Genomic DNA, 144,179 nt, shown 5'->3' on the forward strand with positions numbered 1-144,179 from the left:
ACTCGAAATGTGTGTTACTCGAAATGGTTAAAAGTTAAATCAATTTGGTGGCGTTTTACTGTCATGTAACATAGCTAGCTAGGCGCTAACATTAGCCACAGTAGTAGCCGACTACCCACAATGCATTACGTTATCCCAGCACCCGAACGACACGGCTGTAGAGCAGAATGGCTCTGCTGTAAAAGGGTAAAATCCTCATAGACGCTTTTTTTGTCGGGGCTGGGGGGTTATCTAAATTGGTTACACCGGAAATAGAACCCATACTTAATGTAAGGCAAAATGGCTGCCAAAAATAAGGTGGATAGTGCATTTGCAAGGCGGTGAAACCATTTTATTTGTTTATTAACCAGTTTCTTTATATCATGCATTAAGCATTATGTTTCAGCTCTAGGGTTGCCACCAGAATGAACCGTTTGCCCCATGGATCTTTTGGTCTGCGTGTCCGAGATGCTATGGCACTTCAGCATCAGTGCTTCTCCAGGCCGGGTCCGTCAATCACCGTGAATCTGCCCAGACTTCCACATGGTCTGGCCTCAGCTGCGCCAGCAGGGCTATGAGCAGAGCAGTCCGTAGCAAACAGGCGTTTGTTGGGGGAAAAAGATGGTCGCTATCTGAGGACATCATCACCGGCCGTCACCGTATCTTTTCATGCAAATGGCTATAATGCTTGCATTCCCATGAATTATTGGCATGTAATCTTGAAATAATTTGTCCTTGAAAGGGCTGAAAAGTGTTGAAGCTATTATTATAAGAATTTCGCAACGGGTGAATTCTGTCTGCCTCTCCACCTAGCGATCCTGTCCATGTGTCATATTGTTTATTTTCAGCTCATCAATCATCATGTGATGACTGCTAACCCATACAGCTGGCTAAGCCCAATACAGCTGGCTAAGCCCAAAATCATCATCTCATCACCAGTCATGGTTTGGCTAAGCTGGAAATCTTAAAAAGCTTCTGCTTAAGCTGTATTCAGTCAGTGTGTTGATGTCGACTATGCAAAAATCAAGTCATTGTGTTGTCTAAACTGAAAATCAAATTCATCGTGACCAATCAGCTGAATTCAAAGGCGTTGTTGATTATCCACTGCCATTCCTTTAAGCCATTGCTGGCTATGCTCATGCAGGTCATTGTGACCTTTTATCCACTGCCGTCCAAAGCCCCGATTATGCAGGTCGTTGCTGATCTGGGTCAACTCAGTACTGACCTTAAATACAGGTCTCTGCTGACCTTCTATCCATTGCTGTCCAAAGCCCCAACAGCTGTCTAAAAGATGGACCGGGGGTAGTACCCGGGACCTTCTGTCGTGAGGCGGCACGGCTCACCACTTATCCACTGTGCTGTCCGTGTTGTGCATTTTATTTCTGCCTATTTGTTCAGGTATAGTTTTCCTTGCTTTTATGAAAGTTCATTGCATTGGGTAATCTTGGCTGTCTCTCTTGCTAGTGATCCAGTCCAGGCATCATAACATTGTTGTTTCAGCTCATCAACTCATCTGATCAATGCGGTCACTCCGGGCCCATACAGCATTGCTGGCTAAGCTCAATATCATTGCCATAGTCATGGTTCGGCTAAATCCGACAGTCATAGTTGGTGGGCTAAGCTGGAAATCATCATATAGCCATTGTTGGTGGCTAAAGTGGGTATCAATTTATTTGTCACTGTTTAAGCTGAAATAAGTCATTGTTGTTGACTAATCCGATGTCAAGTATCCTCGTTCTAAGCTAAAAATCATCAAACATTGCAATCAAGATGAATTCAAAAACCACTGCTGGAATCATTGTTGGCTAAGCTGGATATCAATCTCAGTCATTGTCTGAGTTGGGGGAAGAAAAGCGCAGCTGTTTGGCGAGGTAAAGTCCGGTGAGTTAGTAAGTCGCTGATAAAAAGAAAAGAGGATCTATGTTCAATAGATCATCACCAATAATCATGAGGAATCTTCAATGGACATGCTTATTCTCAGCTATCGTCATTATGGACATTGTCAGTGATCTGCCTCTTGAGAGGTGGTATCTGGGACAGAATCCTTCAGAAGCGTTGGATACAGTCCCTGGGACCCTCATTCCTATGGGCTATGTCTTTGTTTATTTTTGGTCTTTTTTTTTTGTTTGGTTTGTTTTTTGTTTTGTGTGTGTGATCATCTATTATAATTGCTCCATGTCTTAGATCTTATAGTAGGTGGCTTTACATTATGGCTCCCCTACCCAGGTTAGACCCGTGTGCCAGGTGCATTCATCTATACTATAATTATCATGGTCATTGCTTGAGGAATTGCCAACCCCGATGAAGAGGGTGTTTGGTGCAAATCGCACACCATGTGTCAATTTTAAAGTAATTGAGAGCACTGATCTTTTTGTCTTAAGATCTTTTATATGTCCTTTTATTATTTACACATTTAAATACATGTGTCATCAAAATGCACTCTGGCAGTTTAAAATGAGCAAACTGAATTGCAGTGCACAATACATATTAAATATTAAAATTCGTTCAATATCTAAAAATCACAGTAAAGCCAGAAACACAGTAACACAGGATTGCTCTTATTTGTGTCCATTCAGCAATCTGACCATGGAGGGTATAGGACTCTTTTTGTAGCGCTCTGTTTTACACTTGATGTCTCTCAGCCGTGCTCCTTGTCTTCTGGATTACTCTGCTATGTCGCCAGAATGTAGAGATATCGCTATTATGGCTGTGTATCACGCTTTGACGAATGATTCTGACATGACTCAAGCCACAAAGCAAGTGAATAAAAAGCGACAAAAGAACCGAACGCAATACATGGTTAAGGCGACTGTTGTTTGCCGTGAGACCTTCTGTTTTGTGTTTGGGTGAGTTTCATATCTATCTTAACTCGTGTGTGTGTGTCTGTCTGTGTGTGTGAGATAGTGTGAGAGCGTGCCCATGTTTACAGTACAAAGATAGTATGTTGCAAGAGAAGCGTGTAGAACTGCCATCTTCGTGGCATTGTTGGTCATTGTCAAAATGGCGGCAACCTATGTGTGCAAACGTGCAGACCCGCCATGTTGGGTCGTCTTTGTTTGTTGCGCGCCAAAATGGCGTTTGCGCTATTGTTTTTCAGGACTGAAATTTCGACTCTTGCATTAAATACTCTTTGTAAGCTGATAGTCGCTAGTGTTATTCTAACCTTGCAAGCAAACAAGATTTAGTTTATTGAAAGAGTTTATTGAAACAGATTGAAAGTTTTGAAACAGTCTTTGTTATATATCCTAACATTTATAGCCTAAGCAAGGGACAAACATTGCAAACTAGCTTAGGCTATAGATGTCAGGATAATAAAGACTGTTTCAAAAAATATAAATCTGATTGATTATTAATGTTTTATTTTGTTTATTCCAGCATCAGCACAAAGCTTCTGAAAGCCCTTATCAAATCCTACAAAGAGAATGGATTGGTCCCACGGCAGAGGAAGACACAACCACGCACAAACAAGAATTTCCTCGGCTATGATGACATCAAAAGAGTCGTTACATTCATAGCAAACTATGCAGAGGACCACGCTATTCCTTTGCCTGGTCGTCATGCCGCGCATAGAGACTTTAGTGCTAAGCTTCTGCCAACTTCTGCTTCTAAAGCTTCAGTCTGGCGCCTGTACAAATATGCTATGGAACAGCTTGGTAAGTTTGTATTAGTCTCTCACACACACACACACACACTTCTATTCTCATAGTTATGCAAACATTCCGCAGCCTTCTCCATTCCAAACCTCTGACCCAATAAATAAAACATGCGACATGAAGTGTGTGTGTGTGTGTGTCTTTAACCATTAGGCTATTCTATGTGATCTATTTTTGATAAGTAAAGTACAGTGATGCTCATAAAAACATTGTCTTTGCAGGGCAGCGTGCGGTTGGCGAGTGCAGCTTCACAAGGCTGTGGAAGTCACTGGTCCCTCACATTGCAAGCACCAAGCCTAAAACGGATCTGTGCTGGCAGTGCCAACAAAACAACGACCGAATCATCCAGAGCATCAACAAACCAGATGAGTTGAAATCTGACAGTGTCAAGAAGCAGCAAGTGCATCTCGACTCTGTTGCAAGGGAGCGAAAACTTTATCAAGAGATGACTGCCGCCTGTAGAGAGACCTGTGACGAGTTGCAGTTGTCATTTGGGGTGAACACACCTGCAACCAGGCCGATCACCATGCACTACAGTTTTGATTTTGCACAACAGGTGAGAATACATTTTTATCTTATCACACCTCTCTCACACACACACACACACACACACACAGATTACAGTTTGTATTTCATCTTTTTCCTATCTCTCCGTCTCTCAGGTGCACTATCCGTCTGACCCGCAACAGCCTGGGCCTGTCTATTTTTTGACTCCACGCAAGTGTGGCCTTTTTGGTGTCCACTGTGAAGGCATGCCTAAGCAAGTGAATTACCTGATTGATGAGGGCATGGCATCAGGCAAGGGAAGCAATGCAGTCATCAATTACCTGCATCATTTTTTCGAGAACTATGGAGTTGGAGAAGAAGACGTGGACCTTCACTGTGACAACTGCAGCGGGCAGAACAAAAATAACTTTGTTCTTTGGTACGCCGCATGGAGAACGATGCACAAACTCCACTTCAAGCTGAGCATTCACTTCCTGATTGTAGGTCACACCAAGTTTGGCCCGACTGGTGTTTTGGACTGGTCAAGCAGTGTTTCAGGAAGTGCAAAGTCTGCACTTTGGCCGACATCAAAAAGGTTGTGGATGACAGCTCTCCTGTGGCACATGTAAACATCCCCCAGCTTGTCGGACACGAGAACGGCACTGTGTGTTTTAAAACCTACGACTGGCAAGAACACCTGACACAATACTTCAGAAAACTGCCACAGATAAAGAGTTACCAGCACTTCAGGTAATTATCATTCCCATTCCCATTTTATTTTATTTTATTTTATTTTATTAAGGTTTTAAATGTGCCATTTCTTTCTTTTACAGCTTTGATGCGCAGAGACCTGGTGTGGTTGTCGCCAGAAAACACTGTGAAGCAGAACCAGTGGAGTTTCAGCTGCTACGCGACGTAGATGACCGTCCGCCATTAAAGCCTCTTTCTGTACAGACTCCGCCTGGACTGGACATGGCCAGGCAGAAGTATCTTTTTGAGAAGATCAGAGAATTCTGTTCTGATGAAGCACAAGACATCACATGCCCTCCACCTGCATGTCTACAGGCTGGGAGGCCTCGCTAGCCAGCCTGAAAAAACCAGCATTCAAGACCCCGCCCTGCTCCGGGGGGGTTTGGCAATGCCGCAAACGTTTTTGAGCTTTTGAAGTCAAAGTTCTTTTGATATTTTTTTACTTAACTTTTAGTTAAGTAGGACTGGTGGTTTAGTTAAGAATGTCATACGAAACCGACCTGGATAGCAAGGCACTTCCTGTCGTGTCCTGTCGTTTGTTGAACAATCTTAATTTTTTTGATTATTTTTTTGGTGCATTAACATTAAGGAAATCTATACTGATGTCATCCAATCAATGCTGATAATGTATGCTAATAGATAGAGTGAGGATAATACAGTACATGCTTTGAATTCCTTAGTTTTAGCTATGCAGTGTTCTAAGCAGACCAGATGGCATGCAGCAGATGATAGAACGCTCATCCATAAGATACTTGAGACTTGACTTGGACTTGTGACCAAAGACCTGAGACTTGACTTGGACTTGTGACCAAAGACTTGAAACTTGACTTTGACTTGCAAAAAATGACTTGTGAGCATCTCTGGTATTACTGAATATTGGTTTTATATTAAATGCCTTTTGTTATAATAAATGCCTTTTTAGGATAATATTTTTGTAGTTTATTTAACAAATTTAACACGAGAGGGAGGGGGTTGTGGGCACATTTACCACTGGTACAGGGTTGTGGCACGAGGCGAAGCCGAGTGCTATAAACCCTGTACCAGTGGTAAATGTGCCCACAACCCCCGACCTCGAGTGTTAAATTTGTTTTCTACAACGGCTACCAAATAATATAAAAAATACACAATTGTAACATCCAATTCATTTATTTATAATCATTACTGGTTTCAGAATACATTTATCCTTCCACCACAGAATATAGTTCCATACACAAGATCAATGATTGCACTAAACATTTAGTTGCCTTTGAGCCAAAAAACAACTAACCTATTCCTTAACGGGATTCACAGTTATTGATACATTGCCTGTAAAAGTACAGTTATTTAAACAGTTATCTAAAGCAGCCCGTTTTGGTGGTGGTGTGTTGATATCTGGTGACGGCAGAGGGCGTTTGTTTGTTTGACAGTCCCAGGTTCGGGGTCCGGGCGCTAGTCCGACCTCCCGCTAGTCCGAACTCGTGACAACTCAAGCTCAGCCAGTTCTCTCTCCCCAATTTCACCATGTCGTTCTTTGTTCACTTCACCTTCATCTTCATCTAACCACTGCTCAAAACTCAATCCACCCAGTAAATCAAACGTTACTACGAAATCGGACATTTCCTTGTGTTAGAGATCGGCCATTTCCTTGTTGAAGATTCGCAGACTGACAGGCTAACAGTGGGCGGAGTCAGCACAGGGAACGGAGTCAGCATCAGGGAGCGGAGTGATACTGCGGTTGGAGCCGAACTGTAGATTGTTGGCGTATTTACCACTGTTGCTAGCCAATCAGAATCCAGTATTCACTCATGCCGTTGTAGAATTTCACATTTTCACTGACTGAATGGTATATGTTTTCTGCTTACAACTTTAAGGAAAAGGTCATGGTCATTTAAGACAATAGTTCTCAAACTTTCACATCAAAACTTCACCTAAAAATAGACCGCAGACCCCCATTTTTGCTTTTAGATATTTTAATACAGAAATGTATGACACCCATGACCATCTATTATTCTGTTACTTATGGATGGAATAATAGTGAAAATAAATTACCCACAGTTGTGTGCACTCTCTCTCTCATCTGTCATTCTCAGTGACAGAGACTGACTGCTTAATGGTTTGGGAGTGGTCAATGTAAATGAGGAGCCATTGTTAACTCCCCCCTGCCTGGCTCATCCAGGTGTGAAAAGTTCACAATCTTTGAGAGGGGTTTTCTCAGGTTTCTTCTCCCCAGACATTCCCAGATTGTGAACAATCAAATAAGCATAGCTCCCTCAATTTTTTTCAGATTACAATGTGTGACACATCATTTGAAAGCTTACAGTCTGCCATTTCAGAATCTGTAAAAATCAGAAAAATGCCCTCGGCCTAATTGAGGATCAAAACACCAGCTGGTGTCATGTTGTTTACCCCTTGACCGTGAATCGTTAAGTCAATGCATATACGATGGTGGTGGTTCTTTATCTCGATCCCGCATTACAAATTCATGTCCCACATTTAAGCGTATACCTGGTTTCACCTGTTCATGTCTGTTGCTGGCTCGCTCTATGCCTTATCAATAGCCTGTCCATTCCTTCACCCGCATAGTTGGCCTACATCTCCCAGCATGCATAGCTGGCCTACATCTTCCAGCATGCATTTCGCCCCTCATGGTAAATAACCCGCATAACCGGCCTACATCTCCCGGCATTTGTAAATAAACCCGCATAGCTGGCCTACATCTTCCAGCACGCATAGCCGGCCTACATCTCCCGGCATTAGTAAATAAATCCACATAGCTGGCCTACATCTTCCAGCATGCATAGCTGGCCTACATCTTCCAGCATGCATAGCTGGCCTACATCTTCCAGCATGCATTTTGCCCCTCATAGTAAATAACCCGCATAGCTGGCCTACATCTTCCAGCATGCATAGCTGGCCTACATCTTCCAGCATGCATTTTGCCCCTCATAGTAAATCACCTGCATAACCGGCCTATAGGTAAATGTAAAGTCCCACTGATTGTCACACACCTGAGTGTGCGAAATTTGTTCTCCGCATTTGACCCATCCCCTGGGGGAGCGGTGAGCGGCAGCAGTGCCGCGCTCGGGACTGGTGATCTGGCCCCCTATTCCAACTCTTTGATGCTGAGTGCCAAGCAGGGAGGCAAATGGGTCCCATTTTTATAGTTTTGGTATGACTCGGCCGGGGATCAAACTCGCAGCCTCCCAGTCTCAGGGCGGACGCTCAAACCACAAGGCCACTGAGCTGGTAATATATCTGCCAGCCTTTGTAAATATTCTGCATAGCTGGCCTACATCTTCCAGCATGCATTTTGCCCCTCATAGTAAATTACCCGCATAGCTGCTCTACATCTCCCAGCATGCATTTTGTCCCTCATAGTAAATTTCCCCTCATAGTAAATAACCCCGCATAGCTGGCCCATGTCCCAGCATGCATTTTGCCCCTCATAGTGAATAACCCGCATAGCTGGCCTTAATCTACCAGCATGCATTTTGCCCTCATAGACTACATTTATTTATATGTTTGGTGAGCTCCATGATCCCCTTTATGCATTCCATTTATTCCAATTTAACTTTATTTTCTTTTGGGGGATTTCCTATCCTATTCTTCACTGACGACGCCCTCTCATCATCTCAGGAGAGCGTCATCATATCATGGAGTCATACGCCAAAATTAATTTGTTGTATCATTAAAGCTTGTTATACTTTCTATTAGTCTCTCATTGTTGAAATGATGTCTTGGACTATTTTCAATAATGAAGACTACTTAACAGCCAATGCCCAGTTCGTCATATCACAGTGCACGCCCCCTTTCTTTGAGGATGTATAACCCATTCATTGTTAGGCTCGCCCCCTTTCTCTGATGCTGTCTCCTCACCCATTCACAGTTTACCACACATGTGGCAATAACCAATCAGCCCAAGGTATTCCTCTCCAGCTGATCCCAATCAGCGTAGTATATCAGGGTCCATGTTTTACTCTGTTTGCTATGTGCTGTGTATGTGCCATGTCATTCTCAGTTGCTGATCATCATCGCTGAAGCAGTTGTTTTCGCCCCACCTCCTCCCCTGACCACCACCATCGTCATGACTCCTGATTGAAGAATTCCTTATGGGGGATTTCCTATCCTATTCTTCACTGACGACGCCCTCTCATCTCAGGAGAGCGTCATCATATCATGGAGTCATACGCCAAAATTAATTTGTTGTATCATTAAAGCTTGTTATACTTTCTATTAGTCTCTCATTATTGAATTGGTATTCTAGGCAAAACCCGCCACTTGATCAGCACTGAGGTAGCCACTATTATACTGTATTATTCTATGGTTTACCCGTGTATTAATTACTGTAATTTAGCCTGGGCTAGTACTCATCAGACCAAACTTGAGCACATATCTGCAGAAACGAGCTCTAAGAATAATAAGCTCTGTACATCGAAGACATAACTCCCAGCCTCTATTTCTTCATTTAGGTATCCTCAGTGTTTATCAAGTAAACCATCTCCAGATTGGATTATTTGTTCATAGTTCCTTAAAAAGAGACCTTCCCCCACAGCTCTAGTCTCGTCAGACCACCCCATTCCCGTACTTCCCAATCCCAGTTTAGTACACTCTACAGAGGGTCCAAGATATGGAATTCTTTGCCTTCACATCTTTTGGATTTCTCTTCACAGAAGTTCAAAAGAGCGTTGAAATCATTTCTCCTAGCTAATAAATATTTTCCATATGGGCTGGCTATACAAACTGTGGTCTAATGGCTGTCTCTAAACATAGCTTGTTTCTATTTTTGTTGTCTTTTGTTCATTTTCTTGTCATTTGTGAGTAGTTTCTTAACTTTTCTTACGAATACTTTAAGTCATATACAGCATAAGTGCCCACTTTAGTGTTCAGCGTTTATTCTACTTGTATGCATTATGTGTGTGTGTGTGTGTGTGTGTGTGTGTGTGTGTGTGTGGGGGGGGGTATTTTATACTGATGATAATACGCTACCTGGAGAATGCCACACTTAAGCCCCTGGAGGGTTTTTAGGCAATTCTCCTGCACATTCAATGCTGATTATATATTGTATTTTTTTGTAATTGTTTTTACATGGGTGTTACGGCCTTCAAAGTATGTCAATAAATGGCTCAACAGAAGACCAAAACATATTAAGGACGCCAGACAAGGTTGCAAATTTGTAAAGAATATTTATTTAAATAAACCCAATAAACTTAAATTCAAAGTCACAAATAATACAAACCAAACAGACTGGAGATGTTAGGATGATGTCATCATTCCTACTATGATGTCATAGATCTCTGATGTCGCAGACGGTGATGATGTCATGATTCATAAGTGTCTTAAATCATGTCTCGGATGGTCTCACTGATGATGTCATAACACAAGGTGATGTCATATTCGGGACCTATAAAGGTTTGCTCTGCAAGTCCTCTGCAGTTGTTCATAGACTAACCTCACGTCACGACAACCTTCTGCAACAGTTCCCATCTTTCGAACCTTGCAGACTCAGCTATCAAGTGCTTCAGCGTTCCTAGTTATCGAGACTTCAGTTACCAAGTGTGTCTTGGGCATTTAGTATCCGCACGTAAATCCACCAGTCTCACAGCGACCCTAACAGGAGATCCGGCCAAACTCAGCAAAAAGGGCCTGGGCCAACCCCTTTGGGCCGTTGGAGCCAGTATAAACCTATAAACAAGAAGAGTTCAACTATAACTAAACCGAAAACAGGACTACCGGGGACTCCAGCCTAAACTAAAATAACAAAGAAAGTAACAAAGGAAAGTTACCACTGGAGAGGAGAGATTCCTCTCCAGGAGCTGCTGTGGGCTGTGTGGGTCAGAGAGAGATCTGCCTGCTCTCTACTCCAGCCTCCATTTAACCCTAACCAGGGCTGATCAACTCCAGGTGTTCCTGCTCAGGTGATTAGAGCAGAAACCCCAGAGGGAGGGGGAGAGAGAGAGAAGAAGAGGAGGAGGAGGGTGGCTGGTCACATAACAATGTGTAAAAATAATAATAATATATATATATATATATATATTAGGGGTGTCAAAAATAATCGATTATAAGATGCATCGCGATGCGGACATGCACGATTCTGCATCGATTCACAAATGTCAAAAATCGATTATTATTATTATTATTATTATTTTATTTTTTTAAATAATCAAATAAAATATAATGGAAGTACATGCAGTTGTTTATTTTAATTATGGATCATAATACAATGCAATTCCAAATGCACTTTTATTTTAAAAGTAGCCACACAGTGAGAAAAAATAAATCATGTATTGCGGAAAAAAGTGATGCATCGATAATCGTAATCGAATCGTAGCCCTCTGAAGAATCGTAATCGAATCGAATCGTGAGGCCAGTGAAGATTCACAGCCCTAATATATATATATATATATATATATATATATAATACTGTATATATTCGAGCCCCCCCCCTCCCCGCTTTTTTTTTTGTTGCTGTAACTGAAATGTTTTATGGTCACTCACAATTCAGTATGTCATGGGTTGGCTTGGATCCAGCCATAAAACTCGTTATATAAGGATTTTTCAAAATATCTATGGAGAAAATGAATGGGAAACTCACTTCTGGGGCAAGAGACGAACTGTTCAGCTCCCAGACACATTTAACACACAGATGCGGTGGCCATGCTCACATCCATAGAGAATGAACTGAAAAAGGATTTGTAAGTTGACAATGGCAGTACTTGGTATGATCACTATGATTTTCCAGGGATAAAGAGCCTACATCTTCTGGATTGGAAATGACTACTCTATTCTAATTAAATCGAGAAAGTCAGACAAACCTAGTGGGAGTGCAAGTCACTCTGATTCACTGTTAATGGAACAGCTCAATGCTACTGATTAGACTCATGCCCAAGACCAGGAGAATAGACAAGGTGAATTGTATGAAACACCATGATGTCACTTATAGGAAATTAACTTTGCTTTAAACTATGTCTTTCATGACAAGAGTCCATTTCAGTCTGCACACTCCCCCTGCTAGCCAATAACAGGAGGGCTCTGTGACTGATGCCAAGGAAAAGCAGTCAGTGGTGACATTATCATCTCATTCCATGTTCTCAGAACAATGGTGTGAAGGACAACCAGTTCAGGTCGACCAAAACCAAATGTGCTTGAAAATGATAAAGAAACTCTTGGCCCCAGTCTGTGGGCAGCAAGGCAGATCAAACGCAAGGTGTCAAAGTGTCTGTAAATCAATGTTGTTCTCAGTGCCAGCTGTCAAATTACTGCATGCTGCTCAGCCCTTTTCTAATGTGATTCATTGATGTCAGGTGAAGCATGTGTTTTTCTTTGGGACTCAGATATGAACGTATTTTGCTGGGGAAACAAGCAGGTGATGATATCCTGCAGTTATAGCCTGTGTTCGTCAGCAACCGGGCATAGAGGTGTTTGCTCCAACAGGTTCACCTCAGGGCAAAGAGCCAGACAGTCCACTGAGCAAGTGGATCATATTTTTTCTAATAATATTCCAAGCACTCAAGCGCCCAGACAGCATAATGAGGAATCAATAGCAGTGGCTTGTTATCCATTCAGGTCACCAATGATCTCTTGATACTTAACAGCAGTGTCGAAGACTTGAGTAGCTTTGAGTTTGACAAAGACAAGTAATTCTCCCAAGTCTTTAAGACAAGGTATGATGGTTTAACAAGAAGGTACTTTCATATGGAGGCGAGGACTCAACTACCGGTATATATGAAATGGTTTACTTGAGACAGAATCAGATGATACAAAAAACACCCTTTTTTATAATGTTTTTTATTTCCGTTTTTACAGACGTTTTGTCACAACAAAGTCAAGAGCATCTTTTTTCCATTGCATTGTAGTAATTGTTTTGAAAGCAACCAAGAGAGGACAGCGACCATTTCAGAGCATAAAAGCAGAGGCGGTTTTGACATGCAGCGAAACAGGCAGGGCTGCTAACCTAATCCAAGGCGAGGGGGGCACTAATGGCCCCCCACCATCCAGTCTCAACTGTAACCGCCATCATTCAGAGCCCACCCAATTCACCTAATACAAAATACACAAACAGGGTGCAACAAAAAGGGCTTTTAGGTCTCAAACCTCTTCAATCCAATGCTGACAAAATTAACACTAATATTCCTCATCCTATGATGCGCTGTTACACACTTTGCTTCAAAAATGGTTTGAGTAACAGATTGTTAAAACATTCAACTCTTTTAGATAGCCAGCATGGTAATTGGCAAAAAAAAAAAAAAAAAAAAATATTCATTGCCAAAGTAACATTGGTCATAAATGCCATAGAGAGCCAAAGTGAACGTCACTTCCTGCTTCAGCACTGTACCAGAGATTTTCATCCGCCATTTATTCTCCCATAGACATTTTGTAAAATGCTTATAAAAATAGTTTTACTTGGTCAAACCAAACGGTTCAGCTATATTTAGAATCAGGAGAGACCAAAGAACAGGCGGGCAACTGGCGGGTTAGAATTGGCAGGGGGGGGGCGGGAGTTGGGGACGACATATATATATATATATATATATATATATATATATTTTTTTTTTTACAGTGCACCTGAACGCAACATGCAAGATACCCGCTGAATAAGTGTCCAAATATTCATGTCATTCTGGCCAATACTCGACTTCTGTTATAACATTTCAGTCTTTCAATAATCTGACTAATCTGATATATGACTAAAAGGTTAAAAATAATCTCATGTGTAAGAAATGACTGTTCTACATTGAAGTAAAAAATTGAAATAATTAACTCATTGGTTTTGGACTTATTTAGCTTCAAGAGTGCATTTTTGTTCTTGTGTGACCCTCAACACAGTCTTTGAGAATCCCGGGCCACTCACTGATACTTATGCTTAAATCAACCCACTCATATTCTGGTTTATTTCAAGAAAAACATTTTGGCTAGTGGAAATTCTAATTGGCTGGTAACTTGAAAATCTAGCAGCCATATTAGCAGGTGATCAAAAAAGTTAATTTCAAGCCCTACAGGGAGAGCAGGTGGTGACATAGGAGTGAGTGAGAAAATGATCAGATATTGGTGGTTACGACTGAATAATGATATCACAACTGTTCATTTAAAATGAGTTATTCCTCTAAACCTGGCTTCAAATGCCCCAAATTTTTCGCACCGGCGCTGTTCGGCCCCCAGCCCTCAGCCAAATCTGACCCTCTAGTAGTGAGGGCAATTTTTTGTGGCCCTCTCTATTATCAAAGTTGCCCATCCCTGCCATAGAACATTTCACTCGGATCAAAACAAAATAAAAAATAAAATAAAAATCTTTAAATCCGCATTTTTTTTTAACGTTTTGTCTGAGTGAAATGTCATGTGGTCTCTCCTGTTTCTAAATATATCTGAACCATTTGGTTTGAGCAAGTAAAACTATTTTTATAAGCATTTTATGAAATGTCTATGGGAAAATAAATGGCGGATGAAAATCTCTGGTACAGTGCTGAAGCAGGAAGTGACGTTCACTTTGGCTCTCTATTTGATATGTAATTGATAAAGGGCCAAGTAGAAAAGGAAAATCAGTGACCAGCGGGCCTATCTGTTCCAACATTTCCCAAATTGTTAAGGATGGGATGGACAGTTGGGTCTCCAAGAAAACACACAGCAAGGTAGAGGAGAGCCCACATTTAATCAAAGGTTTCATAGAAGGAAACTTTACAACCGCTCTCTCCAATCTATCTAATACAGTACAGTGCAATTGCTGTTCATGAGATTAAGAAGTGGCCATACAATACTTTCAATAGTGAAGTTGTAAAAAATATTAACACACTATATAACTATTACCGTTTGATTACTTTACTCTTTTCTTAAGAGTGGACTGCAATGAGAGTGCTAAGCTTTGCTTTTGTATTTCCGTATGGGATCTTGTTTATAATCTGCAGCGAGTTTCAAGGTCCGGGTGTGTGTGAGCGCGTTCCCTCAGTGTTTGGTCCCTAAGGGAGATATGATTGACAAGTCCATTGTTTAAATGGCTACTGATAGAGGCAAAAAGGAAGATCCCCCCACCCCCCCCAAAAAAGGTAAAGGAAAATCGAAAACCAGACAGAATGACCCTCACCATCCAACAGACAGACAAAAGCAGTGCTAAGACAGAGGTTGATCAGGGTAAAGGGGCGTGTCTGTCTTCTGTCCGGGGACCACCGCGTCCATCTGTCTGTCCGTTCGTTCGTCCGCCTGTCCAGCCACCCCCTCCGCTGCGCTGCGGCGTCTCACTTCAGGAGAGCCTTTATGGCGTCGCTCTCGGCAGCTTCAAAGGCACTGAGGCCGTCCGGTCCTTTTCGCTCTTTGTCAGCTCCCTGTGGAGGAGAGGGAACATGGCCATTAAATATGCTGAAGACTGAAGAGGGCCCCGATGTCTTGATACCACCTCCGCAGAGGTCAGGGGTCAGGGTAAGGCACAGAGCCCTGAAACGATAACGGTGTCATTTCTCTCTTATCACTTGGGTTTCCTTCTTGAACGCTCCATCACAAAGCAGCCTGTCAGATTGCCTGCAGTCAGACAGTATTGGCAAATCACAGCCACAGCCGGCGAGAGCAGAAGAGTTAAAGGCAGCTCCACTCGAGCTCTGAAGGATAACCGGGAGTGAAGTGAATGAGAATGAGAATGAAGGGAATCTTTCAGATTGCTAATGAGTAAACAGATTAAAAAGGCAGGGAATGAGACAGGCAACATGTTGCATACTAGGGATGCACAAGAGTCCTTGAGTTCTCTTTCATAATGTTACTATTGGAGTATCGTTTCTACTGTTCGGGTACTCGCACTTTAACAACGCAGGGGGAAAATGCCCGGTGCAAACGCTCCTCCGCTTCTCCAAAACTTTGCACAAGTTTACTACCTGGCTCCACTGGGAGCTTAAAAGAACTTGAAGGAGCTTAAAAGAGGACACCGTACCCAGACCTGAGTTTTATGTGTGTGTAGTAGGGCATTCACAGACTAGTCGACTAGTAAAACCACTAGTCGACACTGTGCTTAGTAGTCGACTAGTCGTTTTAGCAAAAAAAATTTTTTTTTTTTTTTTTTTTTTTTTTATCTTTAAGAAAGAACATGAGGTATTTACACGACATACATGGACTATCATATCCCATATCCCATATCCGCGACAAAGAACATCAAAACACAACAAAACAAAACAAGAAAACTGCATAAAATACACAATAATCCAAGAACAAACAAGACTATTGGACAAACAACCAAACAAAAACAATGCATTCAAAGTAAATACATAGATCTTGCCCTGTTGGCAGCTAGGAAATGCATAGCTTTAAATTGGAAAGCATCCAATCCCCCAGCTGTAGTTCACTGGTGGAATGAACTCTCAAGCTACCATACGTTGGATAACATTTACTACAAGAGCAAAGGCAGATTCTTAGACATCCCCAAAATATGGCAACCACATACAGAGTTTGACTTTAAGAACTTTTTACCCCAGTGTCATTAGGCTTATCAGGATAGGAGCTGAATGCATTGTTTTTGTTTGGTCCAATAGTCTTGTTTGTTCTTGGATTATTGTGTATCTTATGCAGTTTTCTTGTTTTGTTTTGTTGTGTTTTGATGTTCTTTGTCGGGGATATGGGATATGATAGTCCATGTATGTCGTATAAATACCTCATGTTCTTTTTTAAAGATAAAAAAAAAAAAAAAAAAAACGGTTAGTCGACTAGTCGACTACCTTTAGGGACGACTAGTCGACTAGTAAAATTCACTAGTCGTGAATGCCCTAGTGTGTAGTCATGTTTCTTATATAGTATGTCGGGGGACTAAATATAGATAAATTGATTTATTCTATTATGCAAACCCAATGAGTCCTCTATACGTTTTTAGCTCTTTTTGCAACTGCTGCGCCCAAGGGCGTCGTTTTGGTCTCAAAGTTGGTAGGGTCAAGGATGGCATGAGGGGAGGCAGTTTCGGTGGCGCCCGCAAGGGCGCCGCCGAAAGAAATTTTAGGTTTTTGTTTGACCTTTTTTAGCCATATTTAGACGAATATCTAATTTTAAATCAACATTAGGATTATACTGTTGTGATGTCATTATTCAGTATCTTCTCCTTTTCTCAATAACTTTCATGTCACCACCTGCTCAGTTCTCCTGTCAGCATAATTGTAACTAACAAACACAAACTGTAGGTTTAGCCATCTAATCATGTTCTTTCATAAACAGCCGGTTTGGAAAGAAAAAATTGCCACTGAATCCCACACATCATACATCCTACATTTCTTCCTCCTAAGAGTTGCACGGTCTTCAGTCAGATGTCAATTGCCACCATTTGACATGCCAATACACTGTTGTCATCGCGCAAGCACATGGCTACTTAATATGGACGTTAACATCCATATTATAGCCATGTGCTTCAGCTGCGCGCTGTACTTTGCTAAATTAGCATCGATGCTAGTGGGACTTGCCTGCTTGCTGCTGCTTGCACTACTGCGTCACTGCTGCTTGCTGGTATGTTAATCCCATGTCAGAAAAAGTCTCCAGATTTGTCGCTAGTTAGTCTCTTCTGAGAAAGATTGTCTCCAGAGAAAACTGTGTGTGTGTGGGTGGGCGTTTGTTTGGTCATCAGCCAAATGAGCCAATCAAACGTGAGTTTGGGGGGGAAAAATTGGACTGGCCCATTCAGTTGTGAAAAACAGGGGTAAATGTAACTTTGAACATATTGCAAACTAATTTCACTCAATAATGGTCGGGTCAATTCTATCCTTGCAAAATATGGGAAGACAATCTAAATGACCTATATAACTGCACTCCAAAGATAATGCAAATAAGGTTGCTTAAAAGTTGGTAGGGACAATTGGACAGCCTGAAATGTTGGTTGTGACTTGTCCCAACCAACCCTACCCAAATCGACGCGCTTGGCTGCGCCTGTTGCTTAATGCACTTTTTATACTTTTTTTTAAGTTTTGTTGTGATGCTTTTAACACATTCACTGCCAGACGTTTTTTTTTTTACTGTAGTTAGCTTCTGCCAGAGGGGTTTTTTGAGGATTCTGGCTCATCTTTCAAGACCCGAGGATTCTTTTCTGCTAAGATTTTGTGAACACACAATATCTCAAAAGAACTAATAGAATGTGTGCTTTCTCTGTCTAAAAGAGTTAGTTTGTAGAGTTAGTAGTTATGTAAGCATTAGCAGTTGAATACAGCATGGTTTCAGCGTCAGAAAAATTATTCAGAGATAAACAGCTTTTTGTGAAATTCGATAGAACAGTCACTTTAACCATTCATTTTTGGCATCAGTAAGACGTCAGACATCTAAACAATAGTTTTGAACAGTAATTTCCTCCATAACAGCAGGAAACCCCCCTCTGCTTCCAACTCCTCCCTCCGTGGGCGTTCTTCTTGGCTGCAGCGGCCGTCACAAGCTTGTCACCAGTCTCACTGCTTTGCTGCTGCTGCTGCCTGTCTGCGCGGCCGCTGTTTGAGGAAGTCTGGATGGACTCGCTCGCTTCTTGGAGTTTTGGTTGAGAGCTTTGATGAAGCTTTTGCGATTCTGGTCATATTTATGCTGCATGTTTCAAAGTGTGTTCCACCTGTAATCTATTATGCAAATTTGCAATCCCGCATCGCCAGCAATCAGCGCGAAAACGAAAGCGTTTTCCCCCATCCATTTTCATGAGAATGGCTGCTTTTTGCTTGCCTTCCTCTAGTCAGGAGAGCACTGTCGCCACTTAGTGGGTCGGTGGAATGGGTTGTAAACGTTCGGTGGCTCCAATAATTATATAAGAGATGTAAAAGGGTTAGATGCACATCCCACGGTCAAAAAAAAAAAATCATTTTTTTGACGTATTAATACGTCATTGGCAGTCAACCGTTGGATTATTTTTGACGGATTAATACGTCATTGGCAGTGAACGTGTTAAATGTCAATTTTATTCTCTTTTATTTTCCTGTCAACCATTGTATGTGAAGCACTTTGAATTGCCTCTGTGTATGAAATGTGCTATACAAATAAACTTGACTTGACTTGACTGTCGTTTCCCATAACGTGAGCAACAACAAATATGCAGAAATAATCACTTTTTGGCAGACAATCACTTTGGTGATCACTTTTTAGCAGCTAATCACTTTTTGGCAGGACACCAGACGTAATCAGTGGATTTACGTTACTGTAACTGTGATTATAAAGCAGTTAACTGTTGTGGATTATACCGACCTGTACTGGAAATATCTGGTAAGCCTCCGCTTGTTCCACGACACCATTGTCTGCTCGAATGAAGTGCAAAGTGCAAACCAGTTGATTAGCAGAGTTACTGAGCCAGGCTAACCAGGCTAAGCTAAGCTAACGTCGGATTACCTTATCACGCTCCGTCCGCTTATTTCTCCTCACAAAAAGCACCCCAGGCAGTGCTTTTTCCATGCAAAAAAACACGTGAACAGCCCCTACACAGCAGATTACCCCTGCTCTATCATTACCATAGTAATACATAATTTTTTACAGGCATATAGCCTATGAAATTAACTGTTTTACCATAGCCAAATGTTGGTTCTGCGTTTAGGGTTGTTGTTCATGTTGTTTTTTTTGCGAGTACCCGGGTATTTGTTCATAATAGGAGAGTACTTGAATATTGAAATGACTTAAAATGCCCATCCCCACTGCATACATGGGCAGTGATGGGCAGCAGAGGATAGAGGGGCATGCGGTGGAGAGACGTCTGTTTGTTAGGCCTGCCAACGTTAGCCTCTTAGCAAAGGGCTTACAGAGCCACGGCAGAGACACTCCATTGTTGCGTGGAGAAGCAGGCCATCAGAGGAGCACTGTGACCCAGTTGGAGTGAGAGGATGGCTGTTTGTGTGCAAATAGCATGCCACAGGAGCAGCAGAGCGCAGCCCGAGCCCCGGAGATTTAACAGGGCTGAGTGGCTAACCTGTCAGATCTACATCTCTAATTGGTAGGGGGAAGAAAGGGGAAGTGGGAGAGGGTTTTTGTCTATTCATACCATGCTTCACTTTTCTAGGGAGTCCGCATCTGGCAACACTCAGCAGTTATCTCTTCACACTGTTAGTTAAAAAACTTCCTCTCTGCTGCAATGTGCTGCAGTTGTGAGAGTTGGGTCACACAATTTCAACATGGTGTGAATGAAAGTCCATTAAAGTGGTTTTAGTTCAATCTGTAAAGTAAAAAGTGTAAAAACTAAAACTAAACTAAACACAGCTAGTGATTCATTCAGGTATCTGGCAACCAATCTTTGTGCTCTTCGCTCTAGTGCAGTGGTTCTCAAAGTGGGTCCCAGGGGGTCCCCAGCAAAAAGGGGAATCATTTATTTTCACTATAATTCCATCCATAAGTAACACAATGACAGACTGTATGACTATTTTGGTCATGGGTGTAATATTCTTTTTGGAATAAAATGTAAAAATCTTATCAGATGGAGGACCCTGGGACAAAATCTTACAAATGGGGGTCCAGGGATGCACGATATGGATTTTTAGAGCCGATACGATAACCGATAAATATATTCGTCTTGGCCGATAACCGATACGATATAACCGATAATTATTATAATAAAAATAGATATAATTTTTTTTGTTTGTTTTTAACCTGTATTTTATGCACACCTGGGGTTAAAAAAGGGTTAGGGTAGATGTATGGATGTAGTGAGCATAGCTCTGACCTAACCAAATCTAACTAACATCACTGTGAACGCAAAACAAAGAAAACTTCTGATATAATATGATTGTTTAACACGTTCACTGCCATTGACGAGTTGACTCGTCAAGCAGTTTTTTGGAGTTAAATACACAATCCCTGGATGTTTCATTTCGGGTAAAGGGGTTTCCATTAGTTTCTATAAGTTTACGCAAGCTCTGTGTATTAATTGCTTTTGTGGGGCTGTTTGATCACAAGTCACAGACTGTAAATGTCACAGTTTGCCAAGCGGACGAGCCTGCAGGGTAGGCCCGCTACGACTGAGCTAATGCTAACAAAACTTGCTAACAAAAACAACAAACATATCCGCTGCATTATCGCCAGCTTTGGTTTAACGTAATGCCAGCTTAGAGGTTTCCCCCCCTCTGGGAACCTGTGTGGGACATGGATTGCAAATTACAGTAGCTTTCTGATCATTGTGAAACTGAAAAACAGCAACACACTACACACTGGCAGCAGCCATGTTTGCGTCGCAGCTGTGATGTCACGAATGTGCGACAACAAAAAGCTCCGCTTCCGAGGCAAAAAATAAACAGGATTATTATCGGATAATTTATCGGAAAAAGGCCATTACCCAGCAAACATTTTCACGTATAACGACCGTCTGCTGCACGTCAAACCACTACATCTAGTCAGCGTCTAATTATATATTCTGAATGGAAATCTTAGCGACGTAATTCCTCTACTTCCCCACAACGTGTCCAGATTCAACGATTTTTGAAAGACAAAAGATCGCACCTCATGCGGGATTCGATCCTGCAGCGCCCGCTTCGCAGTCATGTGTCTTATCCATTAGGCCACCGAATTAGTTACAAATGCTACGGATTTTGTCATATATAGAGATAGTTAACATTGAGCACTTAGCATTTTGATGGTCCCGACTGGAAGTTGCGTTGATAGGCTAGCTGCCTCGCTAATTCTGTTTCATGATTTCAACCAGCGATGAGACAGGTATATTTATATCATTTACGATAATGTAACCAACGCGACTTTAGCAGACAGCATCCAAAACCCACAACACTGCGTTTAGTTACGGCAAGAGAAATGGGACAAACCACAGGATTCAGGAAGTTTGTGATAAATACAAGCCCATAGCAAGAGACACTTGCACTTATATGACATAAACGTGTTTTCATATTAAAAAAGAAAAGGGCGTTCAATAAAAGTGGTCATTGCACATGCAGTGCATGTCTATCTGATCACACAACAGGTAAATTGTCAATCCAATGTCATTTTATTCAACAAAAACACAAAAGACACCTACATGTGGTGTTTTCAAAGCAATATGAGATCAATATTTTTTGTTTTGAAGTGACAGTCTAAACGTTACATTGGAGGAACGTGGAGAGAACGTCAGACTTAGATGGTAGATGCCAAACCACAATTCTATCGTCTGGTGACGTCGCGGTCAAGACGATGTTTGCTGGGTATCGGAATAATAAATAATAACGCACAATGGCCATATCGGCCGATAATTTATCGGTCCGATAATTATCGTGCATCCCTAGGTCCATGGGATAATTTGTGTCAGTTTAGGGGCCCTTGTCGTGAAAAAGTTTGAGAACTACCACTGCTCTATTGAGTTGAGCAGGTGAAGATGAGAAGCTGGCAGGCGGCTCTTTCTCCAGCTCTGGGGAAGTCATTAGTAGCTTGTTCCAGACCAGACCTGGTAACTGACGCTACAGGCCTCATTTAGACTGGAGGAAACTGCATCACACCTTGACCCTAACCCTTGCGCCATCAGCACTACCTTCGCCTGGAAACAAACGAGGCATCTACCTGACAAACACAATTACATGGCCAGAGTAGTATATTTGAGGTAAAATAATCTCATAATGAGCCTTCTCTACCTCTCGCCACACACACAGCACTACAGAAGGCTTGGCTTCACACTCCCTATGGGAGTTTACTGTAGGGGTTACCATAATAGATGTGACCCGCGCCTCTCCCTCTTCCTGCCTCTCAGGAAATGCCACACTATCTCCAATGGCCATCCAGCAGCACTGTGGCAGACTCCTGACACCACTTACAGTAATGAGCTCGCCCGCGTTCAATAATGATCCCTCATGAACATCTCACTGTCCAAACATGATCCAGTCAGAGAGAAGCTAGTGGCCAAGTGAGAGCAAGCCTAATGAATAGGAATGGACTCCCAGGGAGACCCCAGTCAAATGGAGATGCATCATCATCCAGGATTATGAAAGAGTTGCATAATGCCACTGGCATATGCCACTATTGAGTGCAATGGAAAGGTCCTAATATATTGGGCCATGATGACACCGCTCAGGACATTATAAACGTGATGCTTAGGAGTCTATTGACCTGCCGGGACCAGTACAACACCGTAAGAGGGCATCGTTTATATCACAGCCAATGAGGGAGCAATCGATATCTGCATGGAAGCAGCTTGTGTGAGCTACGCTTGACAAATTAAATCAGACAGGGGTTAGGAGGCTGGGCTGGACCTCGGCCAAGATAGAAAGAATCAAAACAAACAAGGTGCTGAGACAGTGAGAGGAGGAGTCATTTTAGGCTGGGTGGATTTATGGGATGGTGCAAATGAGTGGACTTGAAGCCATAGGGATAAGCAGGGCTTCTGCACAGAGGGAAGCACGGCTCAGTTGTACTCCAAAGTAACACATCTTTCAGTTATGAAGAGCTCATACACCATAATGTGTGGTGGCCTGCAGAAACCCTCCACATGTCGCTACTGCACATTGTTGGCAATATGAGCAAAATAAGGTTGAAAATGAGTTTTGCAGGTATTTTGAGATTTTGAGTGATTTGGTTACTTTAATCTCCGTAGTACATCATGGTGAATAATTATTTTCATAAAACAAAGGGGAAAGTATTTATTTTTTATGGGTTTTTATGGGAATGCCACTGTAGAAAATACGATGTGTTTTACTTTTAGACAAATAACATTAAGATACTCAACTTTTGATCTGAGAGAGCTATCGCAGTTATTCAAAAAAATTATATATAGGGGAGTTTCTAATTTATGGAAATGTCAAAAAATGAAAATGTCAAATTCCCACCATGTGAAGGGTTTTTGCAGACCACCACACATAGCGACAGCAGAACTCATTCTAGGCTACATTTCAAGGGCAGGAAATGGTAATCTGTGCAATTGTACAACTCATTTCCTGTAGCCTTGCCCACCCTTTATCATGATAAATCATTGCCTGCCATTCTTCATAACAAAAACACAAACACACAAGTGGGCAAACGCTAAAAAGTTTACAAGAAGACAAGTTTAGCAATAACCTTGACGAAATTATACCGGCGTTCTTATTCTTGCCATGTCCACACTCACAGTTAGTCAAAGTGTGTATTTATGTGTGTGTGTGCCCACTGCACACACTCTGAGGCTAGGGATGGCCCTTTCATTGTTGATTCATAATTAACTGGCCTTCATCTCTGGGCTGAGTCAGCACTTTGAGCCCAGACAAGGCGGATCGCTCGCCTCACCCACAGGGTTAAAACAGATCTTTCATATTTCAGAGCCGACAACAGCGCAGGTCCCGGCCAGGGGGCGACTCTCATGATTCTCCAGGGAGCCGAGCCATTTTCTCTGCCAACACAAAGATGAGATAAATCTGCGATGAAAGAAAATTAATTTATCTTTATCACAATAGCGCAGTATATAATAGTTGCAATTCAGTATTCTCAGCGGGCTCCCTTTTTCCATCCACAACATGGTGGCCAGGCTGAGTCAGCAATCGATGGTGTGGCTCGGGGACAACCTATTTATCTCATGTTAAGACACACGGCGACTGCTCAGATCTTCCACAGGGGAGAGGTACTGAGAATTTGAGATTGGGTCCCAGTGGTGACTGGTGACCTTTTGGATGCGTTGGGGTGTTAATACTCGCCAGCGCTCAGTGTAGTTGCGCTCTTATCTCTGCCCTACACTATAATAGAGAACCAAAGTGAACGTCACTTCCTGCTTTTCTCCCTGTACCAGTGTGTGAAAAATATGAATGGTTGTGAACGGAGAGATACAGTAGGTTACTTTTCTGATCCAGTTTGAATTGTGCTACGGGGTACACGTTACATTTTGTCAATTTAAAAGATAACATGTCACGTGTCACATGTCATGTCACGGTGCATGTCAAGAAAGTCGCAGTTTGTCCTGAAACTGAAACGTGAGGTTTAGTTTTGTGAATCAACTACATCTCATGTCGCACATTATACATCACACCATCAACAACAATGGACTGGCGGGAGAGACGTCACTTACGTGACTGGTTGTGCATTTCTGTTTTGATTTATAACTTATAGTGCCACAGTTTTACCACAAACTGTGACTTTCTCGACTTGGAGAGTTATCATTTACATTGACAAACTTGACATGTGTACTCCCGTGGCACAATTCAAACGGGATCAAAAAGGTACCATATCGCTCCGTTCACCACCATTCTATTTTTTTCGATGCTGGTACTGGGACAAAAGCAGGAAGTGACGTTCACTTTGGCTCTCTATCCCTGTTCAGATGAGCCACGCGGGCCTTCGCTGATATGATACCACGGACAAAGGCTTTTAAATGTCCACCCAAAGGGGGCTTTCCATTTCTGAGGCAGGGGTGTAGTCTGCATGGCAGCCTATTTCAGCTGATGTAGATTAGAGGAAGGAGGTAGTGCGGCTGGTGGATGTGTGTGACTGGTTAGCAGGTGGATAAAGAAGGGAAATAGCACTCACGACAGAGTGAAGTACTTTATATTTATTATTAATTAAAACTTATTTGATTATTTTCGTTGAGCCAAGATGATGCCTCCATGAAACAACTGTATGGAGGAGCTTTCATTTACCCTGCCTCATTTAGCCGGGCTGGGAAGAGACAGCTGCTCACTCACTGGTAACATCAGCACCCTCAGTCCCTGAACCTCATATCTCTCTCTCACTCACACACACACACACACACACACACACACACACACACACACACACACACACACACACACACACACACACACACACACGTCTGCAAAATACTTTACTCATAAAGCATGCAAGGCATGTGAATGACATACAGTCCTCTCCATTCTAGGCCTCTCCCACAAAGCAACACTGACTATGTCCAGTTAGGTTGTGTTGTTTAAAGTCATGTTAAAGGAGGACTTACCCCCTAGATATTAGGGCTGTGGCGATTCACTTATCTCCCGATTCGATACTATCACGATTCTTGGGTGCCGATTCGATTTATATTGCGATTCTTAAGTATTGCGATTCTACGATTATTGCGATTCGATATTACGATTTATTGCGATTTTTGTTTCTTTTTTTCTTTTCTTTTTTCAGTTTGTTTGCTTTTTTACACTAGATTAGAACATGGGAAAACTTGAATCATACACTAGAGACTGTATATTATATCATGAGTAGGGCTGGGCGATATAGTTAAAAACAGGGGCGGACTGGGATCATAATTCAGGCCGGGCATTAGATACCAAGCAGGCCAGGCCGATATGGGCCGACGCGCGTGAAATTTGGGCCGTTTGAAGCCCAATTTGGGCCGTTTGAAGCCAGATTTGGGCCGTTTGAAGTCCAATTTTACAATGAGATGCACCCACTTTAACCCTAAAGTGTAATTATTACTTCAGACTAACTAATAAAGTAATAAAACCACTAGTAAACCAGTAGGCGGTGTCTGGCCTGCTGTTCAGTGAGTGGCCTGACTGCAAGCACCCAAAAAAAAAAAATTTTTTTTTGGCGATTATCGATTCTGGAATAAAAGATTGATTCAAAAAATCGTGACATTAAAAATCGCGATACTTAGGTGAATCGATTTTTTCCCCCACCCCTACTAGATATGTATCAGAACAGTGATTTGAAAATACCTATGGAAAAAACCAAGAAATGACATTATGCTCTTGTCTATACTAAACTCTTTGGCTGTGTTCAAGTCAAGATTTTTTTTCGGAAATTGACGCCATTACAGTTTGCCTACCGCCTCAAAAATAATTTATTTGAGAGGGGCAATATCTTTTATAAATATCAACAACTAGCCAACGCTGGTGGTCTGTATGGAAAGAGTGTTGCTCAAAAAGGTTGAAAGTGATATCAATTTGGCCATTCAGTGGCGAACTAGAAATTTAATTATTTTTGTCCCATTTTGTCCCATGTGTGTGTGCGTGGCTTGTCTAAACTTACGTTAAAAGAGCCTCGCTGCTCGCAGCACACATGGGGCTTGCATGGGGCGGATGCATGGGGCGCTCTGTAACCTCACGGAGCAACAAACAAACACAGAGAAATAGCTGGTGTGCGATTTTTCTGCTCAATACAGTCTGAGATTGGGTACAGGATTGAGGGAATCCCGCATCTGTTTGCGAATGTGCGACTGGACAGGACACTTTTCACAGTAGCTGAGTAGCCTGCTATAGTTGGAGCGAGGTGAGTGTCTCTCAGGCACAGCTGCAGATCTCTCCTCCTCCTCCCCCGCCCCATTCAGTCTACTGCTGCGCGCGCCCCCGCGGGTGCATGAGAGCAGACTCTCCCGTTTGACTGGCCGGCAGAAAGTGCTTCCAAGTCGGACTGATAATATAAACAACATAATTAGAGCTTATCCAGGTAAGATATTAATAAAGTAGTGACACATTCAGCGGGAAACTAACTATAACTAGAATGTCTACATTTCCTACCGAAAATGTAATTGTGCTTGCCGTCCTCGCCATGCACCGCCTGCCTTGCAAGGTCCCTGCCCATGCAGCTCGGGGGACTAAGTAGTTATGGGTGTGTTAATTTCAAAGGACTCTTACACCCAAATACTACAGTACTTACAGTTTTAAAGGTGTATTACACCCAAATACTATATAATGTGGAAATTGTCAACGACGCTATTAGCAAAAATGTGCCTGAATTCTTTGGGAAGTATTTTGGCCATATCTCGGGAACGGAAGCAGCTACAGACACGGGACTGGCGGCATTGGAAAGCTCGTCAAATTTTACATCTAGTAGAAGGTGCGTTGAAGTTACGAAATCAACGATGGGGGCGCTGAGCAATGTACCCTTTTTTACATGAAATAGTTACAACATCAGATGCTCATAACTCCTAGGAAAATGCCTTAAATTGCATGAAACTTTGTGCGTGAAGACATCTCCCGACCTATATTCTTCGGTTTAAAATTGGTGAAATTTGGAGAAAAGAATTTTTTTTTTTTTTTTGGACGTTGTTTTTTGGCCATATCTCGGGAACGGAAGCAGCTACAGACACGGGACTGACGCCGTTGGAAAGCTCGTCAAATTTTACATCTAGTAGAAGGTGCCTTGAAGTTACGAAATCAACGATTGGGGCGCTGAGCAATGTACCCTTTTTTACATGAAATAGTTACAACATCAGATGCTCATAACTCCTAGGAAAATGGCTTAAACTGCATGAAACTTTGTGCGTGAAGACATCTCCCGACATATATACTTCGGTTTGAAATTGGTGCAATTTGGAGCAAAAAAAAAAAAAAAAAAATGTGGACGTTGTTTTTTGGCCATATCTCGGGGACGGAAGCAGCTACAGACACGGGACTGACGCCGTTGGAAAGCTCGTCGAATTTTACATCTAGTAGAAGGTGCCTTGAAGTTACGAAATCAACGATTGGGGCGCTGAGCAATGTACCCTTTTTTACATGAAATAGTTACAACATCAGATGCTCATAACTCCTAGGAAAATGGCTTAAACTGCATGAAACTTTGTGCGTGAAGACATCTCCCGACATATATACCGTAAATTCCGGACTATAAGACGCACCGGTCTATAAGCCGCACCTTCAAAGGTGACTATTTTTTTCTTCTATAAGCCGCACCGGACTATAAGCCGCGGGTGTTTTAATGGTATTTTTTGTTTTTTTTTACAGTGCACACAGTGTCCGCGGTGTGGTGAAAAGAGGGCAAGAGAGGAAATTAAAACAGAAGTGGATTTATAGTTAGAAAGAGTGCTAAAGAAGAGAGAATTCCGTTTTTTATTTTTTTATTTTAGTTACTCACAGTACTATTGACCAGTCCAACTCAAAAGATATTCGGCAGTTTCACTTTGAGCTCTTGTTCCGCCGCTGTCCATCAATGGTTATGACGAGTCTCGCTGGGTACAGTACGCCAAAGCGATATCCATTGACTCGATGATGCTGTTGTATGTTGCGCGTTTCTGTTGCACCAACGCGGACGGTGAGGGGCTTCTTCCCCGCAGCCTGGAGGATGAGTTGACGGTCGGGCCAGCGGAGTAGGCAGATGAAGATGGCCCTCGGTGGCAGGCCGGGGTCTGGACGTGGCCGAGGCGCCCGGTGTGCGGGAGAAAGGAGGAGGAGGAGAAACCGCCACCTCCACAGCCAGCCACCTCACACACCCCAACTGTTTAATAGTGCCCGGCTCGCATGCCTCTCGGTCGGCTGGCCGGACAATATGCACCCCGCTGCAGCAGGCAGCAGCAGCTTCGGGAGGTTTTCTCACTGTGTTCGGGACTTCGGCTCTAACTCGGCCAGATGGCTGGACACGAGTGAAACTCTTCACGGTTGCATTATTTTCTTTAGTGAGTGAGTGGATGGACTTCTGCACGTTTTCAAACTTGTTTTCAAGCTGCTCAAAACCTCTGAGCGATGTCGGACTTAATCGATAGTGTTTCACGGAGTAAAAGTTTAGCCCAAGCGGTGTATCTCCAGCCTCCAGCAGGTGAGTCATTTCCTCATTCATGGCGTGATTGCTTCGTCTTTTTCTTTCTGCTTACCTGTGTTGTGTTATGTTATGTTATGTTATGTTGTTAAAAGAGGGCAAGAGAGGAAATTAAAACAGAAGTGGATTTATAGTTAGAAAGAGTGCTAAAAAAGAGAGATTTTTTTTTTTGGGGGGAAAAAATCCATAGATAAGACGCACCGTTATATAAGCCGCAGGGGGCAAAAAAGGCCAAAAAACGGGAAAAAAGCCGCGGCTTATAGTCCGGAATTTACGGTACTTCGGTTTGAAATTGGTGCAATTTGGAGCAAAAAAAAAAAAAAAAAAAAAAAAAATTGACGTTGTTTTTTGGCCATATCTCGGGGACGGAAGCAGCTACAGACACGGGACTGACGCCGTTGGAAAGCTCGTCGAATTTTACATCTAGTAGAAGGTGCCTTGAAGTTACGAAATCAACGATGGGGGCGCTGAGCAATGTACCCATTTTTTACACAAAGCACCCCTACAGGTCAGTGGCAGCAACTGACCTGTGGGGAAAATGGACTGATAATAGTCCCTGGTCACCAAAGTAATGTTACCCTTTTAGTTTTGTTACAGAGTTGCTGATCGGTTGTCATGTATCCAGTCAGCCAGAGAAGCTGCTTGGGTAGCATGCTAACTAACGCCTAATGCTACCATTAGCTCAATTAGCTTGTTGCAACTAGTCCCAAACATTGATGAACAGTGTGTCCTAACACCAGGGGGACAAGGTGTTTGTTTTGGCTGGCTGAGGTTAGCCTATAAGGCACAGTTGTTGTGGCTAACAGCCTCCATTCACACTAGGCTATTCACACTAGGCTATCTCTTCCATTATGTTTTAAAACCCAGCTGGCTCTATATAATGAACAACCACAAAGTGGTGACACTTACCCATGGGTTCCGTTCATTGTTTTCTGGACATGTTTCCATGCTATAGTAACACAGCAGCTAACAGAACAGACAGGCCTCCCATGCCATACATGAACACAACAGGTTTCCTGCAGGCAGCTGTCAGGGCTGTGGTCGGCCCTGTGAATTTTTTTATTGGTTGGCGACAAGTGACCTAGAAAATCCAAGGAACTCTGATTCACTCTGATTTGCCCTCTCCTGGGGCTCCCACTTGCACCAGGGAGGGAGAGGAATGACTGTAGTAAGTGATGTCATACTTTTACAGATGGAGGAATGACTGTAGTAAGTTATTTCATACTTTTTTTGTCTACATCATTCTCTCTACCCATCATGCAACACTGCTGCTCAGAGTTGCTCTTAAGCTCTATTTATCTGGTCAAATCTCACCGGATTCCTGTTTCCAGTACACTTTTAGCATTTGGTTTTTAACAGAGAAGAGTTGGAGCTGCTGAAAACATACAGTATGCAAATGAGAGGGAGACCATGAGTGATATACCCACTGTGATACAAGTATAGGTGTGTCTGATATCTACATAATAGCGTGCGTGCGTCAAGTCAAGTGTCAAGTGTCATACAAGAAGGAAGGCTGGCCATAATGAGAATGAATCCGCACTTCCTGCCGCCCTTCAAAATAAAACCATTTAGAAGGGACAGGCACTGAATGCTGCTATAGCGCCCCCTAAAGGCTAAATGACAAAATACTTATCCTATAGGCTCAGAGTACATCCCTCCACACCTGTACCAAGTTTGGTTAGCATCGGACGATCTTTGTGAAATAGGCCCCACCCACAGAAAGTTGGAAGTGGATTATATCGCAACGGTGCGTTTTTTTCAAAAACTTCCAAATCAGTGTTGTGCAGGACAGTCCCCACATGATCTGTGCGTTGGTTTGGTGAAGATTGGACAAAGTTTCAAGGAGAAATGGCAAAAAAAACTGTTTTGGACAAAATGCAAAATGGCCGAAAATCTAGTCAGACGGAAATGGGCGTGGCCTAATTGAGTAGATGCGGGAGGACCCAAGGAATCCAGGGAAAAAAGAATTTTGATGATAGACCCTACGGTTCAAAAGTTATGGACCAAAAGGTAAGGAGGGCTGTTATAGCGCCACCATCTGGTCAATTGGTGCAATTCTTTCGGGGATAGTAAAAGACCCCTCAGTGCACCTCCCTACCAAGTGTCGTAGCTCTAGCTGTTATGGTTTCTGAATTACACCTAATTTACTGCAAGATTTTGCAAGATTTTTCCAAACCCCATGCAAGTCAATGGGGAAAAAAATGGCGCTTAATGGCGAATTGCGGCCAAACCGCTTTCACAAACCCTTAGCAAAGTCATAGCATACATGTCCTCAATGAGCCGGTCATTTTGAGGTCTGGCATGTCTATGTGGCGCAAAAATTGAGGGAGTTATTACGCGACAAACTTTTTGGTGGATGGAATAAGAATAATAAGTATGTGGGATTTCAAGATTGTGCCTTGCTTGTCAGCAAGCACAATAATTAAGACATGTGCCAACTTTGACGACGTTTGGTTCAGTATTTTAAGAGCAAACTTCAATAGGAATAGGCTTGGAGTTCTGAGGAGCCGAAAGGGTACAGGGGGAGTAGTGGAGTAACTATCTTGAAATCCCATAGTCTTTGGGGACAACCTGACGTCAGGTTGTACCAAATCTCCCATTCATTTGAGAAAAAAAAAGCAGTGTTCCACCCTTAGAGGGCGCTTATGCCAGATATGCTGCTGAAAAATGATACAAATGGTCAAATGGCAACAGTTTGGTGTCAAATGTGGAAATTTTGACCAGAATTCTTCACACATCACCCCCAAAGTCATATATATTGGTTAAAAGCTGAAAAAAAGTGTTTTGGAGGTAAGTTCTCCTTTAAGCATTTAGAAAGCTATGCAGTGCCTGGTGCCCATTGCTTAAATTAAGCTCATGTTGTTGGCAACTATGTGTTGTTGTTGGCATCTATGTATTGTTGCACTGGAAGGGCTCCCAGCTAGCAGATGTGACTGAAAGGCTAGCCTTCCACTAAGGATGTTATGGGACAATTTCAGCCAAGCTACAGGTATGAAAAGTGGATAATATCCAATCAGGAATGTGTCAAAGACACATGCCTGGTTTATTCCAATGGCACGCCTGGGACTTGACTGACACATGAGCACCAGACCAAAGGACACAATTGGAGGAGGGATTGAAAGACAAGTTCCTGTATTGGCCGGGCTTGGTTTAGTTTGACAGTCTGTATTGGCTTGAATTTGAAATTTACTTAAGACTTTTCTGAAAAAAGTATTGAAATTCAATACTTTTCAAGGGTCTTGATTTTCCCTAAATTGAATTCCCAACTTTCAAGACTTTTCAAGACCCCGCGGATACCCTGTAAAGAGTACATCCCTCGCATCATCATACACCGTGCAGTAAAACAAGAAATGAACCTCATTTTCAATTTTGTGTAGCTCACAAAGTAAGCTACAGTCTTTCTTCTTCAGGGGTAGCCTTAAATCTACCGGCTTCTAGTGCTAAGGGAAGGGTTCCCGATCGTAGCTGAGCACACAGATCTTTTTCGTCTGTTCAAATCAAATTTCATATAGGGTTCAACACAGTATCTGTCCTTTATGAGCTGATTGGTTCTTAGTTTTGGTTTATGCCACAGGTCCACGGACCATTTATCTTTATACAAAATAAACATGTTACTCATAGATTCTCGGATGTCACAAAGTAACCGGTTATGAAAGATAAATGATAAATAATTTGATTCAAGAAGGGATTTCACTTCATTAGCCCAGGGGTGATCATGGGAAGAGACTGGGGAGAGCCGTAGACACACACATGCTTCCTCCAATACATGCGCAGTTTCCAGCCGCTTCTTTTCACCTGACAGTGGGGAGCTTCACCGGCAGGACGTAGCACGTGGGAGGATCACTCTATTCCCACCAGTTCCCTTCTGCACCGAACAGGCGCCCCGACCGACCAGAGGAGGCGCTAGTGCAGCAACCAGGACACATACCCTCAATCCGGCTTCCCATCCGCAGACACAGCCAATCGTGCCTGTATGGGATGATTGGCTCAGGAATGATGGCACCACCATCATCCAGTGATGGTTCAGGAAGTCAGGAATGGTCAAATGTCGCAGGCTCGCGGCTAAAATGGTGGATAAATATTGCACTTCCTATAAGTTCTTCACAATAAAAAGCCTTCTGCTAGTTTGTCAGTGGAAAGCTTTAATGGAAATGGAAATGTTTTCATCAACAGTAACATATCACGGCTCCGATACGGCAGAAAGCGATCAGGAAACTGTCAAATACAGCAGATATCTGCAAGTACAACCTGAATCACAGGAGAGAAACTAAACTTCAAACCACAGACATTCAGTTAGAAGCTACCACAGTACTGAGAGCTGGCTGGACACACAGAGGCTTTTAAAAACATATTTCTCTCTGCTCTCTCCACTCAGCACAGAGACCTAAGAGTTTCGCATCGCAAACTATGATCATCCCACGGTTGTGGAGAGATCACCGCTGCCCACTGGGAGGACAGACCCAGCTCACTGTGGCCCCCACACCGGAGTCGGTCCATCTCGTGCACGGACCAGCACGATCAAATTGACAATGGCGAAAGGAAATGAGCGTGCCGTGGCAAAAGTGCCAGCGGACAAGAGCCATTAGAGGCTTCCAGAGCTCAAGCAATGAGGGGTGAGGGAGCATGGGGGTGGAAAGAAGAGACAGAGGTATACATACAGTAGATGGATGTAGTGGTTGTAAACACATGAATGAAACAGCTTAGAAAACACACACACACAAAACAAGTGAACAGCTGCAGTAGTGTGTGATGCTCTAGGAACATTCCAGTGAGGACTCTGGTAAAGGGCCTTTTGTCAGATGAGTTACCTCATCAGCAGTCATGGCTCACATGCAGCCTCTGACACCTCAATAGGCACTGGTGTGTGAAGGACGCCAGGACACTTCTGTCTGTGTGTGTGTGTGTGTGTGTGTGTGTACGCATGCATGTGCATGCACGGCTGCACGCTCAAGAGAAGACCAACCTTTTCTAGCAGGATCTTGACACAGGGCAGGTGACCCTCGTAAATGGCAGAGAGTAGCGGAGTGATCCCGTGTTTGTCTGGGGCCTGGGAGGGGGAGGAGGGTGGTGATGGTGAGAGGGGGGAGGAGGGTGGTGATGGTGAGAGGGGGAGGAGGGTAGTGATGGTGGGAGGGGGGAGATGGTGGGAGGGGGGAGCAGGGTGGTGATGGTGAGAGGGGGAGGAGGATGGTGATGGTGGGAGGGGGGAGGAGGGGGGTGATGGTGGGAGGGGGGAGGAGGGGGGTGATGGTGAGAGGGGGGAGCAGGGTGGTGATGGTGAGAGGGGGAGGAGGGTGGTGATGGTGGGAGGGGGGAGGAGGGGAGTGATGGTGGGAGGGGGAGGAGGGTGGTGATGGTGAGACGAGGGTGGTGATGGTGACAGGGGGGAGGAGGGTGGTGATGGCGAGAGGGGGAGGAGGGTGGTGGTGGTGAGAGGGGGAGGAGGGTAGTGATGGTGGGAGGGGGGTGATGGCGGGAGGTGATGGTGAGAGGGGGGAGGAGGGTAGTGATGGTGGGAGGGGGGAGGAGGGGGGTGATGGCGAGAGGGGGAGGAGGGTGGTGATGGCGAGAGGGGGAGGAGGGTGGTGGTGGTGAGGGGGGGGGGAGGGTGGTGTTGGTGGGAGGGGGGAGGAGGGTAGTGATGGTGGGAGGGGGGAGGAGGGGGGTGATGGCGAGAGGGGGAGGAGGGTGGTGATGGTGAGAGGGGGGACGAGGGTGGTGATAGCGAGAGGGGTAGGAGGGTGGTGGTGGTGAGGGGGGAGGAGGGTGGTGGTGGTGAGAGGGGGGAGGAGGGTGGTGGTGGTGAGAGGGGGGAGGAGGGTGGTGATGGCGAGGAGGGTGGTGATGGCGAGAGGGGGAGGAGGATGGTGATGGTGAGAAGGGGAGAAGGGTAGTGATGGTGAGAGGGGGAGAAGGATGGTGATGGTGAGAGGGGGAGGAGGATGGTGAGGGGGAGGAGGGTAGTGATGGCGAGGAGGGTGGTGATGGCGAGAGGGGGAGGAGGGTGGTGGTGGTGAGATGGGGAGGAGGGTGGTGATGGTGAGAGGGGGAGGAGGGTAGTGATGGTGAGAAGGGGAGAAGGGTAGTGATGGTGAGAGGGGAGGAGGGTGGTGATGGTGAGGGGGGAGGAGGGTGGTGATGGCGAGAGGGGGAGGAGGGTGGTGATGGTGAGAGGGGGGAGGAGGGTGGTGATGGTGAGGGGGGGAGGAGGGTGGTGATGGTGAAAGGGGGGAGGAGGGTGGTGATGGTGAGGGGGGGAGGGTGGTGATGGTGAGAGGGGGAGGAGGGTGGTGGTGGCGAGAGGGGGAGGAGGGTGGTGGTGGTGAGAGGGGGAGGAGGGTGGTGGTGGTGAGAGGGAGAGGAGGGTGGTGGTGGTGAGAGGGGGAGGAGGGTGGTGGTGGTGAGAGGGGGAGGAGGGTGGTGGTGGTGAGAGGGAGAGGAGGGTGGTGGTGGTGAGAGGGGGAGGAGGGTGGTGGTGGTGAGAGGGGGAGGAGGGTGGTGGTGGTGAGAGGGGGAGGAGGGTGGTGGTGGTGAGAGGGAGAGGAGGGTGGTGGTGGCGAGAGGGGGAGGAGGGTGGTGGTGGTGAGAGGGGGAGGAGGGTGGTGGTGGTGAGAGGGAGAGGAGGGTGGTGGTGGTGAGAGGGGGAGGAGGGTGGTGGTGGTGAGAGGGGGAGGAGGGTGGTGGTGGTGAGAGGGGGAGGAGGGTGGTGATGGTGAGAGGGGGAGGAGGGTGGTGATGGTGAGAGGGGGAGGAGGGTGGTGATGGTGAGGGGGGGGGGTGATGGTGAGAGGGGGGAGGAGGGTGGTAATGGTGAGAGGGGGGAGGAGGGTGGTGATGGTGAGGGGGGGAGGTTGGTGGTGGTGAGAAGAGAAAAGGAGGAGAAAGAGAACAGGTTTACACAGACAGGCTTGATATCAGCAGATCCCCGGCACAGCCTGCATGGTAGGCAAAGGGAACATCACTCTCATTCTCAAAAGAAAAATAACTGGTGGGAGAGAAGGGTTTTTACTTCTCCCTCTCCCTTATCATGCCAATGAATTATCACACTCTACGTTGATGCTGTATTTATCTTACACGTTTCGCACGTCAGGGACTCTTATCAACAGCAGTTCTGCATTCTCTACGACAACATTTTAGGGCTCCGAGAGGAAGGGCGAGACTTTCGATTCGCTCCTTTTGTCTGTTAACTCATTGAGTGCCAATGACGACTAAAGTCGTCAATTCAAATAGTAACGTAGAGTGCCAATGACGACTAAAGGCGTCAATTGCGTTTTTTGGCGGTGGGACGTGGATCAAAGCCTGATGCATCTCCTGTAAAAATATGGGGGATGTTGAAGGTGTATAAGCTATTTTACGGACCCATTAGGTGGCGACAGTGCTCTCCAGATTAGAGAAAGGTGAGGAAAAAAGAGTAGAAGAAGCGTGGGGAAACGGAAACCAATGCATGCTGTAACGTTAGCTGTGAACAGCAGCCAATCTGCTCCCACAACTGAGCCCCCCCGTCTCCGCTGCGACAGTTCCTCCACACGATTAGTTGCCAGAAAATGAGCAACCGACAACAGCGTCCCTCCGAAAAGTCAAATTATTCTCAGCTGGAAGCGCTGGGAGCGGCGGAACGGCGGAGCGCTGTGAAAAAGCTGGGTGCAGCGCACTTTGAAACGTGCAGAGCAAACGTGCAGCAGAGAGCCACCAGAGACACTCCCACGGAGGAGTTTGCAGTTGAAGGGGGTGAGGTACGCAGGGCACCATACAACACTGACCCAGACAGCAGGCTCGATGGACAGATTGGCAAACACAAGCTAGAATACCTGATGCCCACCAGCAGTAAATCAAGACCAGCAAGAAGGTGTAGGGTCTGCGCACGCAGGGGCCAGCGCTGCTGGTTGCAGCTAAAAAATATTATTTTGCCATCAAAATTCCTTTGTTTTCGCTGTTTTATTGAAGGAAATTATTTTTGAGGTGTCACTAAACACATCAGAAAATATTAGCTTCAGAGTCAGTGATGTGCTTGAAATGCTTCATTTCACAAAAGGCTCATTATCTCAGCTTCTAGTTTGAAACGTCTGTTTTTGGTGAAACCAACCTATCTAATACTGCTGATAACTAAAGAACGGAAAATGATATCAATAAACTTTTTTTTGCTGATGATACAAGACAGTCTCATCGTTCTTTGGGTGTGTTCGGTGTTTACATAGTAATATCACACAATATTCTGTGGGCCTCGAGAAATCACTGAAAACGCTCTGAAAGGGCTGGCACTGGGAGCATCCGTTTTCCAGAAGTGGCTGGCACTCAATGAGTTAAAGGGATAGGTCACTTTTCCCCCCAAAGTCTAGCCCTATTTACTTGCTTACCAATGATGATGTTGATTGGTAGAGTTCTTTCTCAGCACACTCCATGCTGTGCCTCATAGTAACTCTGGAAAGTTGGGCAAAATACGAATGCAAGGTCAATGGGGTCACGCTCCTGTCTGTACAAGCTGACAGAAGCTCACTAAAATGTCATCCACAGAGCACACACACACACACACACACACACACACAGTGCACACAAAGTACATTTTAGTGAGCATCAGTCAGCTTGTACATACAGGAGCATGACCCCATTGACCTTGCATTCGTATTTTGCCCAACTTTCCAGAGCTGCTATGAGGAACAGCATGGAGTGTGCTGAGAAAGGACTCTACTAATCAACATCATCATTGGTAAAGCTGCGTTCACACCGACCTATTAAAGTTTTTCGCTGGCATCGAGTTTACATACAAAGTCAATGCAAACGAGCGATTGAGCGTATATTCGCTCGGGAGAAAAATCGCTGGGCGTCCGAGCGACAGCGATAGGGAGAAAATACGCTCGTCGCCCCAGATGAAATATCCCAACTCAAGCAAAACTACGCTGGCATCAGTCGCTCGCTGTTCAACGCTGATTGGCTGCCGTGTGAGAGCGAGTCAAAGATCACACTGGCTTGGAACAAACCGCTGGTTTATTGTGTGGCAACAAACCGCATTGACAGGCTGACAGCTGACATGAAGTGAAGTCTGTACTACCGGTATGGAACTCGCGTTAGGAGCACGCTGATAGGCTTAGCTTGTAAACATCTACGGTGGCTCGTAGTGGACAAACATCATGACATTGCGTAACGTTATAGCCCCCACATGTCCGTCAATTCGTGTGCCTGTTGATGAGCGATTTAAACAGAGTGACAGAGCGATTCCAAAGGGTTGAATCAAGCGACAGAGTGGAAAATAAATATCTCGGTGTGAACACAGCTTTAGTAGCAAATAGGGCTAGACTTTAAAAAACTATCCCTTTAAGGCAAGACTGGTGGATGCTTGGGCAGAGATTAAGAGGCGCTGTGATCAGTCAGATGATGGGAGCGGTGTACAATGGTGAAGTAGGTGCCTTGAGAAATAACTTGTTAAGTCCCCTTTGGCCTAGGGCTGCACGATATTGGAAAAAACTGACATTGCGATATTCCCCACCCCTGCGATATATATTGCGATATGAAAAAATACAGATTTTCACCAGATTACCAGAATAGCTCTATTTTAAAGAAAATAATACTTCTAGAATGATTGCGGTGATTTTGTAGAGTAGTCCATCTGATTTTGGAGGTAAAATTAGGTATTTTAATGTTTCTCAACCACTGGGCTGTGGCCTACTGGTAGGCCTCAGAGCGTCATCTATCAGGGTGCATACACATTTTGACCAATGGATTTCCATGACTTACATACTGTACATGAAAAAGTGAGTGAGTTATGACATTCTACTTTAAAATGTCACTAGCCTACACTTCACTTAGTGTAATGCAGCCTTTAAAACCAGGGAAAGACAACATGTATGCTGTATCACCATATTACCATATCCAACATCTAAGACCATATAGTCTCATATCACAATATTGATATACAATTGATATATTGCCCACCCCTAATATTGAGTGCCAGAATCTACCTCCCAATGATGCTATTTGCAGAAAAACATTAGATTTAATTGATTATAATCACTGCTTTCAACTTCTTTCGTTCTTCTAACGTTTCAATAAATCAACAATGAAACACCCCTGCCACTTTACACACTTGGTCTGACCCCCCGGAAACCCCCTCCAGAAACTACCAAGGGGTACACTCCGCATTTGGGGAGTTCCGGTTTTTGAGCGAACGCAGGGCAGTACAGAGAGACGAGGATTCACATGCAGCCGACCGGTGACAAACAATTCATTCGTGAAAAGTAATAAATATACATTTAATTGCCCAGATATGTCTCTTGTCTTTTTATTTTCACTGACATGTTTTGTGTAAATGAGTCGCTAATATGATTAACTCTACCGTAACGTTACTGCTATCATGTGATGCAACATCAGAGCTGAGGGGGAGAGACAGCCGCAGTGATACACGGACAACTTCTCAGTAATCACTTTAGCCTTCGTGTCATTATAAGTTGCGGTCTTGCTTTTTGGTGTTTCAAGAGTAAATATCTCCACTCCATGGACATGAGTTACAGCAGCCAGCCTGCTGTATGCTAGTGCGCTGCAAGCTGTGGACAAGTCCGCCTCCGCAATCACATCGTAGACGGGCTACTGTCAGCAACGCAACATAAGCATAAATAATTCATTTGAGCTCTGTGCATGTTTGTTGTGTTGAAGCTAAGCACTAAATGAGTGAGTACAGTAGTGGGGCGTCTCTCTCCTTTGAGAGAACCTCATTTCACTCAGTAGGCTACCCCTAAAGTGAGAGTTTATCAAGCAACATGACGAGTTAATTTGCTTTTGACATCGCACGTCCTGCGATGTGACTATCGCGCATGCGCACATTGCGATGACGATGTGTAAACGATATATCGTGCAGCCCTACTTTGGCCTATGAATAACAACCAATATCCAAGTCTGAAAATGGCTCTGTTCTTTGGCTGTCAATAGCTGGTGTCCCACTCATCAACTGACTGGCCACAGTCAGTAGTGTGAGGAAGTTTTAGTGTCAGGATTTGAAAAAGCAATTCCAGGCGTTACTGCAGAGGTCTAGGAGACCATTTGGATGGCAATACTGTTGATGAGGTAAGTGCCCTTTAGTGGATGCAGATCAATCGCCCATAGCAGCAGGAGAGACTATTGAGACTCAGGGGGGCAATCAGGCTGAATGTGAGACCTGGCCAGTTGAGACAAACAGTGTGTGAGGAGCGACTACAGCGGTGACGAGGGATGTACTCGTGTACTCGTTCATAACGTTAGTATTTGAGTAACGTTTCAGCCATTCAGGTACTCGCGTTTTTTTATTTATAGGAATACCACAACGCTTGGGGAAATCCCCAGTGAAAACGTGACAGACGCACACTTCTGCATAAAGTAGGCCCAATAAAACTCATTCGAAATGTTGCACTAGTTTACTAACGTTCCGACTTGACTCCACTGTCTTTTCCCATAACGTTTGCAAGCAATAACAAATATGGAGAAAGTGCCGGCGGCGGCAGGTGAACAAATAGTAATCAGAGGATGTGCATCACTATGTTACTATAACAACAACAACAATCATAAAGCAGCATGGTAAGCCTTTGCTTGTTGCACAACTCTCTGTATTGCCTGCTAGAAGTGCTAACTGATTACTCGTTAATAGGAGGAGAGGACTTGAATATTGAAATGACTAAAATGCCCATTCCTAGCTGTGATAGAATGTTATAAACTGGGCATAACAGGAATCTGTGTCCCAGTGTTTCCATTATCCGGTAATAGCCAGGAGCCATATGGTTAAAAATAATCAGTCTGACAAATTAAAATCTCCCGGTCACCAAGTTCGGTCTCCCTCTAAACACAAGATTAATAAAGTTAATCTAATCTGAATTGTAATAGGCTCAACTTGCACCATGGATAACATCTGTGCAACAAACACTACATGATTGCGGTCTCTCCTACATCTGGCTGGAACAGAAGTGTGATAATATCAAATGGCTTAAGACGCTTGTCGAGCAGAGGCTAAAAGACCAGTTTCTTCAGACCTGGCACTGGGAGCTTCAGAGTATGTCTTCATGTGACTTTTATTGTGAAATTAAGGAGGTTTTCAAGTTCGAAAAGTACTTATTTTGTGAAAATGTGAAATCTCGTCAAGCGTTATGTAACCTTAGACTCTCCAACAACAGAATACCAAAGATAATAGGTAGATACAAAGGTCTAGAGAGGAGCAAACGGTTTTGTAATGTGTGTACTGGAGACTTCCTAGGAGACGAATTCCATGTAATTTTTGAATGTAAAAACCAAACTATTGATGAAGCTAGAAAAAAGCTATTGCCTAAATTCTATGTTAACCACCCATCCATGGCCAAATGTATACTTTTATTCCAAACATGCAAGCAAAAGTTACTATATAAACTTGGTGCCTTTTTGATTTCTGCATTACCTCTTTTCAAATAATTTTCCTTTTTGTTTTGTTTTGTTTCCTCTTAAGTTATAAGCTATATGTATATGTATACATTTGTGTTTACACATTATGTTTTGTATCCCTGCTGTGAACTGTTTACCATGCACAACAATATTGTTTATGTTTCATGTAATGTACTCCACACCACAATTGTGGTCTAGAGTGAAATAAATGATTGATTGATTGATTGATTGATTGATTGATTGATTGATAAATTTCCAGACATCTTCTTTTAAATAGCCAGCATAAGTGATTTTTTTTAAATAATGTGTACGTTATATAGCCTGCCTCATGTGATGAACGAAACAAATGTTACATTTACGATTAGGATGCATGCGCTCTGATTGAATGTGCCCCTTGGTCAGCGCTCTCAGCCTCAACAGGTGGACAGGCGACCGCGCCTGCATACCGACATGCAGAGACGAGAGAGAGAGATGAGACATGAATCAAACCTTAAAAAGTAATTTCTGAAACATAGCTCTTTGGTGCGATGATAGGTATGTGGCAAGATGGAAAGAGATTGAGACTGAATGCAGGGGGATTCCAATACAAGCAATGATTGGAGATCATAAGCTCACATTATCTCATCAGAATTATCTGAGTCCCTTTACATTTTTTACTTTGTGTACTTGGTTTGATGTCATAAAACAACTGAAATTGAGATCGCAGGTGAAACAACTCAGATGGATTGCATATGACACAGATTTTAAGCCAAACTGCATGAGCTCCAGATTCAAATCCTGGGCTGATAGAGGTATTACTGCCTATTGTAATATAATGGATGGGGATACATTAGAGAGCTTTCAAACACTAAGTAAAAAATATGACTTGGAGAAGGGCGATTTTTTTGGATACTTGCAGGCACGACACTATTTATTGAAAGAAATTAAGATTGGGGAAATAACTCGGGAACCTAGTGGTCTAATACAATTAATGGTTATGGCATACAAAAGTAATTCTAAATCAATAGTCTCAAAGTTGTACCAGGGAATTCTAATGGGGAGGGGAAATACTACAAATTATATAAAAAAAAGATGGGAAAAAGAACTAAATGATACAATAACAGAACGTGAATGGGAGAATATGTGTGAAACAGTCTTTTCTACTTCCTGCTCCTTGCAGTGGCGTGAATTTAGTTGGAAGAACCTTGTAAGGTTTTTTATTACACCTAAAATGAAACCATATATGTCACCAGTAAGCCAGACATGCTGGAGAAACTGTGGGTCTGATGAGGCAAACCATTACCACATCTTCTGGGGTTGCCCAAAGTTAAAGCCGTTCTGGGAGAGTGTCTGGGAAGCCATTAACCAAATTCTTGGCTGGCAAGTCACACTAACATGTAAATCACTGTATATGGGTGATATACCAGAAGATATATCAGGAAATGATAAATACCTTCTTAAAATTGTAACTGTGGCTGCAAAGAAAGCGATTACTCGTAGATGGTTGCAGACCGACTCTCCCACAGCAGACAACTGGCTTGAAATCATTAAAGAAATTCATGAAATGGAGAGACTGACCTTTCTATTGAGATTGAAATATGACCTGTACATCGTAAGATGGACAAAGTGGTTAGTATATACATCGGAATGAGAATGTGGATGGTTTATCTCCCCCCTGAAGTATAACAAAATATGCCCACTGACCCTCTCTAGTTACATGGCTAAGCCATTAGTGCTTTTTGTTTTTTGTTCTGTCTTTTATTTCAAGAATAACTCACATGAACCCAGAGATGTACTAAGACACCTGTTTTTTTCCGCTTGATCTGATTTTTGTTTAAGATTATTCCTTAGTTTGGCAATGTAATATGTTTTATGTACTGTGACGCCCATTTTGTTTTGTTTATGTTTGTATGTTTATGTGAAAGGAAAAATAAATAAACTTTGAGTAAAAAAAAAAAAAAAAAGTAATTTCTGAAACCAAGCTGGTCTAACGCTATTGTCAATGACGACAATCAATGTTATTAAAAGGAGACTGACTGACAATAGGCTAATTAAACTTCACAAGCTAAGCTGGGAATATTTGCTTAACTTTAAAACTCCATGGCCAAGCCCCCGCCTATATCTCTGACCTCATCCACCCCTATGCAGCCAGCCGGTCTCTGAGGTCATCCGACCAAGAGCTCCTGGCCGTGCCCAGGACCAGGCTCAAAACAAAAGGCGACAGAGCCTTGGAAGTGACAGCACCGAAGCTCTGGAATGCCCTCCCCCCCGATCTGAGAGCCGCTCGCTCTGAGCTCTCGTTTAAAAAACTATTAAAGACTCACCTGTTTAGACAGGCTTTTTAGTCATTCTTAGCCATTGTTTTTACCTGTTCATGCTCTGTGTATGCTTTTATGTTTTTGCCTTTTTCTGTATTATTCCTGCACTTATATTTCTGTGTTGCTGCTTTAATGTGTAAAGCACTCTGTGCATTCGTGCTGGGAAGGGTGCTATATAAATAAAGTTTTACTTACTTACTTAAAATGATGGAAGAAAAGGTAAGAATAGGCTATTATTGTTAGTTACCTGTAGCCTTCATCTGAGAACTGAAACCACTTGCCAGTCATGTGAGAATTATATCCACTATTATATCGTTATTCTCAGTCGTCATCTCAGACAACCCCCTGCGAATTCCACTCCATTTAACAAGCCCCTCTGTGGAATTTGCGGCCTCTTGCCTGAGACCGGGCGTGAAAGGCAGCGTGTGTCAGCGTTGACGCTGCGTGGCGTGGAGACATGAAAGGCAGCGTGTGTCAGCGTTGATGCTGCATGGCGTGGAGACATGAAAGGCAGCGTGTGTCAGCGTTGACGCTGCGTGGCGTGGAGACATGAAAGACAGCGTGTGTCAGCGTTGATGCTGCATGGCGTGGAGACATGAAAGGCAGCGTGTGTCAGCGTTGGCGCTGCGTGGCGTGGAGACATGAAAGGCAGCGTGTGTCAGCATTGATGCTGCATGGCGTGGAGACATGAAAGGCAGCGTGTGTCAGCGTTGACGCTGCGTGGAGACATGAAAGGCAGCGTGTGTCAGCGTTGATGCTGCGCGGCGTGGAGACATAAAAGGCAGCGTGTGTCAGTGTTGACGCTGCGCGGCGTGGAGACATGAAAGGCAGCATGTGTCTGCGTTGATGCTGCGCGGCGTGGAGACATGAAAGGCAGCGTGTGTCAGCGTTGATGCTGCGCGGCGTGGAGACATGAAAGGCAGCGTGTGTCAGCGTTGATGCTGCATGGCGTGGAGACATGAAAGGCAGCGTGTGTCAGCGGTGACGCTGCGTGGCGTGGAGACATGAAAGGCAGCGTGTGTCAGCGTTGATGCTGCGCGGCGTGGAGACATAAAAGGCAGCGTGTGTCAGTGTTGACGCTGCGCGGCGTGGAGACATGAAAGGCAGCATGTGTCTGCGTTGATGCTGCGCGGCGTGGAGACATGAAAGGCAGCGTGTGTCAGCGTTGATGCTGCGCGGCGTGGAGACATGAAAGGCAGCGTGTGTCAGCGTTGATGCTGCGCGGCGTGGAGACATGAAAGGCAGCGTGTGTCAGCGTTGATGCTGCGCGGCGTGGAGACATGAAAGGCAGCGTGTGTCAGTGTTGATGCTGCGCGGCGTGGAGACATGAAAGGCAGCGTGTGTCAGCGTTGATGCTGCGTGGCGTGGAGACATGAAAGGCAGCGTGTGTCAGCGTTGATGCTGCGCGGCGTGGAGACATGAAAGGCAGCGTGTGTCAGCGTTGGCGCTGCACGGCGTGGAGACATGAAAGGCAGCGTGTGTCAGCGTTGGTGCTGCACGGCGTGGAGACATGAAAGGCAGCGTGTGTCAGTGTTGACGCTGCGCGGCGTGGAGACATGAAAGGCAGCGTGTGTCAGCGTTGGCGCTGCACGGCGTGGAGACATGAAAGGCAGCGTGTGTCAACGTTGACGCTGCGCGGCGTGGAGACATGCATTTCTCAATGTGAAGCATTTTGGCTGACTGGTCATAGAAGCATGGGTGGCACAGGGAATTTACAGTAATCTCCAGATTATAGGCTATAGCCTGCCATCAATTGTTTTTAACTTCAATAAACACAGATGTAACATTGTCCGGGAGACTATAATCTGGTGGACATGTTGACCGGAATGGATTTTTTCCCTGGAAACCCTGGTGTCCAACTGATTTTATTCAAACAAGCCTATAACGCCCCGGTAAAATCAATCTGTTTTGCCATAGGCTTTGACTACGAGGGGAGGCAGACATAGGCACTGCAGCCCTGCTGGCCAGTAGGCAAATGAATGCAAAACACAGTGTGCGAGGGTGAGCGGGCAAATCCCGCACTCCACGAGCAAACCGCTTGCTGTGGCTCTTACATTGACATCTGCTCCCTTAGCAAGGAGGAACTCCAACATCTCTGCCTGGCCACAGTCTGCAGCATAGTGTAGGGGCGTCCTCCCGCCCTCCAGGGTCCTGTTCACATCCTCTGTCTGGAAAAGGACACACACACACACACACACACACACAAAAAAGGGTTGAAATAATTAAAAATATGCCACCACAAGGCAAGATAGCAACAGTCGCTGTTGATACAAGCTCTCAGTGAAATTGTGTGACAGCAACAACAAACACAATTATGCACACACAACCCTGTCCCCTTCACTTCCCTGCTGGTGTTTAGACCTCAAACTGTCAGACCTGCAGCTATGAGGAAAGACAGATACACTCACCACCCCCACCTAAGTCCCTTTCCACACTACCCACACACACACTGCCTATTGTGTGGACCAGCCAGCTAGCCCTCTAGTGACAATACCTTATAGAACGATGATGTCAATCACAGCCACGGCAGTCAGTGTCCACTCCTCTCAGAACTGTACAGGCTACTATTTACTAACTGGGAGTGCAAGCCAGGATGGTTGTAAAATAGAGTCATACTCTATGGTGACCTTTCACCTAATTCCATGTTTCTGCCACCTTCACCTGAGCTCACTCCCACCATCACTTGTCTCCTCTCACCTGATTTAATTTCACTGTAATTAGTTCACTCCTCTTCACCATATATTCCTTCCTCACACCCTGGCCGTTTCTCAATACCAAGAATGCATTCTTGTTCTTGTGTTCTTGGGGAGAACGTTCTTGCTAGTCGTTCTTGGAGGAATGAACTTGCTAGGTCACAAGCACACATGACGCTGTTGGCAGTTTGAGACGATGCGTTCTTGAGGGTATTGCGCAATACCAGCGCAGAGGCCGCCTGCAGTACTACACAAATAAAAAGCTCAGCTGATGTAGATGCAGCCGATAGACCCTTCTCACGGGGCCATTTTGTGTCGAGAAGCCAGGGTAAACACAGGTGCAAGCAAAACACTAATGAGGGTTTCCAACTTCCATGATTGGGATTTGGAAACCCTCATTAGTGTTTTGCTTGCACCTGTGTTTACCCTGGCTTCTCGACACAAAATGGCCCCCGTGAGAAGGGTCTATTGTGCTCTGGAACTTTTTGCCATTTTTCACCATAAATGTTCGTAAAGTGGCACTTATTGAAACCTACTACCCTGCTTGTAGGCATCAAAAGTCATCAGAAATTAATTTAGTGATGAAACAAAACTTTAAATTGTAAAAAACTTTCCGGAGCTTATGGCGTCTTCTCTGCTGCGTTCTGCCTCTGCTTATGCCGAAATGCATGCTGGGATATCTGCCTTGCCAAGTTGACACAAGTCACCAACCAGAGCATCCTCGGTAAAGTGGGCGTGTCGAGAACATCCGGGAATTTTAAGCGTTGTGGGCGAAATGTGAACTTTGTATTGGAACAGTACTTGGGCTGCGACTGATGACGTTTCACAAGGACACAAGAACGCAAGAACACACAAGAACGCTTATTGAGAAACGGCGCCTGTTCTGGCTGGCAACACTACAGCAGCACAGCCCATGAGGGCCCTCACATTGAGATCCGGTTGTGCGTAATAAGTAAGTTTCTTTCTTTCTGTTGTTATTTTATGGTCATTTGGTAGGATATTATGTTGGCTTGCCTGTAATCTATGGAGGCATATGATGTGTAATCCGGAATGCACATGCTTATGTTTTGTAGTTTTATATGGAAATGCTGACCAATTCTATCAGACCAATGAACTCTAAATGTTCCATGTTAAATGTTTCACCTTTGTTAGAACACCAATTTCCATTAGTGGTAGGCCTACCTCCTCACTCCCCCTTTTCTGTTAGAGCACTTATGGTAAATGTTTGTTTGGTGTCTAATAGGGATGGGCATCGAATTTCGAATTTTCGAATAATCGTTGTTATTATCAAGGTCGACTTTTATTATTGAAATTCGAAATTCGAAATTCGAAAAAAAAAAAAAAAAAAAAAAAAAAAAAAAAAATTTTTGAGTGAAATGTTGCATTGTCTCCCCTGATTCTAAGTATAGTCAAATCGCTTGGTTTGAGCAAGTAAAACAATTTTTATAAGCATTTTAAGCAAGGTTTATGGAAAAATTAATGGCAGATGAAATCCCATGAAGAGGGAGAGGGGGTGACTTTGGCACCCCTTTGGCACTCAGACCTGAGCCTACTAAATATTTAATGAACCACTCATGATTGTCAAAACTGTTTTTTATTTTCGAAAATGTCAATGTCATGTAACATGTTCTTTACTTCAGTGGTGCAATGCTTGTTTGAGCTAAAAATCCACAGCAGAAGCTTTTTATATTAATTAATAAAGCCGTAGACTTAGAATCAGGGGAGACAATGCAACATTTCACTCACAAAAAAAAAAAAAAAAAAAAAATTTACATTTTTTTATTTATTTTCGAAATTCGAATTAAATTCGAATTTGGCCAGCGAATTTCGAATAGTGTTTTTGCTAGAAATGCCCATCCCTAGTGTCTAATTGATTATTGTCTAATTGAAGAATTAGAGACTTCCGGTTGAGCATGCAGCGGTAGGAGACGCGAGCAAGGTGGCTCTGCAAACAATTGCTATTTTTGACATTCTTTCTTGTTCTGGTGAACAACACTCACGCTCAACCTGAGTATTAAAACGTTGGTTAACACAACGCATCGTTTGTGTCCGACTATGGGTCCTAAAAAACCACCGAAAGTCAAGCCGACTGACGGTCCCCACCAGGCTGGCGCGGAGGAAGCTAGTAGTGGCCTGCTAACTGAGCGTTCAACCGAGACCACGCTCAACCAAACCAGCACTGATGAAGCCGTACATTCACCACTTCCCACTGACCTAGAGAATCTGCGTGCGGCGATCCACAAAGACACCGTCTCTACAGTTTCTACTCTGCTGGACACCGCCATAACCCCGATTAACAACACCCTGGAATCCATCAAGGCAACCATCCATGATCAAAACCAGCGTATTACCGAAATGGAAGCCTCACTCTCCGGCCACAGTGACCAGCTCGTTCATCTCGAGTCCTGTTACAAAGCATTGCAATTGCAAAATGATAAACTCGTAGACAAAGTGGATGAACTGGAAAACAGTGCTCGCCGCTCTAACGTGAGGGTTGTGGGAATCCCGGAAAAGTTGGAAGGACCAGACCCTGTGAAATTTATGGTCACTCTGTTTACCGAGGTGTTTGGTGCTGAATCCTTCACCCCCCCACTCTCACTGGACAGGGCGCACAGGCTGGGCAGAGCGACCGAGGACGGAGGGAGTAACAGAGGACCAAGAGCCTTTATCGTTCGATTCCATCATTACCAGCACAAAGAGTGGGTCATGACAAAAAGACGCCAAGGCATGGCTTTCCGAGGCCATACGTTTCTGCTCTTCCCCGACCTCAGCGCAAGCCTTGCAAAAAGACGCGCAGCCTTCAACGATGTTAAAGCCAGCCTCTATAAGAAGAATATTCGTTTCAGCCTGCTACATCCCGCTCGACTCCGAGTATTCTTGGATAACAAGGTTTATCTCTTTGATACCCCTGTTGAGGCCCAGGCTTTTTACACTGGCCACTGGAGTGAGTGATCTATAAATAGCCTACATACTAACATCATACACCAGAAGCGGAGGAGACGATGTACCTGTATGACTGATAGCCTACATCTCTAATGTGAGATTTGAAGTGAACTGAGCTAGGTATCGAACAAGCACTAAGACCCCCCCCCCCCGTTTTGAGAATGAGGATATACAACATCTAGTGCTACTTAAAAAAAAAACGTGTAAACTATTATTTTGACTTTTCATTAATGCAGAATTGCAATTGTATTTTTCTCCCTTTTTTTACACCACGCATGCAGCCAATGGGCACAACAAACCAGCTATATCTTCATATAGATATATATATTAAAAGAAAAAAAAAAGACTACAAGGAATTTTATTTTATTTTTTATAGAGCTGATGTTCCGACCTATCACTGATTTTTCTTTCTCTAGGTGGATTAATTGCTGATCGATGTGTCACCTGTGTTATGCTACTGCTTATTGCCATGTGTGGTATTCTTCTTTTCTTTTTTCTTTTTTTACACTACAGGCTGTCAACTGACTTTGTGGTTTTGAGGGAAGAAAAACGAAAAGATGATAAACCTTCTAATGCAATTATACTTTGGTCAGTGTACAATTTTGTTATATAATAGCTCACCAACTAGCTCACAAAGGTATATCAATGGGTATTTGACTTTATGAAAGAATTGCCATATTTTTACTTTTATTGAGCCACCTTCCCTGTCGAAGAAAGGAGATGCACCGGTGGTTTAGGCCTATTGCCTATTACCCGCAGTTCCCCATTTTTTTCTGGGTGAACATAGGACCCCCCCCCCCTTTTTTTTTTTTTGTTGTTGTTGTTTTGTTTTGTTTTGTTTGTTTTTGGAGTCGCTGTGTGTTTTATGTCCTCTTATGTTTTGTGTTTTTTTTTTGTTTTTTTTTTCCTGTTTTATCTGGGAAAGGTCAATGTTTCTTTTTCTATATTATTGGGTTCTGCCCTTGGTACTTTTTTTTCTGCAACACTTCACGTATGCTGTCAGCCCCTGTAATGATAGCTTAAATTATGACATCTACATTTAATTATTCTAGCAGTGGGAGGGACAATTCAGTCAGATTGATTTCATGGAATGTCAAGTCAATGAACGGCCCAATCAAACGTTCTAGGATCTTTGCCCATTTAAAAAACCTAAAAGCAGACCTCATGTTCCTTCAAGAGACTCATTTAAAGAAAGCTGATCAGATTAGACTACACAAACCTTGGGTAAACCAGGTATTTCATTCCAACTTTAATGTAAGAGCACGAGGTGTTGCAATACTGGTGAACAAAAAAACTCAGTTTACATCATCTAATATTATTGCTGATCCAAATGGAAGATACTTAATCGTGACAGGCACCTTATTCCAAACCCCAGTGCTTTTGGTCAATGTATACGCTCCCAACTGGGATGATGTTGAATTTATGAACAAGACTCTTGCATCTCTCCCAAACCTGGACACACATCAGCTTATCTTTGGTGGTGATATGAATTGTGTTGTGAATCCATGTTTAGACCGTTCTGCCTCAGGATCCTCAACACTTTCTAAAATGTCCAGGTCTTTAACATCTTTTATGAGTGAGAATGGGTGTGTGGACCCGTGGAGACTAAGGAACCCCTTATCAAAAGCATTTTCTTTCTTTTCACATGTGCATCATTCCTTTTCTCGAATAGACTATTTCTTTATTGACAGAGCTCTTTTTGAGTCTGTTCATTCAGTTGAGTATCTGTCTATTGTAATTTCAGACCATGCACCCTTACAGATGGATATTTATTTTACTTTAAATAGAAAAGATCGCCCTCTCTGGAAATTTGACGCCTTACTACTTTCTGACAAGGATTTCTGTGAAAAAATCTCTAATTCTATTGATTCCTTCATACTTACCAATAGAGCTGAATCAGTGTCTCACTCACTGCTATGGGAGACCTTGAAAGTTGTTCTGCGTGGTGAAATTATTTCCCATGTATCCCATCTGAATAGAACGCAGAAAAAACGACTACAAGATCTTACTAACAATATTCTTCAGCTTGATTCTGAATATGCCATAAATCCTTCTCCCGGACTATATAAAAAGAGACTAGATTTACAAGCTGAATTCAACTTTTTATCCACAAAGAAAGCAGAACATCTGTTGCAACATTCCCAGGCTCAATCATATGAATATGGAGACAAGAACAGTCGGCTATTGGCACACCAGCTCAAACGCCAAGCAGCCTCTCGACTGATACCTCAGATAAGGGACAGTTCTAACAATCTGGTCTCCAAACCTCAAGACGTTAATAAAGTCTTCGAGTCTTTTTATTCTTCCCTCTACAAATCTGAGCCTCCTGCCAATAGAAGGTGTATGGACAATTTCTTAAATGGCTTGGAATTCCCATCTATTGAACTCGAGCTGGCTAACGAGCTGGATAAGCCATTAGATATTGATGAGATCATGGAGGCTATCAAAGCTATGCAAAGTAGTAAGGCGCCAGGCCCAGATGGGTATGGAACAGGGTTTTATAAGAAGTTCTGTGGTAAGCTTGCTCCACTTATCAAGGAAATGTTTAATGAGTCCTTGCGAAATGGGTTGCTGCCACTTACACTCACCCAAGCATCAATCTCCCTCTTACTTAAAAAAGATAAAGATCCTACAGAATGTGGGTCATTTCGCCCAATCTCATTAATTAATACTGAGGCCAAAATCCTTGCTAAGGTGATGGCCAGACGTCTTGAAAATACTCTTCCTCAGATTATTTCTGAGGACCAAACTGGCTTCATTAAAGGTCGCCATTCATTTTCTAATATTAGAAGACTATTAAACATTATCCATACTTCAGACCCTTCTCTGCCTCCAGAGGTTGTTATATCACTGGATGCAGAGAAGGCGTTTGACCGCATAGAATGGGAATACTTGTTCACTGTCTTGCGGAAATTCGGGATCGGTGACACATTTATTTCATGGGTCAGGCTGCTCTATTCTGCCCCCTTAGCTAGTGTTACCACTAACTCGATGCATTCTCCCTATTTTCCACTCTCCAGAGGGACACGCCAGGGTTGTCCCCTGTCCGCATTATTGTTCGCCGTTGCGGCCGAACCCCTTTCGATAGCGCTCAAGTCCTCCCACCGTTTTCATGGTATCACCCGCTATGGAGTCGAACACAGGGTTGCTCTTTACGCTGATGACCTTCTGCTTTTTTTGACGGACCCTGTTGCCTCCATCCCTCACGTTGAGTGTATTCTGAGAGAGTTTGGCTCTTTTTCAGGCTATAAGCTGAACTTTCATAAGAGCGAATGTTTTCCAATAAACAACTCGGCCTTACAAATCAAACAAGCCTCAATCCCCTTTCGTTTGTCACCATCTGGTTTCAAGTATTTAGGCATAAAGATTACCCGCACTCTAACTTCTCTTGTCAAAGCTAACTTTTCCCCTTTGATCGCTAACATGAAAGCAGACTTTCAGCGTTGGAGCAGCTTGCCCCTCTCGCTCGCAGGAAAAGTACAATGTGTCAAGATGAACATTCTGCCCAAATTTCTGTATGTTTTTCAATGTCTCCCTCTTTTTTTACCTAAGTCATTTTTTCGCACAGTCGACCAGGCAATTTCCACTTTCATATGGGGAGGAAAAATCCCCAGAATTAGCAAAACCATTTTACAAAGACCTAGGACGACTGGTGGTGTTGCACTCCCGAACTTCATGCATTATTATTGGTCTGCAAATATCCAAAAACTTATTTTTTGGCTCAAATCCCCTGAAACTAACTGGTGTGATTTAGAAGCACAATCATGTCGCTCTTCTTGTTTGGCAGCTTTGGTATACTCTTCTCTCCCCCTCTCTCCCTCTCGGTACTCTTCAAATCCTGTTGTTCTGTCTACTTTAAAGATCTGGATACAATTTCGCCAGCACTTCAAACTCTGCTCAGCATCTGTCTTAGGGCCTATTAATAACAACCATTTATTTATTCCTTCTACTTTGGACTCAACTTTTAGACGCTGGGACAGACTGGGCGTAAATTGTTTCAAAGATCTATATGATGACACTTTTTCCAGTTTTAACTCTTTATGCCTTAAATTTGATCTACCACGCTCAAATCAGTTTCATTACTATCAGATCCACCATTTTGTACGTTCTCAGTTTGACTCATTTCCTCGACCCCCCAAAGAATTATCGTGGGAGAAGCTCTTTGATCTGTCCCCAAACCAAAAGGGGTCGATCTCTGATATCTATCAAATTACAATGGGCCTGACTAAAGACAATGTTGCTAAGACAAGATCCAAATGGGAGAGAGAATTGGGGCTGGAGCTGTCAGAGGTTTGGTGGGATAGAGCACTAAGCAGAGTCAATTCCTCTTCCTCCTGCGCTCGACTTAGTCTAATACAACTAAAGGTGGTTCATAGAGTGCATTTCAGCAAAGCAAGACTTGCTGAGATTTACCCTGACTCTGACTCTAGTTGTGACCGCTGTGGTAATCCACAAGCCGACCTTTCTCATATGTTTTGGTCCTGCCCAAGGCTCGAACCCTTTTGGTCTTTAATATTTGACACATTGTCAACAGTCCTGAATACTACTGTGCGGCCCTGCCCTTTGTTGGCTATTTTTGGAGTGTCAGCTGAGCTCCTCCCTCTTAATTCGAATGAGACTGACATGGTTGCTTTCGCCACACTTTTAGCCAGACGGAGAATACTATTAGCTTGGAAACTACCTAGAGCACCCCCTTTCTCCACCTGGCTAAAAGACATGATCTCCTTTCTCAGATTAGAAAAGATGAAGTTTGCACTCAGAGGGGTCAATGAGACATTCAAAAAAAAGTGGCAGCCCTTCATTTCTTTCTTTAACAGTCTCTCTGTTCTTCCTGCTGACTAACTATTTATATTGTTGTTGTTGCTGAACCCGAACCAGAATATTGTTTTTGAGTGTGTGTGACTGTGTGTGTGTTTTCTGTTTTGTATTATTAGTTATGTATCTAATAGATGTATTTCTTTCTTTTTACTTTTTCATTTGTCAGTTTATGTTATGCTTATTCTGCTTGTTGTTAAAAAATGTTTAAAAGAAAAAAAATAACAAAAAAGGTGACCTGTACAGATTTCGAACCTCTGTGCATATGCATGTACCTCACCAATAAAAATTGTTTAAAAAAAATAATAATTGTGTTGTCATTAATTGAATTGTAACTTCGTCTGTTTCTCTGTTTTATCATTTAGAAAAATCACACGAAAACCGTGACGCCTCATAAAAGGATTGCTTGACTGTGTGCAGCAACAAAATAAATGGCTTACACGGAACACTCTCTGCATCTTTAATGCATGTACCATGGCGATGTTCATCCCCCCTATGAACTAACAAACAACTAATCTACAATGGTGGTGAGGTAGGTGAGGCAAAACGCCTTCACTAGCTCGGACATAGGCCTCCACACACAGCAGTACAATTTGCTCCAGGGTCCTAAAAGACTGAGGTGTGTATCTTGTTACACAAGAGCCTTCTATGAAACACCTGATCTGGGGTTGACAGGTGTTGTTAGACCTCAAACCGTCAACGCTGCAGCTACTTGGCTATCCAGTTCCTCTGTGGCCATTAGGGGTAGGAATCACCAGATGCCCCAAGATACGATATTATCACGATACTTAAGTCACGATAAGATAGTATTGCGATATGCATATCAAAGATATCTCTTTTCACTTGTATGACGACGATACACAAATCTACCTCCCCCTAGACCCTAATAACTACAGCAAATTAACCAACCTCAAGAACTGTCTTCAAGACATTAAATCATGGATGGCTACAAACTTTCTTCAACTCAACGAAAATAAAAGTGAGGTCTTGCTATTTGGATCCCACCATTTGACCAACACCATCTCCTAGGGGTGGGGGAAAAAATCGATTCACCTAAGTATCGCGATTTTTAATGTCACGATTTTTTGGATCGATCTTTTATTCCAGAATCGATAATCGCAAATTAAAAAAAAAAAAAAAAATTTTTTTTTTTTTTTTTTTTTTTTTTTTGGTGCTTGCAGTCAGGCCACTCACTGAACAGCAGGCCAGGCGCCGCCTACTGGTTTACTAGTGGTTTTATTACTTTATTAGTTAGTCTGAAGTAATAATTACACTTCAGGGTTAAAGTGGGTGCATCTCATTGTAAAATTGGACTTCAAACGGCCCAAATCTGGCTTCAAACGGCCCAAATTTCACGCGCGTTGGCCCATATCGGCCTGGCCTGCTTGGTATCTAATGCCCGGCCTGAATTATGATCCCAGTCCGCCCCTGTTTTTAACTATATCGCCCAGCCCTACTCATGATATATAATATACAGTCTCTAGTGTATGATTCAACTTTTCCCATGTTCTAATCTAGTGTAAAAAAGCAAACAAACTGAAAAAATAAAAGAAAAAAATAAACAAAAATCGCAATAAATCGTAATATCGAATCGCAATAATCGTAGAATCGCAATACTTAAGAATCGCAATATAAATCGAATCGGCACCCAAGAATCGTGATAGTATCGAATCGGGAGATAAGTGAATCGCCACAGCCCTACCATCTCCCCTCACCTTGCTCCTTCAACACTATCTCCCCTCACCTTGCTCCTTCAACACCATCTCCCCTCACCTTGCTCCTTCAACACCATCTCCCCTCACCTTGCTCCTTCAACACTATCTCCCCTCACCTTGCTCCTTCAACACTATCTCCCCTCACCTTGCTCCTTCAACACTATCTCCCCTCACCTTGCTCCTTCAACACCATCTCCCCTCACCTTGCTCCTTCAACACTATCTCCCCTCACCTTGCTCCTGTGGCCTCCTCTGTTAAACCTCTTGCTAAAAATCTTGGTGTCTTTTTTTATTCAGGTCTAAACTTTGATAAACAACTCAATCAGGTAGTTAAATTAAGTTTTCTACAGCTCTGTAGCATAGCATGGGAAAAGTTTAATCATACACTAGAGACTGTATATTATATATCATGAGTAGGGCTGGGCGATATAGTTAAAAACAGGGGCGGACTGGGGTCATAATTCAGACCGGGCATTAGATACCAAGCAGGCCAGGCCGATATGGGCCGATGCGCGTGAAATTTGGGCCGTTTGAAGCCAGATTTGGGCCGTTTGAAGTCCAATTTTACAATGAGATGCACCCACTTTAACCCTGAAGTGTAATTATTACTTCAGACTAACTAATAAAGTAATAAAACCACTAGTAAACCAGTAGGCGGCGCCTGGCCTGCTGTTCAGTGAGTGGCCTGACTGCAAGCACCAACAAAAAAAAAAAAAAAAAAAAAAAAATGTTTTTTTTTTTTTGTGTGGCGATTATCGATTCTGGAATAAAAGATCGATTCAAAAAATCGTGACATTAAAAATCGCGATACTTAGGTGAATCGATTTTTTCCCCCACCCCTATAGATTACTGTAACTCACTTTACTTTGGTATAGATTACTGTAACTCACTTAATTGGTATAGATTACTGTAACTCACTTTACTTTGGTATAGATGACTGTAACTCACTTTACTTTGGTATAGATTACCGTAACTCACTTTACTTTGGTATTTCTCAGTCTTCACTATCCCGCCTCCAACTTGTTCAAAATGCTGCAGCAAGAGTTCTGACAAAAACAAAAAAGAGGGAACATATTACTCCCATCCTTGCCTCTCTACACTGGCTGCCTGTTCGTTTCAGAATACAATTTAAATGTCTATTATTTGTGTATAAAGCGCTAAATGGATCCGCTCCCTCCTATATCTCAGAAGTCCTGTTCCCATAGCGCACTCTTAGACAACTTAGAACAAAATCTTCTGACTGTACCAAGATCAACGACCAAACGTTATGGAGATAGGGCCTTCACCATCGCTGCCCCAACACTTTGGAACTCTCTGCCTCCCACTATCCATTTCTCCACCACTGTTGAGATTTTCAAGACTCATCTTAAAACTCACTTCTTTTCTATAGCCTTTAACTGTCCCTAACCTGTTTTCTTTTGACCTGGTTAGTTTATATGAGACTCTGTAACCTGCTCAGGTTCTGATTTCCCCTGAAGCCGCTGTAGGCGTATGCTGTTATGTTGGAATATGTGAGTCTACCTCCACTGTCTATTATCTTACTATAATTATAACTATTCTCTTAATATTGTTCTTCTTCATTTCATTGTCTTTTGCTTGTTTTTTATGTGCTGTAAATCACTTTGGATCAACTGTGTTGTGTTTAAAGTGCTATATAAATCAAGTTGATTGATTGATTGATTGCTAGCATTGCGATATATTGTGATTTATTACGCTTTTTTCAAATGCAAATTATGTCCCCAAAGGAAAACACTTTGTCAACATCTGTTTTATCTAATGAGATACATTTTCCAGTCTGTTCATCTCACTTCAATCATTTTTATTGCAGCAAAATGGGATTGTCAAGCAGACAGACTGACGATATGATATATTGCCACACAAAATATCGTGATACTATGCTGTATCGATCCCCCCCCCCCCCCCGCACCCCTAGTGGCCATTGGCCAGAGAATCTAATAAAGCCAACAAGCCAGTGCGGTGAGGGAATGAGCACAAACCTTGGTTCAGAACTAATCAACTTCTCTCTCCACCCCTCTGCCGTATAGTAGGGCCATAGGATTTCCCCAAAACAGACGGAATCATGGAATTTGGTAATAAAAATGGAATAAACTGTAAAACATGTAATATTGTAGAATTTTCCATAATTTGGCTTAAATTAATTAAAAGGCCTAATTATCAAAATCAAAAGTAATCATAATTATTGTAGTAAGCTAAATGATTTCATAATTGTAAAATAGGCCTTGAGAAATAATTGTTTTTTTTTTAGGGGGGGGGGTGTTTGTGTGGGACCCTTACGTCACCTCACAACTTGGTTTTCACTTTGAAAAACACGTGGAAGAGGCTGTCAGAGAGAAGTAATAAAAAAAGATATATATATTGAGGGGGGGGGGGAATAATGGGGGGGGGGGGGGTTTGAAAACAAAATAAAATGGATTGCATAACGGCTCTACTTTATAGTGGCCATAAGAAATTGAGATGACCAGCTGCACACACTGAGCATGAGCTGAAAACTTGCCCGGCTATGAATTGTGGCCACTGAATTCACCATCATCCTAATCCACATTGCACCACTGACTGCCACTCACTCACCTCACTTTTATCACTAAAGCACTCAAGGTCAAGTGCAACAACACAGTGAAAATGTGATTCCATGTCTTCATTTTACACCCAATCTTCCCACTGAATCCATTAGCATTAGCAATGATGGATATCGTGCCTCAGTCTCTTTTAATAGTTTTTAAATGTTACCTTCAATGGAAATAGTCTCATTTCAGCTGAGGAAAAGGGGCAAAGCACTGCAGTTGTTTATATCCAGACTTATGTAGAAAATAAAATGCCTACAAGTTGCAATAGGGCCGTCAGAAATGAGAAAACACTTTTTTTGGGGGTGATGGAACAAGAGATGCTGCGATCGAGATTTTTCAATTCCGATCCGATTCTGATATTTTAGCCTCAAAACCGATCCGATTCCGATCAAATTTCGATACCCGATTCGATACCGATTTCGATCCGATACCGATACAGCACATATTTAAGCCTCTCTATGCTGTCTGATAGCTAGCAGGCAACAAACATTTTTAGGGTTAGGTATGTATGTGTGTGCTTTGGTAATATAGTATGTAAACAATTTAGTTCATCTAATTAATTTGATGTAAAACTAAAACATAACCATCAAATACACACTTATTTTGTAATGGGTGAACACTGGACACAAATAATTATTGTTTCCTCACACATACACCCCCACTCTGTCTCACACAGGACACATACACAGCCCTGTCCCTGTCTCTCTCTCACACACACACACAGCCCTGTCCCTGTTTCTGTCTCTCACACACACACACAAAGTTTGTGCATACATTTCCACTGCCAGATTGGAGGAGTCTTTTGTCATTTTCTAATGTTACTTTTCTTCAGTGCAATACGTTTTGATAACGACCTGCTGTACAGCGCCGTTCACTCAGTCAACTAACGTGAAAGATAGCTGGGGTTAGCTAGCTAATTAGCCATGTTAGCTGCCTCAGTGGGTAACGTTAGCCTATAGAGAGTATTTATCTGACGTTTATGTTAGCTACTCCTCAAACCTGCGGGTGGAAATGGTTATTTATGCGATGCGATGTATGTTGAAGCAAGACAATGTTTTAATGTACCTTGAATTGGACAAATTACGATGGGTCGTGCTCACGCAGATCTAAGCCCTGGCCATCCTAGGCTCAACGCGAGACTCATCAGTCATTCGGTTGAGTCTCGCAAAGTTACACACAAAGTTTGTGCATACATTTCCACTGCCAGATTGGAGGAGTCTTTCGTCATTATCTAATGTTACTTCTCTTCAGTTCAATACGTTTTGATAACGACCTGCTGTACAGCGCCGTTCGCTCAGTCAACTAACGTGTCATTAACGTTAGAGGAGAAAGATAGCTGCTGTTAGCTAGCTAATTAGCCATGTTAGCTGCCTCAGTGGGTAACGTTAGCTTATAGAGAGTATTTATCTGCAGCACCAGCTGAACGTAAGTTCTGTCTTAAGTTAGGGTGTAAAGTCCACACTAACTGCTACGTTCAAACTAGTTAGTTTGACACTAAAGTTGTGTCTTTGTTTGGTTGCACCACGGAGACGTAAGGTACATCTTAACTAGTAGACCCTAAAGTCCATACTAACCAAAATAGTGTCGCAGACAATGACGTGTACAGTATCTGTGACCAATCAGTGAAAAGCACGGTGGAAACGGTGTTTATTTACGGTTGTTTAAGTAAGTGGAGTGAAAACAGGACATGTTGCCCACCGCAAGTTAGTGCTTTCATATTTCATCAACACTAATCAAATGAGAACGTTATTGAGTAACGTTCGTTTAGGTTCATATTACTGTTAACGTTTATCTGTGAGCTCTTCATCAGTATTGTAGGCTAATTTACCACCATCCTGCCTCGCTAAATTGTTGCTGTTATTTTAATTTGTATGCAGTGCTGCAGCTTGTGGGAAACAAAAGTGTGAGTCATAAATATCAACGGGTGTAATAATTGATCACGGCGCCACGGCGCCAAGTTGCAATCCGTGCCAACTGCTATTTTACGGAGGACTTTACACCTAGTAAGACGTAGGTGTAAATTTTAAGTTCTAACTTATGCCTACGTTGTAACTATTTCACTTGGTGCAACTCAAATATTTTTAGTAGTGCGTAAACTCGGACTTAGTGAGACTTTACGTTCAAACTAGCTTACGTTTCAACTTACGCACAGCTGGTGCAACCCACTGCTGACGTTTATGTTAGCTACTCCTCAAACCTGCGGGTGGAAATGGTTTATGCGATGCGATGTATGTTGAAGCAAGACGTTTTGGCCCTGGCCATCCTAGGCTCAACGCGGCCTCAGTGTGCTGCATGCTGGATAGAAATCCTGGAGCGGAGTCGTGGAATGGAGTGCTTATATCGGAGCCTTGGATCGGTCATTTTCGCTGGAATCCGATCCGATCCGATCCATGTTTTTTGGCTGATATCGCGCCGATATCCGATCACATGATCGGATCGCAGCATCTCTAGATGGAACATCCATCTCTGCTAATGGAAAGGCCTCAACTGAAATAGCCTATTTCTCATCTAAATTCTGCAATTGTAATCATGACCTTAGAGGCTTAACACACTGGTTGACACTTCATGCGCACACGCACACACACACACACAGGGCCCGAAATTAACTTTTTGACTCACCGGCCAGGTGGCGGGTAGATGGAAAAAATCCACCCACCAGGCATATTTTTTACTGGCCAAAATAATATATTGCATTTTTGTCACATATACATATATCTAGGGCTGTCCCGAATACCATATTTAGAGCGTCACAGCTTCTGGGACATAAAATCAATCATAATCAAAGCTTCTACATCCGGGGAAGGTGTTACAGACAGAGGAACAAACAAACATCAACTTCGTAGTTGTAGGCTACTCACTTTGAGCTGTAAGGACTCTCAGCTCAGCATCGTCCACTCCCCGCGAGTCGTGGTAAACTTTCTTGCAGGCTTATAAACTCGTGACAAAAAGCTCCTCATCTGTCAACCTGATGGGTCGATTTTCATTCAACTTTTCTCAGTCCGACATGCGAATATTATTTGCCACGAAATGTGAATTATAGGTGGGCTCTCCATAACGTTAGTGGACTTGCCTGCATGCTCATTGTGCTTGTCAAGAGAGCTGTGTGACAGCTGCTACTTCATAACGTTATAAACAAAGTAAACGTCTTGAATTCACTTGAACACTTGTAAAGTTACTCACACTGGGTTGAAAATTAGGAAAGAAGTGTACGAAGTTTCATGTCTATTCACCTTATTCACCACGCCCACTTTTTCTCTCTTCCGCGTTCGACGCAAACTTATTTGTTCTTCCGGTTCAGCGCTTTAAGACCAGTGCATCTATGGGTAATGCCTACCGTGGCTAATATTAGCCGCTAGTTAGTTATGTTATATGGCAGTTATATGGCAGTAATTTGAATGACCAAATTGATATAACGTTTAACCATTTCGAGTAACACTGTTACTCGGCTGCCCGGTTGCCCCGGGCAACCAAAAAATATATAGGGCATCCATTTCTTGGCCTTTGGTTGCCCCAGGGGCAACCCCGTTTTAACATGCAAAAAAATATGTACAGCAGCAAACAGCAAAATATACACCAAGTAAATATGTTTTAATACTTGTTGTGAGTGACATATAGGCTATGTGACATTTTATTGCTGTTACAATCGGAACGATGTTACTAATTACCAGTCGGAACCTACGTGATGCATGCTGCACATGCGGTGTGTTTAACGAGTACTGACTCGGACGGGTGGCTGCTCCGCCTGCTCGCACACAATCACAGCGGCTGCAAGACGCACCGTGAAGATATCAAAAGCAGATGAAGTCTGGCTGCATGGGTCCAAGGCAAGCCCCGACTAATAACGCTGTCGCTAACCTTGCTTCAGCATCGACATCACAAATCGAGCTGCAAGATGATAATTCAAAGAACAAGAACGAAGAACCGTGTCCGCCCGCAGCCCCGGGCACAGAAACAAAGGACGAGGAAATTGTCATCGAGGTGAAATACCCCTGCGTCTTTGAACAGGATGGAAAACTAACGTTATACTGCAAAGCATGTAGCCTACAACAAGCCTACAACATACTAGGGATGGGCATCGAATTTCGAATTTTCGAATAATCGTTGTTATTATCAAGGTCGACTTTTATTATTGAAATTCGAAATTCGTTTTTTGAAAAAAATAAATTTGTGAAATGTTGCATTGTCTCCCCTGATTCTAAGAATAGTCGAATCGCTTGGTTTGAGCAAGTAAAACAATTTTTATAAGCAACCTCTCCCTCTTCATGGGATTTCATCAGCCATTCATTTTTCCATAAACCTTGCTTAAAATGCTTATAAAAATTGTTGTACTTGCTCAAACCAAGCGATTCGACTATACTTAGAATCAGGGGAGACAATGCAACATTTCACTCACATAAAAAATAAAAAAAAAATAAAAAACATTTTATTTTTATTTTCGAATTTCGATTAAAAGTCGACTTTGGCCAGCAAATTTCGAATAGTGTTTTTGCTAGAAATGCCCATCCCTACAACATACACCTCGACCAGGACACCCTTCAAAAACGTTTTACCACCGCGTATATGTGCTGAGGAATGGTTTGCATCCCTGCCTCGTCTGCCTGTCTGCCTGTCGCATACGGGGTGAGAGAGTGGAGTGCAGCGGGGACAGGGCCGCTTCTGGGTCTTTTGGGGCCCTATGCAACATGTTAGAGTGGGGGCCCCAAACCACTGTCATCATAGTATCCTTAGTATTTCGTTATCATAACACTTTTAACTCATTGAGTGCCAAGGACGTCGATCGACGTCAAAGTAAATAGTGACGTAGAGTGCCAAGGACGTCGATCGACGTCAAATGCGTTTTTTGACGGTGGGACGTGGATCAAAGCCTCAGGCATCTCCTGTACCAATATGGGAGCTATTGAAGGTGTATAACCTATTTTACGGACTCATTAGGTGGCGACAGTGCTCTCCAGATTAGAGAAAGGTCCGGAAAACAGCAGGAAAAAGCCGTAATCAAAGAGAAACCGATGCATGCTGCAGCCAGAGCCATATAGATTGCTCTGTCTGGAGCTGACGTTGGCTGCGAACAGCAGTCAATCCGCGCCCACAACTGAGCCCCTCTGTCTCTGTCTGTCTGTCTGTCTGTATAGTTTCTCCACACGATTAGCCGCCAGAAAAGCAGCACCCGACGCCAAACCTTTCCCTGCAGTCCGGTTTGGCATTTCCGTGTTGCGCTGGGAGCCGCCGCACAAAAACGGAGCGCTCCGAAAATAGACTGGGTGCGTGTTAGGCTGTGTGTTAGTGTGGGGAGGAGTTTGCAGCTGAGGGGGGGAGAGGGGGGTGGGGCACGCAGGGCATCACCCAACTACACCACGTCACTACATCAGAAAATATTATCTTCAGAGAAAAAAAAAAAAAAAAAAAAAAAAACATTTTATTTTTATTTTCGAATTTCGATTAAAAGTCGACTTTGGCCAGCAAATTTCGAATAGTGTTTTTGCTAGAAATGCCCATCCCTACAACATACACCTAGACCAGGACACCCTTCAAAAACGTTTTACCACCGCGTATATGTGCTGAGGAATGGTTTGCATCCCTGCCTCGTCTGCCTGTCTGCCTGTCGCATACGGGGTGAGAGAGTGGAGTGCAGCGGGGACAGGGCCGCTTCTGGGTCTTTTGGGGCCCTATGCAACATGTTAGAGTGGGGGCCCCAAACCACTGTCATCATAGTATCCTTAGTATTTCGTTATCATACCACTTTTAACTCATTGAGTGCCAAGGACGTCGATCGACGTCAAAGTAAATAGTGACGTAGAGTGCCAAGGACGTCGATCGACGTCAAATGCGTTTTTTGACGGTGGGACGTGGATCAAAGCCTCAGGCATCTCCTGTACCAATATGGGAGCTATTGAAGGTGTATAACCTATTTTACGGACTCATTAGGTGGCGACAGTGCTCTCCAGATTAGAGAAAGGTCCGGAAAACAGCAGGAAAAAGCCGTGATCAAAGAGAAACCGATGCATGCTGCAGCCAGAGCCATATAGATTGCTCTGTCTGGAGCTGACGTTGGCTGCGAACAGCAGTCAATCCGCGCCCACAACTGAGCCCCTCTGTCTCTGTCTGTCTGTCTGTATAGTTTCTCCACACGATTAGCCGCCAGAAAAGCAGCACCCGACGCCAAACCTTTCCCTGCAGTCTGGTTTGGCATTTCCGTGTTGCACTGGGAGCCGCCGCACAAAAACGGAGCGCTCCGAAAATAGACTGGGTGCGTGTTAGGCTGTGTGTTAGTGTGGGGAGGAGTTTGCAGCTGAGGGGGGGAGAGGCGGGTGGGGCACGCAGGGCATCACCCAACTACACCACGTCACTACATCAGAAAATATTATCTTCAGAGTCAGTGAATGTGCTTGAAATGCTTCATTTCACAAAAGGCGGAATATCTCAGCTAATAATTTGAAACGCCTGTATTTGCTCAAAACGACCTATCTTCTCCGGCTCATAACTAAAGAACGGAAAATGGTATCAATAAACTTTTTTTTGCTGATGATACAATAGAGCCAGCTCGTTCTTTGTGCGTGTTCAGTGTTTACATATTAATATCACACAATATTCTGTGGGCCTCGAGAAATCACTGAAAACGCTCTGAAAACTCTGGCACTGGGAGCGTCCGTTCTCCAAAAGTGGCTGGCACTCAATGAGTTAATAAATTAAGCACAATATGAACAATAACTGTTAAAAAGAGATATGAAAATGAAAGTTCACAAATATTAGTTAAACAAATCCTTTCAGTGTAAATGCATTATAAAAACAAAAAATATTTGTTTAGAAAACGAAATTACACAAATGTATTATTATTATTATCATTATTACTACTACTACACCCGGTGCGCACACTGAATAGGCCTATTATACTATATACCGTAAATTCCGGACTATAAGCCGCGGCTTTTTTCCCGTTTTTTGGCCCTGCGGCTTATATAACGGTGCGGCTTATCTATGGATTTTTTCAGAAAAAGAAAAAAAAATACAAATAAAATCTCTCTTTTTTAGCACTCTTTCTAACTATAAATCCACTTCTGTTTTAATTTCCTCTCTTGCCCTCTTTTCACCACACCGCGGACACTGTGTGCACTGTAAAAATAAACAAAGGTGGTGTTGTGTTATGTTGTTTTGTTGAAATGTTACGGTAATACGGTAAATGGGAGCTTCCTCAAACAGCCATCTCTTTCCCGACAATCCCCTCTGTGCGTGACCCCTTACATATGGTAATTACGGTAAGCAAACGGCCACTCGGCCAACAACTCCCTCCCCCGACTACCAGGAGAAAATCACAAACTTCGGCGAATTCACACAAAGGAAGATCAAGGAATATTCCATCGAACCGGAGCAGATCATAAATATGGATGAAGTGCCTTTGACGTTCGACCTGCCACTCACTCGGACTGTTAACAAGAAAGGTGAATCGTCGATCACATTGAGAACCACTGGGCACGAGAGAACGAATTTCACTTGTGTTCTGGCCTGCTCTGCATCTGGAGTAGCCTAAAGCTGCCGCCAATGGTGATTTTTAAGCGGATTACGATGCCGAAAGAGAAAATTCCCAGTGGGATATGCCTCAGAGTCAACAAGAAAGGGTGGATGATGGAAAGTGTCATGAAGGAGTGGCTGGCTGAGTGCTACGTCAAGCGCCCTGGAGGATTCTTTCACCAAAAAAAAGCTTTGCTCGTTCTCGACAGCATGAGGGCTCATATAACAGATTCCGTGAAAGCAGCCATCAAGACCACAAACTCCATTCGGGTTCCGAAAGGCTGGACTGCTGCGTGATGATGACGCCGGCACAGCTGGGCGCCTTCAGAGGCTGTTCGATTCCGACACCGACAGTGACGAAGAGGAGTTCCTTGGTTTTGAGAGTGACAACGAAGGAGAGAGGAGAGTGGTTGACGAAGCCACCCTGAACCTGTTCGTTTCCGACACTGAAGTTGAGGACTTTGCTGGTTTCAGTACGGAGGAAGAAGAGGAAGACGAGGATTAGTGACTTGACTTTGACTCTGACTCTGTTTTTGACGCTGCACCTTCACCTAAAAGATGAAGACAAGGATTACGGTACCTGGTTTGATTGTTGACAGCACCTTTTGTTGAAATGTTAATAAATGGGAGCTTCCCCAAACAGCCATCTCTTTCCCGACATTCCTCTCTGTGCACGAACCCTTACATATGGTAATTAAACATCAAAACACCCGCGGCTTATAGTCCGGTGCGGCTTATATATGTAAAAAACAGTCAATTTTGGTGCTGCGGCTTATATACCGGTGCGCCTTATAGTCCGGAATTTACGGTACTATAGACCAGGGATGTCAGAGATACGGCCTGCGGGCCGGATCCGGCCCGCGGGCAGGTTTCATCCGGCCCGCGAGATGTTGTGGAATATAAAAAAAATATATATATATATATATTATTATTATTACATTCGCACCCCATTATCATAAACTACGTGTGGCTAATAAGCAAGCTAAGAGTCCATTCATAAGTTAATTAACCTGCACTACAAGGAAGTATGTCAGTAGGTCATCAGGTGTAAACAAAGGGGCCATGATGCCACGCTGGAATTGAATCGCGCATTCGGCTACCTACCAAAAAACAAAGGAATCAACAAGATGCTGTCGAAAAAGAGAAAGGTTGACATGGAATGCAGGCAGTTTCAAGAGAAATGGAAAGAGCAGTATTTCTTTTGTGAAGTAAATGGGTAAATGAGTCGAATTGATTTTAGTAAAAAAAAAAATCCGGCCCCCATGAGGTCTCAGTTGAACAAATCCGGCCCTCTACCTAATATGAGTCTGACACCCCTGCAGACTATTATACTTACTTTTCTGTCACATCGTCATTATTAAGCCGGCTTATGACTGCATAGTATCTTAATTACTCAAAATATGAGGCGATTATTCGGGCAACCAAAAGCTCTTGCCAGGTTGCCCCTCCGGCAACCACTTTTAAAAGGTAACGTCGAGCCCTGCCAGCGTTAAGTTTGTTGTTTATAACGTGGCTATATTCATAACCTTTTCTTTCTCGGATGCGTTATTTCGAATCCCACATAGGTTACGCTGGCGCAAAACGTGTGGGTTTCAGGACAAAACAGTCTCGAGCCACTAACGTCATCTGCCACTACTACTTCTACTTGTTTTATTTTGTATGTTACATACTTATTGGCCAAGATATGTTAGTTTATGGGGGAGTAATTCTGCCAGCTTAGGAGGGGAGTGTGGGCGGCCATCTTGCCTGCGGGGTTTTTGGCAAGTCTAAAAAATAAAGGTCGAAGAAATAATCTACATCCGGTTCTAAAACGGAAATACTATTAGGAAATGACGTAATGCGGAAGCGTCCATGTGTGGGCAAAGAATAAGGTGAATAAGACGGCCTCTTTCACGTCCGGAACTCACGTCTGTCACTGTGTGCTGCCTGGCTGCTGGGTGCGTTTGTTTGTTCTCACGGCGCGTGCCGGTGTGAGTTGATCCCCGTGCGTTAGCCCGAAGGACCCCCCGCCCAGCCAGAAAACTAGAGACAGTCTCACGAAGCACTCATGTTAGCCGGTTGCACACCAAAACATAGTTTTAATTTTACATTATGACTATTTTGGGACCGGCCACGTGGCGGGCAGACTCCAGAGCGTCACACGCCGAACGGAAAATGTAGTCGCCATTGGTGCTTGGCGGGTGTTAATTTTCGGGCCCTGCACACACACACACACACACACACACACACACACACTACAGCTAAAGGGTAAAGTGCTAGACCACATAATTTCACTCTGGCAAATTGCAAAAATCATAAAATAGTCATGGATGTTGGTATAAATAAATAGATAGTCATGGCTCTTGGTAGATAAGACACATAATGGCTCTGACTTCCCATTAATGTGTGCAGTGCAGTGCATCAGTCTCTCCCTCAAACGTGAGTCTAATGTATATATACTGGAAACTAGACTTTGTTAAAGGCAACTTCCTCTCTCACCAATATGTAGCTTCCATGTTGCTTTGAAACATTCTGTCACTAAGATTTTGAAACCACATGGCTATTTTAAGATGAACAACTTGGCCGGGCTGGTGCAGGTTCAAAACAACAAGCTGGGTTTTCAGTATCAGTGCAATGTGATGTGGTGTAAAAAAAAAACACAGCAAATGTGCTAGTTTTATTCCCAACCAAGATATTAATCATTTGGAAATTAAACTCTTAAAGGAGAATTTCGGTAGTTTACAACCTGGACCTTATTTTTTATGTTAAACTACTCACCCAGAACAGGCATTTTTGAAAATTATGCAGTTTGAGCGAGAACGCGCCGCACAACGGCTTGGAACCGAGGCCTGTGGGAACCGTGCATGTAAAGAGCTTATTTTCTGCCACGCACTGGCTCATATCCTTATTACAGTATATGATAGAGAGAGAATTAGGGATGGATATCGTTAGGATTTTATCGATATCGGTACCAATACCGCTTATCGATAGCGATACATTACTTATCGATACTCTCTTATCGATACTACTCTCCATAATTTTATGCAAAAAATAAAGACATGAAATGAAAAGATGTGAAAAGTTATTTTATTAACTTGTTTGTAGAAATAATATATTCAGTTCCCCATTGTGGTTATTTATTACATCTAGACCAGTGGTTCTCAACTGGTGTAGCCTCAGGACCCACTATTTTCCTTGTCATGACGTCGCGACCCAAATTTCAGATTTTTTTTTTAAACCACTCAAATTTATTGCACAAAAAATAGCGCATTAATTTAATACACAATGCCTTCATGCACTGTTATAAACCTCAAATGAACAAAAAAGTGCAACAGAAGTGCAACTAGGGCTAAAAACCAATTGAAATAAGGCAGACTTGAATTACAGGCCTATATGTTTTTAAATTTAAACAAGTCAAACTGGTCATGCTCAGAAAGTCTTATTTGAACTGTATGAAATATGAAATAAAAGGCAGACTTATCTTGAATTACATGCCTATATGTTTTTAAACAAGTTAATAATAATAATAATAATAATAATAATAATAATAATAATAAAACAAGTTAACCTGGTCATGCTAATCCAGTTTCAATAGTCTGAATTTAACTAATATGAAATAAAAAGGAATCACAGGCAGGCTATATGCTTTTTAGTTAAACTGGTCATAACTTTTAATTAAACAGTTTCAATCATCTGAATTGAACTAAAATTAAATATGAAATGAAAAGGCAGACTTCTCTTGAATTACAGGCAGAGCATATGCTTCAGCTTGTTAAACAAGTAAAACTGGTCAGGCTAATCCAGTTTCAATAATCTGAATTTAACTCAAATGAAATATATATATTTTTTTTTTTTGGCCAATGTCCGCGACCCAATCAAAACGGCCCCGCGACCCACCTTTGGGTCGCGACCCACCAGTTGAGAAACGCTGATCTAGACCACCTATCTATAAAATTGAGTATGTGGGCGATATTTATTTGTTTGTATGTTTCAAGTGTGATGGGGCTGAAACTTTCAGGGGGTGTAAAGTGCGGGTGACCTGACAGAGCCGGATTTTTTAATTAGGCTAATTAGCTAATGACGTGATGTCATCAGTGATGATGTCAAAAGTGATGTCACAAGGGTGCACATACACACACACACGCGCACACACACACACACACACAGACACAACGACACAAGACTGGTCAGTGATGTCACACACACACACACAAGGAGGCATTGTGACAAGACTGATCAGTGATGTCATGTCATCGTGACCTATTTATAGAAGAATCATCAACTGAACTCCTGAGAAAAGGACTATGACTCCTGCTGAGAAAAAGCTAACTTCATGGGCCAGGGGAGCTACTGACCCCAAGGGCATAACAGCCGCTGGAACAGGTGAGGACGAGCTACGGGTGACGGTTCCTACACACCGCCGACGAGTCTAAGCGATAAACTCGCATGTACTCGCACTCGCCCTGCAGCGTGGTTGGCTGCCTTGCTGTATTTCCGTCTTCAATTGGTCGATTTCGAAATGCCCCTCCTTCCCTCGTTGCCATCTTGTCGCTCACCATCTTGCAAAGCATGCTGGGATACCTGGCGTCAAGACATCGCAGGCGACAAGACGAGAGGAGGGGCCAAAACCGAAATAGACCAATTGAAGACGGGAATACAGCAAGGCAGCCAACCAAGCTGCAGGGCGAGTTGCGAGTACATGAGAGTGCCTGTGAGTTTATCGCTTAGACTCGTCGGCGTTGTGTAGGAACCTTGAGGCCGCACAGCGGCCGAGCCTAGGCATCGAGCGCGCAAGATGCCTACTCAAATTTCAAAAATAATTGCACGTTTCTATTACACTAGTAGTGCAATAGAAATGTGCAATAGATTAGAAATGTGCAATTATTTTTTAAATTTGAGTCCTATTACAAGAGAAAACTGAGAAAACGGCTGTAGTTCACTTTAAGGAGGAATCCTACTACAACAACCAGAATGCATTGCGCTGGCACGACTTTCACTTCAGGCACAGAGCAAACCAGCATTATCTAGTGAGGGTTATTTTCATTTATACCATGGTCTGACTGAGCTGTTTAATCAAACAAACAGCACAACTAAACTAACATTCAACTCGCCACCTCTGCTTCACCGGCTCATATCCAAGGTTCGTCCTATTTACTGGAACAGCAAACGTTTCCATTGCATGAGAAGCTGCGGGATGGTAACACTTGTTCCAGGTATTAGTCGGTTCCCCAAGTGTTGCTAGGTAAACCTAAACAGTTATCCCAGACGCCTGTGGCATGCATTAAAATCGTATAACGCACACTTAATCGTTGATTATCCCTTACTTAAAAAAAATACAATTTCATCATCGAGTGTGGATAAGCACAGCAGTTTTCAAAGGATTATAAAAAAAAAGGACAACTGTGCTGAATGGCTGGATATCTTTTGGTGCAAGCTATCACCAACATTACAGGTTAAAGTTACCAACACTGTTGCCGTTTGTTGTTGTGTATTCAGAGTTTGCAAAGTCGACATAATATTCTTTCAGAAAACAAGTCAGGTTCACCAAAGCACAGCGACGTTTGTTGCATCGGGACACATAGTTTTCTGTCTGTCCCCAGACTCCCAGCCGGCTGCAGGCATCTCTCTCCGGTAAAACATTTTGCTGCTGGTTTTCTTACAAATATACTACTGACATTTTAAAGTATTTAGTAGTATTATATTTTCGGGTCTGCTTTTTCCTGCCGCAAGCGTACTGTAGCATGGGACAGGAGTGTAAACATGCAGTTAAGCAACATCAAAAGTAATTGCTTCCTGATGCTGGCAGCTTCGTCATCATTAGGGGATGGTAAAAAATAAAAAATACCGATAGCAATACCATTTGTCGAGACGCTTCTTGATACTCCGGTACTGACCAATCAGGAACCGGTACCAATTCAGAACCGGTCTATGGCACCCATCCCTAGAGAGAATTGGGAGGGCCTCTGACCTGCTGATCCCATATGCTGGGACTGAGTGGGACCTGAGGGTGCTTTCTCACTGGGAATGATTGCTTATAGCCGAGTATGATTGCCTGCATGCATGACTTTAAGGGGTCTGTTTGTTTGAGGAGAGACAGACAAACGTTAGCTATTCTGAGATATTGATATGTTTTGTTTTGTTTTAAAGGGATGTATTGGAATATAAATTAAACTGAATGCCATCAAGCTAAATTAGCTGCTGTGTATAAAAACAACCGAGAATACCGTTTCAGCAATTGTTACCTTTCTTACTGGCATTTTTGTAACAGCAAATGGCCTCTTGCAGCAGAGGCACCACTTGTTTTTCAAGCGACACAGGACAAAATCAAGCTTTTATAGCTTTCTAGTCTGGTGAAATCTTCCGACAATGTATTTTCCATCAACGTCTTCCAAACATTGGTTGTTCAGGCTTTCATTTGCTCGGCTACAGCTGAGATCCCCGCCCACTAACATTAACTTTGTGTGGGAGCCCGAGCCCGGGCCTGTGCGGTCCATTGGCTAGCTAGCAGATACATGGATTTTATCAGAAAGGACATCACAACCCTTCCTAACGTTACAAACAACAATCATTTCTAGGCAACGATTGCCATTTAACGTTATATTACAGTGGATGTAACGTCAGACAGCTAACGTTACATCAACATTTATTGACATGAACTAGCTGGTGCTTTCGCTGGTTCGCTTACCAACAGGTTGCTTTCTGCGTAAAGTGGTATCGTTAGCTAGCTAACTAAACGAAACATGATGTGCACATAACGTTAGTTGTGCGTGTGAACGCTATGGTTGGAGCTAACGTTACGTTATTACTTAACGTTAGCTAAGCACTGCCCAAGTGCCAGCCTGTCACCGGTATTAGCGTAACGTTAGCAATAGCTAACTATGTGTCGCTAAATAACGTATGCTAACGCTAAGCACTCCGACACCATATCTAGAAGGTGTCATACCAGACACATGTTTTGTTTATATCTAACTCATTTCAAGCTCTCTTAAGATGTTTTAATCAGCCGCGATAACCTATGTTAGATGAACGATCAAACATTACACTAGATAGCTAACGCTAAGTTAGCTAACGTTAGCTCAGCAGCCACTTGTGTTCTTCAATTGTAGCACATTAACTTAGCTTACTTGAGAAACAGAAGGGTCTTACCTTTACCAGTAGAGCTTTAACCTCGTCCAGGTCCCCAATTTTCAATGCCCACATCAATTCCTTATCTCCCATTTCCTTTATTAAAAAGCTGCGATGTGGCTTCTCTCCTGTTTCAGGTAGCGTAAGCTAGCTGTCAACTTAATGCTACTGCGATGCTAACGCTAACTGGATGGTTTTGACAAACTTCCTGTCGTCGCGGCGGGGACGATCGTTGGGATGACTGAATAAATATGTTTTACTAATTCCAAGATTGGTTTTAGTAGGGTTTATTGAGACTAGCAGGAGAGGACGGTAAAAAAAAAGGTTCAAAAGAAGTTCCCACAGGCAAATAGTGGAGAGGGATCCGCCTTTACCTTTCTGCAAGCGACAAGTGTTTCCGATGAGTTTACCCGGAAGTTAACAGGGGAAAGAGCTTCGTGCTGCGTTCAAGGCCTCTGGTAACGTTATTTTCCCACTGTGTTGTGTCCAACTCAGACTGTTTTGCAATGTTTGTTAATCATCTGTTGGCTGGTTGGTACTTAGATTTTATTTTTTATGTAAAAAAAAAAAAAAAAAAGCATAGACAGTAAAAGCGAGGTTTTATGTGATGAATGAATGTGTTAATTTATTTGTCATGGAATTTAAATAACAATACAAGAGTGACCCCCCGTCCCTTCTTCCCTGACAAACATAAAATAAATATTATTATACATAAATGCCTGGGCTACAAAGCTAATACAAAAACCTCAAAATAAATAGGCCTATACTCCATAGCTCTCACAGCTTTTATGCTACTGTGCTGCACAAAATATTAACCTAGCGCTGCCAGGTGGTTTGTTTTCACGGAACCATTTGGGAACTCGCGCTGGAAACATTTTAAAATAGGCAGGCACTTAAAAAAATACCTGGCAGGTGATTAATAATTTATGATTACTAATGTCAAACGCTGCTGAAAAATCTAACAGAACAGCACCAACTATTTTCTTTTCTTCAATTTCCCTTTAGCCATGACTGGTGACGAACCATCTCTCTATCAAGTCTATCAAATCACGGGCTCGCTTTTTGCTGTGGTCAAATCCCACTCAGCTGCCTCTGGATGCTGTTTGGTGCGAACCACTGGTGGTTCCGATTCAAACCAATGGATTGGAGCTTGGCAAGATCGACTTGTCGTCTGATCGTGATCTTGTGATATTGCGCAAATCCAGCTGCCTCGCAAGGTTACAAAAATATAGCTTGAGGTCTTAAATAAAAACATATTTTTTATTAGAAATCATCGACTCATTCCTATGGAGTTTTGTTTAAAATAGGAGAAATTAGTGTGCGCTTCACTCGCTCATGTCTATGGTGGAGACTCTGGAGAGGATGCGCCATGGGCGTGTTTTTTTCTTGGGTGTGACCAGAGATGGGCGAAAATACATCATAAAGTATTTTGATACAAATTACAAATACTTGCTCAAAAAATGTATCACAATACAAATACAAAATACTGGTCTGAAAAATTTATTTGAGATACAAATACGTATTTTGTATTTTGAAAATACATAAAAATACATTTTATAAAAACTGATAAAGAGCTGCAACAATCCATCAATTCATTGCCAAATATTACATTAATTGCCTATTTTGATAATCTATTCATCATTTTGAGCCATTTCTGTAAGGAAAATGTCCTAATTCTCTGATTCCAGCTTCTCAAATGTGAAATTTTCTGGTTTCCTTAGATGATAAATCATCTCGTAGTCCTCTGTGACAGTATTCTCCTTTGTATACCCTCTAACACATTACAGTTCGTTAATTTCAGCTTTAGCTGTTTTTCAGCACAGCTAATTTCTCCCTCACTTCAGCTGTTAATCACCTTCTGTGAAGGTGTTTGACTATAGGCAGCATTTCTACATGTTAACCTCAAGTTTTGGAACTTTGACCATGTTAGCCCTAGATATCTGACATCATAACAGTATCCCTGGAGATGATGTGCCATGGCTGCAGTTATGGAAATCACAGGCTCCACAGGCTCCCAAAATCATGACTGACAGACAGACAGACAGACACCACCCACCCACCTTGGTGCCATCGTGCAAATGTGCGCCATCGGCTCATACTACATCAGAGTTGCTCGAGTGACATCACTGATGACATCACAACTGCCTGAGTGACATCACAGTTGGGCAATCAGTGGCTCGAGTGACATCACTGATGACATCACAATTGATCGAGTGACATCACTGATGACATCACAATCATGACCCACTGCCGCCACACACACTGCCACCCACTTTGCCAATTTTAATTAAGAAGATAATTAGTTGTGTCTTCCTAATATATACACTGGTTTGAATATGCAGTAAACCATTTCATTTGCAAATAGGCCAGTGCATGCAATATCTAATCATCAATTTATATTAGCAATTTATCTCTGGGGGAATTTCCACCAATACAAGGCTTCATACTAGACGAAGAAGTGATGTGAAGTCTGACTCAAGACCCACCCTACTCTGCCTCTGATTTGTGGTTGAGTTTGTTCTGAGGCTAAGCCAATCAGTAGAAGTGACATGTCAATTCTTAAGCATTGAATTCATTCTTAAGCTGGACATTCAGAAAATAGAATTGTACTTTTTTTTATATCCTCTAATACAGTAGCTACATGTAACAAACAGAACAAGACAGTGCAGCAAGAAAAAAATTGACACGAAGGCAGATGCCACAGATACCATGGGTGATTCTCCAAAACCACGACCTGACCCGACCCCACGGTAATATCGACTCGACCTTCAATTCAAACGTAGGCTATTGTTGTTGTTAGACTATCAAGTCTTGATTTGCAAAGATCAAAATCAGGTTTCCAGTCTTGTCTCCGCAGGCCACTGGAAAGTAGTCTATAGGCAGGGGCGGAGAGAAAAAAGAGAAACACTGAGAATTGTGATTCTGCCTGTTGATCTCGACGATCGAAATCAGGGACTATAACCAAACCCCTGCTCCCAATAATGTATTTAGCACTGGAAAGCTGGCTCGAGTGGTCTTTCTTTTTTAAATGTTTTTAAAGCATTTGTTTATTGAGATTTTGCATATAAATCAAGGATAAAATAGTACAAACTATCAGCAATATAAACAATATAAACATTTACCACCACCCACCCTCCCAGACCATCTCATCCGTCCAAAAAACAAAAACAAAAGAAAAACAGTGCATTCCCTTTTAAGCAGAGTGTTTGAGCAGTATAGCAGTACAGCTTGAGGATTGACATACAAATGTACAGCATAGCATAAGAGTAATAAATACTTGAAATGCAATTGTACTGTGGTATCACACACCTATAGGACAAGGCGCAATGAGGGTTCATGAATCCAGAATGTGTTGCAAATCTTCGCTTTCAAGAAGATGTAGAAAGAGGCTCCAAATGTTGTAAAATTTATCAAGCTTACGTTTGAGACCATGGGCCCAATTCTCCCACAGGCCTTCGGCGCTAAAACGGGCCTTAAACGCAAAAAAACGTGCTTTGCGCCTGCCTCGGGAAGATATCAATATGGCTTTACACTGCCAAATGCGCTTTAGGCCGAATGGGCGTGGCGCAGTCCCAGAATGGGCCAGAATGGGCGTGTCGGCCTTAAATCTCGGCGTAATGATATCTTCCCACCTGGCGTAAAATTTAGCGCTTTGCGCTTTTGAAAACCAGGCCTATTCAGTGCGCCAGTTGCAAGGAGCGCTCTTCTGCCTCTCCCCTGTCACCCTTCTCTGTCTCTCTCTGAAACCAGGCCTATTCAGTGCGCCAGTGCTCTTCTGCCTCTTCTCTGTCACCCTTCTCTCTCTCTCTCTCTCTGACTCCCTCGCTTAGACAGGCACAACACACTTCCCATATAGGAAAAATAAGTTGTAAGTTGCCTGGCATGTCCCAGCATGCATTGTGCTTCTCCATTTCGCTACTAAATAGCAACCAAATGAGGCGAAATAGATATAAAAGGTCGATCTAAATTAATGTGTAATGGTAACACAACCTGCAATTGTACACATTTCAATATTGGACCAAATGAAACATCGAAATGAATACACCACCCTATGTGAAACATATATGTCCTCCTGGGCCTATATATATCTCTTGTGGATTTAACGTGATTTAGATAAGTGACAGCGGAACGCGTTTCTACTGTCATGTGCTATACTGTGATGTCCGCTCCAATAACTTGGCCCTACTTCACATTTAGTTTTACAATAAAAACACATTTATGCAATGACTTTACATAATGTAGGGTATATTTATGTGCATCATTCTACCTGCAGCAGGGGAGAGAAAACGATATCTTTCTGGACAAACTTTCACCAATATAAAATTAATCTCATCATATAGGGATAGGCTATATTTTTCTAGCTGATGCCTTTAGAACATTCTTTTCACTTTGATCTTGCTATAGTGTAGCGTATTTACATGCTTGCAGTATTTAAACTGCAGTTAGATTGGTTTGAGAAGCATAATAATATGGAACAATAGCCTATATATTGTAGCGATGTGGGTTTGTCAGTAAACATGGGTTTGTCTAGTTGTCACGTTAGTTTGGGGTTGACATGTCTGTGGGGATTTACGGGGGTACGTAAAGACAGCAGACCAGCCAGTGGGTGTGGTGGAGAGAGGGGTTCACCTGTGATTGGCTGGGGGAAGGGGGGATCTGAACGAGAGAGTGTCAGCTCGGGGTTGTTGATGTGGGAAGCCTGAGGGAGAGGGCTGTGTGTGTTGGGAGCTGCGGAGCTAGGAGAAGCTAGCTGGGTTTGGGTGTGTGTTGTGGGGTGTTGGTTTTGGCGTGGACCACGGCTGACAGTGGTCCCCGGGTATAGCGATCCACAATAAAGTGCGGTGACAAGAACCTGACTCTTCGGCGGCTTTGTGGGATCATTACAATATGGAGACAGACAGACTGGATGAAGGGAAGGGGGGGGGGGGGGGGCAGAGCGCTTGGCTTTTGTCTGGTTTTGCTGGATCACTGGAATTGGAGCTTAAAAGGCAAGCGTGCGATTTGTTTATTGCACTTATCCAATGAGCATGACGGTGCATAATTTTACGCTTAAAAGGCGTGGTTGTAATGCTTTAGGCTGCGTGTAGCGCCAAGACCAAGATATCAAGTGCGCTGGTCCACGCCCACTGCGCCAGGCGCTCGGCGTAGAAACTAGGCCGATGCAACGATAGGGGCCTATATGTTAGTTTTTCCAGAGCAAGACAGGATGATAGTTCTTTAAGCCAATGACTGATGTGAGGACATGATACATTCTTCCAGTACATAGCTATGAGACGTTTCGTGTGTATTAAGCAGAGATCAACCATTCTGATTTCATGCTCCCTCAAAGATAGATTTGCAGGGTATAGGCCCAAGATGCAGAGTTTTGGGCTAAGAGGAATGGGTTTAGAGCTTATTCTGGAAATTAAATTAATAACTTATCTCCAAAACATCTGCATCTTTTCACATTCCCAAATGCAATGGAAAAGGGTTCCTTTATGAGTTTGGCATTTGACACAAGTCTCAGGGGTGTCTGGATTAAATTTGGTGTTGGGTCATGATCTGTTCTAGTACTGTTAAAGGGGGGGGGGGTGAATTAATGAGCGGTTTTGTTTGGAGCTAATAAAATTGCGCAACTGTAAATATTTAAAGAAGTGGGACTTTGGAATATCGAATTTGGCTTTGAGCTCATCAAAAGACATAACAATATCATCATTATAAAGGTCCATAATTTGACTGATGCCTTTTAATGACCACTGTTTGAATCCTAAATCATTTTTCCCATGTTTAAAGCCTGCATTACCCCAGATGGGAGAGAAGCGTGATAGAGGTGGGCTTTCGCCTAGAGCATTCTGCGCCTCATGCCATATCAACAGAGTATTTCTAACAAATGGATTGAGCGTGGCCGCCTTCAAGTTCTTACAAGAGTCAGAATATAAGTATGCATCTAAGCCCAGCCCCTTTGTGGCTAACATCTAAATTTTTACCCAGGGTAACTTTGTTTGCTGAGAGAACCACAAAGGGACAGCTGTTATTGGGCAGACCAGTAGTTGAGTGGTCTTTCTAAGCAGGAAGATTGCACCTGCCTTTTCCCATGCGACTTAGTTTAGTTTACTTTATTAAGTTTATTTGTCAGGGACCATGTGCAAAAGATAACATTGATCTCAAAGAGAAAAGATGCTTTACACCAGATTATAGCAAATTGCTATTTTCCATTTGCAGTCCCAGGGCAGGGTTGCCAGCACAAACAACAATACAATATATTATATTACAAGGTACATAACAGATATCAACACATCTTCGTTATACAGATTATACATTACAAATCATACACACATAATCACAATTTATGTACACTACACAAGGTATAAATATCACATTATGCAGTTCTGAAAAGACGAATTAGTAATAAAGCAGACTAATGTGGGCATTGTTGGTTATTTATAATCCATTTCTTAACTTCACGTGAAAAAGTATTAAAATCTGTACAGACTTTCAGGTCAGTGGGGAGTTTGTTCCAGTCCTGTATAGCTTTAAATGAGAAGCAGGATTGAGCAAAGCAGGGGCGGTTCTAGGCCTTTTTTGGGTGGGCTTTAGCCCACCCAAAAATAGTCTCAGCCCACCCAAATTCTTAATTTTCTCTCCAAATCCATGGTGGTCATTAGTAGCAGTTTCTGTTAAAATTATCTTTATTTATTATTTATTTTTGCTTTAAAACTATTTTTTAATTTTCTGCTTAAAGTTCATGAAAAAAAGCGGCATTCTTGTGTTTTCCCACAATAATTTCATAATACCATTTGTAATGCCACCGTTGTAGTGCTGTTGTTCAAAATTAAAGTACATTTTCTCAGATTTATTGGTGTCTTTCTAGTCACACAATTTAATAGTCAGTGTTTCCCATACACTGATCTATTTGTGGTGATACACCCTACATAGATTTTGACGCCCACAAATACTGCCACATAATTTCATCTAGTTGACTGCAAACTCCTGCTTTAGTGCTTACAGTATATTATTATCTTGTCAGAATATTATTCCAGCCAATAAGTTAGGAAGCTCCCTTTTGATTTAATTTTACTTTTGTTTTGCCTATAAGCAAAATGTTACTTTACTTGAAACTCCCCTGAAGTGATTTTGGTATTATTTATGCAAACATAATTCTACCATATAGTAACCTGTATGCAGAATATATATAGTATATATAGGGAAACAATTATTTTTTCATCGCTGTAAAACCACAGAACGGTAAAGAAGATATTGATGTGTGTATTTCTTCATAGATCTAGGCCCCTATCGTTGCATCGGCCTAGTTTCTACGCCGAGCGCCTGGCGCAGTGGGCGTGGACCAGCGCACTTGATATCTTGGTCTTGGCGCTAGACGCAGCCTAAAGCATTACAACCACGCCTTTTAAGCGTAAAATTATGCACCGTCATGCTCATTGGATAAGTGCAATAAACAAATCGCACGCTTGCCTTTTAAGCTCCAATTCCACTGTTCCAGCAAAACCAGACAGAAGCCAAGCGCTCTGCCCCCCCCCTCCCTTCATCCAGTCTGTCTGTCTCCATATAGGCTATTATTCCATATTATTATGCTTCTCAAACCAATCTAACTGCAGTTTAAATACTGCAAGCATGTAAATACGCTACACTATAGCAAGATCAAAGTGAAAAGAATGTTCTAAAGGCATCAGCTAGAAAAATATAGCCTATCCCTATATGATGAGATTAATTTTATATTGGTGAAAGTTTGTCCAGAACGATATCGTTTTCTCTCCCCTGCTGCAGGTAGAATGATGCACATAAATATACCCTACATTATGTAAAGTCATTGCATAAATGTGTTTTTATTGTAAAACTAAATGTGAAGTAGGGCCAAGTTATTGGAGCGGACATCACAGTATAGCACATGACAGTAGAAGCGCGTTCCGAAGCGCGTTCCGCTAACACTTATCTAAATCACGTTAAATCGACAAGGGATATATATAGGCCCAGGAGGACATATATGTTTCACTTAGGGTGGTGTTTTAATTTCGATGTTTTATTTGGTCCAATATTGAAATGTTCTACAATTGCAGGCTGTGTTACCATTACACATTATTTTAGATCGACCTTTTATATCTATTTCGCCTCATTTGGTTGCTATTTAGTAGCGAAATGGAGTACCCAATTGCATGCTGGGACATTCACAGGCAGTGAACTATTACAACTGCTATTTCCTATAGGACGTGTGTTGTGTCTGTCTGAGCGAGGGAGTCAGAGAGAGACAGTCATATTGTGCCTGTCAGACTGAGGAGAGAGGGAGAGAGTAACACAGAGAAGGGTGACAGAGGAGAGAGCCAGAGGGGAGGGAGAGAGCCAGAGGGGAGCGCTCCGCGCAGCTGGCGCACTGAATAGGCCTGCTTTTCAAAAGCGCAAGGCGCTAAATTTACGCCAGTTCGGAAGATATCAGTAGGCCGGTATTTAGCGCCGACACGCCCACTTTGGCCCATTCTGGGACTGCGCCACGCCCATTCGGCCTAAAGCGCATTTGGCAGCGTAAAGCCATATTGATATCGTCCCAAAACAGGCGCAAGGCACGTTTTTTTGCGTTTAAGGCCCGTTTTAGCGCCGAAGGCCTGTGGGAGAATAGGGGCCATTGTCTCTTCATTTTGATCTCAAAGTGCGCCAGTTTGATCCATTTTTACTTGAAACTGTACAAAATTTTCTTCCGGGGGGGGCATGCCCCCGGACCCACCTAGGGGTTCAGTGGTCCATGACCTTTGGGTGGGCTGAGCCACCCAAAGGCCACTTACACTCGTAGCCTGGTAAACCAGCCGATCACGTGAACTCACATTTAATTTGGTTCTGCGTGACGGTCTGGCCCCAAAGCCAGTGGGGGGGGGGGGGTTTAGCAGAAGCTGCAGAACGGAAGAGCCAATCAGCGACTGCGCTGTGATTGACAGCGCAAGTTGGCCAATCAGGAATGCCACTAGCACTGCACTAACAAAACAATAATGGCCGCCTCCTTGCCTGATGCCTGATGCCTATTTCTTATTGCCTATTGCTCATTGCTTGTTGCCTATTTGTACTATGTCGTAAACGGAGTCCACAGCACAAGAATTTCACACGTGATACTTGTACCATGGAGTGACAATAAAAATCTTGAATCTTGAATCTTGAATCTTGATCGTCTCGAGGAGTAATGTCAGCGTTTGTCTAGTTTAAACAGCCATAAAGTGCAGTAACAACAGTTAAACAAGTACAGGAGTATCGCCGCAACTGCAGAGTTTCTCGACGGAAAATATGTTTTTGCCATTCTCCCCAGTGGATTTGGGTTTGACTGGATCCGCGCTGATTGGCTGAAGGAGTTGTCTGTCAAGGCAACTACGCCCGCAAATGCTCCTGCCCCTGCTAAGGACTGGGTGAAGAGTTTGGGCCAAATGTGAGTTCAGATCTGGTAGCCAGAACACGGGTCACATTACGGCCCATGACATAGCCATATCTCAGCCAGCTGTATGAGCACAACTGGCCCTGGCCCTATTCTGGTCCAATGTATCTGAATGACACATCTCTTAAAAGAGTTAACAAATAAATAAATAAATAAATAAATAAATAAATAAATAAATAAATAGAATTATCAAACTTTTATTGTTATTGTTATTTAGACATTACATCCTTTATTCAACAGAGAAACTAGAAGACCTAAGGCATCCATTGCTACCAACCATGCCATCCTAGCTGGTTGGAAAGGCGGCCAAATAATGGTCTACATCCCTTCTAAATGCCGTACTGTTGTACTCAGTGCCACTGCCACCCTTGCTTGAGTCTGTGCCCCACCACTCCAATCAAAATGGTCTGGACACACCACTGACGCTCAACAACTGGGCAATATCTTGTTTACTGCATCTGGGCCAAATACTACACTCAGCAACTGGCCCATATCTTGTTTGCCACTTTAAAGCCGGTGCCCCTCTGCGACACCTGGGCCATGTTCACATGATGCCGTAATATGTCAGTGGTGACTGGATGCCAGCTGTGCCAGCTGCTTCATGCCAAATCTGGGCCAAATTTCTGTGTGGGAAAGATCTATACATTCAGATAAAGAAAGGCAGAGGTGTAAAGGGCAAGAGCTCCAAGGCTAACTTAGAATAGCAAGAATGCCCTTTAACTACATCCAACACTAATACTGGCTATTCCTGCAATTAACTGAGAAATGTTTATCACATCGCAAGGAGGGGTTATTGTAAATTAATTGAGAAAGCTTGTACATTGTAGCCTACTTGCAATAGGCTATTCCCGGAGGGTCATTGGCACCACAGCCGATCTGTCACAAGTTCTCTCCATCTCTCTCTGTCCTCGGCACGAGTCGGCAGCTCAATGTTTCGCCGAGTTTTAATTGAGTCCACTGTAAATCCTCCAATCTTTTCTTTTGCCTCCGCCGTTTACCCGCTGCAAACACGTTTCTATTGTCCCACCCCAGTCAACAAAATAACCCGAATTGCATCAAAACACTGATGTTAGGTAGGTTATATGATGTGATGGTGTCGTTATGAGATAGGGATAATATATACAGTTAATAGGCCTACACTTATCCAAATTACGCAGGGGGAGAATTACACCATGCCTCACACAAACTGTATTACACGGACTGCAAGACGGGAATCTGGTTTGATTGATGTAATGCCCAGGCATTGCCAGGCCACACCTGTGAATAATTCTGGTGGTTAACACCGCCCAAATCCCGTTTGCGCCGTGCATAAATGATTTGGCACGCCTCTAATCTGCGCTTGCGCCCGTTGTTGTGATGAGTTATGCTCCCCCGTGAGTAATTGCATCCCCACCATATTTTGGGGCTGTTTTAACTTAAAAACAGGGAGGTCACATCTACCCAGACAATTATATAATTTTTAAACAGTTATGTTTCTGTATAAATCATTACAATATGCTCCCGTGAGGTGGGGATGCATTTAGCTGCTGCCGGTGTAAAACTCGGCATAACACCTGGACAATAGCGCAAGGCGGACTGCAATCTTCCCTGCCTTAAGGCACGCGCAAACAGGTGCGCAAGCGCAAATAGGGGATATCACCTGTACCAAGATAGGGCCCTATGTTTGCATCATAATATCTGACTGCCTTTTGTTAGCCAGTTAAATTCACTTCTGTTGGTGAATACCAACAGAACAATTTTGCAGGGGATTTTGGCACATTTTGTGGGGGCGCTACCCATACGGTTAGCTGTGTTGCTCATTCCACAAATGCATGAACCTACAAGTTGTACTTCATTGTAAAGGTGACTAATCAGGCTTTCCAACAATATAAAATACAATACCAATTGGTATTATTAAAGTGGAGAAATAATTGACCGAAATAACGTTTCTGATTTCTTTTTATGAGTTTATTTGAGTGATATTGGCCTATAGTGAGATTTAAATCAATAAACACCTTGTTATCCTCCCATGCAGCGTCCTGCCGGTGAAGCTCCACACTGTCACGTGAAAAGAAGCGGCTGGCAACTGTGCATGTGTCGGAGGAAGCATGGTGCTAGTCTACGGCTCTCATCAGATCGGCAGAGGGTGGAGCAGCAGGGAGGAAATTGGCCAAGTACAATTGGGGAGAAAATGGGGGGGAAATCAGGGAGAGAATGTTGCATTTAAAGTCTCTCAGTTGGAGATTTTGTGGCTGCCATGTTAGATCACAGAAATAGTTAATAGTTGCAGGGCAGCAAGGTAGAAATTAGAATTGTTTGACAGTCACGTTGATGAGTTTTACATTTGGGGCGTGGCAGGTTGGCCAGAGCCCTGTACTACGAAGCTAGTTTAACAGATCCGCGATAAGTCCCTTTGATCTGGTTTGACTGAACAGGATCAAAGCTATCTAGTTTAAGGATACTACGACGCTGGTTTGCTAGTCGATAACTGAAGCTGGGATCTGCCTGTGCACGCGCACGTTTTTCGCTCGTGCACAGGCGCGCGTCCACGCGACAGAGGTGCGCTAGCCAATCACATTATGAACAGCTGAGTTGATCCACGCCCACACCCATTTCCACACCCATTTCCTCGTTCCATGAAAGCGCAGTGCATGATCAGAGTTTTAGCGGATATTTAATGTATCCGCGATTTAATGTCAGAATGAAAATCCGCGTTGGATAGTCTGCTGAAGGGCTGTCTAAAGCAGCAGCTTGTATTCACATCAGTCATTTGATTTACTTTGATCAGCGATTTCTGTCTGATACAGCTGCATACAGCAGCAACAAATGTAAATGTGTAATCTCAGTCTATACATTTCCACAATCTGTAAGCCTATTTAGACCATAGATTTAGAAACGCATGCTCAATGAATAATGATCTCTATCACTCATGTGTGTGGTTGCACTGATCGAATAATTCATATATAAAATAGCCTAGTATAAAGCCTAATAGCCTACTATAAAAGAGAAAACTGCTGAACTGAATTGAGACGATGCGGGCATAGTTATCATTGATAAAAACTAGCCTATTTTTGCTCATATATTGGCATACAGCCTACAGGACACAGTTCCAGCTGAAAGATGCAAGAATAGCCTGCATATTTAGTATTGGGGCTATCCCATATTTATATTATATGTATAGGCTTTTCTGGCATGTAGGAGAATATCACCCTCACTCCATTTGAGGGTCCGTTCATGATATGCGCCGCGGTGATTAATAGTGATCATATTTCTCCACGCATCGTTGAGCTGTTAAGACATAAAGTGGTAAGTAGGCTTAATTTAATTATGTAGCCTACAGAGCCACGAATGTTTTGCTTGTTCTATTCTCAGTTGACTGCAATCTATTTTTCATATGGCGATCTTATGAATGGTGAGTGACTCCAGAGAGCCGATATTATATGGGTCTCTCATGGATTTTGATCTTATCCTCTGAAGCTAACCTGGTCGCGACCAGGTTAGCTTTGCAGCGTCAGTTGCCATGGTGATTGAAAGTTAACTTGCTTTGTAGTACGGCTAAACCAGGTTTAAACTCAAACTTACTCGGATAAGGCATTAAACTAGCTTCGTAGTACAGGCTACTGGTGAGACCATGATCCTCCAGGTTTAAACCCTGTGTCATCTAAAGTGTTCTTGAGCAAGTCATTGAATCCCTACAGCGCCTCCCTGCAGAGATCAATGAAGTGCCTGTATGCACATTGTTATTATGTCTGAGAGAGAAAGGGGACTCCAACACAGCCAGTGGTTATTGTCACTGGTAGCATTTTGTTGTTGTACTTTGTTATTGTCATCCTGTTATTTGACCCTGTTATTTTTGTTATTATCAACCCAGTCAGTGGGGGAATAGAAGCATCCGGTGCCACACCTGTTTGGGAGGCAATCTGCACTTTCAGGGCCATCGCCATTGTCATCTGCCATTTCAAGAACTACTCAATCAGTCAGTGACGAATAGGGGCTCAGCTGCAGAAACACAAAAAAGCAAGAGGGGGAGGAAGAAACAATCATTACTCTTACACTGATCTGTGAAGGATCAAGGGCAGGGCAACACATTCAAAGCCGTGCCAACTGCCAACACCGCCCCAGGCCCCTCACACCTCATTCTGCCACCCCACTCAACTATACATCCTCTCTCCAGAGGCTCATGGTGAGATATGGGTGGTGACAAAAGTGGGTGTAGCACTATCATTACATGAAATAAGCAGCTCGTAGCAGGAAAAACCAATCTGGCCGGAGGATGAAGGGGACTATAAAGGAGGAAATTCAATATGATGAGAATAAAAATGCCTGTTAATGAGATTCTACTGCTCTCCCATCCTCCTCCCTCCCACACTGTAGCTCCCCTCTAAAACACCCTCCCCCTGGCACCTCCCATTCACACACACACACACGCACGCACGCACGCGCGCACGCACGCACACACACACACACACACACACACACACACACACACTGCAGGCTGGGAGGCTGATATTAAAACTGTTTTATGTGATTGTAATAAACTGTCTCACGAGTGCAGGTTGGAGTGTCACCCCCCCACACGGGGATAAGGACACGGCTGATTACTGCCCATGTTTCTCCTGCTTGTGATGCTAATGTGACATACATGACTGAAATGAGTCCCTACTCCCTGGCTGGGTAATCACAAGTTCATATGTGTCTAGCAGTCTAGTGCTGTTAGGATGCCTGTATCTGGTATTCTATGGCTATCTTATACCTCTTTCACACCAAAGGGCTATTCCCAGGTTGATTCCCAGGTAAGAAAGGGTTAACCACCTCGAGTGCTGGGTTGGACCAGGTTCGGACCACGGACCAGGGTTAATTTCAATGTGAAGGACACCACCCGGGTTGCTATTTGTTTTGCTAATATACCCAATCATAATGTTTGTTTACAATAATGTCTGAGTAGAAAACTCTTACATGCAATGGTGTGGAGCAAACGGGGGCGATGGACAACTGAGATAAAGAGAAAATGGTTACGTCTAAAACGCATGTTTGATGCTTCCATGTCTGATTAATAACAACACTTTCACTAACGTTGGTTTGGAGACCTAATTTACCTGTTGGGCCACAGACTAAAGACAATTACAGCTTGAGTTGACGCAAAACTAGCAGTCCGACTGGTGGTGAGATGTCACTGTTGGGTTAGTCTCGCTGGCCAGCCTCCTCTCCCTTCCGTCCGAGGAGTCTGGCGCCGCAGGGCTCCATAACTGGGATAAACCCTCCCCTGCTCTACTCTGCTCTCCCATTGGAGCGACTGTTTCAGTGGCAGCCGGATGTCCGCTCCCGGCTTATTACAAACTATGTCCTTAGCTCTGACCATGTCAATCAGAGCGGCTTCCACTCCCTCCTCCCTGTGTGTCGCTGTAAATAGTGCCCGGCACCTCGGGAGGTGGTTTGGCCGATCAGATCGCAATCCATCCTCAATGTGTCTTGGGGGCGTATACACCTGTACTTTCAAGTGGTCAAGCACTATCTGATTGCAATCTGATCACAGAAAATGCATGTTAGTGCCAGGTATAAATGGCCTCTTAATCCTCCAACGTACACAGCCTTCAAGTGTTCAGAAAATGCATGATTATTTTGAAATGGATCTACTGTACATAAAGGGGTCAGCTCGCCATTCCGAAGTGTCGGCATTCCGATCATTGACTTCTATGCTTTCGGAGAGGCGGCCCTTTTTATCTCCAAAAAATGTTTCGCCGAGAGGTTAGGTTCTGGGGGAGGTTAGGCTTAGGCGTGGGGGGTGGGAGAGGTTAGGGTTAGGGTCTGGGGGAGGGTTCTTTCGCAATGGCGAGACAGATCTCAATTTTGTCGGAATGCCGGTATTTCGGAGTGCCGACATTTCGGAATGCCGAGGTGTCCCCGTACATAAATGCAGCTAAAAGGAGGACGCACTATACAGTATTGTATGGATGCCAGAGAAAAGTTTCCCAGACACAAAATGTAAAAGTACTTCTACCCACAGGCCTGACAGCATGGCACCTCCATTTTTCACTCTATTAGAACAGTGCCCAGGCAGCAGAACTGCTATGCAACTGTTTCTATTAAAAAGTCCAGAAGGGTATATGACTATCCCAAATATCGCACAGACTCATGCTCACATTACAGCGCGGATTCCCTGACTCTTAATTGCTCGATCATGCAGCCCTTAGGTGATTTATTATGAAGAGAGAGAACCAATATAGATAATTAATAGACTTAGCCTCTGCAGTGAGTCAGTTCCACATTTTTTGCATACCGGTAGATCAAATTAAAGCACTATTTTTACGAGGACTGAGGCTATCTATTCTCCTTACACAGAGATCATCATTAAGGCTTTAGAGCTGAAACAGTATAGACTGTGCCATATGGCTTGTTGAAATGTGTGTGTGTGTGTGTGTGTGTGTGTGTGTGTGTGTGTGTGTGTGTGTGTGTGTGTGTGTGTGTGCGCGCGCGTGTGCGTGTGTGTGTGCGTGTGTGTGTGCGTGCATGCCTGTGTGTGGATGAAGAGGATACTTAGGGGTATCCAAGATGGAATGCTAATAGGGTCAGTTTCTCTTTATCAGTGAGCTGTTAGTGCTTACCTTGGGATATTAAACTCTTCTTCACCTTTTGACGCCATTGGCACTAATATCCACAGTACGCTATGTGAAATGAAAGCAGTCGTCGATCTAAAGCTTTCTAATGATATCAAATGTCAAATATACTGTAAACTAACAGGGGAATGTAAAGGATAAAGGCTCAAATTTGTAAGTGCAATGGCCCTCATGACCTGGGAACACATGGATAACAAACAAATCACACTCATATTTTGGAACTACCAAAACCTCTCCAACATTTGTTTATTTTTGGAGTGTGAGAAAACTCATGAATGTTTTTTTCTTTTTTCTTCTCAAGTTTCAAGCTTATTTCACCATTTACATAAAAATGTACAATGCATTGAAATTTCACAAGCCACGCCTCCACATGGTATAAAAAAACACACACACACACACACACACACACACACACACACACACACACACACACACACACACACACACACACACACGAAACACATACGAAAACAATATAAAAACATGATAAGACTTGGATACAAAGGTTGTAAGAGGTATAAAAGGTAAATAAAATGCAAATCAATAGCAATACGGTGCAAATCAACAGCAATAAGGTGCAGTTGTGCTATGCATTTAAGAACCCTACCACCTCTGGGTAGAAACTGTCTACAAGTCTACTTGTACATTGCCCTTCTGTCTGGGCAGCGCTCCCAGCAGTAGCTTCTACCTGATGGTAGCTGGATGATAAGACCATTGCCTGGGTGGCTGCCTGGGATCCTGATTATTTTCAGGGCCCTGTCACGGCACCTTTTAGCATAGATGTCTCTCACAGAAGGCAAATCTGCTCTAATAATGTTCTGTGCTGTTCTTACAACCCTGTCAATTAATGTACGGTCCTCCGCAGAGCAGCTTCCATAACAGACAGTTATACATCCTGTATAACTACAGATGTATCCAACTCCAGATGTATATGTGTATACATCTGTGGCTTGGTGGATACACCAGCCTTCTTTAAGCATCTTAGGAAATAAAGACACCGTTGTGCCTTTTTGACAACAAAAGAACAATGTAATGGCTATGATATGATATTAGATGTAAAAAGACATGCAAGATTTAAACTATGTGAACTGGGATATCCTCAGTAAGCGCTGCGTTGTTATCTATATTTTCTATGGATAAAAACAAAAACAAAAGACACGTTTATTTTGATGGCCATTTTACTCTTTATATGTGATAGATTGATTTTATTGGGAAGCTCATCCTTCATAATCAATAGTCAATAATAGACAGTCATAGATGTTAAAAAAAGGAATTAATTCATAAATAGGTCATGCCTGTCGATGTGAAAAGTCCTATATAAAGGTTCAAGTCCTGAAATAGGTTCAAATGGGTTAAATGTTTCATTCCTGAAAAATAAGTTAAGACAGTTAACATGTAATTCATGTGAGATCAATTGCAAACACAAGGTAAAACAACTTTGGAAAAGTATAGTAATTACCTGCAGAGTCCGCAAGAGGGAGTTGTAGCCATTACCCACCTGTCAACGTTAATCTGTGATCTACTGTACCTCTCGATGCCTGCGATCGATTAATCATGTCTGCAAAAGTCCACGAGGGGGAGCTTCAGCCATCTTGCTCATTCTCAATGAAGCTACCATCAAAGAAACAGCTCTGCATTGAGTTTCCCCCTTTTCAGGTAAATTAGAGTATTTACACTCTGAAACTTTGGAATATCCACCTTATTTTTGGCGGCCATTTTTGCCTGATCTGCCTGATGGGTGCTTCTTCCGGTGTGATCCTCCCAGCCTTGTTGCTGACAGCTTGACACCCGTCTGGGCGAACGGAGCAAATCACTAATCAGGTCCAGCTTGGCAAAAATCTCGTCGATAAATATCCCTTTAAGAGCACAGTGCATTCATGGCCATGGGTAATCGCCTGCTGTTGCTAATATTAGCCGCTAGTTAGTTATGTTAGCGTTAGTTTGTTGTTTATAACGTGGCTATATTCATAACGTTTTATATCGCGGATGCGTTATTTCGAATCCCATATAGGTTACGCCAAACCCCACATAGGTTACGCTAAAACACACATAGGTTACGCCTCGAATCCCACATAGGTTACGCTAAAACCACCACCGCAAAGCGTGTGGGTTTCAGGACGAAACAGTCTCGAGCCACTATCGTCATCTTTAGAGCACAATATTCCTGGAATGCAAGTTTAACTAAACAGTTACATGTCCTCTGCATTCTACATAAAATTAAGATATTACGGGTTGTTTTATTTGGTATGTTACATACTTATTGGCCAAGTTATGTTCAATTCAGCCAGGGTACAAGGGACTGAGTGTAGGTGGCCATCTTTTCAAATCAAGTAGAATACCATTTAGGAAATGGCAAGCTGCAACAATAATTCACCTTAAACCGGACCTTGTACGCACAATTATTTTTTACAGTGGGGCATTCAAAAATAAGGTGGATAGACCAGACTGCGCCGTGTCTTCAAGCGTCCAGCGCCAAGGCCACGCCCCTTTTTAGGGGAAACCCACCATAGTAAAAGACGGTACAAGAAGCCGAAACCATTTCAAACAAACTATTTAAAACGGTTTAATTTTATACAGATATGCCAAAGAGTTGCTGTGTTGTTATAGTTTCACTAACAATAAAAAAACAAAAAACTGGTCTGCGATAGAGTAGGGGTGACACCGTCAATGTGGACGATGCATGTAGGCCTACCCTGGTGGAAACTGGATACAGCGTTCATATAAGGCAAGTACCCCGTGTCGATGTATCTTGCGCATTCTATGGCCAGCCGAGTTGAAATATATTGTCATGTCATGGTGTCTTTGGGTCATTTATAAACAAAATTAATTCTGTTATTTTTCTATAGATTTTTGGGGTACTGCTATTTTACATTGAAGTCAACGCGAGTGGCTTGTGTTATCCCCTAAAAAGGGGCGCAGCCTTCATGTTTTGCAAATTACCCGGATGTGCTGGTCTGGTCTATGTCTGCTAAATTGTTAATTTGTAGTTTGTTAATGTCCGGACTGAATGTTGATTGTTTTGGTAGCAGTATTTCGTTTCTATTTGTTGTTTGGTTTTCTGTGTAGCAGCTAGCTAAACTGCATTCTTCCAGTGCCAGCACGGAGCGTCACGTGACCATTATTGGTGCAATCTGCATTGCGTGTGTTCGCTTTTGATTAGGGTTAGTTTAGTGAAACACACGATACAGAGTGTCAAGTTGCTAATTTTAGCATAGCTGGATTATATCTGGCAAGACTACATAATGTTTATGTGTGTGATTAATCAGTATTGCTAAAGCGTTTGTATTCATTTCTGGAGTAACAGTCTGTAAAAAGGAACAAGTTTAGACAAGACACATGGTAATGTTATATTGTTTATTTTTCAGTACATACAAGTTAGTTTGGTCATTGGTTTGTTTATTGATTATCCTGAATACTTACCTGGGACATTTGATTTGACCTGTTAAAGAAAAAGAGTTAAATATTTGTACTTACCTGGTTATTAAGAATGCACTTACCTGATTACCTGTGAAAGAAAGAAGAAATTAGATTATTAGATTAAAGTTGACCTTGCAATCGGAGAAAATGCTGGATTATATCACGTTGAAAATAATAATTGTACCTGTGTAAATTCTTACTGGGGGTACGGTGGCGCAGTCGGTAGCGCTGTCGCCTCACAGCTAGAAGGTCCTGAGTTCGATTCTCGCCTGGGACGCTGTGGGAGCTGGAGTTGTGACCCCCCCATATCTTCAGTGCCTACTGCCCAGGTGGGCTATCTCGTCGAAAGATCTGTGTGGAGTTTGCATGTTCTCCCCGTGCCCCCCAGGGGGTTCCTCTGTACATAACCCCCCACTAAAAACATGCAGAAGATCATCATCCGACCAGTGACGACAACATCTGAAGTTGGTCCCCGGGCGCTGGAAAGAAAAAGCGACCACTGCTCCTGGCCTGCCCCCTGGAGGAAAGGACAAGCCTGGATGGGTCAAATGCAGAGGACATATTTCACCGGCCACCGTCAGCATGAGTGTGTGTTGTGGCCGCATGCATGTGTTGAAGTGTTCGTGTGATAATAAAGACGGGCTTGTCCGTCTGAAATCGTGTTTTTTTTAAACTTACATTCTCAATGAAGCTGCCATCAAAGAAACAGCTCTGTCTCCGTGTATCTCATTGAGTTTCCCCCTTTTCAGGGTGTAACATATACAGTATAGATGGTTTTACTTCAGTTTTGGCTAGTCATAGCTGTCTAAATACAGTGCATTATGAATCCCACTTTAGGACTGCTTAGTTGAGTTTGTAAACTCTAAACTACGATCTAAATTCAGACCCATGTTTAATACAATCCTCACCAAGTTTCAGATTAATGCAATTCCATGAGTCTGAGTAATATGCCAAGTGTGATTGATTTACACTTCCAACCCCTCAATCACAGCTTGGGCCGCCATACTCTCATATTACACACGCAGCAAATTTGCTTTCCAAACTTGAGTGGGAAATGTATTATGATGGAGTAGAGAGGGCAGGCATCATCTGGTTTTTCAACTTCACAATTTGAAAAGTTTGGCTAAGAGCACACAACCGCATCATTTCCATGTGATGAATTTAGAGAGTAGGAATAAAACATGCAGATTGGAAAAGTAATAAAAACGGGTAACAGCAGGAGAGTGTGTTTTCAGGGTAGAGGAAGCACATGGTGCTATATAGTTTTCCATTCAATAGACCCATAAGCTATCAAGTGTATTCTCCAGAGAAATTAGATCTCTGTTGATGCCTACAGTGCAGTGATGAAGGAACATTACTTTATGAGGCGATGATAGTCATGTAACATGGGATATTATAATGATTCGAGGTCTAGATTTAAAGTCCAGAACACTTGCAACAGATGCAATTTCCTTTTTCGCTGGAGCACCTGTGGAATCAGCACCTGCATGTTAAAATCAATCTCACATAGTGCTGTTATTGATTTTAGGATATAAATAAAGGGGTAAAAAGGCTACACTTTAAAAATAAACACAGTTGGGAGTGCATTATCTTCCTCTACAGGCATGGCAAATATCCCGTGTGCGAGGCGTGCAGTGCGATGGAGCCGTGGCAGTATGTGGCTCTTGTGGGCGGACGTGCGGCTTCCTGCGACTCCATGCGCACTGCCTCCCTCTAGAGGTCAGGTCACGGCTGCTGCCTCCCATAATGGGAGCATTGGCAAGGGGAAATAAGCTGCGGTGCTGGACAGGGCCTGTCTCCGAGCAGAGTGGCGCACAGCGAGGTGAACCGCATTCATGCCTCCCCGTAGCAGTCATTAGAAGTGTTGGGTTTGGAGGCATCGAGGTGTGAGGGCTCCGGGGCAGCGGACTCACTGCATCTCTTTAAACTCACTTGTGTTCTCATGAGGTGTGAGGTTACTGGACCGCATCAGAAGACAATCGACCGCCATCCTCGCATGCTTACTACCCCCTAATAAATCGAGGTGAAACGCCCCGCGGTCACCCGTCGTTCACCTGTATCACCTTCCATCATTCTCGTCACGCGGCGCTGCCGTCCCGTCATCCATCAACCAGTGGTGCTGTCCACTACCAACTGCCCCCGATCGCCCCTGACTGGCCCTGACTGGGGGCCCGTGCCGCCCGTTGTAGATGTGAGGCCTGATGGGATGTGACAACTTTATTAGGCACAAATCAGGCAGAGCCCCCCGCTTCCCCTTCTCTGCTGGACGTGTGAGCGATGCCTGCCGCGAGCTGTGGGTTTCTTTGCAGGTGGGACTCTTTATCTATCTCTTTTCATTCAAAGCCTCCAGCCTATCTCAGCCATTATCAGCCCCCCCCCCCCTCCATCTTCCCTCCCTCCTCTACCATCTACTACGGGATCCCTCAGGGGACACGTCTTGGTTTGTGGCTCCTGACATCGGTGAGTAAAGTCGAGCCCCATCGCAAAAGCAGCCAATCAGCCACACATCTCACCTCTCACTGCCATTAGCTCTTTTATCTCCTCGCAGTCACTATCACATTACAGCGATGCCACGCGTCATCGCTAATCCACCCTACCACATCATACATTACGCCAGTTCATCATAATTCTTTTTTTTTTTTTTACACCTAGTAAATATATTTGCCTGTCATGGATGGGGTTGAATAAATTTGACGGCTGAACGGCAGCACCACAGCGGCCGTACTGAAGGAACGTGATTGGCTGTAATGGTAATAAATGAGTACAAGGATAAATAATGATCTTCTGTAGCTTGAACGGATTGCGTTCATGTCAGGTGAGATGATTTATTCCAAGAGAAGGGAGAAATCCTTCTATATCGTCAACATGTCACAGCGCTCAGTTAAACAGAGGGACCCCTGGGCAGATTAGCACACGGCCGCTAAAAAGCGCCTCAGTCGAGTGCAAATGGAAATCATCCAATTTCTCCGAGAAAGTTTAAGCAAATCGAGTGGAGACAGAGAGGGAGGATGGACGGATGGACGAGATTTGAGGCATAAACATTTTCTGCGCACTTCAGCAACATTCTCTTAGCCTCTGCCTCTCTGTTAACCAGTTCATCTCCCAAGGGTAGATCATGGGAAGAAGAACTTGCAGGACAGAAAGCATGGACAATCCCTTTTTTTTAGCATATTATTCAAATAAAAGTGGGTTGTCTGAAAAGGGTCAAATTCATGAATCCTTTTAGAGTTACAATACTAGAATATCATATTTTTTACAGTATATCTTCGATTCATGAGGTTTCTAGCAATCTGGCGAACAAAAAACAAAAAAACAATAACGCTTTCATGGGGGTAAATTCATTGCAAAAGGATATCAATAAATTCCCAGGCCTCCACTGAGTCTTGTAAGAGAGAATTACCACATACCTGTTGGGCTTGTGTTGCATTGCAGAGGACAAAGCACATTTCCTCCCTCCTGCTCAGCTAAATCGATGAATCTTGCCTCTGTTGTGGCAGATGATCTTTGTTATTCAGGGAGTTGCAAACCCATAGTAAGGCATGTAGCTTGACTTAAAGCTCCCAATTTGTGTAAAACAGGATTTCCCTTGCCTTTTTCATTATAAAGGAGTTGGAAGTCTCAAAATACATGGTCCCCATATTCACAGCAGCAATGTAAGGAAGAAATGCCTCCAAATGAGCCATTTTGAGTTCTGTGAGATCACAAAGTACACTAACACTCATTACATTTGCCCGCTTACAGTGACACCCCCGTCACTGAATGCGGAAGACCAAACCTTGGTGTCTGTAGCATATAGCGTAGTTTGGAAAAAATTCCAGAAAACAATCAACTGCACCAAAGATCTTATCAGAGGTCCCACCCCCACATAGTTCATGAGGGGCGATAAAGAAGTCGTTTTTAATTTGCAACTAGATTAATGATGAATGATGCAGCACGACACGTTCTGCTACCTCAGGAAGAATATCACATTGGTTTTTCAGTAGTGACAGTGACACATTGCACTTCCTTCCACAGGTGGAGCCCTTTTCCATCATTCAATTGTTAATTGTGATGGGAGATACTGACACATTTACGCTTTCCTTTTCCAATTCCCTAAAACGGTTCCATTTGTACGAGTTAATGCTCTCTACTGTCTCCCGCAGCCCAAAATCAGAGCGAACAGCTTGTCCGATGGCCAAATCTCTGATCTGTGCTACTGTTCTCCACTAAGGAATATGTAAACGCTGAATATGGGGTTTTAGAGGGTTTATTGTGGTTCATTCTCCTGTTTGTTGTCGAGGAGGCAATGTCATCTCATTGATATATCACAGATTACAATCTTGGTGGTGTGGTTTCTAGTCGAAAATATGAATTGAACCTCACAAGTTTGTCCTTTACTAAATTGCTTTAAGTCATGCTGACGATATGGATATTGCACATTTTCACAGTTGACCTTTGCTTTGTCATGCATCTCAATTGTCATTTCTCAAGGTGACCCATAATGAATTCTCCTCTGCTGATTCGACAGTGATTCATCAACCCACAGACAGACACTTTGCCAGCTGAAGGCGCAGTGGAAGCGATAAGGGAAAATTATCAGCAGATAAGGAAGGACCATTACTTTTGAAGACCCTGAATACGAAAGGCAGTCCTAACTAAAGTAAAACACCTTTCTCAACACCTTTCCCTCACTGCATCTCTGCAGAGATAACCAAACATTTCCAGATTATACAAATACTTCATTAATGAATTGCAAGTGTGAGATCCATTGATGATTAGAGCTACAACGATTAATCAATTAGTTGTCAATGTATTAAATTAATCACAACTATTTGGATAATCAATTAATCGGTTTGAGTCTTTTTTCTTGTAAATGGCAGAACACTTCGACATGCAGACTGAAGGAGGCGGGAATCGAACCATCAACCTCTTTAATCCAAAGCGATTAGTGGACGACCCGCTCTACCTCCTGAGCTACAACCGCCCCAATTTTCTTCTTCTGATTTCCCCCCCAATTGTGCTTGGCCAATTTCCCCTGCTGCCCCACCCTCTGCCGATCTGGGGAGAGCCGTAGACACACACATGTACATGTACATACATGTGCATTTGCCAGCCGCTTCTTTTTTCACCCGACAGCGGGGAACTTCACCCGCAGGACATAACACGTGGGAGGATCATGCTATTCCCACTAGTTCCCTTCCGCCCCAAACAGGCACCTCGACCGACCAGAGGGGGCGGTAGCGCAGTGACCAGGACACATACCCTCATTCTGGCTTACCGCCCGCAGACACAGCCAATCGTGCCTGTATGGACGTCCCTGGTAGGCAAGGAATTGGTTTGAGTCATTTTTATAAGGGAAAAAGTGGTTTCCCTACCAAATTTCAAGCTGAGAGAGAGGCCGTCATATCTGTATTACCTGATCAGCCCGTGACATCAGTCAAGCCCAAGCGTGACGTCAGTCATGACGTCAGTCATCGTCAGTCCTCCCTAGTATATATAGCGAGGGTTCTACGTCACCCCCCACTCTGGCGGATCATAGCAGCAGCTGGCATCGCGGCTGTTCATTTCCCCTGAAACCATCCTCTGAAGCCGTCATTTCACCCCACCTACCTCCCAGTCCACCACCAACGAGTCTTGACTATATATATATTTATTTATATATAAATATTTTCTGCTTTCTTTACTCCTCTCTGACAGTAAACGGAAGACAGAGCTTTGCCTGGTGGACAAAACAAGACATTGAGGATGTCATCTTGTGCTTTGGGAAAAGCCGATTGACATTTTTCATAATTTTCTGATACTTTAAGACCAAACACTTAATCCATTAATCGAGAAAATAATCGACAATGAAAATAACCATTATTTGGAGCCCTATTGATGATATTTGTCCATATTCAGATGCAGATTAGATGTGTATATGTTTGCTGATGTGTGCCTGTATGTTTATGAGGAAATAGGTGTGTGATATGGGTGTAGAGAGAACTATGTTTGTGCATGGTGGCAGACCTGTGCAGCAGCGGGCTGTGCCAGCATGCCCTCACCAGACTGTAGAGTTCTCCACAGGTTAATCACCCCGGAGCAGTAGAGGAGTTGGGCAGCTCTACGCTCCAGCCCCCGCTCCAAATTAAATTAATGGGAGATTGGCTCATTAGCACAGGCTGCTCAGGGAGCCCGGCGGCCTGTATATGCTATAGGCAATACAGAGCAGGCAGTGCAATGCAGTATGTCGACTGCAGGGCACATCATGTCCTACTGACTGTAGGCTTAAGGCTGTGCTGAAACCTTGCTAATCCAAACGCCTTGGGATTAGAGTGGACTGAAATTGTGGGATAACTGACAAAAATGTTAATATTGAACCAATTTTTCTAACATGAACATGCATGTCCGACCGCTTCAGCTCATTCAGAACGCTGCAGCCCGTCTGGTATTCAACCAACCCAAATTCTCTCATGTCACTCCCCTCTTCCAGGACCTTCACTGGCTTCCCATCTTGGCAGGAAAAATCAAGACACTGGTACTGGCCTACAGGGCAGTACACCAGACAGCTCCTTTGTACCTACAATCTATTGTCAGGTTCCAAACCTCTCACCGCTCCCTCCGCTCCTCCACCAGTGCAGGACACCTCACCCCTCCTCCGCTACGGGGGCTCAAAAGTCGCTCATCCTGATTGCGACTCTTCTCATCCCTGGCACCACAATGGTGGAACGAGCTCCCCCCTTCGGTCAGGATGGCCGCATCACTGCCGATCTTTCAGCAAAGACTAAAAACACACCTTTTCAAGCTCCTCCTGGCCCCTTCTTGAACTAACATCTTTCTCTCTCCTAAAAAAAAACAAAACTTGACCACTCTATTCCTTCAATGGTTGTAGCTGTCATAGATTATGTTGCATAGTTGATTTCTCTATTGTTGACAAAAATGTGTTACTGTAAGTCGCTTTAAATAAAAGCGTCTGCCAAATGACGTAATGTAATGTAATTAATGTAATGCATGTAACTAAAGACCATCTGATGGGATCAAAGGAATGTGGGCCGTAAAGTGTGTGTATGTAAAGTATGTAAAGTACGTACGTAAAGTGTGTGTGTGTGTGTGTGTGTGTGTGTGTGTGTGTAAGGGGGTGGGGTGGTCCGACGGTGCTTGCTTGCAGTCAAATCACACCCATTTTCAAACTCAGCTTTCATTTTGATGTCACCTACACACTGTAAAGGTCCGTGACTGCATCTTGCACGGTTTTGACGCTATCGCAAAAACAAAATCTGTCCACAGACAGACAAACACCTGGGAAAATACTCAAAACAGCTTCTGTGGTATTTCCCGCTACAATAGGTATACACCACATTTTGCCATGATGACACACAGACATAGCCTGGTAAACCAGCCAGGCACGTGAACTCACATTTAATTTCGTTCTACCAGACTGTCTGGCCTCAAGCTTTCACGCAGTGTTTGCAGTGGGCGGAAGTTGGGCGGATGTACTTGCCTTGACAGACAACTGCTTCAGCCAATCAGCGTTGGATCCAGTCAAACCCAAATCCACTCGGGAGAATGGCAAAAACATATTTTCCGCCGAGAAACTCCGCTGTTGCATACTCCTGTACTTGTTTAATTGTTGTTATTGAGTCCCTTTCTGCAATAACTACATAGCTGTCTGGTAGAAGGAAGTGAAATGTGAGTTCACATGAGCGGCTGGTTTAGCAGGCTAACACAGACTCACATGAGCGGCTGGTTTAGCAGGCTAACACAGACTCACATGAGCGGCTGGTTTAGCAGGCTAACACAGACTCACATGAGCGGCTGGTTTAGCAGGCTAACACAGACTCACAAGATGAAAACAATAACGGCTACATGCTGTCGCAATGTGGAAAAGCATTGTGCACACGGTTTAAGCCAAGGGGTGCTGCTAATGGCAAGAAATACGTCAAGAGACCAAAAAAAGAAAATTCACACTCAGCATCCAGGACAATGGATCTGACGCCAAGGGATCTAGTCAGTTTGTCAGTTTATCAGTCAGATCATGTGCTAGGGTGCTAGCCTCGGGGGCGTGGGGGGTGGCGCTCGGGTGAGCGGCCGCCCCAGGCCCACCTGTCACAAATGGGCACAATCTGCCTGACTGAACATGCATTTTTTGCTTAGTTGAATAGTTTCAATAAAGTTTGTGTGTTTTGATTCCGTAAAAAATACAATGAAAAGGCAGTCTAAAACATAACACATCTGTGTGTGCGCACACCTTTTCTGTAGAGCAGAGACGAGCCCACAGAGACCTGACAATCACTGGCAGCTCAAGGGGGTGTGGCATTTTTATTTTGGTGTTGATTCTACTTGACCTGTAGTACTCCCTTATCAGACCACCCCCGTCAGGATTTTCCCAGGCCTGCAAAATCCAGTGTTGTGTTGTCTTTTTGACAAGATAGCTAATGAGCGTAACTGTATTCATTTGTTTAAGCAAATTATTGATAAAATCCATGGCACTGACCATAGTTATGCAATAGCCTATCAGCATTTGTTCTGCTTAAAAATCAGAAGGTGAGTGTTTAATGATAAATCCATGGCACTGTCCATGGTGTTGTGTTGGTGTGTGTGTGTGTGTGTGTGTGTGTGTGTGTGTGTGTGTGTGACAGAGGCAGACAGGCTGCTGTCTGTGACAGCCTGTCGCTGTCAATCGGTGGTGGTGCTGAACCGATCATTTGTTTGCATTTGTTTGCAGTTTGCATGTTCTCCCCGTGCTCCCCTGGGGCGTTCCTCCATAACATCAATATGAACCCCCCACTAAAAAACATGCAGACGATCGTCGCCTGACCAGCGATGGCTGAGAGGAAGTTGGTCCCCGGGCGCTGAGAGAACAAAGCTGCCCACCGCTCCTGGCCTGCCCTGAGGAGGAAGCTGCCCACCGCTCCTGGCCTGCCCTGAGGAGGAAGCTGCCCACCGCTCCTGGCCTGCCCTGAGGAGGAAGCTGCCCACCGCTCCTGGCCTGCCCTGTGGAGGAAGCTGCCCACCGCTCCTGGCCTGCCCTGAGGAGGAGGCTGCCCACCGCTCCTGGCCTGCCCTGAGGAGGAAGCTGCCCACCGCTCCTGGCCTGCCCTGAGGAGGAAGCTGCCCTCTGCTCCTGGCCTGCCCTGAGGAGGAAGCTGCCTTCTGCTCCTGGCCTGCCCTGAGGAGGAAGCTGCCCTCTGCTCCTGGCCTGCCCTGAGGAGGAAGGGCGAGCCTGGATGGGAGAAATGTGGAGAGCACATTTCACTGCGCCTCTGTAAACTGCATGTGTGTGTGTGCAGGGCCGCTGGAAGTCATAAGCAGGGGGTGTTGCAAGGAAGGGACTTTTGGATGTTATTTGGACGTTTGGATGTTTTTTAGCCATATTTAGAGGAATATCTAATTTTAATTAACATTAGGATTATACTGTTGTGTATAATATTTTCTCCTTTTCTCACTCATGTCACTCTTTCATGTCACCACCTTCTCTCCCTTTAGGTCGTTTTACACTACAACAGACAGCAACACAGGCAGAAACACTGAGCTTATTATTATATTTTATTATCTTATTATTATAAACCAAACATCAAAATGAACATCTCCACCCTCTTTGCTTTGCTCATAAACCCTAAATATCGCAGTATAAAACATATAAAACACATTTTAATCATAATATATATACTGTATATTTTTTATTGAGACTGCAATTCCAATACAAAACAACAGAGAGTGCTGCAGCACCTGCAGCACCCCCCTTCCCGCAGCCCTATGTGTGTGTGTGTGTGTGTGTGTGTGTGTGTGTGTCGGTGCCTGCATGCGTTGTGGTGGTCGTCTGTGACGAATGAATACGGGCTTGTCCGTCGTGTGTTTATCATCAATTGATGCATGAAAAGAGCGCTGTGCGCTGTCCTCAGTGCTGAAACATCTAAACAGGACTGGCAGCCTCTTTTTGGGCCAGCGGCCCCGTAGGGCCTACGTAGGGCCTATTCTCCCACAGGCCTTCGGCGCTAAAACGGGCCTTAAACGCAAAAAAACGTGCCTTGCGCCTGCCTCGGGAAGATATCAACATGGCTTTACGCTGGCAAATGCGCTTTAGGCGGAATGGGCGTGGCGCACTCCCTGAATGGGCGAGAATGGGCGTGTCGGCCTTAAATGCCGGCCTAATGATATCTTCCCAACTGGCGTAAATTTAGCGCTTTGCGCTTTTAAAAACCAGGCCTATTCAGTGCGCCAGTTGCGAGGAGCGCTCTTCTGCCGCTCCCCTGTCACCCTTCTCTGTCTCTCTCTGAAACCAGGCCTATTCAGTGCGCCAGTTGCGAGGAGCGCTCTTCTGCCTCTTCTCTGTCACCCTTCTCTCTCTCTCTCTGACTCCCTCGCTTAGACAGACACAACACACTTCCCATAGGAAAAAGAAGTTGTAAGTTCACTGCCTGGCATGTCCCAGCATGCATTGTGCTACTCCATTTCGCTACTAAATAGCAACCAAATGAGCCGAAATAGATATAAAAGGTAGATCTAAATCATGTGTAATGGTAACACAACCTGCAATTGTAGAACATTTCAATATTGGACCAAATAAAACATCGAAATGAAAACACCACCCTATGTGAAACATATATGTCCTCCTGGGCCTATATATATCCCTTGTCGATTTAACGTGATTTAGATAAGTGACAGCGGAACGCGCTTCTACTGTCATGTGCTATACTGTGATGTCCGCTCCAATAACTTGGCCCTACTTCACATTTAGTTTTACAATAAAAACACATTTATGCAATGACTTTACATAATGTAGGGTATATTTATGTGCATCATCCTTCCTGCAGCAGGCGAGAGAAAATGATATCTTTCTGGACAAACTTTCACCAATCTAATTAATCTCATCATATAGGGATAGGCTATATTTTTCTAGCTGATGCATTTAGAACATTCTTTTCACTTTGATCTTGCTATAGTGTAGGGTATGCTTGCAGTATTTAAACTGCAGTTAGATTGGTTTGAGAAGCATAATAATATGGAATAATAGCCTATATATGGAGACAGACAGACAGGATGAAGGGAGGGGGGGGGGGCAGAGCGTTTGGCTTTGTCTGGTTTTACCGGATTTGTCCTGGAATTGGAGCTTAAAAGGCAAGCGTGTGACTCTTTACTGCAATCCTCCAATGAGCGGACTATGCATAATTTTACGCTTAAAAGGCGTGGTTATAATGGTTGAGGCTGCGTGTAGCGCCGATACCAAGATAGCGAGTGCGCTGGTCCACACCCACTAACTGGGCTAGGCCAGGCCTTAAACACAGTTTCTGCGCCGATTGCAACGATAGGGCCCTACGGCCCCTATCGTTGCATCGGCGCAGTTTCTAGGCCGAGCGGCAGGCGCAGATCAAAGCAGTGGGCGTGGACAGGCGCACTTGATATCGTCGTGCTGGCGCTAGATGCAGCCCAAAGCATTACAACCACGCCTTTTAGGCGTAAAATTATGCACCGTCATGCTCATTGGATAAGTGCAATAAACGAATGGCACGCTTGCCTTTTTAGCTCCAATTCCACTGGTCCCGCAAAACCAGAAGAAACCCAAGCCTCTGATCCCCCCCCCCCCCCCCCCCACCTCCCTTCATCCCGTCTGTCTCCATATATCGGCTATTATTCCATATTATGATGCTTCTCAAACCAATCTAACTGCAGTTTAAATAGCCTACTGCAAGCATGTAAATGCGCTACACTATAGCAAGATCAAAGTGAAAATAATGTTCTATGCATCAGCTAGAAAAATATAGCCTATTAGATTGGTGAAAGTTTGTCCAGAAAGATATCATTTTCTCTCGCCTGCTGCAGGAAGGATGATGCACATAAATATACCCTACATTATGTCAAGTCATTGCATAAATGTGTTTTTATTGTAAAACTAAATGTGAAATAGGGCCAAGTTATTGGAGGGACATCACAGTATAGCAGATGCCATTAGAAGCGCGTTCCGAAGCGCGTTCCGCTGTTACTTCTCTAAATCACGTTAACTCGACAAGGGGTATATATAGGCCCAGGAGGACATATATGTTTCACATAGGGTGGTGTTTTCATTTCGATGTTTTATTTGGTCCAATATTGAAATGTTGACAATGGCAGGCTGTGTTACCATTACACATTAATTTAGAACTACCTTTTATATCTATTTTGGCTCATTTGGTGGCTATTTAGTAGCGAAATGAAGAAACACAATGCATGCTGGGAACTCAGAGAGAGAGAGAGAGAAGGGTGACAGAGAAGAAGCAGTGAAGGCACAGAATAGGCCTGCTTTTCAAAAGCGCAAAGCGCTAAATGTAGGCCAGGTCCCAAGATATCACTAGGCTGGTATTTAGCGCCGACACGCCCACTTTGGGACTGCGCCACGCCCATTCGGCCTAAAGCGCATTTGGCAGCCTAAAGCCTATTGCTATCTTGCCGAAACAGGCGCAAGGCACGTTTTTTTGCGGTTAAGGCCCGTAATAGCGCCGATGGCCTGTGGGAGAATAGAGCCCTCTATGTCCAGTCGTATTTGCGTGCCGATCTGGTCATCTGCACACCAATCCGAGGAAGCCTTGAGCCTTTGAGTGGGACACTGCAGTATAGCCAAGGAAATGCAGGAAACATCACTCTTTCCAGAGCATTTTGCAAACTGTTTCCACTTTCCAGCTTTACTTTACTCACCAGTTTGACTTTTTCTCATACAAAATAATCCAGCCACGTAACGTAACACTGCCTCGCACGTACAGGACAAGGACCACACAGCGCATCGCACCTCCTCGCGTGATTTCTATTCGCACATATGATAAGCAATAACCACACCCTGTGGCGCCGGGATTGGCCAGGAGCAACACTGGAGGGCACGCAGCCCAGCGATTTCATGAACCAACTGAATAGCTCTTGAGAACGGACAGCGATTTCGAGAGCGGACATTGAGAGCGGACATTGAAATGAATTATGGTCACCTACCTTCCTTAGCATAGTAATAATAATAATAAGCATAATAATTGTAATCTACACAATGTACACAATCTACAAAAACATGCAATAATATAAACGGTGTTGTGTTCACGTTCATAGCTCATATAATATAATGTATCATATCGTTAATTTCAAGCTCAATTCTTACCCAGAGAAAAGGTAGGCTACAGCACTGAAAATGTAACAAGCAATAGTTTTTTAAACATCTTTATTTTAAAAGATGAAAACCCCCAGGTGCTTTAGTCCCAAGCTTCAATGCTCCTGGCCAATCCCGGCGCCACAGGGCGTGGTTATTGCTTATCCTATGTGCGAATAGAAATCACGCCACCTCCTCAGCTGTTGCCAAAGAACTTGCAAAGAACTGAAACTCAACAGGTTCAAGCCACCCCAACACACAGCTAATCCGCTATTTTGGACAGAGTAGGCGACACAGTCAAGCCTCCGGCTAATGTTTTTCAGGCCAAAATGGCCGCAGCGCAGCTTCCTAAACTACACTAATACCAGGCCAAAATGGCAGCAGCACTGCTTCCAAAACTACACTAATAACCAGAGTGTCTTGCGCCACCGAAGAAAAACTAACACTCGGGAGTACCTTTACTAAAGTCAATGTTTTCTAATACATAATTACATCAATCACCTACAGACTTTTGAAACAGATTTGATTGCATGATGATGTTTTATTTTTGTGTTTGTGAGGGCCAGATTTTCTAGTAGCCTATTCAATATTTTATTTGATGTTTTACCCCTAAAATAAAATTTTACATCAATAATGTAGCTACAACACTGATCAGATCCAATTGTTTATAGGCTAATAGATGATATACTATAAGATATCAAATTATATAATATAATACAATTAATAGAATATATGATAATATAATTATGATATAATATAATATGCGTAAGGTGAATGATTAAAAGACACAAAAACATTGGGCTAAACAGGGGTAAATAGCCTATTTATTTTGGGGGTAAAAAATATCTTAAAATCAAACACGTATTTGATTTTAAGGTGTACACCAACACACAACATCATCGTGCTGCAATAAAATATGTTTGAAATGTTTTACAGCATCTAGGTTTTTGATTAAAGAACAAAACATTTCCCTTCACTTTCCATAACAACTGGGCTCTGACAGAGCCTGCAGAGCCGTAGTGAGCCAATGTTTAAGGGGACAGGCAGCGTACACTTTTTCATGATGATCTTATGAATTTTGTATAGTGCTAGGGAGCGATGTAATTACAACAATAGAAGTTGAAGAAAAGGCACCGTGAGGCTATAGAGAGGGGTGGGGTCCTTTTAATGTGACAAATACACATCTTTCAGATCATTAGAATCCACGCACACACACACACACACACACACACACACACACACACACACACACACACACACACACACACACACACACACACACACACACACACACACACACACCTCACAAAGTTATTGTGTATGAATGCAAGTAATAAAACCTTTTATTACATTCAAGTACATAATTACATAATTCTTTTCTAGGGCTTTCTTACCATACTGATTTTCCATTATATCCTTGATACTTTTGCAACAGCCCTTCTCATTAACAATGCAGCTGCCTTCTTCTTCTTCTTCTTCGTCGTCGTCGTCGTCGTCGTCTTCTTCGTCTTCTTCTTCAGCATACGCTTGTCTGTAAAGTGGCTTAACTGTATGCTTTCTTGGATATTTTACTTGGCTCAATAAGTGACAAATTGTGTTTTCGGATAGGATAGGCAGGGGATATATCAGCTATTTTACAGTTGTGACTTTTAAAATGACTTTATCAGAAGGGCCCATTGAGAATGGTCTGCCCCCTCTGGACTGAGAGTGTAGCTCCGCCCCTGGCTATATTGTTTATATTGTAGCTTTTAATTAATGACATTTTTTTAAATGAAATACTAATTATATATATTGTAGCTTTTTATTGGCGCATTTGCTTGCACATGCAGGTATTTGGAAACACTGTATCGTTACTACTACTACTACTAGCTATTTTTGACAAAAATTATTTACAAAGCAAACCTGATGAAGCAATATGCGAAACACGTTCGCTCCTTCTTGCTTTTTTAATGTAATCCATTAATAAAAAGAATATATCCTGATATCCTGAGGTGTGCTGGATTATAAATGTTATTATATGCCATGCTTGAAATGCGACTATTTTCTTTTTCTTCGTAAGGGTCCCTGCTCTGTTTCTCTATCAACCAAGGGGTCCTTGGACTGAAAAAGGTTGAAGACCCCTAATCTATACAGAACTGTAGGTTCACACCGAACCTTTTGAAACGTGATAGCCAGGTACTGATTAACATGGATGTTATAAATCTGATACCATGATTGCATGTTTTTTCTATTGCTGTTTTATTGGCGTATTTTGGTGGATTCTTTTTCCTTTTTGCTATGTAATTGCACTGAAAATTAGGCTTGCCTCAATGTGACTCCGAAGTGAAATGAAGGTTAAATAAATAGTTTGCAGGAGAGAGATAAGCTGCTGCTGTTAGTGACTAGTCTGGGTCACTCTGGACTGCATCAAGATAATTAAAGGTCCTATCCGTAAGTTCTAATTATTACTGACACCGGTGGCCATTAGAGTAACTGCAGGCAGCATGTGAACAAGCTGGCACGCGGGCACCATACTTGCACACGCCCAAGCAGCTGCCTGGCAACAGCAGACTGTGTTGGTTGCTTTGTAACATTAACTCATAAAAGTCACTTGAAAACGGCAACCTGGACAATTTATCGGTCAGATCAGCCTCGAGATGCCCAGGAAGGATTCTGGATGAATTATCGGACGTTATTGTGGCAGGTTTGGTCATGTTTTGGCTTGCATTGGCTGCGGGGAAATTGATAAGGATATTCACGTTAGCGTGAGTCAGGAACTACCCTGCTTTCCCTGTATTATACGTAGCCTACCGTCTAATGCCTGGTGTTGACCAAACTGAACATTCAAACAATGTTCCATATTCCGTCAGGCAGAAGGTACAGGTTACCAAACTGTAAATTGAACAGGTATAAATTTTCCTTTGTCCCACTGTCCATTAAAGCACTCAAAAGTAAGAGATAATGCAGACCATCTTAGTACAGCTCATCATGTTTTATTTTTAGGGAAGCGGTGCAATATTTACTAATCTTTCATTTGAACATTTTCTCTTTCTTTGCGGAGGGCTGGTGCAATATTTTACCACTGGGTACGCTTGATGTATATGTACACTGTAGGAATTTAATGTTAATTGTCGTCTGATTGCACTGTCTATATGTCAATATGTATATGTCTAACGCTGTGTCTCTTGATGCCCAAAAATAATTTCTCCCAAGGGAGACAATAAAGGCTTATTCAATTCAATTCAAATTCAATTCAATTCATAACAGTAACGTTATGCATATTTACGACTGTTACATTCATTATCCACACAAGACGGTAATGTTATTAGTGGGGCTGGGTGGTATTTTCTATAAATGTAAATCTGTAAATCTATTAGTTAGCCGCGTATAGCATCAAGCTAACGTTATAATATTAGGCAGTCTCACCACCCCACCTAACTGCAGTCAGTCAAACAATGTTCCATGACCCTAAGCATAACGGTAACGTTAGTGTTAGGCGTATTTGCGACTGTTGCATTACTCCACACAAGACGACTGTAACGTTATTAGTGGAGCTGGTGGTAATCTATAGCGAGCGGACCCCTATTAGTTAGTGTTAGCCACATTTAGCATCAAGCTAACATTATAACATTAGGCAGTCTCACCTCAGCTAACTGCAGTCAGTCAAAAAAAATCCATGACCACAAGCATATTAACGGTAGTAACGTAGGCATATTTGCGAGTGCTGCATTTACTTCACACAATGTTATTAGCGGAGTTTCTGACCAGGTGGTAAATCCATTAGCAAGAAGCTAACGTTATGGGCCAAAACAACATTACGGCAGCTACAAGCAACAAGGTCCCTCCATGAACCGAAAACACAGCCCCGACTCTAGTTTCCCCCCGATGTCGGTCACACTGCTGCTGTCTGGCCAGACGGGCTTCACTAGATATATATTTATAAATTTTTCTGTGTGGACTTTTACTGGAGTCTGTGTTGTTTGTTTTTGCTGGCATTACAGTAGCTAGCGACGAAAATAACGCTAGCCACTGCCTCTTCGTTGGTAATATTTCCGGCTGGAGCCAGGAGGACAACGGGCAGGCTCATGAACACGCAGAACGTCACATCCGCCAAATTTGCTGGGAAAACTTGACCAGCGACCAGCAGAAAATCCTGCAATATCTTTGCAATGGGTGAACGCAGAGGGTTGAGGCTGGGCTAATTTTTTAAGTTACGGAACGGCGCATTCACTCATTGGTAATAGAAAACACTTTGTGAACGTCCGGCCAAACTTACAGATAGTACCTTTAACGTGTTTTGGGTAAAATATGATGCCTGATTTTTTAGTGCTATGCTCTGTAGTAGGTACTTCACAAAAAATATAAGGGGTAATAAGGGATGGATCATTGAACAAGCTTGGGTACGTTCAGCTCAACATGTCCAGTCTCCAAACTCCATGCTTCAACACTCTTGAGGAGCCACTGCAACACATCTCTTTGCAACTTGCTTTGCCCACTAATGAAGGAGAGAAAACGCCATCATCTCATCACAAGGCCCACAGCCCATCACATTCTCCTAATCTCCACTCCCACTACCTCAATCTCCTACTAAGGCAATCGAGTATTCTGGAGTAGGAACAAGAGTGAGAAGATTGCGGGCCCCTTTCAAAGACTGATTCCTTCTAAAGAACACTGATTTCCCCATACTGTCTGTGCTTTACAATGCAATGAAACCCTGATTAGCCCATCTTATTGGATGCATTAGCATGAGAATGTCAGTGTACCTGCTTTGGCGTGTGTATAGGGGGGCCTGTTTGAGGGCTTCAGTCTGCATATGGCTGCGCTTTTGTTCCAGGGCCTGACACTGTGCTTGATTTGCATAATTGTAATTACCTGCGTGGGCAGAAGCCAAGCTCCTGCCGCAGGTGACTGTCTGATGAGGCTGGTACCCTCCCGTCTTCCTCATCCAGGGTGAATAAATGACTTAAATTGCCCACTCTTAAACACCCTGCAGAATCTGGGCGAGCTATAACTTTAGGCAACTTTCACAACTTTCCTTAATGACACATTTTGCTGAATGATGCCTTAACGGGTTTGAGGAGGAGGAGAAAATGAGAGGGGAGAAAAGCAAGGAGGGTTTATTCATGCTGACCAAACACTTTTCTCCCCTCCCTTGATGCACTACTCCTTTCCTCCAGTCTGTAAGTTATGTATCTGAACATCCCTATTACTATGCACCAAGCTGTTCTCATGCCAGGGCAAATTCACTTCCAGCCATAATGAGCAACGAGATGTATGGCAGATATATTTATCCTAAATGACAAATTATGACCGCAAACGACACCTTCGAGTTTCCAACACCTTTTGAGACTTCTACTGTTTTGTTTGCGTCATCGTGATGGAAAACAATGGCACATGCCATGCCTAACTTCCCATGCAGAGTCAACCTCAAAATGTTACTTTGAGCCCCGCCCCCATAGCATTTGTTGACGAGCCGCTGGCCTTAACGAGCACCGGTTGTCTCATTTCTGCCTTCTCTCCCCCGTGATTAAAGGTATATGAAAGAGAATGATCCACATCGTTTTCATGTGAAATGTGTTGTTAGAAAAATCACTCGCTGTGCATATAGACAGCGCCAGGCAGAGGCGCCTGACTGCCAGAAACTGTGGGACGGCTCAGAAAAATCAACGCTTTCATTCATCACAGCTCAAAAGTAAAGTAGAGTTGAAAGTCAGTTGAGACCAGATTTAACCTCTGGGATGCAAAACAGGATCTTCTAACATTAATTAATATGTTGGAGCACTGCAGAGCGACAGTAAGCCTACTCATCATTCATCGGTGTCTTTAATATAGGATAGGATATGCCCACGTACCCACTCCACAAATGAGACTTGATTCACTGCCAAAAAGATATCTCAGGCAAATACTTACTAACCCATACCTAGAGATAGGAGATGACAATATAGAGAGAGTAAACATTACGATAAATAAACAGATAAATAATGCAGGTATGTTTTTCTCTCGAGGCGCGGGGAAAGCCTTATCTGGGAGGGTGCGCTCTTATCTAACGATTTAACTCAAACAGTGGCTTTTACATAACAGCATCAACACCCTCCAACGTTTCCTGGGAGGAACATCTCCCTCCTTTAATGCCTTCACCTCGCTGACCCTGTCACAAAGCCCTCTGAAGGATCTGCAAAGGGCATAGCCTTTTCAGCAACTGAAACCAATTAGACTTTAAATTATGTGATGAAAGCCAGCCCCCGACTCTCTGTTTTGCTTTTGCAGGGAAATTCCTTTGAGTGTTTGTGTGTGTGTGTGTGTGTGTGTGTGTGTGTGTGTGTGTGTGTGCGTCCATAGCTCCACAGGCTATGCAGTTTGCTGCGTTTCATGGCACCTCCACTAGGAGGGTGTCATCACGGGTGTTGCTTTGCCTGCTAAATTTAGCCGGGGCGAGAACACCCGGCACCTCCGCTCGGCACATAGCACATACAATGCTTTTTTTCTGTGGGGATAGAGCACTCTCAGGCAATCAATATTGGATGCACCTACAGGGACCGCGCAAATGGCTCCAGGCTAGACCCAGTCCCTTCCCACCCATTTTCTATATATAAAACTGGCCTGGCATATAATGAAAAACATTACCTGCCACCAGGGCACTAACTCTACCAGCAGCAGATGGAGGAGTTATGGGGTGCGGGCGAAAGAATGATCCAATTACACAAATAGTATTTTTACTCAGGAGAATCATTTATCATGGCACTGTATAGAGATAAATCATAGCGGCGCTTTGGTGTGAGATAAAATTCCCAGAAATCACTTGATAGTGTGAGATAAAAAGCCCATCATGAAATAAGTGAATCCGGTCCTGCCATTGTGGATTCGGTGTGTATTTGTGCCTTTGAGTGTGTCTATGAGTCTGTGTGTGTGTGTGTGTGTGTGCGTGCGTGCGTGCGTGTGTGTGTGTGCAATGTGCGTGTGTGGCAATTGGTTATATGGGCAGCTATGAGGTACAGTATGTAATATGTAATAGAAGCAGACCTGGTTTCCCCCTTGAGATAGAGTATAGGCTTCGGCCCAGTCAGACCCTGGAGGAGGAGGAGGATATCTGTATCTTCTGTGCTGCTGCAGCCCCATTCTTGATAAACAAACACACAAATGTTCAGGTGCCAAAAGCTGCACTCGTCAGCACCAGCCATGTACAAGAATATTTCCCACAGAAACCCTCGTAGTCACAGCCAGATCCCCACTGGAAAAGCCAAACCACCAGCTTCAGAAGTGAATCGAACGCAAACATCAATCATCATCACGATCACATTCACACACTTCTCCTTTAACGTACATGTAGTGACATTGAGGATTTTTCTGGAGACATCTGGAAATGGACTGCACTCCACTGTGAAAGCTGACCGCAAGTCGCTAGACGGAGAAATAATTGCAAGGCTATTACGCTGGGTTAATGGATGATGTGGCCAAATGGGAGAGAAATTACAGTAATTAGGTGAGGTGAGGTATGTCTAATGGTGGCATCTCAGCCATGTTAATGGGTCTAATGCACTGCAGGCTCATCGAGCGACCTTTGACCACCAAATGCTCCAGTAATAAAGCTGTCCTGGCGCCTTAATCGATACTGACGGAAGACATTGAAAAGTTGATTGCGTGTTTTAAAATGGCGAAACACGGGAAGAAAGCCCAACCTTGGCTTATTTTGGGCTCTCACGGGTTGAATGGCAGATGAATTAAAGCTTTAAGTGGAGACGTGCTGTCGGCAGCAAGGTGTTCTGCCTCCCTCAGCTAGCAGCGTTTCAATCACACACACACACACACACACACACACACACACACACACACAAGGCCTCGCTGGATCTGTGCCTCTTTGCCTTTGGCCTGTTCTCCCAGCATGTAGCTGTAGCGGCGTCCTTGGTTGAGTTACGATCACACCGCCATAATGAGCAGAAACTCAAACATGTTGAACACACATCATTTCCCGGCAGCGCTCTGGAGGGGGAGGGCGGGGGGAGGGGAAGACGGGTGGGGGAGGAGGGGATTAAATATTCTGCGGCGTGGTTCAGAGAGTAAAGCTTCTGGCATACTCTTCGCGCCCAGCCAAGCGCATAGGGCGCGCGGCGATTATGACGTCATCGCACGGGGCGTGTCGGGGGGCGAGGCCTGAGCGCAGCGCGGCGCGTCCATGGAGATTTTTCTATCAGCGCGTCGGGTTTTGCTGCCTGTGCCTGTGAGATCTCCGTGGTAGGCTATCAGCGGATATCTGCTGTGATTGAGTCCTCACCGTCGTAAAGTCACCTTTGAAGCATGACATTCGATTATAGCGAACTAGTTGTGTGGCTTAGCCTTCCCAAATGTTGAGGGTCGTTTTTTATAATTTAATACATAGAATTGGGAACGTTACATTCAATTTCATTCAGACTGCCTGGAGGAGCGAGCTGAGCACTGAGTATGTTCTGTTTTGGCCTGCGCAGAGTGCGTGCGCCCTCCTCGGAGCCCCGCCTCCGGCGCGTGCGCGAAGAGTATGCCAGAAGCTTAATGAAGCAGCGCCGCAGATCCGCTGCACACACCCGTCCTAATGAATGAATGAGCCGCGCCCAGCCAGAGAGGTGAAAAATGAGCCGTCGCTACGCAGCCCCTCAAGAGAAAAAATGGGATTCCTCTCCTCCGTCGCGAAACACCCCCCATCCCCGCCTACTACGGCTTGCCTCCTCCCCTCCTGCATGCCCGCCTATTACGGCTCACCTCCTCCCCTCCTCCCCTCCTGCAGACTTTGATAGTAGGCATGATTGATTAAACTCAAAGCACCCCCCACCACCCTCCCTCCCTTTCCCCTCCAAACCTCCAATGCTCTCCGCCGCTGCATCTGGTTTTCATTCACTTTGTGCTGTTGCAGTGTGTTTTCGCGGCCCGATTCACCTGCAGAGAAATGTATGCGACCTGGTCCCAATTCGCGGCAGAGCGGATAATCGGCAGTGAAATTAAGGTCTAATGATGTTGGGACCCAGTCAAAAGGTTATTTTTTTGACAGTCCTCTATGTGCAGCAATGCCCCGAGTCATCAAAAAGTGACGCGAATAAGACGCAGTGTCCACCCAACATCGGGCTGTTTTTGTGGATTTTGTTTAATCAACACAATGCTAAAATGCCTAAAGGGAAAATAACAGAAGCAAGCCGACAGACAGCCATTTATACGACCGTGGTCTTGAAAGTCAATGAATGCAGTTCGTCGGCCCCCCTCAGGCTCTGAGTGCCAAGATGCAGATCACAAGGTGCAGCTTCACCTCCCGGTGGCCTGTGGACGTCCCCGACCAGGTGGCGCGCCACATCTGACACAACCCGGCACATTCCTTCATGCAAAGCACGCCTGCCTGGAAGCAGCGACACTTGCTCGACTCTCTAAAAAAAACGGAAAAACAAACCGGTCGACCTGAAAACTTTTTTTTCCTTCCTTTTTTTAGCATTGATATCGGTCTTGCCATCTGGAGCTCAGTTTGACCCCCCACCCCAAATCAGCCCTCTCCTCCCTGGGTGTCGAGCCGCAATGTCGACTCGCAGCAATGTGCTAACGCAGAATGTGGCTGCCGATAAAGCCTTGATTATAGCTCATAGAGGACGCGTACACGGACAGCTGAAAACACCACAGACTCTGGAGTCTAGTGGACTCGTCTGCAGTCTACTTGGAGGACACGGTCCACACTTGCGCAGATCGCCGTCTGACACAAATATGTGTAAAGTACATTAACAGCTAGAGAGAAGTCATCCCTACCTGCTAAGCTATCGCTAACTGCTAAGCTAAAGTTGGAAAAGCGGGTAACAACTGTGGGATTAAAGAAAGTCACAATAAGAAGTAGAGCTATGAGTGCGTGAGCAGAACTAGTGTAGTTTAAAAGTACAGTGGATTAGCCACGGTAGTGAAGAACATAGCAGAATTAACCGGGTTGAGAGCAGCAAAAATGCCTCTTCAAATTTCAGTGTCTATGTAAGGGATAATCAATGACTAGGTGTGCATTAGCCTATATGATTTTAATGCATGACGTGGAGGCAAATAACCACCCGACACCGCAGGTGATCGTGCATTAAAATCGTATAATGCACACATAGGAATTGATTATCCCGCTTATACCATGGTCATTTGCCAGTGTGGCCCTGAAGGGATTTCAATGGTTAAGAGAAGTTAAAACATACTACTGATAAGCTAAAGTTAATACCCCCCCCATTTATTTAAATTCCAATACAAAACAAACATAATAAATAACACCCCAATGCCATATTTAAATCGTTTCACTGTAGAGAGTTGTTGCTATTTCAGTCTGAGTAACCTGTCAAACCTGTCCATAACGTTGTCTGTGCTGTGTTATGCCGGTAAATGGACAGTAGAGGGCGCGGGCGTCCCTGCATGTTCTGTTTACAACCTCACGAGCCAGACAGGAAACCAGGTTAGATTCAGAAGGCTTCGTGCGTGAACAGTGACAACAAGACAAGAGCTAACTGAGCTAATCTGTGTATATTGTGTGTTTCACAGGTAAGAGTTGAATTACGGTTAAGACAGATAACAACATGAACTCATACAGTGTGAATGGGCGACTGGGTGGCGTGAGTGTGTGTTTAGATGCGTGAATGGGGATATGACTAGCATTACTAGCTAAGCGCTAACCTGTTAGCTTGGCGATCTCAATAGCTAACATTAGCATGATGTTGCATTAGCCCTGGTAAAATATGCAAGGGGAAAGGTATTAACGTAGTTTAACACATTCACTGCCAGCCGTTTTTTTTTTACTGTAGGTAGCTTCTGCCAGAGGGTTTTTTTGAGGATTCTGGCTAATCTTTCAAGACCCGAGGATTCTTTTCTGCTAAGATTTTGTGAACACAAAATATCTCAAAAGAACTAATAGAATGTGTGCTTTCTCTGTCTAAAAGAGTTAGTTTGTAGAGTTAGTAGTTATGTATGCATTAGCACTTGAATACAGCATGGTTTCAGCGTCTGAAAATTTAAGCTGAGATAAATAGCTTTTTGTGAAATTCGATAGAACAGTCACTTTAACCATTCATTTTTGGCATCAGTAAGACGTCAGACATCTAAACAATAGTTTTGAACAGTAATTTCCTCCATAACAGCAGGAAACACCCCTCTCCTTCAAACTCCTCCCTCCGTGTGTGTTCTTCTTGGCTGCAGCGGGCGTGTCACAAGCTCGTTTCTGTTGCTGCTGTAACCTCGCGTCACCAGGCTCACTGCTTTGCTGCTGCTCCTGTCTGCTGGCGGCCGCTGGGCAAGTCTGGATGGGCTCCCTCGTTTCTTGGAGTTTCGGTTGAGAGCTTTGATGAAGCTTTTGCGATTCTGGTCTTATTTATGCTGCGTGTTTCAAAGTGTGTTCCACCCGTAATCTATTATGCAAATTTGCAATCCCTCACCGCCAGCAATCAGCGCGAAAGCGAAAGCGTTTTCGCCAATCCATTCTACAGTATGAGAATGGTTTCATCGCGCGTTCCCCTGCAGTTTTGGCTCTGCTTTTTCTAGTCTGGGAGAGCACTGTCGCCACTTAGTGGGTCGGTGGAATGGGTTCTACACGTTCGGTGGCTCCAATATTTATATAAGAGATGTAAAAGGGTTAGATGCACATCCCACGGTCAAAAAAAAAAAATCTTTTTTTTGACGTATTAACACGTCATTGGCAGTCAACCGTTGGATTTTTTTTGACGTATTAACACGTCATTGGCAGTGAACGTGTTAACAGCTGTTTGGGATGTATGTGTGTGAATGTGTGTATGGATGGTACATGGAGTTTGTTATGGTTTGATTAAGATGCTAGTAGTGTTTAGAAAGAGACTGTAAATGCTATCTTGAATGTAATGGTTACTGGGTTACCTCATGTTGTATTGGGAGGGAAGAGGGTTGTATTCCAGTGAACAGTAATGATGTTGCAGGGCATTAGTTGCAGTGATGGTTACGCTGATAAATATAGTATTATAGAGAATATTGAGTTTGGGGTAGATTTGTATAATTAAAGGGATTTAGAATAATAATATAGATTAATGGGAATTAATGACCATGTGTTTAGAATATATTTTGGGGATTATTGAATGTGTTTATGTGCCAATTGATATGTGTCTAAAGAAGTGCGAATTGAAGTGAATATTATTACGGCTCTATGATAAACTGTTGTTAACTCATTCACTGCCAATATCTGACTGGCATTTTTGGCACAGGCCAAGTATTTCCATAATGTTTGGTCATCTTTCAAGACCCACAGTAAATTCTGTACTAGGACTACAGTGATGTCCAATACCTCGAAATGAAGATCTAAGTCTCTACTTTCATCCCCAAAAAGAAAGTTAGCTTTTAGCATGTTCTGTACTCTACTTATAACCCTTTTTATACACCCCATGTTCACCAAAAAAGCCTGTCTGGGAAGAGAAAAGGGAGAAAAAAGCATTTTTGTAAAAGGGCACAATCTCAGGCATAACTCACTCTCAATTCTTTTATTTTGAACTGTATTGACATCAGACATGTAAATATTATTCGTTAGGACACAAATGACAAAAAAAAATATATATATATATATATATATATACACACATGAAGTGCTTTTTTTTACATTCAACAATACAGTTTACTCGGTGTGAGTGTGCAGACAGACAGACAGACAGACAGACACACCGACAGACAGACAGACAGACAGACAGACAGACACACACACACACACACACACACACACACACACACACACACACACACACACACACACACACACACACACACACACACACACACACACACACACACACACACACACACACACACACACACACACACACACGATCCCCCTTTTAGATTTCTAACCCAACATAGGATAAGCAATAACCACGCCCTGTGGCGCTGGGATTGGCCAGGAGCAACACTGGAGGGCACGCAGCCCAGCGATTTCATGAACTCAACTGAAGAGCTCTTGAGAAGGACAGCGGGCTGCTGTGAGTGCCTTCTGCCCGCTGCTGCCTAGCTGTTCCTGTGTTTATTTTTGATTTGTTCTGGTCCTCGTCCTCGTCCCTGTCATATCAACTCTGCTATTTGATCGTCCCGTTTTCCCCTCGGCTATTCAACACGTCCTCACCGCCCTCGCAAACTGATCGATCATTTCCTCATTCCTCCGATGATCAAACACATCTCTTGATTACTTTCTCCCGTTTTCTCATGGCTGGCACAGAGGAAGGCGACTCCAGCTCGTGCAGCGCGCCGAGGGCGTTTCAATGTAGTTTCTCCTGTCTGCACAAGGAAGCGTTACCCGTTTTGCTGCTTTTCCTCTCGCTCAATTTCAAAACAACAGCTGCGGTATGTGTTTGATCGCGTGCTGTCGGCTACCCTTTGAAGGCAGGGACCTGTGTCTGTGTGACAGGCTGGGCAAGTGTTTGCTGCAGGCGCTGCACCAATAAAAACAAAAACACGTCAAACACGTCCTTGGCGGGGAAGGCCATTGCTGATAACACGTCAAAGACGTCTTTGGCGGTGAATGAGTTAAGGTGATAATGTCATAAGTTGGAATTGGAATATGATATGTTATCATTTGCGAGACAGGAAACCAGGTTAGATTCAGAAGGCTTCGTGCGTGAACAGTGACAACAAGACAAGAGCTAACTGAGCTAATCTGTGTATATTGTGTGTTTCACAGCACCCGGACGAAAATAAATAAAACAAATGTGTTGGCACAAGTTGGACTCCTCGTTCATCTAATAAGTGTAACACCAACAATATAAAATAAAAGCATTCGTGACTTTTTGGTGCAAGTTTAGCAATCAAAATCGTATGTTTTTCACTAAGGCATAAAGCCTTGATATAGCCTACTTCCCAGTCAAACCCCTTGCTAACTGTTTACCTAGCAACACTTGGCGAACCGACTAATACCTGGGACAAGCATAACCATCCCGTTGGCTTCTCATGCAAATGGAACGTTTGCTGTTGGATACGAGCCAGTATGGTGCAGGGAAGTTAGCCCGCTCAGCTCATAGAAGCTGAGATAGCGAGTTGAATAATGTTACTGTGCTGCTTGATTAAACAGCTGTGCAGGTTGGGTAGCGGAATCATTTACAACATGTGATTAGACTTGAGCCGGGGGCATTATACGGTTTTCATGCACACCTACCAGCCAATCAAAAACGAGTATTCACCCAGACCATGGTATAATTTGGTGTAACAGTTGTGCCCCTTTATTGTAGTGGCGGTGCGGATTTGACCGCACGGTCACAAAAAAATGTAGGTATACGGATGTCCGCCGACATCCTCTGATGACAAAATTTACGTCACACGGACTCGCAGACCCACGAAGTAGAATCTTATTGGCTTAAGTCAGACAGACCGTTGGGTCAGACTCAGGAAACAAACACTGATGCCAACAGGATGCAAAAACCAGATGTTGATCTGCTATCATCTGGATGAATAAGGTTTTCCTACAAGGTGATTAATGCAGTTTTAATGCAAATCAAAAGGTTCTCCGTGTTGAAAAAGAGACTAGGTGTAATGGTGTCTGAAAATCTGAGCCTATAAAGATTAATTTGCTTCATCTATCATGGGAAAACCTCGGGACAGTAGTTAATGTGCAGAACCTTTGCCTGCTGAACAGGAATCTGTAATTTTGTTATTTATGTGCAGAACCTTTGCCTGCTGAACAGAAATCTGGAATGGTTATTTTCTGTTGCCTTAGATAAGATTACACCCTATATTCTCAAGAGTTGGTTTCTAAATCTACATTAATGGAGAAACTAATGTATACAGCAACGTTATAACCTCGGCCTGCGGCTTTTTGAGTGGGCTTGTGTGGAATTGACACATTGATCTGTGCGGGGCTTGATTGCTTTCTCACAGGGAGGCTCCTGTCCCCGTCTGCAGGACTTGAACGACCACAAGTTCACCTGGAAAGGTTAACCCCCGCGGCAATGTCCCTTATCAATTGATCAGTATTGGCTAAGCTTAGCGCATGAATAAACTGGTCTTTTACAGCAGGGTTTTAAAGGCCTCTGGGCTTTGTTGTAATGCATATGGGTGGGGTGGGGAGCGGGGGGGATTTGCTCATTTATTTTCACTTACAATGCATTGTATTGTATGTGCATCATTAGCCAAACCTTTTGTGGCAGCTACAGTGAAGGGAAGCAGTGGCTATGGGACAAAATATCGATATATCATTATCAGTGTTGGGCAAGTTACTCAGGAAGTGTAATTGGTTACATATTACTGATTACTAATTTAAAAAGTAATACAGTTACTTTACTTATTACTTGGTGTCAAAAGTAATTAGTTACATTACTCGTTACTTTACTATATTACTTTCGCTACCCTGTCACTTTTATGGAAGAGGTTTCCGTAAAAGTGACATACTGTACGTGTTTAGCCAGCTCCTTTTAGAACTGAATCCACTTTATGGGAAAAATAATTAACCTTACAGGAGGAGTCAACAATCAGCCAAACTGCCTACTTTTTATTGGCCTACCTAGGACATAAACCTAATCATGTTCTGACAACACAGTTAGTCTTGTATAGCCAGACCTATCTACCTCCACACTGTTTTTTTGGCACTGTGCCAGCGCTGAAAAAGTAATGCAGTAACTTGAAGTTACTTGGATTAGTAACTGTAATATAATCACTTTTTGGAAAATGTAATCCCTCACATTACTCGTTACTGGGGAAAGTAATACAATTACAGTAACTAAGTTACTGTAACTAAGTAACTGCCCAACACTGATCGTTATACTGTCTCTTGCCATATTGTGACATTTATCATGAAATGCATTCCCCCCCATTTATTTATGTTTTTGTTCCTTTTCTGTAAACTTAATTAGCACAGATTGCAAATATTTTAGTGAGACATTATTTTGTATCCTTCCGTTATTTTTTTTTACTTCCTTTAACTATGTGGAGTCGTGGACAAGTTGCAGTCAGTGGGCTCTATCTTTCCTCTGGCCTCAGGCGCATTCCCAAATTTTTCCTTGGCGCTAAACAGCAGAATCCGCGGCGCTAACCAATTAACCACGCCTTTTTAAGCGTATAATTAATCTCAAGTGTTGGATTGGTGGGCTCCAGTAAACCAATCACATTCCCTTCCAAGGTCCCGATCCACCAAGATCCGAGATACTCCAGTCCAGTAACTCCAGTTGCAGCTGCATGCTGTCATCATTTCATGCCAATTTGGATATCTCAGCGCATCACAGATCACAGCCTGAATAAAATGATTCAACCTACAGGCAAATACAGATCTGTCTGCAGGGCTGATGGCAGGGCCGGCGTCAGGATGGAATTACTTAGGGGGCTGATATTTTTATATCGTAAAACATAGGTTATATACCCGCTATGCCTATTTCTGGACTTTTTAACCATAATAACCTCTGAAAAGCGCAATAACAACACAATAAAGACTACTATTCAAAATCAAATAAAACATTTATTTCACAGCAGCAGATTAAGGCATTAATAGAGCTGACCTTTGCATAACGTGAAATGCGGGACCTGTCTGGAGCACTCTGAACATATATGTCTATGAAAAGTCATAGAATAAACAATTGCTGCAAAAATCAACAAAAACTAAACAAAATAATAGCCAGTCAGTGCTAGGTTAATTAAATTAAAGAAATTAAGTGATCAGATGCGTTGTCTCCGTCTTTCTGCTCATGGCATGTGGTGTGCTTGGGTGCAGCTGATTTCTCTCTCTCTCTGTGTGTGTGTGTGTGTGTGTGTGTGTGTGTGTGTGTGTGTGTGTGTGTGTTTTAATCACGGCATGATCACTACAACATGCAGTGAGGTTCAAATTTAATAAATAGCTACATCTCTGACACCTTGTGACAACCAAAGCACAGCAAATAGCGCTTCCCTGCCAATTCTGAAACAACAGAGCTATGTTTATAGGGGGTAGCCTACATTAACTTAAAGGAGAATTTCGTTTTTTTTCAACCTGGACCCTATTTTCCACACTGTATTTGTCTAAGGGACTCATCGTGACATATTTTTTTCAAATTGGTCAAGTACTCACTGAGATAGCCTTGTTTACAGCTCGAGCAATGTGCTCAAACAACTACACAGTATAACTACACAGGGCAATCCCGCACCGCATCGTCAATACACGTTCGCTAATAAAACTGCTTGGTTTGCCGCTGGGAGACTCAAACTGTCATTATAGTGTTTGGCAACATGGAAACGACTCTATACATGAATATTATTCTCCGGGGTTTACTGTCGGACAGAGAAAATGTGAGTATGAAGAGGCGAGGGGAGAGAGAGAGAAAGGAGCACAGCACAGCGCTGTTGACGAGAGGTGAAATCCTCCGTGTTGACACAGTGCAAGCTTCCCTGCTACTCTCTCTCTCTCTCTTTCTCTCCTCGCCTGTTCACGCCCATTTTCTCTGTCTGGAGAATTCATGTAGCCTATAGAGTCGTTTCCATGTTGCCAGACACTATTGACAGTTTGAGCCTTCCCCAAGCAGTTTTATTAGCGAACGTGTATTGAGGATGCGGTGCGGGATTGCCCTGTGTTGTTACACTGTGTAGTTGTTTGAGCACATTGCTCGAGCTGTAAACAAGGCTATCTCGGTGAGTACTCGACCAATTTGAAAAAAATATGTCACGATGAGTGACTGAGTGTGGAAAATAGGGTCCAGGTTGAAAAAAAAATTAAATTCTCCTTTAAACTGGTCAAATTTGATGAAGACTGCAGAAACAGCAGCCGAAACATGTCAGGTACAAACATTGCGTAACTGGCTTTTATAGATGAACTATTCTAAAACAAAAAAAAACAAAAAAAAACAAAAAATTAAAGTGAGGGGGCAGAAAATGTAACTGAGGGTGCAAAGCCCCCTGGTGCCCCCTCGTGGCGCCGGGCCCGGCTGATGGTCTCCCTGTACAATATAGAACGTTAACTATCGTGACATTCCTGATACCATACACTTCCATGATCTTTATATGTTGTAAACACATAACTTTCACAATAGTGACAAGCACCCGCACTCGGTTCATTCAGGGCAGGCTTAGTTTTACAACTTGTAGGCTACCTGATGCTCCTGCACATCACAGCACAGGCTAAATTATGCGACATAAATATAGCCTACATTATGTAAAGTCATGGCATAAATGTGTTTTTATTGAAAAAGTACGTGTCAAGTAAGCTAGTAAATAAGCTCTTGTTGAAGTGGACATCACAGTACAACCGTGTTACGTTGTCATTCGACTATAACACGTATTTGCAACGGATATATATACGGTCAGTATATACAGTGTGTTACACAGTTTAACACAGTGTGTTAAAGAGGCACAAGTATGTACTTTGTTGTACATTGTTTCATGTCAATTCTGTGAATAAAGACATAATTCTTAGGGGTATTTTCTCCTCTTCAGTTACACAGATATTGTGATGTATCATAGATTGAATTTCTTGCAAAGTAGGCTATCGTCTATCGATTATCACCGAATCGCTGTATCCTGAAGTGATACCACCGCTATCGAGGGCCAAGTATCGTGATGGTATCGTATCATGAGTTACTCTGTGACTCCCACCCCTAGTGGCTATCCCACTGAGTCTTTTCAGTCTGCAGTCATTGCATGGTTCTCTCTCTCTCTCTCTCTCTCTCTCTCTCTCTCTCTCTCTCTCTCTCTCTCTCTCTGGTGCGGAGGGCATTTGATGGGATGTTCCTGTAAATTGGTTCGGGGAGTGAGTGCAGGTCACAAATGAGGGAGATAAGGCCCGCTCACAGATGAGGCCATTTTTCACATGGATGAGAGTGAACTTCAGGTCTGTGGTGGGATGTGCGACATGATTGGCCTGATGGGCTCTTTATCACCACATGCTCCATATATGAGAGGACACGTGACTTCGGGACGTTTACGTACGTGTATTATATTTTTTTCATTCTGACTGATGGAGCCAGTGATGGAGCCTTGCTGAGGACTTTCACTTTGTGGACTTTTCCAATCTTATTCCGGCTTACATCAAAGGCGCCATCACACATTCTGATATTGGATGAATTCCCTTGATCATACTCCCATCACACCGCACATATTGAATTCTGATGATGTTATTGTGTGCTGCAAATGAAGGATGGCCATCGTGTCTTTTTGGATGCAAATATTATTCAAATGTAACTCAATGGGAATATTACTCATTGCCCTGCTTTGAGTCAGTGTTTGGACTGTAAGATAAAAGCAACATGCACGTAAAAAGAAATGTATGGAAAATAAAGAAAAAAGTGACAATGAATCATGTACTACGCACCGATGTCACGAAGGGAGGCCCGTCTTCCTCAAAAGAAGAAATGGTGGGAGAAAATTGCTCCTGCTCCTACTTTGAACCTATAAACCTTGTATGCAGGGTGACAACACCCTTGGGGGGAAGGACACAAAGGTCCAATATCTGAATCCCCAATCATAACCTCCAGCTTTACTGTGCGGCTGATGCAGTTATATGACAGCTGCATCCCTCAGTGTATACATAATAAAGGGGTCTATAAGGGTGGTGGACTCCATGGCTGTGGGGTCGCCATAGCTCAGAGGATGAGTTGACATGCTTATCTATGCCCAGGCAGCCCTTCTCAGCAACACAATCACACTCCAATACACCCTGAACACTCTGAACAAAACAAATGGCTTTTACCACTCCAGGAGATAAGCAAGGGGGGCATGCGCGAAATAGACAAACAAACAAAAGGGAGAGTTAGAGGGAGTAGGAGAGTTCATTTGGCCCTGGCCGGATTATCGACCATGCTTGCAGTTTCTGGGAGAATAATTGAAGGTGAACAACTCGATCCAAAAAGGGGGCACTTCTGGCTGCAGCTCAGAGTCAATGAAGAGAGAAATAACGAGGAAAAGGACAAGCTTTGACTCCACAACTTCATTTCACGGCTGCCTGTGGACTTTTAAGATCTCCTTGGGACAATGGAATGTCGACTACTGGATTCTACAGTCTTGCTATCCCACTCGCCAAAAGGGATTTGTTGATCTTAGCTATTTCCATTTCAGGAACGCTGCTGCTCATTCCGCTTTGTGAATCAGAGTTTGTTAATTCCAAAACAACTGAGTTTTGGCTCAGTTTTAGGTGCTTGTCACGGTCCAGGAATATACTTTGTTGCATGCCTCCCAGATTGCCATTCAGAGGAACACTGCAGGACAACAAATTGGCGGCATCCAATCATCGCCTGCCTAGGCAGCCCCCTGGTTTTTCAATGCAACCACAGAAGGAGGCGCGCTGATTAAAATGGGGGAGTGTGGTGCCAGATCTTTCGTTCCTTCCAACCCCAAACAAACTCAAGTGTAGAATGTGAACCTATCTGACCTCGGCTGTTCTTCTTATTCTCTTCCCAATAAGCACAGGAGGCCCAATTATGATTCATTTGTTTTGCGAGTAGGGACATTAGAGGAAGAAGAGGAGACAATTATTTCAACTCAAAGAAAGTAAACTGAGGCTACATGATCGTAAAGTCACTATGCTAAATGACTGAACACTAAACACTAGGATGTTCAGATAAAAAATAAAAACTGCCAAGGATTCCCTGACCCAAAAGGACATCTTGCTAATGTCATTGCTCTCCCCTGCTGTATTCCCACTCTGCCTTGCACTGGGAGACTTTAAGCAGTCTCTTCATTAAGCACTTGCTGGAGTAAAATCTATTCCATTTTTATAGCCCTGCATGCAAAGAATGCAGGAGAAATGAATCAAGCATTGAACTGTCCACTCACCTCCTATTCCTTTCCAGATGATGGAAAACAGAAGGAAGACAATTTGGTGTCTTCTCCTTGCCGCTGTCATAAATCAGAATGTGCCATATGGCAAGTCATTGTTAGGCGGGTCCGCTGAGGTAATTAACACACTCATCGCCGTTTTCAACCACACCATCCCTCTTCAGGAGACACCCTTGTTGGAGCTGGAGCGCAGCCCAAAGCCTAATTACAAAACAAAACAATGTCAACGTTCAGCACAATAAACCTTTGAAAGGAGGCTTCAGCACTTCAGCTCACATTTGTGATGAATTGCCACCCTGCCTTATTATTTATCCCGGCATGATTAATGGGTAATTAAATAAATAAACCCGTCCTCATTGTTGTGCAGGTTGCATATTCCTCTTTCTATGTATGCCGGAAATAGATTAGTAATACAAGATAATAAGCAGAATGAAAAATGCCCCAAATTAAACAGCCATTGTTACATGTGAACATGGACAATGGTGTGTTTTTCTTTTCTTTTCTGTCCCCCCCCCCTTTTTGTGAGGAATTGAAAGGCATTTGGGAAAGGCAGGCACAGCCAAGTGGAGGTGAGCGTTGTCCACGTCTAAACAATTGCTTGCTTCCTAATGACTGTGACTCCAGTTCCCTGCAGACTCAATGCAGTCCACTGAGACACCTGGAGGACTCAATGCAGTCCACTGAGACAGCGGCCTTCTCACTGCATATTTATTGATGATGATGCGGTCTGTTTCATGGTAAGTAATTTGACCCCCGCTGACCTCGGTGGCGGGAACAACACGCCATTTCTGTCCACATGCTCATTTTGCCAAAGCGTTAGTACCCATTCATCTGATTTATGAAGTCAATATCAGACCTTATACTGACTCCACCGCAGGTCGCCGCGAGCACTGAATGGGAGACCTGATGCTGTCTGACATGAGATTCAATAATAGTCCTAATGCCACTAATTATGAATATTGTCGGCTAATGAGTAGATGAAATGAGAGAATTAGAGTTCATCGCTAATGAGTTCACCTAATTAGGCCATTAATTAACTCCCAAAGAGCTGCATTACAGGAGAACTCTGCTGCATCTGCAGTTTGATGATGAGAGCCAAAAGTGGGTTGGAAAAACAGAGAGAGGCGCAAGAGGATGTGTCTGCTCGCCTCCACCGCATCTTCAACGGGACCAAATTAAGCCAATGATCAGGCCGTCCAATCAAGGCCTCAGCCCCTCTCTCACATGCAGCAGCACCCTGTCATCTACCCCCCGCCTTAATTGTCAAGGCATTGCCCCTGATGTACAGGCTATTATGCATTCAATTTCCTTTTAGATTAGGCTTCATGTAAACAATGTGCACCAGGAGGTGGGTGGCGTGGCCCCTCCATTTCTGTGTTCACCAGCATATAAGATTGGTTGACCTGCATTTAAATACTCCAATTGCCACATTGGTGACTCACAGGTGACTCTTATTGGTATTGATATTAGACTGATGCAGCAGCTTAAAAAAATCTCAAATTAGTTCAGCAATAGCTCACGACAGGCCGTGGTATATGCTCATCACCTAAGGGTCAGCGAAAACACCCTGTGTGGTATATATAATGAGCATATATCACGGCCTGAAGTGAGCTATTCCTTTTATAAAATGGTTACCAAGTATGGCATTGGCAATATGAAAGTAATAGACAACTCCAATTTAAATGGCTGTTATTCATAAATCATATGTAACCCAGGGGTATTTTTAATCCAGTACCTGGCCTGTAGACCTGCTCGCAATTTGGTGTTGGGGGAATTTCTCACTTGAACTCAGTCAATGGGTCCCGAAACATGAAAAATCACAGAGGTGCTTGTCCGCCACAGTGCCACGAATTTTGCTATGGCCAAATCAAATATGGCTGCCATCGGCCAGGATGAAAATCTAACTTTTTTGTTCTTGAGAGTATATACACATGTAATACCTCTATTTCAACTGATTGTGGTGAGTGGAATTCATTTCTGATATTGTTATGACCCTTGGGGGTCATTTTGACCTTTAAAGGTCATGGTCAAGGTCATTTTGCTATGCTGAAGCCCTTGGCCATAACTCGGTCGTTTGTAGCAGTAGAATCAGGAGTAAGAAGTCTAATTCAACTAATTCTCACATTTATAATTCATTTCTGATATTGTTTTGACCATTAGGGGTCATCTTGTCCTTGAAATATCAAAGCCAATGTCACTTTTCAATAACTCAATTGTCTTCTGAACAATCATGTTTATTTTAACTCATTCACCGCCAGTTTAGGACTGCCAATATTTAGCACAGGCCAAAGATTTTCATAATTGTTGGTCATCTTTCAAGACCCACAGTAAATTATCTATTAGCACCAGAGTGATTTGCAATACCTCAAAATGAAGATGTACGTCTCTGGGTTCACCAGGAAAAAAAAGTGAGCTTTTAGCATGTTCTGTACTCTACTTATAGCCATTTATATACACCCTGTTTTCACCCAAAATGTCTCTCTGAGAAAGAAATTGCAGAAAATGGCATTTATGTACAGCACACAATATCATGCAGAACTCGCTCTCAATTCTTTTATTTTGAACTGTATTGACATCAGACATGTAAATATTATTCATTATGACACAAATGACAAAAAAAAAATATATATATATATATATATATATATGAAGTGCTTTTTTTTACATTCAACAATACAGTTTGCTCAGTGTGAGTGAGTGTACAGACAGACACACAGACAGACAGACAGACAGACAGACAGACAGACAGACACACAGACACAGACACAGACACACACACACACACACACACACACACACACACACACACACACACACACACACACACACACACACACACACACACACACACACACACACACACACAGAGAGAGAGAGTTCTGTCCACAGCTGCCTGCAGCTAGATCGCACCTCCTTCCCCCTCCTTCCCCATCAGCGTTTTGCCTCCTCTGCTGCTCGTTTTCCTCCTCTCGTTCGGGCTGGGAGTGGGACGAATGCTGCGACACGAGTCACACGACACAGGAACGGGTCCGCGGCTTGGCTTTGGGACCAGGCGCTGCTGGAACCGGATCGATCATGTTCGTCACGGGTTTGACTAGGCAATCCAGGTTCGCCCTGCAGCAAGGCAGCAGTGCAGCGCGCCGAGAGGCGTTTCAATGGCGTTTTTTCCTCTGTACAAGGAAGCGCGTTTCTCTGTTTTTCCTCTTTTCCTCCTTCTTCCTCGTTTCAAACAACAGCTGCGGTATGTGTTTGATAACGTGCTGTCGGCTACCCTTTGAGGATAGGGACCAGATGACATGTCAGAGGCTGGGTAAGTGTTTCAACTACGCGCTGCACTCATAAAAACAAAAACACATCAAACACGTCTTTGGCGTGGATGGCTATTTCTGATAAGACGTCAAAGACGTCTTTGGCGGTGAATGAGTTAATGGGTGAATAAATGTGATATGCAAATGAAATCATAACACAAAATCAAATAACAATTTTACTCAAAGGGCACCCTTATGATTGTGTGCATGCAAGTTATTGAGATATGTTTTTACAGGATGAATTATCCTTTTTTCCATGGCAGAATATGCTGCACAGAACTCCAGCAGAACAGCAGCCACAGCGTCGAGTGTCACACTTGCCTGCACACTTGCATGTTGTGAGCAGACTCGGTGGTAAGGGCTTCAGACATTTTGACGGCAGTAGTGTACCAAAGTGCTCCTCCCAGCCATGTTCCATTGGTTTTAGTCTTGCCTCACGTTCGGCAGCTGTCGCAAGCAGTTGGCATGCACTATGGACCAGAAAGGCTCCTCGTTTGATGTGGCCTCTGATCACACTGCTTGTAGGAGGGAGAGCATCTATTCCAGCACTGCCACTGTTATAGATTTCTACCCTGAGGTGGTCAAACGTGTCAGCAGTTGTAGTTGACCTGGCTCCTGCCCAGACACGTACCAAGTACTTCTCTGCTAGTGCTATATCTTGCTCCGACAAGGTGTCTGCCTCTCCAAAGTTGGTCAGATATTGTACTGGGTCAGAGGCCATAGCTGCGTGTTTGGTCCCCACCTTGCTCATACAATCATCTCCGGTCAATATGTGTGCCTTGATCACTGTCTTGGCTAGTTGTGCTCCAAGTTGAGAAACCGCTTGATGCAGTGGAAGCATGCGCTGTTTCTCACCAGTGCCATACTGCTGCCAGATCTCCTTCATCCCCAGTGCATGGAAGTATGGGGTGTAGTGTAGCAGTAATGGAAAGGTGTCTGTATCATTGGAGACTATGACAACTCTCTTGCACTGTTTCACACAAACAGCCCACTCCACATGCACCACCAGCCTGGCATCAGCCTCCTTGATCCAGTTCAACACGTCCGGGAACTCTTGACCACCAGCCCCTTTTGCTGGAAGCACCTCATCATCAGAGACAACAGAGCTGATGATGATGGTAGCATTGCCACAGGCTCGATTGCACACCATATCCCAAACTAGCAGCTGGAGATTCCGCTTGTTCTCCTCAGACGCCCAGAACTTGTCAAGTTGCTGAGGGATGGGTGTGTTTCGGTTCATGCCAATGATGTCGATGCCTGTTGTTGAGTCGGCATGCCGCATGCGCTCCCCTTCCTTTAGAGACATCTCAATGTAGGAATCAAGTATGAGATGGATGAACTCTGACTCTTGGCAGAGGCATAATGCTGAGGCGATGATGGCATTGATGACAGCACCTAGAGTAGGGAATCGTGCTAGTGGCATTTGCCGCATCTTAGACATGAAGTCTACCACAACATGAGTGGCAAGAGTAGACTTCTGACTCCATTTGGTGAGGTCAAGTCCAGGCTCAATCTCACCAATGGGTTTTGACTTGTTGACATGAGCTGGAAGGTCACCATCAAACAGTGGAGACGCTGAGAGCACATCGTGAGTATCTGCCTGAGGTTCATGCCCCTCTCCTTAGCAATATCCATGCTCCTATGTGCCTCTGCCATTTCCTTGGATGTGAGTTCCTTCTGCTCCTTCAGAATGGTTGCTGGTGTCTTCTGTGGTTGCTCGTTGAACTGATGCAGCTTCCTCTTTGGTATGGTTGTGCTCATTTTCTTGGTCTTCTCGACTAACCTCTCCCGCCTGTATGAGCGGTAGACATGCTCACCATTCTTGAGACAGTTGAGCAGGCGAGCAGTAACCTCTCGGTCAACAGCTTGCTTTGTGAGCAGATTGTGCAGTGGCACAGGCACATTGACTGTCACCGAGTATGGGTTCTGCCCAGGGCCGTAACCAGGGTCCCGAAATAGGGGAGGTCCAGCAAGGGGAGGGTTTTTTCCCCCCTTTTTTAGCCATATTTAGAGTAATATATCATTTTAAATCAACATTAGGATTACTGTTGTGATGTCATTATTCAGTATATTCTCTTTCATGTCACCACCTGCTCAGCTCTCCTGTCAACATAATTGTAACTAACAAACACAAACTGTTTTAGCCAAATTCATATCAAAATGACACCTACAAACACAGGTACACAACCCAAGCCGTACACAACACACAAAGTCATCATCGATAATAAAAAAAACATACAGAGGGACATTTATTTATTCCTGATAGGAACGATTGAAAAATAAAATAAAATATATTATGTTGTTTTTAACTTTACACCACCTCTTTTTGTTACTTATTGGGTCATGAAACTGAAACCATGCATATAGCCACCTGCATACCTGACTTCGGGAGCTTGGCAATTGGCATCATGCATGATTAGCCAGTAGCATCCCAACGTGTCACACAGGTAACATTACTTAAGAGACAGACTAGACACTTACTTTCTTGGTTGTTGCTAAAAAATCTGTCAGTGTCACTCACTGTCTGTCGTTCACTCGCTCACTGTCTCGCAGCTCGCTCACCTTCAATTATCTCGCCAGGCAGACAGACAGTCATCACTCACCACCATGCTGCTGCTCTCTCGGAATCAAGTTACCGCGGAGGCGGCGTCAGATGACTTCCTGCCTGACCTGCCTTTCGTTTCAAAATAAAAGCGATCCCGTGTTTTTCATGCTTTTCCATGCAGATTGTTTTATTAACTCATTCTCTGCCAAAGACGTACCCGGACGTACTTTTAACAATGGCGTTCTGTGCCAAAGACGTACTCGGACGTACTTTCATGTTTTGGCTGTTTACATTACATCAGACACTTTCCCAGCCTGTGACATTGTTTCAAGTCAAACTGATAAAAGGAACCCGCTAGTTTAGTATTTATGGGTGGAGCCTGTGGTCGAAACAGAGTCCGATCCAGAGTTCTCGGCTGGCGACGATGGCGAGGAAGACGCCAGCGTTTTTGTTATTGCTCCACGACGGAGCGCCATGGCGACGAAGGCTCCCCTTCACAGCGTTCTGGTCTGACACAGATGAATCGGAGGAGGAGAAATGAGTGCCACTTGGAGAGAGCGATGACGATGGTAAAAAGTAGCCTATTTTTTGTATCGCTTTTGAGATGAAATGATCACACACACAACATTCGAGTATAATTGTCACGCATTGTTTATAACTTATGCCGCCGGCATGACTCGCTTCACGTTTCCTCTTGCCAGCTCTCAAGGGAGAGCTCCCTTCACACTCAAGGGAGGGGGAATCACATGGATACGTCAAACGCGTCAAACCGCGTCACACACCCGTCCCCAGCAACCAAGGCGAAACATGTGTCACATAAACATTTCAAAGTTTACAGCACTAACGTAGCTATTGTGTGATCTTCTGTGCTAACGTTAGTTATGAGAGGTAACGTGACAGCAGGTAACGTTACAGCACTCGTTATTCCTGTGTGTGTGTGTGTGTGTGTGTGTGTGTGTGTGTGTGAGAGAGAGAGAGTGTGTGAGTGTGACCACATAAGAGTTCGTTCCATTTGTTTATGCTTTTATCAAGCTAAGCTAAAAATCCACATGGCAACTGTAAAATACATTCTCTTATTTTTGATTTTTGATTTATTTATTTGGGAAAACAAATACTGTATATGTCTGATGTGTCACTGAGGCAAAAAATAAAAGGCTCAAAAGAGAGTTCTGCTTGAAACGGTGTCCTTCACTAAAAACCGCTTTTTCTCATATTTCTGTCCAAAGGAGGGCATTTTTAGTGAAAACAAGCTAACTTCCACTGCTTGTAACTAAACAAGGAAACATGGTCGAGTTTCAGTTTTTTACAAGGGGTAAGAAGAGAGTCTCTGCTTTATTGTGAGATATGTTGTGTAATTTTATTCCTAGCACAGAATATTCTGTGGGTCCTGGAAGATCAGGAAATATGCTCAAAATCCTGGCACTGGGAGCACACAGACCGAAATGACCCTGGCAGAGAATGAGTAAAAAAATTTTTTTTTTTTTTTCTGAAATATTAGGGGAGGTCCGGACCTCCCCGTCCTCATAGCTAGTTACGGCCATGGTTCTGCCGCTCGAGCAGAAAGTCCAGCAGCTTTGCCACATTCTGATTGAATCTGAGACGGCGAGTGGTGCTCAGTGCATGCTGGAGATGGCGTTTCATGGCGTGGTTGGTGGTGAGAAGGTTGAGGACATTGGTAATTGACCCAATCTCATGGAACAAGAGCTCGAACTCTGCTACAGCATTGGCTTGGCGTGTGGCTCCTACCACATAGTGACCTCCAGGACCCTTTGACACTCGCTGGATGGTCTGCTCGACCTTCATGTCGCCTCCTACAGTGCAGAACCAGCCTGGGCGATCCTGAACAACCCACTGGCCCATAGAGAAGCGCCGGTAGAGCTCAGGATGTGTGAACTCCAGCACCTTGATTTGTTCAAGGTACCATGAGCCATGACGCAGGTAGTTTATGCAGTCAAATTCTGCGAAGATCGGCATAGAATCCTCGACAGTAGCCACGAGAAGATTCCAGTTTCCTTCTCTCTCAGGGACTACAGCATTCTTGTTGACAGCCACCAACTGCAGCCAAACTCCAAAGAATTGGCAGAGCTCTGACTTGGCCTCGCACTCCTTCTCAAACTCCAGAAAGTCCTGATGTATCTTATCCACTTGTCCATTCAGGGCCTTGAACTGCTCTGGGCAACGTTCATTTGCAGCCAGCGTAGTTTGCAGTGTCTCAACCTGTCGGTCGGCCTCTAGTATTTTCCTCTGAAGAGAAACACTAGTATCCATGCAGTTGGGCTATTAACCCACGAGGTCGCTCGAAACCTATACATTCATCACAAGTACATACATTTTGTAGAAATCCATGAGGTTATTTCCAACTCTGCTACATAGAGTTATTACACCTGTTTCTACTGCTAAAAATGGCCAAGTAATGTCCAAGGTCTTCGGCATAGCAAAATGACCTTGACCTTTCAAGGTCAAAATGACCCCCAAGGGTCATAACAATATCAGAAATGAATTCCACGCACCACAATCAGTTGAAATAGAGGTATTACATGTGTATACTCTCAAGAACAAAAAAGTTAGATTTTCATCCTGGCCGATGGCAGTCATATTTGATTTGGCCATAGCAAAATTTGTGGCACTGTGGCGGACAAGCACCTCTGTGATTTTTCATGTTTAGGGACCCATTGACACGCCCGCAGAAACATAGTTGAATTCTGTTTGTCCCACATATCCTAATTCTGTTTGTTCCCCTGGCTGCGTGGAGAGACCTGCTCAGCCGCTCAGAGGACAGAGGCTGCCCCGTTGCTGTCCAGGGTGCTGAAAGGTTTCCCGCGAGTGAACGCAACGTTCGCGCCACAGTAACAGGAGGCAGCGCGACAGCCAATGGCAAAAGGGGCCGTAATTGCCTGTCAATTCACAGTAATGCCATGCACCTGGTTGACGGTCTATATAACCACTTGTCATTTCAGAAAACGGTGCTGATCTTAAAACACCTTCCTCAGGGCAAACTGAGCTGTGCTTCCTGAACCCGCTGTCTCCTCGATTCCTCGTCTCTGTGAAAGCTCTTCGTCAGAGAACCCCGAGCCTGCTCTATATCCTGTGAAAGGACGTTCACCTGCTTTACCGGAGGATGCCTGGACCACCCCCTTTCTTTGGATTATAAGACTTTTAGTTGTTGGCGCTCGGTTTGTGCTGTGCCTTGGCAAACCCTTTTGAAAATCAGTAAAAGACTTGAAAACTCATTGGTGTCTGTCATCTCTGCATTTGGGTCCAAAACGTCAGCCTTACACCCATTGACTGAGTTCAAGTGAGAAATTCCCCCAACACCAAATTGCGAGCAGGTCTACAGGCCCGGTACTCCACTATTTAGGGCATAGGGCTTGTTTGTGTTTTATATAAAAGAAAGTATGACGCTGAGCCACAAGCTATTTCATTTATTCTTTATTTGTGATCATGATTGTCCATACGTTATACTTACCTTTTCATTTGTTTTGTACCTGTGAACGAAAGTTATTATTTTCAGACAGTGCTTGAAGGACACTTTTCAACTATGCCTGGACATGTTTTACCTGTTGCTTTAACAGAGGACTATGTTTATTTTGAGACAATTATCCTGACGTCAGACTCTGGGAAAGAGGAGGAGTCGGCCGATCCGATATCGGGCGGCCATTGGACAGAGTTTGCCGCAGTGGGAGTTTCTTGAGCACTGCGGCAGAAAGGGTGTCGTGTGGTTGGCTGAGGGTGGAGAGCGAGGGGTGGAGGTCCACACCTGGGCTGCAACGCAAGGAGAATTGGTCGGAGCGCAGAAGAGACAACAAGCAATTGACATTCGAGAAGCTGATAGCTGCTAGTTAGCATAAGGTGACCCCCCCCCCCCCCCCCCCCCGACTTTTAGAAAATTGTGTACATTTTACAGTAAAATGTATCATTCTGGTGCACTTTGAGAGCAAAAGTAAGAGGCTAGATCTATGAATGGTCTGAATCTACAATGGTTACTAGTTATCTGGCACATTTTACCACAAATTAGACTATGGTGGCTTAGGTAATTAATGGGAAATACTGGTGTATTGTGTAGAGTGGCACGAACATAGAGAGGGACAACTTCTCTCTTTGACCTCACCAACTGGTGGATCATTTATTTCCACAAAACAAAAACATTACAGTAGTGGCAAAGCTTCAACTATCTGACCCTCAACCAAGGGGCAACCTCCAGGTCTGAGAAGTGAAGACAACCTCCAGGTCTGAGAAGTGCTTTTAATGCTGCTTTCTTTCTAATCCCCAGCTGGGGGCAACTTCACTGGCTCCAAAAAGAAGTCTGATTGTACAGTACAGAGGTCTATGAGAAATTGACCCTACTTCTCACTTGATTTATTACCTCAGTAAACACTTTCCTTGAGTTTGGGGTGTCGCTCACAAGTATTCAATGGCCACATGACCATATTAACTGTAGCCAGTACAAATGCTGACAAAATAATTTAAAAAATCATGTTAATACTATAAAAGGCAATTTTGATGATTCAAATTATAATCTAGGGATAAATATGACCATAATTGTGTTAATTTAAACCAGGGGTTCTCAAAGTTTTGATGGCTGAAGGCCACTTTAGGGAACAGTAATGACTACCGTAAATTCCGGACTATAAGCCGCGGCTTTTTTCCCGTTTTTTGGCCCCTGCGGCTTATATAACGGTGCGTCTTATCTATGGATTTTTTCAGAAAAAAAAAAAAAAAAAAAAAAAAATCTCTCTTTTTTAGCACTCTTTCTAACTATAAATCCACTTCTGTTTTAATTTCCTCTCTTGCCCTCTTTTCACCACACCGCGGACACTGTGTGCACTGTAAAAATAAACAACGGTGGTGTTGTGTTATGTTGTTTTGTTGAAATGTTATGGTAATACGGTAAATGGGAGCTTCCTCAAACAGCCATCTCTTTCCCGACAATCCCCTCTGTGCGTGACCACTTACATATGGTAATTACGGTAAGCAAACGGCCACTCGGCCATCAACTCCCTCCCCCGACTACCAGGAGAAAATCACAAACTTCGGCGAATTCACACAAAGGAAGATCAAGGAATATTCCATCGAACCGGAGCAGATCATAAATATGGATGAAGTGCCTTTGACGTTCGACCTGCCACTCACTCGGACTGTTAACAAGAAGCGCCCTGGAGGATTCTTTCACCAAAAAAAAGCTTTGCTCGTTCTCGACAGCATGAGAACGAGCAGTAGAAGCAACACTCTCACTTACCATGGGGAAGGTACGCAGAAATTCACACGAGGCAGCTTTCAAGTTGAAAGCAGTCAATCTCGCATTAAAAGAGGGAAACAGAGCAGCCGCGCGTAACCTGGGCATCGATGAGTCAATGGTGAGGCGTTGGACGGTGCAGCAGGAGGAACTGTCTCAGCACGGAATATTATAGGAGTGTGAAAACATCCACAATCACCAACGGGTTCCAAAACGCTGGACTGCTGCGGGATGAAGAGGATGAGCCGCCACAGCTGGCGCTGAGGGCCGTCAGAGGCTTCAGAGGCTGTTCGATGCCGACAGTGACGAAGAGGAGTTCGTTGGTTTTGAGTGACAATGAAGGAGAGAGGAGAGTGGTTGACGAAGCCACCCTGAACCTGTTCGTTTCCGACACTGAAGATGAGGACTTTGGTGGTTTCAATACGCAGGAAGAAGAGGAAGACGAGGATTAGTGACTTGACTTCTCTGGTTACAGGTTTGCTGCACATATAGCCTATTGTTGTGTGATTTTGTCTGGGGATTAGTGACCTGACTTTTGTTTTGTTTTGTTGAAATGTTAATAAATGGGAGCTTCCCCAAACAGCCATCTATTTCCCGACATTCCTCTCTGTGCACGAACCCTTTCATATGGTAATTAAACATCAAAACACCCGCGGCTTATAGACCGGTGCGGCTTATAGAAGAAAAAAATAGTCAATTTTGGTCCCGCGGCTTATAGACCGGTGCGTCTTATAGTCCGGAATTTACGGTAGATAACAATGATCATGTTAAAAATTGACATTTTTTTCAATGGAGTTTGGTGTAAATACAAACGTTACTGACTTCTCTGCAAAAGCGTTTTCAGTTAGTTACTGCACTTACTTACCAGGTAGTTTTACTGTACTTTTAATTATTCAAAACAACTGGGATGGATAACCCGCTGAATGGGGTCCGGTAAACAAGGACGGTAGCAAAAGCAGCAAGCAGACGCCGCCTCTCGTTCGCCACCTCTGGGGCTTCAGTTGCGGGCGGCTGGGTCCTGGGAAAACCACGGCACGGGCAGAGGGAGAACATCTACTCTGTGATCTACTCCGACCGTCACACACAGGCAGCACTTTGCACAATGTGCACAACGACAGGCTTTTGTGGTGCCGCAAATGCTCTGTTATCGAGTTTCTTGCCAGTATTATTATTTTACTTTGTGGCCAAAATCGGGGACATTTTCGGGGACAGCTCCAGCCGGGGACAGAGCACCGAAATCGGGGACTGTCCCCGAAAATCGGGGACGTCTGGTCACCCTAAGTTAGCATCCAAGTTGGAAGGTTAGCTGGAGGTAGCCTGGCGGCACGAGAGCCAAGCGGACTGCTCGTGAGCCGGTTGGAGTTGTCCGGGGCCTGAAAGACTGTGGAGGGCTGGTAACTATACAGCAGAGAGACGGCTGTGTTTGTTCTTAATGGACTGTTAAGTTATTTCATGCAGTTGTGCCGCTGTGTCTGCACGAGACAGCGGTAAGTGTGAGTTAACTCTCTTGCCAGATCAGTGAGTCGGAAGCTAACTACACGTGGAGTAACCGAGTCGGGCTGCATTCCACTCGGACGCAGAGTAAAGCCGACTTCGGGAAGAAAGCTCCAGATCAACCGACAACCATCCGTGTGCCGGGGACAGCCAGGAGCCGTGGTTCGCCCTTTGGTTTCCATCACCCTGCCATACCTGACCCAGCCACACACCTACCTTTCGCCGCGTGGTGCTAACGGTACCTGAACGTTACCTGCAAGGGAACGTACAGTTTATTTTGGTTTATTGCTCAGTATTGAATGAAGTGGCCATTGTTTTGAGCCTCTACATACCCGAGCAATGACACAGGCCTGCAACAGGGGGGTTTCTTTTGGTTGAATACTCACCGGTTGTGTTCCTTAGGTCCGGTACAAGGTTTAACGTGAGGTGGGCCCACACTTATTAATTGGGGCAGTGAAACAGATGCATTGCCATTGTTTAACATAGGATTTATTGTTATATGAATGTGTTTACTGGTGTTTGCATTGAAGTATTATTTGTTTATCGACTTACCTGTTGAAGTGGAGTTGATTTAGCCTGGGTAAACCCATCCCCCACGTGACCTGCTCTCAGACCTGTTCTCAGTCACTATGGTCTGGAGAACGAGCCATTCAAACCGATTTCTAGCGGGTGTTGGGCCCCCCTCGATAGACCACTCCACCAGCCAACCGTCATCCAATCAGCTTGGTGCACAGAGCACATGCGCAGTGCAACAGATGGCATCATCACTCTGCGACCTTTGTTGTTAGCGCTCGAGCTAACTCCACCTAGCTAACTCACCGAGCTAACTCACTAGGCTACTGCTAGCAACCACAAGGAGCGCGATGGCTACTACCAATGTGAACGATTTTTGCAGGTTCTTTTAAAATCAATGCTAAAACATTTTAGGGTAAAATATTGACACGAGTAACTGGTGATCTGCAGATGATGTAAACTTTTGTAATAAATGTTATCTCTTGTACTTCAACCTCTGTCTAGTCAATTATAGGACAAGATACACTTAGCCTACTGTAACACAGTCTTGGGTTTTGTCTTCATTGCCTAGAATTATTATTATTATTATTATTATTAAAACGATTATGAATTATATTTGCTAAACATTATCTTAACAGACTTACCAGCTTAGGCTTCATTCTGTGATGCGTTTGTTATGGTTTGTTGTTGTTCACTTCCTCCCAGCATGCATTGTGCTACTGTATTTAGCTACTAAATAGCAACCAAATGAGCCGAAATAGATATGAAGGTAGATCTCAATTTTGTGTAATGGTAACACAACCTGCAATTGTATAACATTTCAATATTGGACCAAATAAAACATCGAAATGAAAACACCACCCTATGTGAAACATATATGTAATCCTGGGTCTATATATACCCCTCGTCGATTTAACGTGATTTACGCTCCAATAAATTGGCTCTACTTCACATTTTAGTTTTACAATAAAAACACATTTATGCAATGACTTTACATAATGTAGGCTATATTTATGTGCATCATCCTACCTGCAGCAGGAGAGAGAAAACTTTATAATAGCCTATTACTGTATAGCCTGGATGACATTAGCTAATGCTACCCAGCCTTACATTGGCATATGCTGCATTTAGCTTGTGGTATTATGTAGGCTACAGTAATATTGTATAGCTGGCTAGACAGACGAGTTTATCTGGAATCAGTGTGACAAGATCCCTGCTGCTAGCTTGTCTGCCTTTCTGTGTAAGAGTATCTAGCTACAGTATCTGCATTACATGCTACACCATGCAAATATATTTCGATATAATGCAAACAATTAGCCCACTGTACTACTGGACTGTGTATTGCTGTGAAAAAGTTAGATTTGATTGTGTCAAGTGTTACATGTTATATTTTTAACTGAGCTTTGCGGAATTACCTCAACACAATTGTGTTGTGTATCAGCTTTAAATATCCAATATATACAGCATTAAACAAACGACCAGCAGCATTCAAATGTGCAAAAACATTATATTTATTGAAATGTGGTGATCTCATGTCACATTACATAATGTTATGCCCAAATGGTCTACTGCCCAGAAGCGTCAGTTTACATGTTTGGTAGGGAATTATTTTAATTATGTTAAACCAGCGTTTATCTTCCATAATGCATTAAATCATAATCACGCTATGAAGACATTAGCTGATCACCACAGAGCAGCACAGACAAGTTTATCAGATAATTTCGCGTAAAATGTGTCCAGGTGATCAGCTCTGAAGCCCCGGCTTGTATGGTCCGCTAAAATCCGATTTCGATAACGCTAGGTGTTATTTTGATCAACAGACCTCAACCTCAACAGCTGTTTTCACTTGAATTTCCTCAGTTGCATAGCCATATAGCTAGCCAGCTAGTAGCTAGTAGTTAGCTCGGGAGCTATGCTTTGAAAAGACGAAAAGCTAATGGCTACCAGTGCTTAAGCCGCAGCAGCTGTTACACGTCATTGACAAAGACGCACTCTCTGATTGGCCGATCACGGCAGGACTGATGTTGGCAGTCACGCCATCACTCATTGGCTGCGGGTCTGCGTGGGTCTTTCAATCGCCCCAGCAATCGATTTGAATGGCCCGTTCGCTAGACCCTAGTGACTGGGAACTGAGAGAGCAGGTCACGTGGGGGCTGGGTTTACCTAGGCTAGAGTTGATTTATCCTGAAAAAGGGAATACAAGTGTTAATCATTGTTTAAGCACATTCAGCTCTTAGACACAGGGATATCATAGGTCACGTGCAGCACGGGCATGGAGGCTTAGGGTTGTGCATAGGGAAACCTGTGTGGAACAAGGCATCAGTAATAGAAAAGAGGAAGATGGTATTTGAAGAAGTACATAGGCAAGAGGAGGCAGTAAGATGTACTAAGGCAGTGTCGCAGTGTATGTGTGTGTTCTAGTGTATGTACACTGAGGCATATACTGTCAGGGTGTAAGGTCAGTCTCTCCCAGGGGCGATACATCTGGCGTCACAACCAGGTGTTGAAATGTTTGGCAGCTGCAGTTGAGGAAAAGCGGCTAGAAGTAAATTCTCTAGTTGTTAGCAAAGAGACTAGACAGATCAAATTTGTACGTGAGGGAGAAAAGATTAGACCAATTAAGGTCAGGTACAAGTTAGGGCAGCTAAGTGTAGGTGGAGCCTGGGAAATGAGGGTTGACTTGAATGAACAGCTAGTCATCCCAGCATATTTAGTTAGCACCCGGCTACGTCCGGACTTGTTACTGTGGTCTGAGGTAGAGAAGATAGTTTATTTTATTGAACTCACAGTCCCCTGGGAAGATCGAGTTGAGGAGGCTTATGAGCGCAAGAAAGCTAGGTATGCTGAAATGGCAGCAGAGGCAGAGCAGCGAGGTTGGAGGGCTCGAGTGCGGCCTGTAGAGGTGGGCTGCCGTGGTTTTGTGGCAAAGTCCGTTATTGCCCTACTAACTGAGTTGGGCATTCAGGGACGGAGCCTGAAACTTGCCATTAGCAACATGTCTCAGGCAGCAGAACGAGCAAGTGAATGGCTGTGGCTAAGGAGGAAACATGCTAGCCGGGGAGCTCGCTAAGGTAAGATTGATTGTTTGTTGTTGGTCATGATTGACGGTCCGCATCAACAGGGCTGAATCATTGACAGTGGTGGTGTAGTTAGGAATGTCATACCGAACCGACCTGGATAGCTAGGCTTCGATAGTGAGGTATGCAGTTGTGCAGTGGTAGCATGGGGGGGGGGTGTTTCCAGGACGCTGGATTACACCGTTAAGCCTTCTTGAGGTGTCGTGGGCCTAACTTAACGAAACATCGGTGAAGGAAGGTGCCCACTGAAAACCCCAATGACATGCTTCATACTGCTGTTGGCTAGGGTAGGTAACTGGTGATTTGTCTTGTTTATTAGTTTGTTAGCCTGTTAGCTTGTTTTACTCTGGATTGGGCTTCTAAAGCCACTTCTTAAAGGAGAATTTCGTTTTTTTTTAACCTGGACCCATCTCCTGGCAATAATTATGATTTGGCCACTCACCCAGCGATGTCTGCGGCGTTTCTGGCCGTCCTAGCGTTGTTTTGAGATCAATAGCGTCCAAGTCAGTTGTAAAATGGAGCTGATTTGGGGCCAAGTGTGAGCCTGTCTTTCCTGCATCTAAATAGCTATTTTTATTCCCGTTTTCGCCACATATCGTCGTAATGTGATCCCTCAACATCCACCAGAGTGATATTTCGCCCCAGGCCATTTCCTGGAGTCTCCCAGGGATCAAATTGCCTCAAACGTGATCTCGGTCACCAAGTCTCGTAAAGTCCCGCGATACTTTCCTGCCGACTGGCCAACTACAGGTAGGACGCTTTGCGGTGGTGGTTTTAGCGTAACCTATGTGGGGTTTGGCGTAACCTATGTGGGATTCGAAATAACGAAGGTTATGCCAAACCCCACATAGGTTACACTAAAACCACCACCAATCTTTTGCCCCCAGAGCGTTCGAGTGGAAGGCAAGCTAATTGTCGAGGGACTCTGGATCGCCTCGAGGGTCAATGCTGTTCCACACTTTGTACAACATCGCACTCCCTTTAATTGAATTGCAGAAAGTGCAGTTAATTAAGCGATTAAAGCAGAGAACATGGGAGCTATTAGAGCACAAAAAGACCCCCTGATGGTGGACAGTGCAGCCACTGACCTCATATGGGGGAATCTCTCTTTGCCTCCACAACACTGATGATGCCGTTTGTAGGCTGCTCACACCCTCACTCAGCACTTTGTTAGTGTATTCCTAACAAAGTGCTCAGTACTGATACTGGGTAGGTATCAGATATCAAAGTGACGTGCGCATCCGGTTCGGTTGTGTTGTGTATTCTGGGACGATTTCTGCTCACCAATTAAAGAGGTTATCTGAGTTACTGTATAGCCTGTCAGCTCAAACGGGTCTGGTCATTCTCCTCTGACCTCTCTCATCAACAAGGCATTTCCGTCCGCAGTTCACTGGACGTCCATCCCCCCCCCCCCCCCCCCCCCCCTCCCCATTCTGTGTAAACTCTAAAAAAAACTCTAAAAGACTGTTGCATGTGTGAAAATCCCAGGAGATCAGCAGTTTCAGAAATACTCAAACCGGCCTGTCTGGTACCAACAACCATGCCATGCACGGTCAAGTGATCATATTTTTGTTGAGTATAGATTCTTTCTTAGCATTTAAATGATCATGAAACCTTTTCCAAGTCTTTGACATTACTATCCCATGAAAAACAAAAACAAACTTAGAAATGGATTGAAATCTTCCTGAAACTT

At 43.7% G+C, this 144,179-nt stretch overlaps 1 protein-coding gene across 1 annotated transcript; it reads right to left on the reverse strand.

Annotated features, from left to right (window-relative positions):
* Nucleotides 1-12,625: 12,625 nt before the first annotated feature.
* mtpn (myotrophin) lies at nt 12,626-73,544 on the reverse strand. Its single transcript, XM_083655992.1, has 4 exons — nt 73,198-73,544; nt 45,874-45,987; nt 34,117-34,200; nt 12,626-15,157 (listed from the first exon to the last, which is right to left on the reverse strand). Exons 1-4 carry the CDS (start codon nt 73,267-73,269, stop codon nt 15,071-15,073), a joined length of 357 nt encoding a protein of 118 aa, XP_083512118.1. The 5' UTR covers nt 73,270-73,544; the 3' UTR covers nt 12,626-15,070.
* Between the last annotated feature and the right edge of the window lie 70,635 nt (nt 73,545-144,179).

The sequence above is a fragment of the Poromitra crassiceps genome, assembly GCF_964638095.1.
Source record: "Poromitra crassiceps genome assembly, chromosome: 2".
NCBI lineage: Eukaryota > Metazoa > Chordata > Actinopteri > Beryciformes > Melamphaidae > Poromitra > Poromitra crassiceps.

What these genes read in the sequence shown, in the direction of transcription:
- mtpn (XM_083655992.1), bottom strand. Translation starts at nt 73,269, where the DNA reads ATGGGAGATAAGGAATTGATGTGGGCATTGAAAATTGGGGACCTGGAC. An exon ending in TTAAAGCTCTACTGGTAAAG is followed by an intron (nt 45,988 to 73,197) that starts GTAAGACCCTTC and finishes GTCCTTTTCCAG; the next exon opens with ACAGAGGATGTGAACAGGAC. An exon ending in TCAAGATCCTGCTAGAAAAG is followed by an intron (nt 15,158 to 34,116) that starts GTTGGTCTTCTC and finishes TCTCCTCCACAG; the next exon opens with GGAGCTGACAAAGAGCGAAA.